Consider the following 136590-nt stretch of genomic DNA (forward strand, 5'->3'; position numbering starts at 1 on the left):
GAGGAGGTATTCCATAAAATAGAGGGCTCGGGAAACAGACAGGCGTGGGAAGGCCCTGGAGAGACGCAGGCTCTCTGGGGAGGGGAGTTGAGTTAAATCACAATAGGGCAGTTGAGTGTGGATTGACTCCAATAGGCCTGGGAGCGGCTAGATTCATCTTGATGGGAGCTATCGCCCTTTTAATAAAGCATTCCTTTCTCCTGGCTGAAAGGCAGGGAGGAAGAGTTTCTGTGTTCCTGCAGGGCTGTGATGGATTGCATGTGGCAACAGCCTGTTGAGGCATTGGTGTGCAGTTTTCTTTTAGAGAGCATTTGTTTGTCTGAATGTGTGCGTATATGTAAGGTTGAGAAACTGTTTTGAGTTGTGAAAGGAGAGTTGAGAGATTGTGTGAGTCTATTCCTTAGGTTTTGTGTGTGTGTGTTGTGATTTATGTAATTTGAATGCATATGATGGGAAAGTTGAAAGGTTTTTGTCAATCCTTTCCCATTTGTTTTGTTTGTTTTTTTAATTGTTTGAGGAGTATGTGTGTTTCATTATTTGCCCAGTCTCACCCAAACTCCCCCCTTCAGTCTGCCTCTTGCCTGCTTGTTACAGGCTTGAGGATCTAGATGAGGGGACAGAAGGGTGACAGAGGGGAGGGGCAATGCTTTTACAGAAGATCCTTTACTCCCCCATCTTTTTAGGATTCTTCCTTTTGCAGTGCCTTTACACACATCAGAGAAGTTTCAGAGATTTCTCGTTCTGCTGTAGAAGGAAATGATTACTCCTCTTGTGAAAAGGGGGGGAATGTGGGCAGTTTCAGAGAGGCAATGACTCAGAGAAGGGGGGGGCACCCCTTTGCTCTCACAGCTCCACTCTGCTCTGCCCTTGGCATTCCAGTTTTAGAAAAGTGTGCGTGTTTTTATAAATTTTATATGGATTAAATTTTAATCACTCCTCAACATAGCACATGATGATAAAAACAGGAGAGAGAGAGAGGGAAAATTTTGGACAATGTATGGTTTTAAGTAGAGCTTCCATGGACTGGTATGATCTATCTGAATTTTTGTTTTTGTTTTTGTTTTGACAATTTTGGTTATGGAAACAGTCCAAACACTAGATGGGCTCTTATGTCAATGCTTTCTTTTTGTGGTGATTGTTTTATAAGTTTTGATTTTAAGGAAGTTATTGAGAAATTAAAAATTGGCAAGTAAAATCCAAAGTAGTGTTTAGATATATCCAAAACTACACCTACCAATCTGGTCACATGGGACAAACGCTTTGGGGGATTGTGTGACTAGAACATGGACACAGGCCTTTGTGGTAACAATACTAAGTCTCTGGATTGCTCCTAAGAAAAGACTAGGAGTCAATCCATTTGAGATGGGTGACTCTATCTTGGAATTCTTAGTGGAGAAGTAGGAGACATGCATGCCATGGGGAGGAAATTTGTCTGCAAGTATTTGAAACAGTTATCTGCGCAAGTCTTGTCCTTGTCTCCCTATCTACAGGAACACAGAGCCCTCCTGTTGGAATAGCAGACGCATCCTTTTAAGTCTGGAAATCGAGTTAAACCAGACAGAGGGGAGTCAGCAACTGAGTTGGGAGAAACCCTAAAGAAGACACTGATGTTGCCAAATACTGCTGGACACTGGACTGTGCAGAAAAAGAAAATGCGCCTGAACTTTTGTTTAATACCTTGTAGTTTTGATGACCATAATAGTTCCTGAACCTGGAAAAGAGAGTCACAGGGTTCAAGGGAAGCTTTAAAAACTCAATTTAGCACAATAGCGAATTTCTATTTCCATATGAAAAGGGATTAGGATACAGTTCTGAAATCCAGCCTACCTGTAGTATGGAACTACGGTTAATCCACTGGTATGGATTTGTTAGCCTTATGGGCTGGTGCCTATAACTCACACCATCCAAGAGATGGAAGCTTCAGTTAAACGGCATTATCAACAATGGGGAAATGAGAACCTGGGAGAAGATGATGATTGGAGCTGGCTATGGGACTGGTTACCAGGGTTTGGGTGGATAAAACAGCTTTGCTTTGTGATTATAGCTGTAGTTTGTTTATGCAGATTAATATGCTGTTGTATTCAATGTGCCCCTGCATGTATTCAGATGGGGAAAGGATTGTGTGACAGCTTGAAGTGGAGGACGGAGCGTTAGATGTTGCTTGAGTTTGAGGCAGTAAGGAAGTAAGAGAAAAAGGGGGGAGTTGTGAGGGGGGGGTGAAGAGCATCCCCTGAAGGTGCCTCAAACTCATGAGAGAAGAAAAAGGGAGTTAGCCACAGGTGGGTGACCGGACCCTGAACCCGTGGGGCTGAGGATATGCGTGTTAGATAGAGCCGTTTAGGTTAGGAATTTATAGCTGATTGTGTAGAGTAGCTGGCGTCTACAAAGAGGTGTTTGAGTGGGATTAGCCTTTGAAAGGAGGAAGAGATAAGGATGGCAGAATCATCCCGGACACATAAACACATAAACCTAGTAACTAACTCAAGAATGCTTGGGAAACAGGAAGATTGTGAGCTGAGCCCTCGAAGGAGGGGGAGGATAGTTAGGGTATAAAGGTTTTGAGCTAGCTTTGTTCTTGGTTCTTTCCTGCACCTGCATGGAGGGAGCCCGCCTTTGCAAATGCGTTACAAATAAACTCTTTTCTCTGTATCGTCGAACCTTGTGAATTGGAATTCTTCTGGGAGGTTTTTCCCGCTGACAGTGTGAATTGTACTACCTGTTTCTTTATATGTCTAGGTTATTCTAGATGCTTTCTAAACATGGGACAGCCAGTGTGGTACAGGGATAGAGCACTGGATTAGGTTTGGTGAAATCAAGATTATTATCTTTCTACCTTCTGTTCAACACTTTTATTACTGTATTGCATATCTTGTTCAGCAATGGAAAAACACTGATCACAGTATGGAAAGATACTTTCTAAGTCTTTCACATAAATAAATGCCAGGGATGTATGTCCACTCCATACATTCCATCCCTATACAAGTGCAAATTATTCATACATAAATATATTGAATTATTCTGTATATTAATCCACACACATATGAGAAACACTAATTTAGCCCAGCACTTTGCAAAAATCTATAGTTCCAAATGTTTATCATAACAATGCATATTGTGATTCTCCCTGGCTATATTAAAGCCTAACTAATCTCACAGGTGAACAATACTTCAGGCTATGCAAACATTCCTGATTCTTAACTTTTTCAGCCCTTTCCATAAAATAATTATCCGAAGAAGCAATAAATTTCAATTTTAAAACAAGATAAATGAAGTTTATGAAGAAGAAAATAAACTTTTTTGTGCACTCTTCTCCTAAACAAATTTTTGCAGAAGAATAAATTTCGTTTACTTACATTTGTGCACCTGTCATTTTCTGTCATTTTTTGGCTTGCTATGTTCCTTAGAAAGGGTCCGAAAACTTCTTTTCCTGTTCCTGTATATCCACATAACAAAAAGGACAGAATAAAGAGGGGATGTCATGGGGAACATTATCTCTAGCAAACACCAGCTAGGCCCCACCCGTGCACATAGCTGAGTCACAGCAGTCAGCAGCTTCAAAAGACAACCAGAACAGTAAGAAGGAAGCCTTGTTGCCTTGCCTTCTCTTCCAAGGATCGACGAAGGCTAGTTTCTTTATAGTTCTAACAATCCACAATCCCAGCCAAGGAAAAACCTCTGAGAAGATGATGTTGTCTGTAAATCAATATCTGGACGCTACTGGGCTATATCGGTGAAATATTTTGGTGGTCTCGATTCAGAGGCATTCATATTCCAAACAAAGGGGCTCCTCTCTTCAGGGCAAAGTGTGAGGGGGGGGTGAAGAGCATCCCCTGAAGGTGCCTCAAACTCATGAGAGAAGAAAAAGGGAGTTAGCCACAGGTGGGTGACCGGACCCTGAACCCGTGGGGCTGAGGATATGCGTGTTAGATAGAGCCGTTTAGGTTAGGAATTTATAGCTGATTGTGTAGAGTAGCTGGCGTCTACAAAGAGGTGTTTGAGTGGGATTAGCCTTTGAAAGGAGGAAGAGATAAGGATAGCAGAATCATCCCGGACACATAAACACATAAACCTAGTAACTAACTCAAGAATGCTTGGGAAACAGGAAGATTGTGAGCTGAGCCCTCGAAGGAGGGGGAGGATAGTTAGGGTATAAAGGTTTTGAGCTAGCTTTGTTCTTGGTTCTTTCCTGCACCTGCATGGAGGGAACCCGCCTTTGCAAATGCGTTACAAATAAACTCTTTTCTCTGTATCATCGAACCTTGTGGATTGGAATTCTTTTGGGAGGTTTTCCCGCTGACAATTTGGCGAGCCAGCCAGGAGCCTGAGGCTTGAGACCGATCCAGAGGGGTTGCAGTGAGAGGGTAAGTGGCCACCACTTCCCGTTGTTGAAGTGTCCCTGTTCGAGACCCCTCGGGACCGCCTGCCCAGGTTCCTATATAGAGCGACGATCCAGAGAAAAGAAGCGAAGCCCGACTGTTGGAGCAGCGGGTGGAGAGGCACCCAGCGGTTGGAGCCGGGGGTGGAGAAGTCCAGCTGATTTGGAGATCAGTTGGTGGGACCAGTCGTGGACCCTGACGAGGGTCGGAATAGGTGAGTTGTAAGGCTCGGGGAGTCGTGACTGACCGTGGGGCCCATGTGTGGGTGGTTAAACAGTCGCAGTTCCTGCAGGTAGCCGTGAGAGTCCGGTGCCTCAGGTCGGCTGTAGTGTTCCCTTGGGGACGGGTTTAGAAGAAGTCAGACTTTAAAAATAGCCAGCGTCTGCTGGGAGTCTGATAGGATCTCGCTGCGAAAGAGAGGGCTTAAAATTCGTATCCAGCGTGGGCTGGAGTCCTCCTATTTGGGGCGAGATCAGGAAGAGACCGGTCAGTCATGGGGAAGGCACAGAGCAAACTACCTAGGAGACTGGAGGCCGGGGTTGGAGCCCCGAGCAGAGGGCCAGATCCGGATGTGCCCTTAGGACTGGTTATAAACCAGTGGAGCATGCCATGGCTGAAAAGGTATACCAGAGGATTAGAGAAGGTGATGATGATTAAGCTGTGCACAAAACAGTGGCCAAAATACCCATTGGTCGATCCCGAACGTCCCTATTTTTGGGATCCCAATGGGATGTCCGATGGGTATTGGATCACTCAATTAAAGAACTATATTGTGGAACATGGTATCACGGACCAGGTGCCTCATGTAGAAATCTGGTAACATGTGTCTTGGGAAGGGCCAGACCCACCCACAGGCATTTTTGTAACTAAAGAGGACAGCAGCGATGAGGAATGCCTTTTTAAACTCGTCTCGATGCCATAGGTTGAGGTCGGACTTTAAAACTAGCCAGCGCTTGCTGGGAGGCCGGCCCGGTTTTGCCCCCGACAGTCAGAGGCTTGAAATTGCTGGAAAGCAAATCCAGCGTGGGCTGGAGTACTCTACCTTGGGTGTAAAACAATCAGAAGGCCGAGAGGGGCTAGTGCTGATCAAGGATCAGGGTGAGAGAAGGCAGTAACCAAGATGGGCTGAGGAGAGTATAGAGGATTTCTTAAAAGAAACAGAAAAATGTAAGCAGGAGGGCAGGATCAGGGTAGCAACAATAAGGGAGGTTATGGAACAAAGGGAACACAGCAGGACGCCACCACTCAGAGATGAGGAAAGTATCGGTGTGGAAATGGCGGGGAAGAAGAGAACTGGTAGAAATCAATCCTGGGAGTCCTTCAGGACTGTCAGAATTTGTATGAGTATGTGAAAATGTGTTCTGTTTGTAGGTCTTTGCCTGTGTATTGGTATGTATATTTGTTGAGGGAAATGGTGCAGAGAGTGTGTGTGTGTGCTCATGTGTGTGTGTGGCATGGGCATCTGTCCTGAGCTGCGGAGAGAAAGTTTGAAGAGGGAAGGAAGGGAGAGAAAAAACTATGTGAGCTTGTCCCTTAAGGAGTTAAACGTGAGTCTGTCCCTTTAGAGGAACTGAACTCCTCCACAGTAAAGGGGGAATGCTTCAGGTTTTTGGAAATCCATAGCCCTGGCCAGGCTGCGGGTCTTCCAGATTTTTGGCTTTGCTGTGAATGGAAGGACATGGGATTTGATTGTGCCATGTGTTCAGTGCTGTGAGTAGGTGACCAATTTAATTTGTGTGGAAGGGAATTGGATAAAAGTGAATTAAATAAAGTGAAGGAGAAATAAGAATGAACTTGTGATGTTGAGATGACTTGAGAGAAAGAATGCCTATGGGGTGGTACACAATTTTGGAAAATATGGTTAGAAGGGGACAAAAGGGAAAGAAGTTTTTCCCTGTAATAACACCACAATTAAGCACCGGAGAAAGATGGTTTGTGGATGGGTCAAGCAAAGTAGAAGAGGGAAAGAGGAAGTTGGGTTTTGCGATTGTTGAAGGGAATGGGGAAATGATAGAGAGGGAGCTTTGCCTCTGAGTTGGTCAGCGCAGCGATATACCAGCTCATCAGAGAGGCCATAGCCCAGAGGTGGTGGGAAATCGGTGGGCAGATAAATGGGCGAAGGAGGCCGCTGGCCAATTGGAATTACAAATGGTGGCGGTGCCAATTTCGGACCCTCCAGAGAGCCCGGTCTGGAAACCCACTGAGCAAGAAAAGAAAAAGAAAGAGAGAAGGGGGGGGGCGACCGTTAGCCTCCTGGCCGTTTCAAAGGGCACAGGTAGACTATACTGAGCTGCCAGAAAAAGGGGGGTGCTGGCAGAGCCCATAAATGAACAGGGTGTTTACAGGGCAACCCCAGGAAGAAAGAAAGAAAGAAAGAAAAAGAAAGATGACATGCCTTGTTTGTAGCTCAAGGTTTGCGGCCCCAAAGAGGGGGAGGCAGGGGGAGTTCTCGGAAGATTGGGTCGAGGAGGTATTCCATAGAATAGAGGGCTCGAGAAACAGACAGGCGCGGAAAGGACCTGGAGAGACGCAGGCTCTCTGGGGAGGGGAGTTGAGTTGAATCAAAATAGGGCAGTTGAGTGTGGATTGACTTCAATAGGCCTGGGAGCGGCTAGATTCATCTTGATGGGAGCTATCGCCCTTTTAATAAAGCATTCCTTTCTCCTGGCTGAGAGGCAGGGAGGAAGAGCTTCTGTGTTCCTGCAGGGCTGTGATGGATTGCATGTGGCAACAGCCTGTTGAGGCATTGGTGTGCGGTTTTCTTTGTGAGAGCATTTGTTTGTCTGAATGTGTGCGTACACGTAAGGTTGAGAAACTGTTTTGAGTTGTGAAAAGAGAGTTGAGAGATTGTGTGAGTCTATTCCTTAGGTTTTGTGTGTGTGTGTGTTGTGATTTGTGTAATTTGAATGCATATGATGGGAAAGTTGAAAGGTTTTTGTCAATCCTTTCCCATTTGTTTTGTTTGTTTTTTTAATTGTTTGAGGGGTATGTGTGTTTCATTATTTGCCCAGTCTCACCCAAACTCCCCCCTTCAGTCTGCCTCTTGCCTGCTTGTTACAGGCTTGAGGATCCAGATGAGGAGACAGAAGGGTGACAGAGGGGAGGGGCAATGCTTTTACAGAAGATCCTTTATTCCCCCATCTTTTTAGGATTCTTCCTTTTATAATACCTTTACACACATCAGGGGAAAGCTTTTAAGTTTCTCTTTCTGCAGCTGCTGCTGTAGGGGGGGAATGTGGGCAGGTTCAGAGAAGCAATGACTCAGAGAAGGGGGGGGCACCCCTTTGCTCTCACAGCTCCACTCTGCTCTGCCCCTGGCATTCCAGTTTTAGAAAAGTGTGTGTGTTTTTATAAATTTTATATGGATTAAATTTTAATCACTCCTCAACATAGCACATGATGATAAAAACAGGAGAGAGAGAGAGGGAAAATTTTGGACAATGTATGGTTTTAAGTAGAGCTTCCATGGACTGGTATGATCTATCTGAATTTTTGTTTTTGTTTTTGTTTTGACAATTTTGGTTATGGAAACAGTCCAAACACTAGATGGGCTCTTATGTCAATGCTTTCTTTTTGTTGTGATTGCTTTACAAGTTTTGATTTTAAGGAAGTTATTGGCAAGAAAGTTAGTTTTATCCAAAGTAGTGCTTAGATATATCCAAAACTACACCTACCAATCTGGTCACATGGGACAAACGCTTTGGGGGATTGTGTGTCTAGAACATGGACACAGGCCTTTGTGGTAACAATACTAAGTCTCTGGATTGCTCCTAAGAAAAGACTAGGAGTCAGTCCATTTGAGATGGGTGACTCTATCTTGGAATTCTTAGTGGAGAAGTAGGAGACATGCATGCCATGGGGAGGAAATTTGTCTGCAAGTATTTGAAACAGTTATCTGCGCAAGTCTTGTCCTTGTCTCCCTATCTACAGGAACACAGAGCCCTCCTGTTGGAATAGCAGACGCATCCTTTTAAGTCTGGAAATCGAGTTTAACCAGACAGAGGGGAGTCGGCAACTGAGTTGGGAGAAACCCTAAAGAAGACACTGGTGTTGCCAAATACTGCTGGACACTGGACTGTGCAGAAAAAGAAAAATGCGCCTGAACTTTTGTCTAATACCTTGTAGTTTTGATGACCATACGGGTCCCTGAACCTGGAAAAGAGAGTCACAGGGTTCAAGGGAAGCTTTGAAAACTCAATTTAGCACAATAGGGAATTTCTATTTCCATATGAAAAGGGATTAGGATACAGTTCTGAAATCCAGCCTACCTGTAGTATGGAACTACGGTTAATCCACTGGTATGGATTTGTTAGCCTTATGGGCTGGTGCCTATAACTCACACCATCCAAGAGATGGAAGCTTCAGTTAAACGGCATTATCAACAATGGGGAAATGAGAACCTGGGAGAAGATGATGATTGGAGCTGGCTATGGGACTGGTTACCAGGGTTTGGGTGGATAAAACAGCTTTGCTTTGTGATTATAGCTGTAGTTTGCTTATGCATATTAATATGCTGTTGTATTCAATGTGCCCCTGCATGTATTCAGATGGGGGGGATTGTGTGACAGCTTGAAGTGGAGGACGGAGCGTTAGATGTTGCTTGAGTTTGAGGCAGTAAGGAAGTAAGAGAAAAAGGGGGGAGTTGTGAGGGGGGGGTGAAGAGCATCCCCTGAAGGTGCCTCAAACTCATGAGAGAAGAAAAAGGGAGTTAGCCACAGGTGGGTGACCGGACCCTGAACCCGTGGGGCTGAGGATATGCGTGTTAGATAGAGCCGTTTAGGTTAGGAATTTATAGCTGATTGTGTAGAGTAGCTGGCGTCTACAAAGAGGTGTTTGAGTGGGATTAGCCTTTGAAAGGAGGAAGAGATAAGGATAGCAGAATCATCCCGGACACATAAACACATAAACCTAGTAACTAACTCAAGAATGCTTGGGAAACAGGAAGATTGTGAGCTGAGCCCTCGAAGGAGGGGGAGGATAGTTAGGGTATAAAGGTTTTGAGCTAGCTTTGTTCTTGGTTCTTTCCTGCACCTGCATGGAGGGAACCCGCCTTTGCAAATGCGTTACAAATAAACTCTTTTCTCTGTATCATCGAACCTTGTGGATTGGAATTCTTTTGGGAGGTTTTCCCGCTGACAAAAGTCAATAGGAAATTCAAAGATGTGGCTGAACCAGCTACAGTTCCAATGTCCTTATGAACTTGGTCTTCAGAGATAGCAATCCCATGGATTTCAAAGGGGCGAACGATCTTAAATAATGCCATTGAGACGCACCGGTAAAGAAATAATGGAGGTTGTTTTTATAGAATGTACAGTGGGCAATGTTAATGTTTTGGAAACTAGACTATTACAGAATTTTGAAGCAAACTGGACAGTCTTAGGGCAGACCCTGCACTTTCTGTTTGGCCCACAGCTAACAGAGGCCACTCCCCACTTCCTGCATGCAGGAAGGCAGGCCATCCTCCTCTTCCCACTCCCAGCCTATTGCAAACGGGCTCCGCATCTGGGTTTTCAGCCTTGGTTCAAAACTCTTTTCTGGCCCAAGCTGTGTTAAGCCCTTCCAACACTTTGTGCTGTTTTGGTAGCAGCCCCAGATTGGCTGATTGGCTGCAGCACCTGGCACATACCCTTCTCTATGCAGCCATTTTGCTCTGGTCAACATTCTCCGCTGGTCAGCAGTCGCTGGTTTTTCTATCATCTTGTGTTGGTTTCTCAGTCTTCAGCCCTAGAAGCTCATGCTTCATTCAACCCTTAATCTCCCAGTGGGCACTGTTTCCATTTCTGCCCAGGCTGGGTGAAGCAAACTCTCCTTGCTTTCCCACCCCCTGCCCACAGTACTGCAAATCTTCCCTTCCTTTTTATTTTTTAAAAACATCTTTAAGTTGCAAGGTAGGAACATTCCATGAAACTGAACTGAACATCAGAGCTATGATAAGAGGAAAAGGAAAAGAAGGGGCTGTGTTAGAGACAAAGAATAGAATGTGGGAAGACAGCTTACTGAATGCATGTACACGAATGATATATTCCACTGGGACTGCCAATGAACTGAAGCAGCTCTGCATGCACAAACATGTGCGGACAGCTATGACTCGCTTCAAAGCAGCCACAGGAGTCTTCCAAAGAGAGCTGCTGCATTAACACTTTCTTTGTGCTAACCAGCTTTGTGAAAAATCACTTCTTTCAGGTGCTTTACATCTTGCACAGCAGTGTGGGGCTTGACAGTAACCATGATTCTGAGTGCAACCCTTCTCTGGTAAAACAATGGTCCATCCTTGCCTCTAAAGAAAGAATGCTGATGCTGAGATATCTGTAGATTGATAGGTTTATAAAAGAATTTTTATTTCTTAACCTATTCTTTTTTACATGGATTCACTTCAAAATAACGTAAGAGATAAGACAAATGTTCTACAGGAGAAAAGCCAGAAAAGTTATGTTCCTTGAGTAAAATAAAAAAAATAAAAATTCCCTTTTCACCCCTATGGGTGGTATGTGTCTTCCTCAACCTTGGGTCCTCTACCAGAGGCCTGGGAGTTTGAAGGTTCTACGCAGTATCTTAGCTGTTCCTAGCACTGCACTCTTCTGGACACAGAGCTCTGACGTTGTTCCTGGGATCTGTTGGAGCCACTCTCCCAGCTTGGGAGTCACAGCCCCAAGTGCCCCTACCACCACTGGAACCACTTTGGCCTTCACTTTCCACATCCTCTTTAGTTCCTCCTTCAGACCCTGGTACTTCTCCAGCTTCTCATACTCCTCCTTACTGATGTTGCTGTCACTTGGCACTGCTACATCTATCACCACCGCTGTCTTTTGGTCCTTGTCCATTAACACGATGTCCGGTTGATTGGCCAGTACCTGCCTGTCTGTCTGGATCTGGAAGTCCCACAGGATCTTAGCCCTGTCATTCTCCACAATCTTCTGTGGAATCCCCAGTCTGGACTTGGGAGGGTCTAGCCCATACGCTGTGCAGATGTTCCTGTACAAGCTGCCAGCTACTTGGTTGTGCCGTTCAGTGTATGCTGTTCCTGCCTGCATCTTATACCCTGCCACTATGTGTTGGACTGTCTCTGAGGCCTCTCTGCACAGTCTGCACCTCGGGTCCTGTCTAGTGTGGTAGACCCCTGCTTCTATGGATCTGATGCTTAGTGCCTGTTCTTGTGCTGTTATGATCAATGCCTCAGCGCTGTCTTTTAGCCCAGCCCTTTCCAGCCACTGGTAGGATTTCCCAATTTCAGCCACTTCAGCTATCTGCTGATGGTACATTTTATTTATTTATTTTATTTATTTTATAAATTTATTCATCGCCCATCTCTCCCCTACGGGGGGACTCTGAGCAGCTTACAATAAAACAGGATTAAAATATAAAACCATTACGTTACAATAAAAATATAAATATAATAAAATCTACATGGCGAAGAGATCTTAATCAGTCCTTGAGTGTGGTAGGCCCCTCAGAGTCACTTCATGGTGCTAGCCATCCCCAGGTGTAATTATTTGCCCTCCTGTTCCAAGCCTGCCTACAAAACCAGGTCTTTAATCTTTTGCAGAAGTCCAGGAGTGAGGGGGCTTGTCTCACCTCTGCGGGAAGGATGTTCCAAAGGGTGGGAGTTACAACAGAGAAGGCACGCTTCTGAGACCCCGCTAGATGGAATTCTTTTATAGATGGGGCCCATAACATGCCCTCCCTGCATGACCAGATGGGGCAGGTGGGTGTAATAGGGATGAGACGGTCCCTCAGATATCCTGGTCCCATGCCATGTAGGGCTTTAAAGGTGATAACCAACACCTTGAATTGGACCAAGAAGCAAACTGGGACCCAGTGGAGCTCACACAACAAAGGTGTTGTGTGTGCAAATCTTGGAGCACCCAAGATTGTCCGCGTGGACGCATTCTGGACCAGCTGTAGCTTCCAGATACTCTTCAAGGGTAGCCCCATGTAGAGCTCATTACAGTAATCTATATGGGATTATATTACAGTACACTTATTTCTATATGGGATTAAATTACAGTACACTTATTTCTGAATATACAATATGGATACCATCAAATTGCAAGCGCAGCTGCAACCCTCAAGGGTGAAGGCAATAAAGAAAGCCAATGGGGTGGTAGGGCAAAGTAGGTGAGCACTGACACGATATCACTTATGAAAACGATACACTGTCACAGAATAGTTTATAGTGAGCCCATGTACACTCCCTATGAGATGAGGCAGATAGTAGTGTCTTTATATTATGTATAAACTCCACTGATTTGAAATAAAAGGGTGTTTCGAAGCGAACTCTGTGCATGTTCACACAGTGCTGGGCATCTTCACTAGAAAAAGAAAGGGGGCACCTGCCATTTTGCCTTTGAAAATGTCTGTTGAGACTCTTGCTCAAAGCAACTCGGAATACCTTTGCACTGAAGGATCTCACAGCACAGGTTCCACTCCTCAATTTTGGGGAAACGCTGAGCTGGGCAGGATTAGTAGTTGGATGGGAGACCACCAAGAAACCACAGGCTTGTAGACCAGACTAGGAAATTAAAAAAAAACAAAAAAACCCACCCCGGAACAACAGAGCGACAAACCACTTTTGTATGTTGCTGAGAAAACTCCATGGACTTGTGAATGTTCACAAGAACACTCGAGCTCGCCCGGGAGTTAGTGGGGACCATTGCGCTTGCCTCCACCTCTCAGGTCCTTTCTCTGCTTTCTTGCCTTTTTCGGTAAGAGAGGTTGAAGGAAGGAAGAAGCGACTGCCACCGTCCGCGTACGCAGTGTTATGGCTCCCAGATCTGGAGTGCACAAATCTGGACGACCGCTGAATGGAAAGGCCGCCGCGATTCGTGCAGCGCAACTCGGGTAGCCCTAACACCGAGCACCTTGGCGCAGCAACAACCACACACCGCACCCTCCGCGTAGCGAGACAGAACTGAGAAGAGGAAACTCGGAAGAGACCGACGAAGGATTAAGGGAAGAGCGTCAGATCCTCCTTCACTTGCCCGCTTGAATAATGTCGCCTACCCAACCCCGCTGCCCCATGAAGCAATGGCGTATTTCCCTTCCACCCCGTCTGTCACGTCACTGGCCTGTTAGATCACCTGATAGGCTGTTCAAGATGGCTGCGGCCACCAGGCTTGATGGCTTCCGGAAAGAGGGGTTGTGCAGAAAATAGTGAAACTGTTTTTTTTTTCCAGGTGAGTCAGGCTGGAGGCAAGAGCTGCTGCTTTTACGAGGCAGATGATTGAGAGAACACGGGGAGCTCGAGAGGTCAGACTCCGAAGTGGAAGCAGGGACTCTCAGGTCTGGGAAAGTTTTGCAGAGGCTACTCGCATCAAAGGCGAAGGCGCGCCCGTCAGCAATCCCAGACGGGCAGACCTTTCCCTGTCATTGCCTGGGTTTGCTAACTCATGAGGGCATGGCTTCGAAAAGTTTTCGAGGCAGTGAACCCCCCAGTGAGCCATTGCTTAACGTCAGGACTGTATTTCTCCTTTGCCCAAGTGTAGTAGCCTGGATGACTACTAAATGGCGACCAAAAGCTAGAGGAAAACACCAATTCTTTGTCGGAGCTAACCAGTGTGCTTGAGCTAGAGAACTTATTTTAGAGTGAACAAGCTCAGGTACTGGTACCTGTTGAAGAAGTGGAAATTCTGTGAATTGGATACATTCAGAGGTCAGGAAGGATTGATGCCTGGGAATTTTGATTTGCTGGGAACTTCTGGTTACTATTTCTCTCAGTTGCAAAAATAATGTTGCAAACATTGCACACAATTTCCCAGCAGGCTTAACTAAGTCTTTTCAGTTGCTCTCATAATGCACACAAAGATTGGGAAAGTAAGTCCTATTGAACACATACTTTCTTCTGAAAACATTGAAAAAGCCTGGGTTGTTATTTTAGCTGTCATGGCACTGAAGGACAGCCATCCTCACAGCTTGCCACATTCCCTGCCTTTCCAGTGAAGATCAGTTGAATGAGTTGTGAACAATACTAATTGAGAGCGAGAACAGGGACTCAACCATATTTCATTTTTTAAATAATATTAAATTAAATTAAAGCTTCTTTAAAAATGAAATCCATGTCTTTATCATTAGGCAACAAAATATCCTTTCAATGTGTAATATAGTTGAACATAGTTTTGAGTTTTTGAACATTAGAAATAACCTTGCCAAGTACAGTGTATTATTCCAGTAAATATGGCTGAAAAACAGTGGCAAGCACAGTAGCAAAGGTTTCTTGAAAAACTGTAGTTTTCGATGTTGATAGAAGTAGTTTACAGCTGTCCTGTATTATTTCAGCACCACTGTAATGAAACAATAAATAAACTTAGATTAAAATAAAAATGAGTGAAAAAGCAAAGGCTTTTTAAAAAGTATGCAATTAATGGAGTTCCTTTCTAGACCTAGGAAAAAAATAGGGTAGTCAGAAATGTGTCAGTTTATGATGGTTAGTTATTTTTGTGTAGTTCTGCTGATGGAAATGAGTTGTATGTAAACAAGGATTGTTTTGTATATTATTAGTTTTTTCTGGTGCAGATTTGGCAGAGTCACTTAAAGTTTGGAAAGCTGGTAAATAGCTGGGGAATCAGCTAATGAAAAGACTTCTCTCGACCTGCGTGCAGCTAATGCTAGAAGGGAGAGAGTGGTGAATCTGGAATTATAAGTTGGAAATAAAAAGAATGCAGTAACTTTAGTTGCCTGGTTGGCTAAAGTTCTGAGTAAGACTGAAGTTCTTGACTCACCTCTTTCCAAAATCTTTTCATTTTAGGAAATGCATTATAAGCAACAGCTTTAGTAGAATATATTCCAAAGTAGGAGCTGATGAATCAAGGTGATTGCCTTTCGAAGCGGGAAGATGCATCCGTTTGGTAGGGAAGAAGCAGCATCCCTAGAACGGCTCTTCTGGTTCTTCTCTGAATGTGTGCAAAGAGGAGACTGGGAACTTGCTCGGGCCTGCGTCCCTCAGTTACACCAGTGGCAGGCTGATGGCTCTGAAAAGGTGGAAAGAATCCTTCATGCCCTCATAATCTGCCCTTCCCGTTTGAGGCAAGTTATATTCTGTTACAAATAGTGAAAGTTGTGTATGTGAAAAAAGGGATTTCCTCATTTAGAACATGTAACAGTGCAATCCTATGCATGGATATGGAGAAGTAATTCTTAATTGCTTTCAGTGTGATTGTAGGTAGGTGTATAATGGATTGCAGCCTTAAATTGTTTTTCATGGTGTTCCTTTAATATGTGTCACCTAATATTTATTTGGAGTTTAATGTGCACATTCTGACTAAATGTACCTGTTATATTTATGTAGTGTAATCCTCAATGTATTTATGCAAAAGTACATTTTGCTATGTTTAATAGGGCTGACTTCATGTTAATTATGCCTAGGATTATATTCTAAATGTAGTTATTTGGTAATGAGGTCTCTGCTTAGAGATGTTTAGGGTTGCATCTTCAGGCTTAAAAGGCAGAAGTAGCTGTATTAGCTATGAAGGAAAATCTGAATTCTATATTATAAGACATTACTTTCAGTAGGCCAACTCAAAATCATGTGTGAGCTTCTGAAATTTCAAGAACTCTGTCTCAAACAAGATAGTAAAAATACAATAGTATAACTTTCTATATTTTTATGTAGAATTATGGCAAGGTAAAATAGAATTATATATTTGAGTTGAATTCTTACAAAATGTTTTAAATATATAAAGCAAGAGAAGGCAGAAAGAGAAGAGAATCAGAATCTTTCTGATGTTTAAAACTAGTGTGAAATATTTTTTCAGTAATTAAAAAAACCCCAGAGTTTTAAATCTGCTGGTGGTACCAGCATACTGAGATTCACAAGACTTAAAAACTACTTCATGCTAGCTTTTAAAAATTGTTTGCTACATTTTTTTAGAGTATTTGAAATTGGTGACCAGTTAGAACATATAGGGAAATCATTTTCCTGGTGGTTGCTCTGGAAAAAATATTTTCCGTTACTTTATTCTCTAAATTAAATTTGGTAATTTGCTACAGATTAACTAAAGTGTAGTTAGGCAGATGGAAGAAGATCAGGTGACTGAAGTGGTAGAAAGTTACAGCAGAGGGATTATAGTATGTGCATATTTAGCTTGAGGTGAAATTTTGAGAATTACAGTTTTCTGGGATATTATATCATTCCTACTATGGCTGCAGTTTGAAACATGATTATTTAAGAGTAACTTCTTTTAAAAAGTGAACATATAGGATGTAACTGTAGTTCTGGTTATTTGTTACGTTTGTAGGAGTGACTCAAATCACAGTCCTCAAAAACTTGCATGGTTTTGGCTCCTTGTATTGCAGAAATGGCTATCACATGAACAGGTAAAGAAAAACATTTTAGTTCCATGTATAAAAATACTTTGTCTAGTACTGAGATAAATTTTGCTGCAGTAATGAAATATACGAATCAACACTGGAGTAATTACAAGAAGTCTTAAGATTTTTTTCCCATCGCCTTAAGCCAAATAAGTTAACTGAACCAGTGCTGGCTAGGAAGAAGCTGGCTATGATTTCTGAACAATGCAAAAGGAAAATAGATTGTGGTTAAATAGGAATATTGCATTCTTACTTAAATTGCTCCAATAGAAAAAATGCTTTTCTTTTTTAAATTATAGATCTCACTGCAAAACAGTTCAAGTAGTATACCTATAAAACTAAAAAAACCTGGGCTGTAAATTTCAGCTGCAATTTGGTGTAGAGTTTAAAGCATCAGGCTAGAAACCGGGAGACTGTGAGTTCTAGTCCTGCCTTAGGCATGAGGCCAGCTGGGTGGCCTTGGGCCAGTCACTTTCTCTCAGCCCTAAGAACCAGGCAGTGGTAAACCACTTCTGAAATCTTGCTAAGAAAATTGCAGGGACTTGTCCAGGCAATCACTAGGAGTCCACACTGATTTGAAGGCACAAAACCAAAACCTCCAATAATGTCATTACTATACCCTACTACACTCCTGTATAATGGAAGGATTCTCATAGCAGGATATGCTCTTGAATTCTTGCTAAGGTACTCATATTTTTAAATGGTCTTGCTCCTGTGCATTGAAAATCAATCTAACATGCAACTCGTAACTGAATTTCAATAGAATCATATGTGCAAAGCTGCCATTACAGATTTGCCTCTTGGCTTAGTGGGAAAGTTAGCAGTTTTACTAAGTTAATTAGACAATCTGGGAGTGGCAAAAATAATTTGCCCAACTATACATATAGTTTAAATCAGTGGCTCCCTTGAATTTGAGCCAATCATGTGGGTTCATACGCACCAGTAAATAGCTGAGGGGACAAGTGCAAATAAAAATGCAGTCCATTTGTTTGGGGAAATATCACAGTAGATAGGTATTGCTAGAAGTTTTTAAGCATCTAGAACTATATACCAACAGGAGCTGACAAAACAATTCTTATTTGTATATGCTATTTTTCTTATATTTTCTTTATCTGTTCTTTAATCATTCCAGAAAACAGTCCCAGTAACTCTCCAAAGAGAAACTGAATTCTTGCTTCTCCTAGAAGAACTGGAAAAGGATGTCCCATATGCTGTTTTAAAGGTGTGGTTCCTCTTTAAGGACAGCAGGTTGCTTCTAGTACAAACATGTCTGAACAGAGTATTTAGTGCATATAGGCTGGATGTGAATTCAGAATGCTGATATATGAATATGCGAAGAACTTTGTTGGATCAGACCAGAGTGCTAACTAGTCCAGTGTTAGTTTTGTAAGTGACCAACCAGGATCCATTGTGAGGCCCTCTACTGTGGGATATGAGGACATTAGCAACCTCCCACTCATTTCTTCAAGCATCCATTATTGAGAAACATAATGCCTCTGATACAGGAAGAAATTATGGCCACCATGGCTTCCACCAGCAACTGATAGCTCCCTGGATTTATCTTATGTTTTCAGATTGTTAGATAACGTTATATCATGTGGTGGTGACTTGTAGAACTTGACTGTGCACAATGTGAATAAGTAGTTCCTTTGATCTGTTCTGAATCTGCCACCATTCCAGTTAAACCACAGTTCTAGTTAGTATTTTGAGACAGGAAAAGAAATGTCTTTCTATCCATTTTGTCTGTATTGTGCATAATGTTACCTACCTAATGTAACATACTTATATATCTTCTCATATGCCTTAAACATCCCAAATGTAACCCTTCTTCATAGGGAAGTTGTTTTAGCCTTTTGATCACTGTGATCACCTTTTTTGTATCTTTACTTTTAGTATTTTCCCCCCCAAGGTGCAGTGATCAGAACTTCCAAATGCTGTTGCATTATGGAATTGTATAAACGCATTATATTGGGAGTTCTATTTTTGGTTCCTTTTCTAATAATCCTCAACATGACATTTGCCTTTTTCAGCAGTAGTCCTATACTGTGCCAATGTTTTAATTTGCAAGATGAACAGACACCACCAGCTTACACCCCCACTGATATATATGTAAAATCAGATAATGCAAGAAACAAATGATACGTCTCTTTCGCTGCAACACTAGACGTTGTCACTGCAGTTATGTTCTCCCTTTCAAGTTACATGCTTGTGTTTTGTGGCTTCAGTTCAGCACCCAGTATTACCAAGCTGGGGTGTCATATAGCTATTTAATTATTTGTAAGATTTGCATCCTGACTCTCCTTGTGGTTCAATTTTGTTTTCCCATAACAACAACATTGTAAGGTAGATCAAGCTGCAGGAGAGTGACGGGCATGAACAAAATTAGCTTCTATGGGTGGAGGGAGAGTCAGTTTGGTGTAGTGGTTAAGGCATCAGGCTAGAAACTGGGAGACTGTGAGTTCTAGTCCCACCTTGGGCACAAAGCCAGCTGGGTGACCTTGGGCCAGTCCCTCTCTCTCAGCCCTAGGAAGGAGGCAATGGTAAACCACTTCCAAAAAACCTTGCCAGGAAAACTACAGGGACTGGTCCAGGCAGTTGCCATGAGTCAAAACTGATGCAGGCTCATCATCATCATCATGGCTGAGGGTGGACTTGAATCTTCTGAGCTTACAGAACAGTTGGAGACTGTGAGAATTCTTAAGACTAAGGCTGTCTTCATTATGTGGCTTTTCTTAGTCATCTCTCTCCGACTGCAACCCTTCTTATACTGCAAAACCATTGGGGTTGTGGAAAATGGGAGCTAACATTTCAGTCTAGCACAGAGATGACAATGACATTGCTCTCTCCCGAGAGTTTGTTTGATACCTAATTATTTATCCAGTGTCAGCATCTAATCACAATGCAGCTTTTTACTGTGTGTTATCCTGAGGGGTTGAATTAGAATTCTCATTAATTCCAAGCCACTATCTAGGTATTATAGTCAAACACATTTGGATGGTGCCAGATTCAGAAATGCCATCCTATGATGTTAAATAGCTGCAAGTGCAAGATTAGTTGAAGAACTAAGTGGTTTCCTCTGTCATACTCTCTGGTGCCATGAAGATTTCTTGTGGTCCTGGGGGGAATCAAGGAAGCCCTCAACTCATCTTTCTTGTTCCTCTTTGAAGCCATAATGGTACCTTTGGTGAACAGGCAGACCAGAGGCAGCTGTCTCATAAACATAGGGCTGGACTGTGGAATCCAGCTATCTGCAACATTATCAGCTGCCAAAGCAATAATGGTTTACAGACAGGTGTTGCCTTCTAGATGTCTAGGGCTTTTTTTCATCTCCACTGATCAAATGCATTTGATCATTAGTATTTGATATATTTTTCATATCAAATATATATATGGAGGAAAATGTTCTTATGCAGCTATTTTTCCCCCTCTAGGAACTTTATGAAGCATTTGAAGACAGCCATTTGTTGCATAGGAAACAAAGAGATGGATCAGTACAGAAATTTGGTGTGGAGGTGATGTGTATCCTTCAAAAAATGCTCTTGCAGGCTCCTCGGAAATTGCAAGCCATATTGGAACTTCTTCAGCGTGATCCTGTGGAATGTAGCTCTTCAGTAATACAAAGTGGCTTGCCACAGAACATTTTTGTTGGCTTTCTTTGGGATTCACTCAGATCTTTGAAGCGTCTTCAGCTAAATCCAGAGTTACTGGAGAGAGAGGGGAGCAAGGTTGCAGATGAGATCTATAATGCCCTGAGCATGTTGAATTTGAAGGTGGAAAATCAGACGAGAGAGCTGCGGCTTCTCTGCAGAGAACTTCTGGATGTTTGTTGGGTTGAGCAGAGTCCTCTTAGGGAGGAGAGGCTACTCAGCTGCCTACTGCGAAAAGACAGCCATGCCTTGCTTAGTCTCTTTGGCAGTGTATTTATTGAGAAGATGAGAGAGAAATTGCTGGGGCAGAAGTCACCAGACAAAGGTTAGTTTAATTGTATGGTCCAAGCCCTAACTGCACATTGTGGCCAAGAGGCATCATCTAGCCCTCGCCAGGATTCTGTGTGGTCCCCACCCCTCCAGATCACCTGAAATGTTGTGGAGAGGTTGAAGAATCTGCAGCAATTATTGGATGGTTGGAGAGCACCATTCCTTCCTGAGCAGATGGAGGGCTGAACGTGACAGGAAGGGTTTGGTGATGTCACAAGAAGGGCTGGATCTTATTTTTTCAACCTATGTTGCAGGGAGGGATGGAATAGAGCAAGAAGTCATTTCAATTTCCATCCTCAACCTCACCCTTCCCTAAGACAACTCAAAAATCACACTACCAGAACTTGATGACAAAATGGCTGGATTTTTGTAGTACGACTTTGAACCAGTTTGAGACTGTTTTAGATTAGAAATTAATGCAGTCTATTTCCCAGAGTTTACCCACTTCCATTCTTATTTTAGTGAGAAAAAAAAATCAAAACTTGCAGTACTGAAAATTGGCCATTTTGCTCCTGAATTTCAAGGGCACAACTGTGGTGTCCTGGGGAGAACCTCATGGAGGCTGTGGGTTGCCCATCCCTGATTCAGTGATTTGAAAGGGACTAAACTCTGGTCTTTGCATAGGGTGAGTAAGAAGAGTGTATCATTTAGATCAGCTGAAGAAATCATAAATTGCTGGTCTAATGAAGAATAGTATGTAAGGATGGTTTGAACCATTTATTGATAGCTGAAGCTGGTGTGTAGGATGAGCCACAGATATTTCCATTTAGTAGCTTTGCCACTGACTTAGTTGGTCAATAATACAGAGTAGAATGTAGTATGGAAAGGACATCCGCTCTTCCTATTTCTGCCTCCTGTGTTTGTGCAAATTGTATCTTATGTAATGAAATGGCTGCCATTGCAAGCACTACGATTTTAAAAAACAGCAGCAACAACAACAGCCCTTTCACTACCAGTATAAGTCCCCTGTGTCTTGGCATTATGTGAAACTAACTACCCTTCTGAATATTTCAGGTACATCTGAACAGTTGGATGCTGAGCGAGCAGTGATGGCACTGTTCTTGGATCATGAGCAGGCTTATTCTTGGAAAGCTGCTTATTTCTACTATCTTAGCAGCAACAAGCACTTTTTGGAACAGATTCTGGTAAATTCGTAATGAGATGTAAGAAAGGTTGAAGAAGTTAATTGTGTAAATATTACTGTTTCAGAACTAAACCTGGGCTGGCCCAAGATATTTTGCTGCCTGAGACAAAAAAACATGGTGGTGCGCATCTTTAATTCTATAGTTAGAAGCCAGGGGGACTCATACCTTATTAACAATAGAAATGGGTCAGCATCCATCCCATGTTGGCAGTTTGGCATGGTCCAGATTGGAAAAAGAATAGTCCAGAGTTCTCTGGAATGAATTGTTCCAGAATTGCTAAATATTGCACAACCCTAAGGTGGATACTAATGGGCTCAACTCCATACAAGTAGATACATTTCTGTAAATGAGTTTTTTCCTTAATCTCCTGTATTCCTATTTACAGTTCGAAACTACTCAAGAGTAGGTTTTCCCTGGATCATATTCATTCAGAATGTTATGCTGTTTCCCCCGAAACTCATCTATGGGTCTTCCACTATTACAATTGTTTTGGAGCATAACACGCAGCTCTCTCCAATCTGTAGTTTCCTATTTTCATACACACTCTTGTAGATGACACCCATTTATACTTTATGAGTAAAAGAGCAAAAACGTATGTCAGAAAGTATGAATTTGATTTTATCCACTGGACATTGTTCTGGCATATTAAACCTATGCCTTCGCTTTACAGCCACCAGCCATACTTCCAGCTCTAACATTCCACAGTCTTAGAATAAAGAAGTCATTTTTTTCCCTATAGATTACAGCATTAACTTTACTGAAAAGGGAAGACTTCTCAAGTCTCCGCAGTTTACTGAGACAGGAATTCAGCTACCTCAGTCGCCTCCTGATATTGCTTGGTTGGACTCAGTGTTGTAGCTTAGAATCGGCAAAGGTGCTGCTGCAGACCCTACACAAATCTCAGGCAAGTCAGACATCACCATCCATGGGAGGGAAGCACAACATTTCTCTCTTGACCATAGTCTGTTTCTTGGAAGAGGTCAGAGAGCGTGGATAAGAGAAGATGACTTCTCCCCCTCACCCTTTGTTTTAACAGGGTCTCTACAATGACTCCGTGTTAAAAGATTTCTGTGATGGGTTGTGTGCCCAGGTGGAGGTTCTGGAGTGGTGCATCCAGCAGAATAGGTAACACAGCATGGGAATACTTGGTTTAATTCTTTGGTGAAAGATCTTCCCCCACAGTCAAGCTTATTTGTGTTGAGGTATAATGATGGTAATATCGATTAGCATGTGCGTGCTTGGCCTCTGGCTGCAGCTGGGAGTGGAAAGGGTTGATGCCTATCTCTGGCTGTGGCTGCAATCTTTACAATTCTCAGCTCTCTTACCTAATTTCACCTAGTGTGAATACATCCATTCCTCCATTCAGCTACGCTGGTTTAGCTGTTCTATTTCTGTTATCTGTGGAGGACCTATCTCCATCATCACTGCTCACTTAAGCAGATTTGTATACTGTATGTACTGTAGTGTGAAGGGATCAACATTTGGGGCAGTTCTACTGCAGAGTTAAACTCTTGGTGAATCATATATACTCCTTGGGCTCTTGCTAGTGAACAAACCAATTTGTAGAACTGCAGTACCTATAGGTCTGCCTTTGTCACTAAATTTATTTGAACTCTACAAGTTGCTTAAATTGTTCTTGAAACTAAGGGCTAAAAAAAACACTATGCAAACTAACTAAAACCAACTTTGGGAATGTTGTGTATCCTTATCTAGAAAAAATCTAGAGGTGAAGCCTCATTCACTGACATTCAGCTCTGCTTACTTTCTTGTATAGTAATTGCATCCCAGAGAAGATTCTTCTGCAGCACTTGCACAGCTTGGAGTGCCATTCTTCCCTTTACCTTCTCTACCATCTTACAGACCTCTTGGCCTTGAATGAGGAAGCAGTAATTGAGCTTTTCCAGAAAACTCCAGCTAAGTGCACAGAAGGTCAAGGTAAAATATGTAATTGTAAATTGTAATGGTGTTAGCCAAAATTTCTTCTTTATTGCTTTAATTTTTTTAATGTTGTGTCCTGGGTTTTAATCTTGTACTGTCCATCTTGGCCTTGCCATGGCTTCTTTGAGGCCTTCTTGGTTTTGGGAACTGCCGGGAACACTGGCTTTGGCTGGTGAGGGATGGTGCAGGATGAAACATGGGCTTCCCTACCTTGAGATCAGAACTATTTCTCTTGTTTCATAGGCAGGAAACCAAAGAAACCCCTGGTCCTTGGGATGCAGGACCAGTGGTTGTAGAATTTTGTCCTAAAACTATTAACGTATTATTATTATGTCTTAATAGACTTAATTAACTTATTGAACTGTTAAGTCTCTACAGCTCATCTAGCTGTTGAGACTTAAAAAATCATGCATGCCAAGGTTAACTAATGGCTAGTTTTTCTGTGTCCTCTTCTGTTTTAGATTCAGCAGTGATGCCAGATGCTCGCCTTTTAAGCCAACAACACAATCTTACTCTTTTCCAGGCATTTTGTGCCATGAAGTATGCCATCTATGCACTGTGTGTCAAAGCACACAGAGGTTCAAATTGCAGACACTGTGCAAACTACTTTGTCACTGAGCTCCCTAGTGAACTTCTGGAACAGGACGAATTTTCCAATCAACCTCTTTGCCCAGGTCTCGCGGTACCTGTAACTGCTAACTAAATTTCATGTTGCTTTTTATTCATTGGGCATTTACTTCTTTCTGCAGTGAGCTTTCTATTTTGAATGGCTTTGTTTAAAATTTTAAGCAGTGAGAATTCAGGGGTAGTCATTGCAAGTATTATCTATTATCCTGGAGTTGTAGTGCATTCTGATGATCGCACTGGATACTGCACTTACTTTCCTTAAACCAATCTATGTATTTGTGGTGGTATTTCTGTGAGTCCAGACTTTTGGGGAGCAACTTTTAATTATAGAAGGAGAGGATAACCATATTCTGCAGAGAAAAACGTCACAAGGTGCTCCTTATGCTCACGTGTGGTATTCTGTAACCTGGATGATACCATTTAGTCCAGCTTTCCCCAACCTGGTGCACACCAGGTGTGTTAAAATGGCAACTTCTAGATTCCCAGTCTCCAATTGATTGTAAACCTCCTCTATGTCAAAAGGTATGGGCATTTCTGTAAAAAGGTCCAACATCAAGTTTTAAAAGTTTAGAAGAGACCTCTGCTTTGCAGAAAATATAGTTGATAAGTACAGTAGAAGAATCAGGCACTTAGGGCTCAGGTTCCCCTTAATTTCAGAATGTTCCCCATTTCATTGAGTTCAGTCGCCCCCACTACAGCTACACCTAGCTCCCAAGGTACAACAAGGAAAGTTCTGCAATTTAAGCCTTCTCTTCCTTATGAACAATTCTTAATCTCAGAGCTGTATTTGGGCTGATTGTGCCTGTTCGGCTTAGTCCCCATAACAGTCTTAGAGTGAATATATCCCCCTCTGGCTCTTTCCCCCTTCCAGGATCCTCAGGCTGTAGAATTTCTCTCATACAGAGTAGAAGTGAGGAGGTGGGTATAATGTTTGTTTATCACAGGGAACTACATTATGGGAAGGACTGCCAAGTTTATTTTTTTAATGACACTTCTGCTACTTGGTTCTCAGACAAAGCTGTTGATTGGAGAAAAATACCGAATCTGTTCATTTAATTGTTTTGTCTTCACAGATACAGATTATGCAAGTCTCTTTCCTCATTATCTCTCCAAGTGTCAGAATTATTTAAGAAGCGTACCTGCTCCTCTACGATTGGAACTCCTGGAGAACATATTCTCTTTGCTCTTTATCTCCTCAAGTGACCTCTATGGTAACAATCCACAAGAAGAAGATAATGCAGAAGATGCTGGCTTCAAGAAAAAAAAACATTTGGGCAAGAGAGCAGAGTGTTGTACAAGCCAAGATTCATCCACTTCAGCAAGTCCTCAGCACTCTGTCAGTCCTGTACTGAGAGCCCATGTGCATACTTCCTCTGCACCCCAGGAGTGCAAGAGCACCCAAATGTTACTCAGTTTGGAATCAAATAGCAAAAATTGTGATTCCTTTGGGTTAAGCTATTTGGATTTGAAACACTTCACTAGTGATATCTCTGGATTTCTAGTGGATGACGTGGCATTGGAGATATTTCTCAAAATGCTCCTGGAACATCTGAAAGAAATTGAGGATTCTTTTGTGTGGGACTCAAGACACGTCCCTAAGTTGGAACTGGCTCTGCTGGATTGCCTGAATTTATCTGTAAATAGGGAAAGCTTTAATTGCCGTGTGCAGCAGTTCTCCAAGTATCTTTCTGAAGCTCAGTGGCGGCACAGAATAGTGCTCAGCAATAAAAATACAGGTAAGAATTACTAGAGATTTCACTCATTCTTAAACTGTCAAAAAAGTACAGGTGCTTCTATTAGTGGGAGCTTAAGAAGAAACTGAGTTTTATATCCTAGTGTGGAGAAAGTCAGGAAATAGAAGATTGTACACATGAATATGCAAAATAAAGTTGCTTTGGAAAAGAACAGGGAGGAGATACAGCAGTGTCACGAGTTTGCACTGCATCACAGAATGTTATCTCTCCCATGTAGTCCTCTAAGCCTATTGTATGATGTGCCCCAAGTATCAGTGGGCTGATGTATTATGACAGTTCATTTGTCTTCTCCAAGCATATGTGACAGAAAGATTTTTGAATGTAACAAAGTTGTACAAGTCTCTGAAAAGAAGGCAGCAGTGGATCAGGATATATTCCTTGGTCCAAGCTTGGGTTATGATGAACTTTCGTTCTTCTGGCTAAGCTCTGTCATGTGATGCAACCATGTTTCTGCTTTAAAGAAAGAAGCTGTAAGAGAATTTCCAGAATAGAGACTCCAAATACAGTGCGGAAGTCTATCAATATTTACAACTCTTTTCCCTATGATTTAGAGAACCTATTCTGGAGGCTGGGACTGAAAGTATTGTTTTATGTTCCTCCTTTTGGTGGTCATTTGGCAACTTCCAGGTTTTCTCTGTGTCCTTTCCTTAGCTTATGTGCCACGCATCTCCATTGCTCTCTTTCAAAAGTCATTTCAGAAATATATGGCATACTTTTTTTTAATAGTAATTTTATTAAGAATTATAATTACAACAATAAAAACTAATACAAACTGAAAAAACTAAAAAAAGAAAAAGAAAAGTAGAAGGTGCAGAAAAGAAGGAAAAAAGGAAAAAATTGAAAGAGAAACGTAAGAAAAAAGAATATGGTAAAGAAGAAGAAAAGAAATGTATAAAGAAGTGACTTCCCACCTTCATCACAACTAATATAAACAATTTTAGTAACTTATCTTCTCTTAAAATACAGCAAATTATCTCTTCTTCCCATAGCCCATCTCTTATCTATAAACAAATCTTTAAACCTCGTCATTTCAGTCCTGGTGTCAGCAAAAGTCCATTAAGGGTTACCAGAGATAACAACATACCTATTTTAACCTTGATCAGATAAACCAACTTTATATCCCTTCCTTTTACTTCTAACAATCTTGATCTTTAGGCCTTTCAAATAGTGTCATAGAACTTGATTTCTTTTCATTTTTTTCTTTGTCCCTTCTCACAAAATTCCAAACTTTAACAAGCCTCTTTTTCCATGTCATTCTTGCAGCCTGTCATTTTTAAATCCACTTTCAACTTAGTCTCAATCTTGTCAGGTAGAACTTGTTTCTCTTCCATAACATCTTTTCAACACAGTCTATCCGTAGAGGCAGGTACTATTAAAATGAACTCCTGGATCCATTATTCAAAAATATCCTTCAGTATGTCCAATGTTAAAATATTTTGCTTCATTCTGTAATTGTAAGTCAAGTTTGAGTGTTCTTCTCCTGTAACTGTAATCTTTAATTTCTTCTGGTTCCCTCTAGTTTCCAATTTTTAAAGTCTTATATTATTATGTTTTTTTAAATTCAAAACGAAAGCATTTTCCCATGGGAAGGATGCTTTATAATTAATTCCAAAATCTTATTTCAAATTTATCTGGACCCTTAGTCTGTTTATAACTGTCTAAAATCAAAGTTTTAATCACCCTTTTGCTGTTTATGCCAAAAAAAAATTTTTTTAAGTTCTTAAACTTGCAGTTAAAACTTTCGCTAAGGATTGAAGGAAACTCACCTGGTGCTGTAAAACTTGCTGATCCAAAGGTTCCTAATAGCTGAAAAGCAGTTAACAAGCAATTTTCGAAAGTAATAAGAAAAGGAAGTATGTGAACTTAGTGTCCTTTCAAAGGCACCAACCACAGCTTCAACAAAATGGCTATTCTGTCATCTCCCAGAGCTCTAAACCCTCCGGAGACCATGTCTTGTGGTCTTCTTGCAAGAAGCAACTGTCTGGAGCACTTGGGCGATCTCAAGTCCTCCCCTTGTCTGGAGAGGAATTATCGAAGAGCTGATCTACTCGCTGGCTCTTCATTCCACTGTGATTGTTGGCTCTGTGAACAGTCTGCCATTTCTTCCCCCAAAATCCCCAGAAATATATGGCATTCTGAGAAACAAAACTCCAAGATTTTCCACCCAAAAATGAAACAGTGGGTTTGCATATTGCATCTTAATTCCAATAACTTCATTCCCTAACCTTGTCCTTGGTGTGAAAAGATATTCTATACATTAAATGAGGATGGTATGTCTATACCTTTTTTTTTTTGCTTTCATCTAATATATGTTGTGATAAAGTAACAATCATGCAACAACTTAATGGTGTTTTTGCAGGTAGTCATCATGCTCCAACTAGAATAAACTATAATTTAACCAAAGCCTCCTCCTTGAAGAAGCACACTCAGTCTCAAAGACAAAAACCAGGTAAAGTGGTAGAAATGGCTAAGAGCCTTATATTGCTGCCACAGATGTATTGCTGCTTCTGCCATTCAGAACGTCATGCCTGTATGAGATTCTGATCATTTATCTATCCTGTACAGTATATTTGTAGTGAATAAAGAAGATGGCCTTGAAGGACAGAGGGAAGATCCACTACCAAGGCCACGATCAGATAAACAAAACTTGAGCCCAGGCCAAGAAAGTGGTTTGCAAAAATGCCTCAGATGGCAGCCCGACCCACCCCAATTCTCATGAAGATAAAAGAGGAAGGAAAGGTAACACACTGAGGCTTGTAAGATTCTGTTACTCTAGTTGTTCTAATAAAAGTAGCTTTAGGTCTGCACGGTGTCTGAGTCTTAGTTTGGTCTGCCTTATACTGCTGACATCAGTCTTGCAAGTCTGAACGAGCTTCGTTTGCTCCCTCTTTTATCTTCATGAGAATTGGGAAGGTGGGGCTGCCGTCTGAGGCGTTTCACAAACCACTTTCTTGGCCTGGGCTCAAGTTTCATTTATTTGATCGTGGCCATGGTAGCGGATCTTCCCTCTGTCCTTCAAGGCCATCTTCTTTATTCATTACAGTGTCCTATGACCCATGCTGGTTCATAACTGGAATCTTAAATTGGGGGTATCTGACATTCATTATGAGAAAATAAATTATGCTATATTCTGTATTCACTATAGACTTAGGTGCAAAGACAAATAATTTTTTTTTTAAAAAAAGGGATGCTTCTGAATAGACTCCATTAGAGCTAAAATGTTTGTTATCAAAGTCCCATCTTCCAGGGTTGGAAATACTGTTCAGAAATGTTTAAGAAGGACCTTGCTTTATCCAAGACAACCAAGTTGTGTTTACTGCAGCTGAATTTAAAAGTGAATTTGCTTCTTAGAAATAAGAAGATTGCCACTTAGTACTGCAGTGGTTAAAGAACAGGGTGGGAACTAGCCACGGTTCTCTGTGTATAATTATACTAGCACATGATGTATGATAAAAAATTACGTCTTATAGAGAGTATCAGAGAGGAAAAAGTCCTCCAAGTATGAGCTAAACTGTTGTAAAACATTTTGTTTCATGGCAGCATGTTTTAAATATACCTTGTCCTGCGTTATAACCTGCATTTGCATAGTCTGTAGACCAATGTTGGATATTTTTAGCAGTGGCTGTGCTGTCATGAAGTTAGTATATGAGACCAGTGTGTGAAATAAGAATTTTTACAAATTAGACAAATTGTACAGAACATCCTAACATAGAACAACTTACAGAACTCTCCATATGAGTTCTCTAAGCCAGCCCAAGGTAACAATATAAGACATTTCTCCAGACTGGATCATCTTTTGTTTTAGCACCGATCTCTCAATTACTCTTGTAGACACTATAATAATGAAAATGAAGTGATGTGCTTCAGCTAACTTTTCTCTTTATTCCTTTTTGTTCTGGTTCAGGCCACAAGAAAAGAACCTCAAGCCCATCTCTGGAGAGCACAAGCAGTGAATTAAGTATCACCAGCACATCAGGTATGGAAGAGCTTTCTTAGCCATGGAACCCCATGTTGCTTCTGTCCCAAGAACGCTTACTTAAGAGGGTTTTCAAAGTCTTTAAGTGGGTTTTACAAAGCACCTCGTGTTTGCTCATTAAAGCAGCCCACCCATTTGCAAAGTCCATACAGTTGCCTTGAAGGTTGTTCCCAACTATCTGTGCATAAAGGTGCAGTTGCTGGGAAGAAGGCAAAACCAAGCAGATTGTGTGTGCTGCCCCATGCAGAAATAGCCAAGGGCAGCTTCCAGTACAGTTTAACAAGCCCTGCAAGCAAGCTGGCATTAACAGTTTGGAAAGAGATTGTGGTGGTCTCTCATGAAGGATACACAGGCTGCAAGTTTTCTCAGGATGAGAGCTTGTGGTCTCTCATGAAGAATGTAGGAAGAATGCACAGACACAACTTCCTCGGGATGAGAGCTCCGATTCAAGCCGTAAGCTCTCTTTTATTATTCCCCCAGTTAAGCAAGTGCACTAAAACAGTAATTCACATAGCAGAAGGCTGATTGGTCTAAATAGCAATGCATACCTCATGTAACCCCCCTGATAGCCTCCTGGCACAGCTCAGGTTACAGCTCCTGTTGCCTTGTGAGGAAAGTTTTTGCTACAACCTTATCCACTATGGAAGTTCAAGGAAGGTTCAATGTAAATAAGCATCTCGCACAGCTGTCGTGGTTTGCCAACCAACAACATAGCATACAATGCTCTCTACAAGAGATGCTTCACACATGCTCCCTCTTTCAAAGGCTTTGCCCTTTCTCTTGCATATTTCAAGTGGCAGCTTCTATTTCTAAATTATGGCTGAGTTTTCTTCTTCTGTAAATGCTTGTGAATTTGTCAGTTCAGTTTTTGATCTCTGTTTTGATAGTGTGGCTTTTGATTTTATAATTAACATATTGATTGATTGATTGCTACTCTGGGAACAGCAACTTTAAAGAGCAACAATTACACTTTAAAACTAAAAAAAGAAACAAAGTAAGCTTTCCCCCTTATATTTTGCAACCATCTGATGTTGATTGGAACTGTTGTGAAACCATTCCTCCTTGTATTTGTATTTTTCTCAGGGAAGGAAAGTGATCCTAATAAAGTTTATGGCATTTTTTGTTTATTTGTTCTTAGAAGGCAGTGCTAGCACATTCTCTGACTGTAGTGATACAGAATATTGGATAAAGCCTCCAGAGACTTCCCTCATCCCAGCCATGCTTTCCCCACCAGAATCTCTTCTTGTTGCATGCATCTTGAGAGGAAATTACATAGAAGCTCATCAGGTAATGGCATAGAAATTCATTAGACAGACACCAGTTGGATTCCTGGATATTACTATAAATCTCTGCTCTCTCCACAGCCTCTAGAAATTCATATCCCATTATTCTGATCTACTCCATGTGCATTCTGTATGCCAAGCAGTGGCTGGGAGATGTACTGTCTTCACCCTGCCAAGTAGAGTGAAGTGAGATGTATTTTTGTCATTTCTGTCAATGGCAGAAGGGCTGACATGGAGCACCTCAACCTAGAAACCTAATCCAAAATTAGTCTGGATTAACGTTTTAGTTACCCAAAGCATTGTTTCTCCAGAGAAAATGGTAGAGGTCTGTCCACCCAGACAGGAAATGATTTCTTGAAATTTTAAAAATCATAATAAAATTAAAGGAAGTTGGGGAAAAAACCTTATCAGGAGAATGAGTTACCCAGTAGAAATCTGTTTATTTTGCTGATCAGTCTGCCTTGAAAAACTCTCTGACTGTATGCTTCCAGAGAAATTACTAGAAAGATTTATTGGAATAAAGTTCAGCTTATTTTTTTTTTCTGTGAAGAATGTTAAATATATTTAAAATCTTACCTAATAAGCATCCATTGCCTCTTAACTATAATTTCAGGTTGCTATTATGTTTGATTTGGAGACTTCTGCTTCCTATGGTGAACTAATTTTCCTGGAGCGTTACCAAGAAGTGATTGGGGAGCTCACAAAAGTGGAACACAAGATTGAGCATCAGTCATCTGAGGGATCTGGAAACCTAAAACAGACTGGCAGTGGGCGTTCAACTCTCCAGGCTATTGGAAATGCAGCAGCTGCTGGTAAAATTTGATTGCTGATTTTAACAGTCAGAAAAGAAAGTAGGGTCTGGAAAATGAGACTTCACATATAGCAGAGACTATGTATGGTACATATGTAACATCAAGAGAATTAAATTTCAGCTCACTATATATTATATTTGCATGAGATGGAGGAATATAGTGAATATAGAAAGTTAGTGGGCTGTATATTGCCCAGTGACACAGAAATTGTGTAGATAAATTGTTGAATCTCTTTTTCTCCCTGCAATTGATTACCGTATGGAAGGCAGATTTGGGATATTGTGAGAATTGCAGTAAGAAAGAGTTTCAGTTTCCTATTTGTTAGAAGTCCTTAGTTGAAGGATGTTTTCTCTATCATTGGCTTCTGTTCCTCACTTTTTTTTCCTGATCACCTTCTGTGTATTTACTGTATATGTGCATGCAAAGAATAGTAACAGACAAACCAAAGCTCTGGACCAGATTCAGAGAACATAGAGTGTTGCCACTGGAATTTCCTGGTTTTCATCCCCCACCCCCACCTGCCAGTTTGAGATGGGAGAAGCTGCAGTAGGACTTGGAAACTGAAGAAATTCAGTGGTACTGTCTTGTGTATGCAACCATATCTTCCTACACTGATAAGACCTTTCTAGGTCCAAGCCATTATAACTGGCAAGACATATGCTATTGGGCACGGTGAAATGAAAAGCAGCGGTTGTGCTCTGCTCAGTTACAAGTAAAACCACAATAAACATTAAAAAGTTAAAAAGTGGGAGAAAAGCCGAAGTAAGTCTTCAGGACTGAAAACCTGTAATAAGTAATCCGTTTGTATAACTTCCATTTTTGGTTTTCCAAGGGATGGTGTTTTACTCCATTTCGGATGTTACGGATAAATTGCTTGCCCCGTCAGAAGGCCTTGTACCTGTGCTCCAAGAGAACTTCTGGACTAGCAGCATCCAGCTGGAATGTACTGACCCTTTGAATAACGTTCTGGAAGACCTTTGTCCCTCTGCTATGGCCATATTTGATTTGGCAACTACTCAGTGCAATTTATGGAAAACCTGCAAGCATCTCTTAGAAACTGCAGAGAGAAAATTGCAGAATAGCCTTGAAATCAAAGGTAAATTTCCCTCTTCTGTTTAGTGCTGGGGTCTTTTTAAAAATGCAGAGAAGTTAAGTAAGGAAAACAGTGGTAAAGCGTGTATATAGTTCTGCTAATATGTCTTCTCTCTGGATTGTCATCTATATCTAATGACAGGCAGAAGACTTGATTCTGTTCTCCTGAATTCTGAGGGCTTGAAAGGTTTCCCAGCAGTTCTTCAACAAATAAGCAAAATTATCAATATATCACAAGGACAGCCCAAATCAGGTAATTTTGTTGCTTTGTGTCATTAGTTCATTCCCACTTGCACCATTCATCATTATTCCAGTTGTATTCTGGCACTGTTTCCTAAGGAGGCTCATCAGGGCCCCTTTAAGTGGCCATCTTTTCATGGATGAAGATTTTTCTTTTCAGGAAGATCTACATCTTTAGCTTCCTGTTCTTGATTGCTCTTCCTCATCCTCAGGATCTGGTTTTATTGTATTGCTTCATTGTGTAATTCCTTTGAATGTTTTTAATCTCTTCCTACTGATTTTTAACATTTTTACTTTTTAAAGTGGTTTTCTTTTTTATCACTCTTATGTGAGTTTTGTGTTATAATTATTGCTAGAAACTTTGAAATGCTAGGAAAAGTGGGATGTAAACACAGGTATCCTCAGCCAGCCATGACAATGGGAAAATGATGTGTGCTGTGATGTCACAACACAACCCCTGCCCTTTTACTCTTGTGTTCTGATGCCACATGCAAGCACTTAAGTTGTGGAACTTGTGTTGTGATGTCCTTCCTGCTGCTTCCTGCTGCCCCAAATACCTGTAAAATTCTGTCTGGAACCAAAAAGGAAAAAAAAAGGAGACAGACAGAAAGTTAAATACATTCAGCCAAACCGGGTTTTAGAGTCTTGATAGGGTATAAATGTGTATATATTAAAATATCCCATTATGTATACTATACTCTGTGGTAGCCAGTGCCTGCCACCACGTTGCCACATCTCCCATTACCTTCAACCAGTTGCATATAGGCATATCTAGATCACCATTAAGAATACCTCAACAGTGACTGGTTTACAACTTCTATCATGAACTTAGATACCTTTGGTATCAGCAAAACCATTCCTTAGTTACATATACAATTATATAGGTCCAGCAATTAGAAGACTCAGCATCAAGATAGATTTGCTTGATTACCAGCTGGTTCCCTAGTTGCCAGCTCACAGTTGCCAGAATGGTACTTGTGGAAGATAACTTTTTGGCAACCCATTTTGGAAAGCTTAAAGTGGTGTTTTTCAAACCTAGCAACTTTAAGATGTGTGGATTCAATTCCCAGCCACACATCTTAAAGTTGCCAAGTTTGAAAAACACTTGTTTGGAGCATTGCCCATTTTCTGTACCTCCTTGCATATGCTGCTTCTGCTGCTCCCCCTCCCCCTCCCCCTTTTTAAGTTAGTGCTGAACTGTAAACTGGTGTGTGAACCACACAAGCTGATTATAGGATGCTTTGCAAGGATTCATCATTTCACCCCATTCATGACATTTAATTTCCTTCATGTGTTTTTGCATATCTGTTTAATGTTGCAAATGAGACTGAAATGTTATATTAATGGATTTTCCTTTTGTTTCCTAACAGAAATTTCCGATGAGCAAATAAGTTGCCATTTTCACTGCAGCATTGTGGATTTGCTGCAGACCTGTTACCCAGATCTCACTGCAGACTGTATTACTAATCAGCTTGTCTTGTCCCAGCACCTTGACAGAATCCTGCAAAATCTGGCACATGTAGAAGATCTTTCAGGTAAGTATGTGGCTGAATGAATTTTTGCTCATGAATGTTAACTAGTAGTTCCACATGGGGATGGCTGGTATCTCAGACCACTCCTCCCACGTAAAGACTGTATTGGATTCTTCTGCCACTTAGATTTTATTCTGATTTTTATTTTTACTCTTATTTTTCTATCTATTTATTAAGAGAAATGATATATGTTTATATTGTATTTTATATTGTATGTTTGTTGTTTTAACTGATTATTTATTGTAAACTGCCCAGAGTCCCCCAACGGGAGGAGATGGATGGGGACAAATTAAATCAATCAATCAATCAATCTATAATCTGGTATGGATGTGTTTAGATTTATTCCTCACCTGCACAATACTCAGGGCAGCTTCCAAAAACAGAATCACCGTTAAAATAGGATTAACTTTTCAAACACTAAAAGAACTTTAAATCCTTGAAATATAAAAGTATAAATATAAAAGCCATTCTTTAATTCTTCCAGTTTAGTAGTACTGCAAATGTGGGAGAAGATCTCTGCAAGATTTCCCTTATAGGTGGAAAGTGTTGGGACCCTTAGATATGTAATATCTAATCCTTTTTGCATTTATAGATTCCAAAGGAAGTCTGCTTGCTTCTTTGGTAGAACAAGCTTCTCTGAAACCAGCAGAATTAGAAGCACATCCAGTTTTCAGTCAGATCAAACATCTCCTAAAAATCTTGGGCCAATACGCTCTGACCATGCAGGAGAGCTATGTGCAGACTGCCTATGTACAGACATTTTTTGATTATATTAACAAGCTGGCTGCCATTGTCTTTCAAAGCCTCACTCCAGAAATAGGTGAGAGATTGCACCCTATTGAAGCAAGGTATGTAGGTTTTAGTTCAAGAGGATCCACTTTTAATAATGAAAGAAAACAGATTGATAAACAGTGGAAAAATTAACATATTAATAGGAACTTAAATGATTACATTAGTTTTTCATCTATATTTGAGTTTTATAAGATCACACTGAACTATTCAGCTATTTTAACTATATTTTATTAAAATAGTAGGTGAAATCTATAAACTATAAACTAATTTACAGATGCGTAGCAGAAATTGGAATATGTAAAGATCATAACAAGCTCTCAGCATTACTGCGTGGTGTGAGATGTGGAAGATGGATTTTGGGACATACAATGAAATGAAGCCCAATCAATACATTATTTTTTTAATAACTTTTTTTTGCATCTAGATCAGTCTGCAGAGATACAAGTTGGAAATCCATTCATATTGCTCCAACAAAGTCCTTCTCATTTGCTATCCCAGCTTCTATTTGAAAAACAGATTGCCCCTGACAGGTAAGTGTCTTTCACATATAGGCACTCAATGGCTGAACATGCTTGTTTGGAAATATTACAGGTAGTCCTCATTTAGTAACTGCCTCGGAAAGCGACCATTCACAAATGCAATGGTAATAAATGGTAGTAAAAAAAAATCATTTCCCAACCAATACGCGCACTTACACCCAAATTTCTGCACCTGACAACAACACACACCAGAGTGAGAGTGAGAATAACTCTGGTGTAGCTGCACGAAAGAACTTTATCTGAATGAGACAGCAGCAACCAGCGATCTTCACAGCATCTCTCTCTCTCTCTCCCCCTCAGTCACACGGTTTGCTTAATGACCATGTCACCAGAACCAATTGCAGTTGCTAAACAAGGACTGCCTGTATTGTGTTGAATTTATATTGCCAAGCATTTGTTACAAAAGACTCTGGAATCATCTAAATACAATTGCTATTAAATGATTTGGCATGGTTTTGCTGTAGTAACAGCAGTATGAAGTATCTCAGTACAGTAGTTTATATACATTGTTTTCCACTGACATAAAGTAATTTTGTTTTAGCTGCTCTAAACATTAAGGTGTTTTTCCTGTATAGGAACCGAACAAAGTAACTTATACATGTCCTAGTACATAATCCTGAATTGTAGAATTGAGAATAAAGTTACTGTGTTCTTTGGAGGTAATACTAGATGTCATGATAAAAGATAAAATCTTTCTCGAAGTCTGTTTTTGTATACTGTACTAGGGAAATTAGAGTTTATAGCAGAGAATATCAAGAGCTTCATAATTAACATGTTACTTATGGCACAAAAATATTCTGAAATATTTCTGACGTGGTGAAAACAAGCATAATAAAGAGATGCATTTTTGCACGGTCCACTCCCTGATCTGCCAGTTGTCCATATGGAAGATGGGAAGTGTTAAATTAGGTTATTCCACACATACTATGCCCTATAATTTATTGTGTTAAAGCCAAGAAAAATGTATGGCAATTACTTAATTGCATGTGAAAGTTTTCAATATGTAATTTTTTTCCACCCAAAACATGATGATTAATATGCACATTTCCTTCTAATTCCAGTTACTTGCAACAGCTGTGGGGTATCTCTTTGGAGTTTCTTAATGTGTTTTTTTTAGAAATCCTTAATGTGTTTTTTTAAAAAAGAAATTTTAGATAAAATAAAGAAATATATGACAAAACTCTTGGATGATCCTAGTGTTCTAGTTAAATTATGACTAATCACAAACAGTTCAACTACAGTGCCCATATTTCTTCAAGCATTATGTGTTTAGATGCTTAAAGGGTATATTTATCTGGGAACGTTTCATATGTAATTGGTGACATATACTCATCCATAACAAACCTGGTTTTCCTTTTGTGTAATGTGGGAGATAGTGCATAATATAAGTCCAAATTTATTATTATGTGTTCTCAAATCTGCAGGTTGTCTTTGCTGCTAGCTAAAGAAGAACTGAACTTAAATGTGCAGCAAGTGATCATCAACTGTTGCTGTAAGGCATTGCCTCTCTGCACCAGCATGCAAAGCAACCACACTAGATCCCTTTTGACAAACATTAGTAGCCTAGCACATCTGCACGCATATCATTGTCTGCCTGATATTGAGGTTCCAGTCCATAATCCAGCCATGGATTCTGCGGACACTTCCAATAATCCCATCCCTTCTCTGCCTGATCATAACCAGCATTCACTCACAGCTTCCACCCTCAATTTTCTAAAATCTCAGTCAAAACTGACAGCTACCATGGCTTGCCTTAGTGCATTAAAGGTTCACAAAGCACCCAAACAGAGCCTATCATGGATTGAGTTTCGAGGAAAACGGGAAGCACCCTTGTCTATGGACCAGATTTCCAAAGAATGTGAAGTATTGTTAAAGGAGTTCCCCTTTCTAGAGAGCTTTCTTCTTACTATGTTCAAGCCTCTACAGGATCCTCAGGATAAAGGAATTGGTTTGGCTAGTGAGCTTTGTGGCAAGTCTTATGTCTCCTTGCTTTTCCTGGGACTGCATTCCTCCACAGCTGTTGAAGTGTTAATGGAGACCTTTGAACAAGCTCTCACAGCTAGGGATTGGCCCAGGGCCCTCGAAATCTTGGATCTCTACGGCCAGGATATGAAAGAGCTAATCACCGTGCGGGATGCTGTATTGAGTTGTGCCACTGCTGATGGTAAGAATCTATATTTTTTCTTTAGACAATGGTGTCTTGAATGAAAAGGTGAAACGTCCCCTGTGCCAGCACCGAGTCACATCTGACCCTTTGGGGAGATGACGTTTTCGCGACGTTTTCTTGGCAGACTATAGCGGGGTGGTTTGCCATTGCCTTCCCCAGTCGTCTCCTTCCCCAGCAAGCTGGGTGCTCATTTTACCGACCTCAGAAGGATGGAAGGCTGAGTCGACCTGAGCCAGCTACCCAAGAGAGAATCCAGCTTCTGCTGGGATTGAACTGGGGTCGTGGGGAGAGTTTCAGTTGCAGTGCTGCCGCCTACCACTCTGTGCCACACGAGGCTGGTGTCTTGGATATGGCGTTGCAAAGGGATGGTTTGATCTTCTAACTTTTTGAGGGAGGATGCATTCAGCCATAAAATCTAGCAACAGGCTCATGCTGTGTCTTCTAGCAATCCATGAAGAATAGACTGGTTGAGGTGGCAAAGGGTAAAGGAGAAATGAGAATAAATTCTGGAAGAAAAAATATTCCTTCAATTATTACTGATTTATAAAAGGAGAGAGGCAGATAGTGAAGGGGAAAGCTGTATCTCTCTCTAATTGATCGTATGTTTTGCATTGGGGACCCATGTGCAATCTCTGGTATTTTCAGGTAGAATTAGGAAAGAAACCCTTAGGAGTAGAGCTGTTAGTTGGCATATCCAAAACTAAATTCATGGACAAATGGTTTGCGCAAGAAAGTTTTCTATGTTCCTAATAATTGTTAGGCTATTCATCGCAAGGTTTATCCCTTGTAGCTAAAATACATTGAGTCCGCTTCTCTGTCTTTGAGAAATACCTCCTTTTCAGGTGAGGATGGATGGCATTACCTCTTCCCAGTGAGAGATGCCATGCTGAGGAGCAGGCTGGCCCTTCGGTGTCTGGATAGATGGCCTCTGGAGGCTTGTCTGGAAATCTTAGCTTATTGTGCCTGTGACCCTGAAGTAACCGAAGAACTCAAATTTGATCTGCAGAGCAAAAGCAGGGAGCTTCAAGTTTATCAAAAGGTATGGAGGCATTGTATTAGGGATAGAGTATTTCTTGGAGTTCCTTTGTCCCTTTCGCTTGCTGAATGTGGAAACAACCTTTTCTGTGCCTCAAGCCTGCTTTGGTTTTGGCATGCCCGACTGCCTCTTCCGCCCCCCATCATGCACTTAATTCCATTTTTGAGATGAATGTGGAAAATAGTTGAGGCATATATTCTTTGGTGTTTCTGTTTATTAGGGGTAAACTTTCTAGAGCCTATGGAGAAAAGATTGTTGGGTAAATATTCCAAGTAAAATAACCAACAAGCTGGAGAGAGTTAATAAAATGCTCCTTGATTTCATAAAAAAGGGCAAAGATCATTGAGCACTTCTCCAGGAAAGGAAAAGGTAGAATATTTATTTATTTGTTTAATTTATATCACTGCCCATCTCCCCCAACGGGAGATTCTTGCCTCCTTTTTTCCTATAGTCAGATTTAGTTAATATATATTTATTGATGGAAAATGTAGTATACGCTGATGGTACTATTTAAAAAATCCTAGTGATAGCTGTTCCAGCTTTTGGGAAGCTGCTCACTTCTAATTTAGAATTATTCTTGGAGCAGCTGTTCAGCTGTCATTTTGAAGGAAATAATGATTTGAGCCTAAGTGCCTGTTGCGGGGAAGGCAATAGCCACCCACCAGGGGAGGTTTTGTAGATAAAATGGACAACAGATGCCAGGATGACAGCAACCTACAAAACTTTATTAAGTAGTAGAAGCAACATACTTACACAGGGGAGCTCTCATCCTGATCAGCCATGACAGACAGTGTCAGGAAAGGCACTTCATCATCATCTGTCTGTAACTCTGGGTTCTTTAGCACCCAGATTTATAGTACTAGGCTCCCCGCTCCCATCTGGAGCCAGGACATGGTGCCAGAGCAATTGATCATGAGATTGACATTTATTTATTTAATCCAATTTTTATTGCTGCCCAAGTGATTCTGATAACAGCATGTGGGTGGGAACAAGGGGCCCTTCCCCAAGCTGCACACAATAAATCTACTGATGGGAACAGGAAGCTAGTTACTTGATTAGGGAGAGTAAAGAATTAATTCATGGACAGAAAGAATGGAAAGGTTATTTGCACTGAAAAAAGAAGTCCACTGGCTCCTTATCTCCTGAGTCTGGCAGCTCAGGAGGCAGCAAGACTTGGAAGAAGCTGCAGGAAGAGACTAACTTGACTAGTCAGGAAATTCAGGTGCTGGTCAGTGTTGCAGAAAAATTTTTACAGCAGTGCCTCTTCCATTTTGTTTGATTTTATTTTATCAGATTCTTAGACTACAGGCTGTCCACATGTGGCATGATTGGCAGGAACTGAAGAGGACCTGTACTGAAGATCCCCAGGCCATTGTGGGATTGATTCTAGAAGCAAAGGTAGGACATTTGCAGCAGTGTTTCATATTTTCTCTTAGAGGCTTGTTTCCGTGTACTTTCTGCCCAGAAAGAAAATAGAATTCCATTTAGTTCAGCATCCTTTTCCTTACTGTGGTCAACCATTTCTAAAAAGACAAAAGGCAGGGCTTTTTCTTTGGTCCATATAACAATTCTGTAGTAGAAAAGGACTAAGGAGGTTGTTTGGTGTAGTGGTTAAATGTGCCAGGCTAGAAACTGGGAGACCATGAATTCTAGTGCCTTGGGCACAAAGCCAACTACATGACCTTGGGCCAGTCACTCTCTCTCAGCCTTAAGATGAAGATAGTGGCAAACCACTTGCAAGAAATCCTGGCCAGAAAACTGCAGGGACTTGTCCAGTCAATTGCCGGGAATAGAGACTCTGTCTTTTACAGGAATTCCCATCAGATGCAACTGAAGGGCACCAGCTTGGGAAAAGCCATCTGTAGAATGAGCAGGCAGCTTTGCCCAATGCTTTTGTCTTTAAACTTTTCAAATTATAGTCTCTAAGGGCTCTTTATTTTTATTCCAGGATTATGAACTATGTGAAGAATGGGGTCACTTACATTCTATCCCAAGGGATCATTTAATCAGCCTTCACCAGGAGCACCTCCTTCATTTGTTGGAAATGGGAGACATGGAAAAGGCTCTCCAGGTAAGTGGTCTCTCAGGTATCCCAGGATTCTTTTTTTTCTGCTTTGAAGAAGGACACGTGCTTCTAATGTTGGGTGCAGTTTGTTTTTTCTTCAGGTGCCAAAAGGCTGGCTTTGGATATGGAGTGGGGTGGGATAGCTGCTGTGCTGCCTTAATGATATATGTGATTAGACCTTGCAAATATTTCATTAGGAAAGGAAAAGATTGAGCAAATTTCCAGATAGTTGAATCTCAGAGACAGGAAGTTTGTGACAGTGATTATGAACTTGTGATGCAACAGACAGGCAGAATTGGGGTCTCAATTAAGTAATAATAGATGTGGAGAAGTTTTAGCCCATAACATATTTGAGCATATACACACACAGACACACCCACACATGTGTGTGTGTCTTTGTGTATGTGTGTGTGTATATATCACTCAATTTTGCTATACTTTCTTTGCATATACATTATTATTTTAGAGAGAATCATTCTGAATGTGTATTAAGCATCTTGTTTGTTTTTGCAGCATCAGTCTAACAAACTAGTCACCCTAGTATATAAATACAATATGTATGCAGGAGGGTGAAACAACTTGCTTCAAGTAGCTCTGATATGGGGGAGGGAATTGATAAAGGTAGAAATTGTTGTCCAAACTGTTTAAGACTTTGAAAAGTGTTTGCCTTAGAAAGAGAGAAGGTAGATCTGCCTAGGCAACGAAATACGTTGTGTTGACATGGTCCATTAAAATCTGTATAAAGTGTGTATGTGTGTGTGTAATTTTCTTTGTAGCTCTTGCAAAGGATAGAAGATCCAGACATTCAGTTTTTCATAAGTGAACGGTGTCTTGATAGACATCCTAGCTTAGCAGCTTCTCATTTTCTTGCGGATTATCTCACAACATACTTCTACAAGAACTTGACAGTTACGCGCCAGAATGAAATTCAGGCTCTTTACATGGGATCCAAGGTAAGTAGCAGAGATGTTTTCAAGAACATGCTGCAAGACTATTTGTGGCTCTCTATAGTTTCAGGTTCTTTTCTCAGTAGGCCATGATATTCCTTCCTCTCCTTCGTCAAGGTACTGCTGACTCTTCCTGAGCCTTCTCGGGCTAACTATTCCCACCTCTCCTGTAAGCCACTGCTCATGCTGGAACAGCTGTTGATGAACATGAAAGTGGATTGGGCAGCTGTGGCTGTGCAGATGTTGCACCAGCTCTTGGTTGGGCAGAAGATAGGCTTCAGCACAGAAGACATTGATGCACTGCTCTCCAAGTATGCTGGGAAAGCTCTCGACTTTCCATTTTCTTTAAAAGAGAAGAGATCAGGTGACTATGTTTTGAAAATCTCCCATCAGTGATGGTGAAAAACTGAGCTTTGAATGGCTCTGCTGAAGGACTAGAGACAGCTTTTCAGTCTATCGTAAAATATTTTCAGAACTGTTAACGTATAGTAGAGAATGTATGCAGACTTATGAGATGGGGGGAAAATGTATATTAGCAATTGAAGAAAACAGCTGAACAATTATATACATGTGACCCTTAAGGGAGAGAAAAACATTCAGGTAGAAAAGACAGAAAAAGAAATATAATTATTATGATAATTAAGCTTTAAAGCTCTGACCCTGCTTAGTTCCCCAAGTGTTGGGGCTGAGATGAATAAGTTCCCATTAGAATTGGGTATGAATGTGAGCCAGGTTGCATATTATTGACTATTGTTTTTATTGCCGTTTTTATCCTGGTTGTTTTCACATTCCAGAGTCACATTGTTCAAGTTGGGCAGCCACAGAAATTCTTTAAATAAATCAATAAACAAACTTGCAGAAATTTTAGCAAGCAAAATGAGGAGCCATTTTAATTCTTGCTTAATCTTAGGGCTTCTTTACTTCCATGATGTGTGGGGGCTGAGGCTAGGAGGAGGTGTTTCCTCTCAGTCATGGCCTCTTCAGTGTGGAAGAGCCTTGAAGCAAGATTTGCCCCAACAGCGACTGCCTTCTGGAAGATTACTGTTCCACAGAGCATATATTTTGGGTTAATTAGGGTGACATTTGGGGACAGCGGAGGGGTTGGAAGTTGCTCTTGTCATTTTAGTGTGTGTGTGTATCACATGCTATTACTACTTATTTGTTTTATCATGGATGTTCTTAAGTGCTGTTTATTGTGACTGTCAGGTAGAAGTGTGTTGTGTACTGCCAAGTGTCTTTTGACTGCTGGGGTATAAGCAATGAATACATCAATGATAAATATTATGTTCTCAGTTTTTACAGCAGTGTAGTTTGAACTTTAAGGAAAGTAAGGGCGGGAGTAGAAAAGGAAAATATCGCCACTTATGCTGAGATCAGTTTCTGAACATTCAGGGGAAAGTTAGGAAAAATTGATCCAAAAAAATTCAGATGGAAAACTTAATAGAAAAGAAAAATCCTGAGCCTTAGAAGGAAATCAGTAGAAAATAAAATATAACAAAACACTGTCTAGTCAGAACTAGTGATGTATCAAAACATTACCTCCAAAAGATCCACTCATTAAAATTATAGGAAATTGCTTCAATAGAAGACTTATAAGTGAGTTAGGATCCAAAAGATGCTGGAATAGTAAACATTTGCCAGCAGAAACTGAAAGTGAGCAAAAAATAAAAACAAGAAAAATCAAACATGGAAGAAATTAATTCCCATAGGGAAGTGCCTTTCTCTTCTTCCTGATTGGCTTTTTTCTTAGCATTTGTCTCATTTTTAAAAAAAGGTCCTGTTGTAGCTAAAAACATGATGAAGAACACATGCTATTTTCTCTTGTTGGGGCAAGGGGTTGCTGGGGTGTTTTTGAGTCATATCTGGATATTTTGATTTATCTGAGACCAGTGGAAGTGACTGGACAGAGAGTACCACATTTTGTGTTTCTTCCATACTTCTGGTTCATCATTTTTTTCCTAGTTTTCTGTTTTGTCAGCATTTCTGTCTTCTGTTTTGCATTGCAGAAAGATAAATAATGAGTCAGACATTTCTCTTCACCCAGATTTTTCTTCCACTCTAGTCCTAAAGATATAAATCCCCAAAATGTGACTAGTATAGGGAAAAAGAAGTTTATGTGCTTTTTAACTTTCATAGCTTAGAGCCACTTTCCCCAGCCTTAAAACCTTGCAGAGATGTGTGGGCTTAACCTCACAAAATTCTCAAGAACGGTTGTGTGGGCACATGAATTTGGGACTTGGACCACTTGGAAAATTGGGAAAATTGAGAAAATTGTCATGGGTACTGGGACCCTGTATGGAAACTAATACGTCTTCTATCTCACATTCTTTGAAACAGCTAACTTTATTATAACAGAAGCTACTATTGCTACTGCTTCTTCTATAGCAGAGTCTGCATTTATAAAACAAAAAGCAGTAAATTAAAGCTAAAGGATTTGAGGAAACAATATATTAAAAAGTACATACGAATCCCCACATACCAATCTTCCTCCTCCTACTTGAAGACAGATCTGAACCATAGATGAATTATTTGCCTGCAGTCTGTACAGAAGCTGTTGTCACTTCTATCAAATGAGTTGATCCAATTTTGAATGAGTATTTCTTGACTCAGTTGTTCTAATCTTTACAGATAAATATAGTTGCCCAATTTCTTAACAGCATTCTCTTGTCTTAGATTCTCTTATTCAGATTCAAGAGAGTTTGTGTTTGGGACCTGAATCCGACACCTTGTCTAAGTCAGAATCAACAGAGCAATTTCAAGCTAGTTTTCCTGGTGAGAAAAAGGTTTAACTCCCAAACTCTGTTCTAATGTTTTTGTTTTTCTGTTTCTGTTTGCTTTTATGACTGTGGAGAAAAAGTATAGCAGTTATTACAATGTGATGCTGCAATCCCAAGGCCTTAAAGACCTGGCTGTTCCCTCAGGCCTTGGGCTAGGATGTTTGGAACCCCTTGGCGGATATGTTTGTATTTGTTTTTGATGTTGGTTGGGTTCACCATCTTGTTTTCTATTCTCTCCATTTTGTACTATATTGTTATCTTATCTTGCTTTCTTGTGAACCACCCAGAGTTGATCTGGAGTGGCCAGGGTTTAAATTGAATAATGTAACAATAACAATAACAAATAATGATGTTCAGTTTTTTTGTAAACAGTTTTATCTGCTGACAGATTAAGTGCTACAAACTTTAGGGCAAAGGGTATAATATTCAATGCAGCAGATGTTAAGTTTTGCTTTTCAAATGGCAGCAAGTCTATTTTCATTTCATAATGTAATCTCAGTAGTTTTTAACTCATTTGGAACAGTTTTTAGCTGTAAATTTCTTAATTTTCTGTGCACTAGATACTAAAGTAGCTGTATTTTCTGACACTTGTTTTCTGGGAAGCCTGTACTTTCCAGATAAATGATGGCATATAATTGCCCAGTTATCACTTTGGTTGTTTCCAAACAAAACCTTGAAATAATTGTGTATATTAGAAGGTCATTCTGAGAAATTAGTATTGCAGTTTGCCAAATTTTGTTGAAGACAAATAGAAAAGTTTTCCAATATGCTGGTGTGAGTTTTTTGTCTATATATGCACATGCATTTTCATTTCTTAAAAACTAGATTAACCAAAACAAAGTTGGCCCTCTCCAAAAAGGAAAGATTAGGCAGGAAAAAGTAGTTTGCTTCTGTTGTCATACTCTCTGTGATTCTAAGACAAACTTCTCATTTTTAAGGTAGATTCGGAGGAAAACCTACTCTTCCATTCAGATAAATATGAATGCTATGCTGATGGAGCAAATATTGGCATATATTACTTCTCTCTTGTCTGCAAGATGATCTTATGTGACTGGAGAGATGAGCAATCTTTCTGTTGGTAATGGGGGACAGAAATTTTTAAGGACACTGTCTTCTGCAATAGAACATCCAGTGCATTATCTGATCTTTATGATAGTAGTAATTCAATTCTACATTGGCTTTGGTTTGTCTCTTCTGTATCTTTAACATACAACACATTCTTCCAACCCAGGAGAGAAAAGCCTCCAGCAAGCTGCCTGTGCTCAGGACTTTGTGCCACCAGAGAATCCCCCACCAAAACAGCAGTGGATCCCAGATGACACTGAAGTCACATGCATGGTTTGCAAAACGGAACGCTTTACAATGGTAATTGAATACCAGAACTGGGCATGAGTGTATAACAAAAGCTCTTGAATAAGTATTACTCTAGTGTCCTTGGAGCACTTTTTACAGCAGTTTTGCTAGACAAATTTGTCACTGCTTACAAAAGATCCCAAGATTAGACTTCTTGCCTGGATTAAATAGTAACTGCAGGAATGCCATTGCTCATTTAAATGTCTCCTTTTATGTCTCAGTTTAATAGAAGGCATCACTGCAGACGTTGTGGGCGGCTGGTGTGCAGTTCCTGTTCCACCAAGAAAATGGTTGTGGAAGCTTGCAAGGAAAATCCAGCTCGTGTGTGTGATCAGTGCTACAATTATTTCAACAAGGAATATTCAACAACAACATTCCATGCTGTAGAAATGTGTGTAAAGTATTTCTCCACATCTTTCTGTCTTTGAAATAATGTCAGTTGAGAACAAGTTCTACTGCAGATCCCATAATTCCTGATGACTATACTGACAGGGGATTCTGCGAATGATAATCTAAAATGTTGTGAAGGCACCAGGTTGGGGAAAACTTTATTAAATGTATTTATTATTGTTGCCTATAAAAATTAGCTTTCTTTGTTGCTTTTTTAATGGCTGCATTTTGTACAGGAACATACATTTGGGTTGGGTTGGGTTGGGTTGGGTTGGGTTGGGTTGGTGAAGATTGGCTCTGACCCTTAACAGCAGATTTGGTAATGTAATTTTACAAATGGTTCATAAATAAAATGGCCATTGTGTAAGAGCTTGGCAAGAGAGAACAATGAACATGTTAGGCGGGTTTTATGAGGCCACTGATAGAATGCCATGATCATGAAAAGAGAATGCTTCTTCCCAGCATATATTTATTTATATACAAAGCTTATCTTGTCTTTTCTGAGACAATCTCAAAGGACATAAAACTACAGTACAAATTAACAAGATTCATTCACAAAACAATGCTAAAAATATTAAAATAGCAGCACGCTCCCCCTCCATAAACTATGCAGCATCAATAGCAACAGCAGTGACAGTCCATACATGTTCCTAAACGGCTTTACAGTCATTCTTCATCTTGAGGCAAACTGAACTATAGTATGAAATTAATTACTTGATTACTGTTAACAAACCTGCAAGTTTCCCTTTCTACTTAACAAGAAGCTATTAGTAGGACAGTGCAAACAATTAAGAGAGGTACTTCACCATGTGTATGTGGGTCTTCTAGGTTGCAGCAGACAGCTAGGGGATAACTTTCAAAGCAGCTGCTTTGACACTTCCAGGAGAGCTGCTTGGTTCATATGCTTTGCATAGCCTTACTTGCCAGGACTTTTATTTAGTGAGGGAACCAGTACATAAGAAAAAAATTGTGGTTTAATTTTGTTTGTTTGTTTGTTTTTCAAATTTTTATCACTGCCCATCTCCCCCAGAAGGGAGACTCTGGGTGGTTATTGGCTATTGGCTATTGGCTGCAGTATTCAAACTTTCTAAATTTTCAAAACTTATTACAATGGGTATGACGCATCTTTCTTTTCTTTTTTTTAATAGTTCAAATGAAGAGGATCAGAATCAAGAAGGTGAGAAGAACACATAATAAGGCTATGTTCATAATTCTACATCTCCCTCTGGTACATACTTATATGTAACAGAAAAAAGATGGAAGAAAAACTTGTTGCCCCTTAGAAGACCAACAAATCAATTGTAGTGTGAGCTTAGACTAGAAAGCTAATGTTTCTTCAGGACCAAGAAAATAGATGAAAATACTAATTGAGCTAGCTGCCTCCTAAAAATATTTCAAGATCAGAAAGCTGAGGCATGAGTCCTTAGGCTTGGTGAAAGAACCCTTAGTCTCAAAGTGCTTTTTATAAAGAGGTCACTGACCAAATAAATACTATTAATTTTGTAAAAGTTTCAAGGCTGCCTGCTAGCAATAAAACAATGCAATAAAATATCAGAATAAACTCAATAGAAACAGCAATAGTTAGCATTTATGTCACTAGATAAGTAAAGCTAGGAATCAGGTTTAAAAAAAAACGCTAGGTATTTAGCCATCATGTCTCTCTTAGTGTTTTATTCCTGGATTCACATGAAAAGTACAATGCTCATGGCAGAGTTAGATTTTTTTTAAAGGCAGAGGATGTGGGTGAATTGGGAAAGTTCTTAGAAATATGCAAGAAGTAGGAAAAAATTCCCATTGCAAAAGGTGGGAAAATGTCAAAGTTTAATGTTTAAGGAAGAAAGGCCGTGTGCCAAGTTACTTTCCTATCAAGGTGTGTTCTTCCCTAAAATTGCTGAACTATTTGTGGAATGTGGTTTCTTAGCGTGAGCTCTTCTTAAAGTGTGTTTTTTGTTGCTGTTCATGGCAGCTCTATCTTCTGATAACGAATGCTCGGATTACTCTGGAGTGGTGCAAATACCAAAACCAGCAGAACTTGAATGGCAGCTTTCTTTGATGGAAGAAGACAATAACATGGTGTGCAGTGAATTCTTTTATGAACAGGTAAGTTCTCCTAAACTGTCTTCTCTATGGTCTCCTATGACAGGCAGGAAAGACCAAGGGACATTATCGAAGTTTTAGAAAATTACTGAAACAGTAACTTTCAAGGAGGGGACAATGGATTTGCCAGACCTTCAGCCGATTGTGTTGCAGGCTGGTTGAGAGCCCAGCCAGACTTTACATTTAGTAGATCTTCTGTCTTGTCTTCCATCTTCCCTGCTTCCGGAGACAAGGACGGCCCCCACTATTACAGCTGCCCAGAAGTTCTGGAGGGCTTTCAGGACTCCTTGTGGATCCATTGGTGCCTGTATTAATGAATGACTACTGTTATTGTAACTAAATATTGCTGATTATTGGTTCACTATGTTTTATTTTCTGTAAACTGCCTAGGGTCCCTCTGGACTGAGGTGTGGGTAAATTGCATAGATGGATGGATGATAGACAAACAGACCCTGTCTCTGTGCACCTGCTAGAGTGAAGAGTTATTACTTCTGTCCTGCCTTTCAAAGTGGAGAATATTCTGTATCTGTGTTGAGCTTTGTCTCATGATTTGTTCCTCCTAACTTAAATGGAGCTCTTTTGCCTCCATCACCCAGCAGAGACAGTCACTCTTTTTTCCTTTCCCTGTTCTGATATTCAGGCTCCTAGTGCATCCTTGTGCATTGCCATCTTCAAACTGCACTCCGACAGCATTGCCTGTGGTCAGCAGTTGATCGAACACTGCTGCAAACTGTCTCGAAGCCTGGCAAACCCTGAAGTGGATGCTGGTCTCCTCATCGATATCATGAAACAGCTGCTTTTCAGTGCCAAAATGATGTTTGTAAAAGCTGGGAGGAGCCAGAAGTTAGCTCTCTGTGACAGGTACGATGTCAGGAGGCCTCCTGGGAAGTCTTTCCATTGTAAGGATTTCTTACAGGTTAATCTTTTTGTAGATTCTTTACAAGATAAATCACAAGTATTGCCCTTGTACATTTTATGCTGTTTATTACATTTTGGGGCTTGTATGCGTAGTTTATGCATTAGATACATTAAAAATGTTCAGACTTGCCTTGCCATGTGACAGAATGTATTATGCAAACTTTTGGATAGAGAAGGAAACAATACACTGACTTGCCCACTTTCAGCCAATCTACTTGTTCTTAACCGGCTTTTGATCTCAGCAACTTATTTATGTTGAACAGATAAGGAGCTGAGCCAACCATGCATCTAAGTAAATGGACTCTGTTTTAATTGTATTAGTCTTGAAGGAATCTTAAGACTTAGTTTTCTGGAGCATAAGGAAAATCAGATAGCTACCTCTTTGGAAAAATGTTGCCTCAATACTAGCCCATATGAAAAAAATATATAGTTGAGATTTCTTCTCACAAAAATAGAATCCAGATGTGAAACCCTCATTGGGAACTATTCTGGATAAACGGTGAGCTGTTTTCAGTAGGCAGCCTGAAAAGAAAAAAAAATGTAATGACCCCTAAGGTTTTGCCTCTTCTGAATAGCAAGTTTCCTCTTAAGATTAAATAATTGAATAATTGTTTTTAAAAAGTTCAGTCTTGAGATTAAGTAATTGAAACATTCAAGAACTATACTGAATGAAATGAATCAAATGTCCACTCTCCCTTCATTTGTTTCTTGTTTTAATCCCCCCAACAGTTACCTCAGCAAAGTGGATGTGTTGAGTATTTTAGTAGCTGCTGCTTATCGTCATGTCCCATCCCTGGATCAGATATTAGAGCCTGCAGCAGTTTGTAGGCTAAGAAATCAACTTTTGGAAGTGGAATACTATCAACTAGCTGTAGAGGTAACACTGTAGGAATGACATAGTTGTGAAGTACAGCCTGTGGATTCCTTAACGCACTACTGTGTTCTTTAGCGGGAAGGTATCTCTATGGAAAAGAGGAACTTAATCATCATTCTCTTTCCCAGCAAGGATTTTGAATTTAATTTTCAGCCTTGGAAACGTTTTTTGGCTTGATTCTAGATTAAGAAAATCTAATTGTTTATACAAGTAACGCGTAGGTTAATCATATATAATTAAACGATCAAATATTATTTCTAATTATTGGATCTGTAAGTTCTTTAAATTATTTATTTTTCTATTATAAAGTGTAAAGTGTATTAGATACAACTTTTGCTGCTAAGAGTGAACTGTGGATCTTAAACTGTACCTTATCCTATACTTCCTCAATATTTGAAAAGGCTACTTTAAATTGAATTTCTGATACTATTTATTTATTCATTCATTCAATTTATATAGCCACCCATCTCAAACCAGTGACTCTGGGCAGCTAACAATAATAAAAAACAATCAAACAATTAAAACAGTACAGAAAATTAAATATAAATATAGTCAAGAGGTCTTAAAAACTGTTGGTGTCAGCACAACCCTGAAACGGGGCCTTTTGCACACTCGGGGCCCCAGGCTCGGGCACAAAGCCAGGTCTTCAAGGCCTTCCGAAAAGCCAATAGGGTTGGGGCAATCCTAATCTCAGGAGGGAGGATGTTCCAGAGGGCAGGCGCCACAGCAGAAAAGGTACACCTCCTGGTCCCTGCCAGCCGACGTTCCTTGGCTGACGGGACCCAGAGCATGCCCATCCTGCTGGACCAGATTGGACAGGCAGAAATAACTGGGAAAAGACAGTCTCTCAGGTAACCTGGCCCCAAGCCATGAAGGTCTTTAAAGGTGACAACCAGCACCTTGAATTGCACCCGGAAACACACCAGCAACCAATGCAGCTCCTGAAGCAGTGGTGTTACATGTGCTGAGTAGCTGACAGTATTTATAACCCAGGCAGCTGCATTCTTTACCAGCTGAAGCTTCTGAATGCTCTACACGGGCTGCCCCACGTAGACCACATTGCAATAGTCCAAATGGGAGGTCATGAGGGCATGAGTGACAGTGAGTAGAGCCTTCCAGTCCAGGAATGGGTGCAACTGGCACACAACCCAAAGGTGTGCAAAGGCCCTCTTAGCCATGGCTACCACCTGCTCTTCCAGCAGGAGCCGTGAGTCCAAGAGGACCCCCATACTATGCTATTCTTATTCAAATATAATGTATTATTCAGCTTCCTTTATAATAATTTACACTCACTTGATTGACCAGCTGAAAACTCAGTGAGAGTTTATCTCTTTACTGTCCCAGTGGTAGTTAACTTTCTATGCCAGCCTTTCCCAACTGGTGTCCTCTTAATTCTGATTGGGGAAGGCTATGGCATGATTTCCAGTTTCTCCTAATCAACATCTACATGAAACCGCTGGTTGAGATCATCCGTCACCATGGGATGAGGTATCATCAATATGCTGATGATACTCAGTTATATATCACTATCCCAGGTGAGGTAAGTGATGCAGTCATCACCCTCTCCAAGTGCCTGGGGGCTGTGGGGGCCTGGATGGGAAACAACAGGCTTCAACTGAACCCTGGTAAGATGGAGTGGCTGTGGATTGATGGCCCCTCAGTTTCCAGGAAGTTGTCATCTTTGGTTCTGGATGGGGTGGCACTGCGCCATTCGGACCCAGTGCAGAACCTGGGGGTCCTCCTGGACTCACGACTCCTGCTCAAAGAGCAGGTGGCAGTCGTGGCCAGGAGGGCCTTTGCACATCTTCGGGTGGTGCGCCAGCTACGCCCATTCCTGGATCGAGATGTCCTCCAAACAGTCACTCATGCCCTTGTCATCTCCCATATAGACTATTGCAATGTGCTCTACATAGAGCTACCATTGAAGAGTATCCAGAAGCTTCAGCTGGTCCAGAATGCGGCTGCGCGGACAGTTATTGGTGCTGTAAAAATGGCACATGTGACACCGCTGTTACGCAAGTTGCATTGGATACCAGTTTGCTTCCGGGTCCAATTCAAGGTGTTGGTTATTACCTTTAAAGCCCTACATGACATGGGATCAGGTTACCTGAGGGACCATCTCATCCCCATAACGTTGACCCGCCCCACCCAGTCGGGCAGGGAGGGCATGCTACGGACCCCATCAGCAAAAGAATTCCATCTAGCAGGGTCCAGAAGGCTTGCCTTCTCTGCAGTGGTGCCCACCCTTTGGAACATCTTACCCCTGGGATTGAGATGGGTTTCCTTGCTCCCGGCCTTCCGGAAGAATTTGAAGACCTGGTTCTGCCACCTTGCTTGGGATGGGAAAGGTAACATCTCCATCTGGGGATGGTTGGCACCATTGCACCCCCTATTGATTGGGATTCCATCTCCTCTTGGGTTTTATATCTATTTATTTTATTTATATTTCTAGATTGTAATTTTAGGTTTATACGTTTTTATTATCTTTTATTGTAAACCACCCAGAGTCCCCCGTTGGGGGAGATGGGTGATGATATAAATTTCAAGAAATAAAATAAATTATTAATGATGTAGATAGTCATGATTTAATTATGTTTCTTGCCATACTATTAGTTCATCTAATTTGTATTTTATTTATTAATTGTCAGAAATTATTTGTAGCTTCTTGCAGAACCCTCTCCTATCTCTACATTAAAATGCCAAAAGTTGAACTTGGGATTTTACTATGTGCTCAGCCTCTAAGCTACAGTCCTTTTTCTGTAAACTATGTCTTACCCCTAATGCCATTAAAGAAGTTATTCTCTCTTTTTTTTAAATAAAGAAGGTATTTTGCCATCTGAGTTTCAGTAAAATAAAATGCTTCTTTGATGAGAAGAAAATCTTATATTCTGGACAGAAATTCTCAGTGTGATTTTCTTCTCTTTAGGGAAAAATGTATTTTTCTAACCTTTATTAAAATTACGCAAAATGTGCCCCTAATGAAGGCCAGTAGCTTTCTCCTCTGCTGCCTATAGAGGTATAAACTTCTGATATATTTGGTAATGGACAATGCTTATAAAATGCTGTTATAGTCTTCTTGTTATATAGTTGTTAAAAAAATTAATCATTGTAAGAATGAGAAAATTATATTTTTTAATCTCAGTTCTTTCTGGTAATCTGGTTTTTAGGTTTCTACCAAGACTGGTCTGGATCCAGCTGGAGCATGGCATGCATGGGGCATGGCTTGTCTTAAAGCTGGAAACCTGACTGCTGCCAGAGAGAAGTTCAGTCGATGCTTAAAATCACCTCTTGACTTGAATCAGCTCAATCTGGGTTCACGACTGGTCCAGGAAGTGGTTCAGTATCTAGAAAGCACAGTGAAACCCATTCTTTCAGTGGTAAGTCTATGCTCTTGCTGAGGGTTAGGGACAGTGTCTTTATAATGACTGCTCAAAATTCAAGGATGTATCTAGGATATCCCTTAACTTGGCCAGCCCCATATTTCTGCAGGCATGCTTCTAGTGATAAACCTTGTTTCCATGATGCTAATTGTATGATCAGAAGCTGCAGGCATCTCTACATCGCTTGCATATAATTTTTTAGCAGTCATGTGAATCTGCTTAGACATTTTGTTTTTATTTTATATTGTATCCCATTTTTCCCCAAGGGGTGAGAATGACCTATATTTTCTACATAAAACATGTGCATATGGATAAATGGGACATCTTAATATTTGATTTTGGTGCTAAGGGCACTTTTCCTTTACTGCTGCCCAACTGAATTTATTTTATTTATACCCACTAAAGCTGCATTTGCCAGGAGCATAATTGGGTCACTTTTGCTGTCCCCAGAACACCTTGGGAGTGGATACCTCCTCCCAACTACTTAGAAAATGTTGACCCTATTCATTTCATTGAAATTATTATATATTCAGCTAAGGCCTCTGAAATTCCTGGGATGCCAGAAAATTAAAATGTAGCCCTTGGAACAGAATATAAATAGGAAGGAAGGAAGGGAGGGAGGGAGGGAGGGAGGGAGGTTGGTTGGTTCTGATTATGAAGCTATAGAGTTCATCTGAAAGTTAATTTTTTTCAGAACAAAAAGAGTAGATGCTTTAAGTATTGAAAGCACAATTAAATTCATGCAAATTAAGTTTGGATTACCATGATGTAAAGAACCATCAACAACTCGTCTTGATTTCCAACAGTTTTTACTATTTATGTGAATTCTTTTATCTGTGCTTTCAGTTGTACACTACAGCAGTCCAAACACAAGGAATAAACCCAACATTTCTTCAGCTTCTTGTTATATGACAAAATTCGAACATAAAATATTTGGGCATTTTATATAACATTCTTATTGGTTGCAATCTTAGTTTTTATATTGTTAGGGCTGTGCCAGTCCTTCAGAAGTGATGCCAGCTGTACATGGGAGCACTTTCCAAGGCAGGCAAAAAAGACATGGCAGCTTTAATAATTTGAAAAGAAGCACTTTGTATGTGTGCCCACAGGCTGTGACGCACCTCTTCAGATGGATCTGTGCAGCCCTATAACTATCAAGGACAACATGCATAAGCTAAAGAAATGAAAACAGGGTAGTGAAATTGCTGCAGTCCTTCTGGAACAAGAAAAAATTATAGGCCCTTCCCCACAAGATTATATAGAGTTCCTTCTAACTTCCTGCATCTTCCTGCTTATATCAAGAGACAATATTACATAGTAATTAATGGGCTTGATGAGTACAGTAGGAAGACCCGAATCCTTATTCTGACATTGTGTTCATTGGACAGCCTTGCACTATTGAATAACGTAGTCTTCACTGGGTTGTTAGGATAAAAGACAAGATCAATGACTAAGTGTGTGTGTGTGTGTGTGTGTGTGTGTGTTTCTATGAGCTACTTTGAGGAGGGCCATAATAAAAAAATTAATAAATTGTCTTGGGATGTTTGCTTTAATCAGCTGTACAGCTGATTAATCAGCTGTTAATTACAGTAACAATGGTGTAGTTAAATATAAAACAAGATATGGCATCACTGAAATCTGCCAGTTTGCAAAAATATGACAGATTTCCTGCCTAAGAGAAGAGAAACTAGATGTGGTGGAAACCATACTATATCTACTTTCATAATTTTAGAGACTAAGGGCTGAATTTAGAGTTTCCCATTGATTAATTCTGAGATGCATTGGAACCTCCCATTAAGGAAGATTTGGGAATGAGGAAATTACTTCCTCTCTTTTTTCCTCTTAAAGTCCCTGCTCTGTTTCACACACAGTTTCAGATCTCCATTTTTTCATAGCAGCTTTTTGGGGACTTTGCACATTCCCTCAAGGAGAAGTATCCTTTGAGTGTCCTGTTGACTGTGACTTCCGATTCTCTGCCTTAATAGCAGGATGATGACTATTTTGCCACTCTGAGGGAACTGGAAGCAATACTGAGGACAAGAAGCCTCTCTCTAGAGATGATGCCAGAGGGAAAGACTCAACATAACAGCTATTATCAAGAATGCCTCTTCTATTTGCACAATTATGGCACCAATCTAGCAATCATTAGTTTTTATATGAGGCATGACTGCATGCGGGAAGCTCTACTGCATTTGTTAAATAAGGTAGGACAACTGCATTCTTCTGGTTCCTTGGCAGCAGGAATCTGGTTAAAGACTTGGAAACTAAAGTAAAGTGGAATCCATGTCTGTAAGTTGACCAGAACATGTTTCATAACCTCATGTATTCTTTTGGCTATAAACTTGTTTTTATTAACTCTTGTAGTTTTCTTGGAGAATGGTCCATGGGAATGGGAGGGAGGGCAGCAAGTCCACCAACTGTTTGTTCATTCATTCATTTATTCATTTATTGAACTTGCACCCTGCCACAATCAAATCAACTCTTGGCAACTTCCAAGGTATATAATTACAGTTATCATTAAACAATTAAAATATCCTCTGTAAAAACACCAACCTAAATGACAAGAAAACTGAAAAAAATAAAAATAAAAATGGTGTGATTTAGTCAAACTTTTTGTTTGCCTAAATCTTTATTGGTACAAAATAGTTCTTTGGATGATACCATACCCCTTTTCCTTGAACTGCAGCCTGTGTGTTTACATATAATTCAGGTATCATACATGTACATTTGTATAAATTTAAACTCTTGAAAGATCTCTAAAAGGCCTGTCTGCATGAATATTTTGAATTAAGAAACTGATCAGTAGGAGCTGTCCCTTTCCTTAGTGCTGATTTCATTACTGGTTGTTATTTCTCTAACCCAGTTGTTGAAATGTGTTGTAGAATGGAGTAAAGAATACTATTAGTGATGAAACTGATTTATTCAGAGAGTTGGTTGCTGTTGAGCCTTCTGGAAATCTTTCTCACCAACCAGATGCCTGTTTTTGTGGCATCCTCAAAGCTTAGGCAAAAGGAGCTGCAGTATTCTTTAAGTGCCCAATGAGATAACATTTGAATGCAGCTCAGGCAGACACCTCTCTAATTCACTGAACCATAAGGAGGAAGAGGAGGAGGTACACAACAATCAGACTTGCAAGATTCTGTTATTATTAGCCAAGCTTGATAAAAGTAGTTTTAGCTTCCTGTGGGTTGATTGCTTGGTCTAGTCTATCGAATGGGTCTGACAGTACAATCCAGTGGTGGGAGCCAATCTCCCACTATTTTAAGTATCTTAGCCACAGTTGGAAACCTTGTTTATTATCTTGTTGTGATTATCTAGGAATAAATCCTGCTAAATTCTTTCTACCTTAGAGAGAACCCAATCCCACCCACCACTCCATAAAATGTTTCTCCTCATAAAAAGTGGCTGAGGCCTATAAGCAGATCCATAATAGGTAACAAAGGAAAAAGGGCTGCTAGGAGACCCATCACCTGAGAAGTTTTCCTTCATGCTCTCAGAAGTGCAAACTCTTCAGAAACTCTTCACAGAATTCCAAGAGAAGGTTCCTTTTAGCTTGCCTCACTTAGGCTTCTCCTACCTGCTGTTCAGCAGATGTCCTGGGACTATGCTTGCCAGTCAGTTGTTTAGAATCTAAGATTCTGTTGAATTAGGAATGTTTCAGCAGTTGCCGTGTCCACTTTCACATTAAAAAAAACATTGGAGAAATGGAGTTCTGTTTATGAACCGTACATACCAACTACATTCTGATCATGTAAGCTTCTCAGAGTAATGACATAGATGGTACCAGCTGATCTACGTGGTTTGCTTTTTCCACTGTTTTAGGAAAGTCCACCAGATGTATTTATTGAAGGGATCTTTATCCCAAGTTATAAAAGTGGGAAACTTCACATGTTGGAGAACTTGCTGGAAACCATTGACCCAGGACTAGAGAGCTGGGGTGTCTATCTCATTGCAGCCTGCAAACACTTGCAGAAAAAAAATTACTACAATATCTTGTATGAACTACAGCAGTTTATGAAGGTAAGAGTTGAGATTTCTTCATATATCATAATTTGAAACATTGCAAAAGTTTATTGAGAAGTTTATACAAACAATACAGTACTTAGAGAGCCACTTTGGTGTGGTTAAGGTGCTAGCCTAGAAACCAGGAGACTGTGAGTTCTAGTTCTGCCTTAGGCATGAAAGCTGGCTGGGTGGCTTTGGGTCAGTCCCTCTCTCTCAGCCCAAACCACCTCACAGGGTGGTTGTTGTGGGAAAAATAGGAGGCAGGAATATTAGGTGTGTTCACTGCCTTGAGTTGACTACCATCCATCCATCCATCTAAAGAGGAGGAGGAAGAGGAATAATTTCTTCTTTCTATTATTTTTTTCTATTACTTTTTTAGGATGTATACTTTTGTTTATTTGGGAGGATTTTTCAAAGCTATTCCTTGTAAAACAATTTTTAAAAATGTAGCCATGGATGATGGGATTACATCAGGTTGGGAAAAACTGCTGCAGAGGAAATTTTTAAACGCTAAGTAGTATGATGGCCTCAGAAAGATTTAATGTTTGGAGAAAATATTTATGCATGGTGAATTTATGCCATAAGTTCACATATGCTTATTCCTGTATATTTGAGGATTCTTTGAATTTGTAAAGAGAAAAGAGATGCTTCCTTTTGGGTATTTTCTAGATTTCACCCCCTCTTAATAGATTTTGTGGAAAGAAAAAAAGATGAACAAGGATGACATGAATGAGTTAGAATTTCTGGGTATCACTCCATTACTGCACTAGAGACAGGGGATTGCATGAAGTATTAAATATATGCAGTTTTCTGATCTGTATGAGCAGATACAGATTCTTCTGTATTGCAAAATATATTCAGAAGAATTGTTAAACAGTGGCTCCCCAAACTCAAAATCAGTCAGAAGCTGCTTTTTAAGATACAACTTTAATGCTGTCTCACTGACCAAATAATTTAATTTTAAAGCACCCTTTGTGTTTAAAAGCCTGTTTGTTTTCCAGGATCAAGTCCGTGCTGCTATGACCTGCATTAGATTTTTCACCGACAAGGCGAGGTCTTACACTGAGTTGAAAGAAAGGCAAAAATGGCTCTTAAAGGTCAAGGACCATCTTAAAGTTTACCTTCAAGAAGTTTCTAGGAGTTCAGGAAGAAAGAAGTTTGCATGCTCTTTTCGCAAGAAAATGTCTGCTCCTGATGTATCAAGGTATTAAGAAAACCGTGTTGGACAACATTTTTATCAATCATCATTTTGTGCAGCAAACTATTTAGTAATAATATGGTATAATTCAGGACTTTTCTATAAACACACACAGATTTACTGAATGGTTAACTTTAATGAGTTTTCTAACTCAAGTTTTGCATTTCTTTCACTTAAAATTTCTCCTTTGGATGTTATTTTAGTAATTCTCTGCATTTATTAGAATATGTACTGAAGCATATTTTCCCTAACTCAGGCATATCAGTACAGTCGAGCTTCAGATGGAAGTAACAAAATTCCTTCATCGTTGTGAAAAGTCGGGGTCCTTATCTGTAGATAATTTATCTGTACCTACTCTGTTTGGAAACAATCAAATCAAGATTGAAGTTGCTTGCAAGGTATGGAGCACCACTTAAATTCATTAGGGTAGTTTTAGATATTGAAATGGAATACTGAACAGAGCTTGGTGTATTCTACCACAAAAACATGTAGATGGTTTAGTGAAGTTAACCCAAAAAATCACATTTCATTTTCATTATGAATTTTGATTTGAAAGAATAACAGTGACTCAGAAAAGCACTGCTATTTCATTGTAGTCTTAACATGGCAATTCTATGGCTGAAATCCAAAGAACAGTAGAACTGGGTGTCATCACTGGGGCTCTCTCCAAAGCTCCAAATGACTTTTCATTCACTTGCGTGTCACTCAGCTTATCCTTTTTTCTGCTGCTGCAATTTTTCCTCAGGTCATGTTGGAAGGCAAAAACATTGAAGAAGGATTTGGGATTGCATTTAGGATACTGCAGGTATATTGAACAAAGAAGCTTTATATCTAATATTGACCCCTTGCACATGACATTGAAATAGATAAAGAAAACCACTGCATTATTTCAGATTGTTTTTATGTAACTTTAGATATTTATTTGAAAAATTGAGTTAATTTCTGAATGGAATCATTATGGGTATTTGTATTGGGCCCTGTCTCCCATTGATCAGAATGAGGTAAAATTATTTCTAAGGGAAGAAAATTCTTTTATTTACAGCCTGTCACAACTCATCTTAAAATCTGCACTCCTAAATGGCAGATTCCTCAGAGAATGTTCTCCAAATCTAGCCTTATCACAGTGAGTTAATTATCATAGGCAGATGTCTCTGTCTAAAGCAGGGTTTCTCGAACTGTGGGTTCTGACACCCCCACCCCCCAATAGGGTTATGAGCAACTTATAGAAGTTTGAAAAATAAATAAATATATAAATGAACTTAGGGAAGGATCACAATTATCAGTTATTGGCAATCTGTTGACACTAGTCACTGATAGTTGGGCTCAGCTTCTCTCAGAAATATTTGTATGCTTCCAACTGAATGTTCATGAGCCTGTGGCTATCACCAAAGTAAAGCAATATTGACTTTTAGTTATTTGATTAAGCAGCTGAAATTCTCTGTTCTCCAAATGTGATAAGCCACCTAGAAAAATCGACCTCCTCACCTTGCAGTCAGTGGGCATTTGGAGGTGTGAAATGAAGTATATGTGAGAATCTGAATTCAGCTCCAGAAAAGCAACTGCTTGCTGCTTGCCCACCATGGATTTCCCTGCCTAATTTGGGCTATGACCCACGTGTTATTGGTATGGGATCCCTAGTGTGCTTGCCCAGACTGTTTGGCCCTAGGTCAACTTAGATTCCTGTCCTACTGCATGGCAATATAGTGTTTGCTGATCCATGTAAATGCAATTTACATTTTGGTAAAAACACAATTCTTGCTACAATAAGCCATTATGGATATCAAAATAATACTTATTTTGTCCATCTTAGGACTTCCAGCTGGATGCTGCTGCTGTATACAATAAAGTGGCTAGGCAGCTGGTGAAGCAGCAGAGCTACACTGAGATCAGGCAGCTTATTAAATGTATCAAGGAGTCCGGTGCCGCAGATAAAAATGATGGGGACAATGTCATCCTCAGTTGTCTGGATGAGTTTGATTCTATCCCTGCTGAGGTAACTTTGGCTTCTTAAAGTGTTAGGGAAGACACAATCACATTTTTTATCTCTCCTATATCATTATTGTACATTTAGAAAGCCAAGAAAGTGTCTCATTTTGCTAGTGATTCTTTCATAGCTAGTGGATGAGTGAGCTATGGCACTTGTTTCTTAAATCTATAGTTTGCTAATATCTATCTCTTAGTGCTTAAATGTGGAATGTTAGGATGTCTTCATTTGGGGAAGAAGTTGGGTTTTTTTGTAAAGTGGCTGTACAAGTGAGTACTTGCCATTCTGCACAATTTGAAAGGAACAGCCTGAGGGTTGTATCATTTCAGCTAGTTCTAAGTATCTGAATGTCAGATTTTAGAGCTTGGATGCTCAGTGGGCATTGATTTAATAGGCTTCCTCATTTCCTCCAGTGCTTGAGCCATGAATCACAACAAAGAACAATTGAAATCTTGAAAATATCAGTATCAGAAGCAGTATGTTTCTGAATGCCATTTGCAGAGAAACCAAATGTTATGTTTATGCCATGATTGTGGGCATCCTTTAGGTCTTATAATTAAGCCATGTGGTCCAGTAAAAGTGTCTAATGAAGTAGTTGCCTACTGTGCCTTTTTCCAGTGGGTAGAGCTTTGTTTATAATAACTTCCTTGATCCTCTGGTTAGTTGTTAGCAACCTGCAAGGGCAAGTGTGAGCAACCATGTTGGTATAAGCAGTGTTTAATAGTTCACCTCATGACTTTTCTACCATTTTTATTTTCTTCCTGGGATTTAGGAGTTAGATAATCTGATCCAGGATATGGACAGTGATGAAAACAAGGTGAGTGTAAAAGAATTTTTTTCCTAGACATGAAATAATTTCTGGACATTCTTCTTTATATGTGTGGTGTATTTATTCATTCTTCAATCTTGTCTCTACTCCTATTATTCTAGGACCATCATGTTCAACAATTATGTGAATGTGGTTACTGATATTTCTCAAATTTGTGCTATCGCCCATCTCCCCCCAAGGAGGGACTCTGAGCAGTTTACAATAATTTAATCAATTAAAACATTAAAAATAATCATAATAGAACATGAAATCTAATAAAATAATATGTAAAATTAAGAAGTAAAATAAAAATCCAGATGGCTACAAAAGATAAATATGAAGGGTGCCAGCCATCCCCAAGAATGACTCCCCCGCTCCCCATCCCAAGCACAGCAACAGAGCCAGGTATTCAGGGACTTCCTGAAGGTCAAAAAGGATGGAGTTTGCCTGACCTCCGGTGGCAGGATGTTCCAGAGGGTGGGTGCCACTGTAGAGAAGGCTCGTTTCCCCGACCCCCCCGATGGAATTCTCTTACAGACGGGGTCCACAACATGCCCTCTCTGCATGAACAGGTGGGACGGGTTGATGTCATGGGGATGAGACAGTCTCTCAGGTAACCTGGCCCCATGCCATGTAGGGCTTTAAAGGTGATAACCAACAATTTGAATTGGACCCGGAAGCAAACTGGTGCCCAATGCAGCTCGTGTAGTAGACGTGTTACATGCGCCCTTCTAGGGGCACCAAAGATAGCCTGCGCATCTGCATTCTGGACCAGCTGTAGCTTCTGGATACTCTTCAAGGGTAGCCCCATGTAGAGCACATTGCAATAGTCTATATATGAGATGACCAGAGCATGAGTGACTGTTCGGAGGGCTTCCCGATCCAGGAAAGGGCATAACTGGTGCACAACACGAAGTTGTGCAAAGGCCCTCCTGGCCACGACTGCCACCTGCTCCTCGAGCAGGAGTCATGAGTCCAGAAGGACCCCCAAGTTACACACCGGGTCTGTCTGGGGCAGTGCAACCCCATCCAGAACTAAAGATGACAATTTCCTGGATACAGAGGACCCATTAACCCACAGCCACTCTGTCTTACCAGGGTTCAGCTGAAGCCTGTTGTTCCCCATCCAGACCCCCACAGCCCCCAGGCACCAAGAGAGACAGTCACTTACCGCACCTGGGATGGAGATGTATAATTGGGTATCATCAGCGTATTGATGAGACCTCATCCTGTAGTGACAGATGATCTCACCCAGTGGTTTCATGTAGATGTTGAAGAGTAGCAGAGAGAGAATCGAACCCTGCGGCACCCCATAAAGGAGAGGCTGGGGGTCGGACCTCTCGCTCCCTATCACCACTGATTGAGACCAGCCCTGGAAGGAGGAGGTGAACCAGCGCAGAACCATGCTTCCCACCCCCAACTCCCTGAGTCGCCCCAAAAGGATACCATGGTCAATGGTATCAAAAGCCGCTGAGGTCAAGAAGAGCAAGGATGGATGCGGTGCCACCATCCTGCTCCCACCAAAGATCATCCATAAGTGCAACCAATGCTGTTTCTGTCCCATATCCGGGCCTGAAACCTGACTGGAAGGGATCTAGCTAATCTGTTTCATCCAGAATCCTCTGGAGCTGCACCACCACCACTTTCTCAACCACCTTCCCTAAAAGGGGGAGGTGGGAGACTGGACAAAAATTGTCCAACACAGTAGGGTCCACGGATGGTTTCTTGAGGAGGGGGTGCACCAGCGCCTCCTTAAAGGCTGCCAGGAACACTCCCTCTCCCAAGGATGTATTAACCACCACCTGGGCCCAACCACGTCACCTCCCGGGCTGCCTTCACCAGCCAGGAGGGGCATGGGTCTAGATGACAAATGGTGGCATTTACTGTCTGGAGGATCCTGTCCACTTCCTTGGGTCTAACAGGATCAAACTGTTCCCAGATAACTGGGTAAGTACATTTCCTTGGCATCTCCTCAGACTGTGCTTCACGCTTGGAGTCCAACTTTGAACAGATCTAAGCGATTTTATCCTGCAGATGCACAGAAAACTCCTCTGCACTGCCCTGTAGGTGGGTCACTGGGCCCACCTTCCCCAAAAGGGATCGAGTGATCTTAAACAGGGCTGTTGGGTGGCATTTACTAGTGTTTAACATGAAGTTCATGGTGGTATGTTCTTCTTAAACCTGAATAGAAAGCTACTTTGAAAGAAGCTCTTCTCATATATTTCCAGAATATATAAAGGTTTAAGGGAAGGAAATATGTATCTCTGTCCTATTCTGAGTTTCAGATCCTGATTCATTAAATGGCAGGAACTGAAATAACATACTTACAATTGAATGCCAATCAGTCAACATGAATACTAATAAATCAAGGTTTGTAATGACATGAAGACTTTCACCATTCAGCGTGGTACCACTGGAAACTACAGGACAGGAGAATCCAGGAGATGAAAGGTCTATATGACATTCTAAATTGTTCAAGCAGTTTTTGAAGATACCGCTTCTCCCTGGTCTTTACCAGCAGTGACAATAATCTCACAGAGTTAAGCCCAGGAAGCTCACCTAGAATTTGGGGTATAAATATTTAGACTGGTAGGCATCTATAATGATAAATGAACATATTGTGCACTCTGGACCATTTGTTATTCCACAGTGTGATTCTTTCTCTTCTGTTGGTGAACAAGCCATTGTGTTTTCTAATTCAGTAAATTCCCATTGTAATGGACTGTTATTCTCAGAGAAACCTGCAACTGAAATACTTGTTTTTATAGAAGAAATTCTATGGCATGAAAATTACTTTTAAATTATCTAATTTTCATTTTTGGGGAGGGCGGGGAACGTGATTATATATGAAACAAGATTTTTTTTTTTAAGTTCTAGGCAGAAACTGATTTGTTCAGCATCAAGTTATTTTAATAAGCCTAACATACAAGCCTTTTGTAATGCATTCCAGTGCCTGACCCACTAAGCAGCTCTATTATCTTTCTGAATGCATGTGTTGTTTCAAACTTTACAGTCTCTGCTGCCTTCCAGAAAACAAGCAAGTATCTTTTGGCAGTGATCCCAAAAGAAGGCTCTTCCAATAATGGAAAGAGAAGTCTGTGTGCATAGGGACTTGCTGATCCCCACTTCCCGATGCAACCCCCTTTATCTTCTACAGACTCACCCACCTCCAGAACAGATTTTTGGGTTAAAGTCCTTATCAGAAGCTATAGTAGGAAGGAAGTGAAAGGGAACTGGTCTATTCCAGGAGCAATACTCTTCTTATAGAAGTTCAGATGACATTTTTCTTTCTGTTTCAGATTCAAGCATACTTGAAATGCCATAAACTACGTTCTGCCTATCTTGTCTCAGTAAAACAGGAAAATATAAGAGCTGTGCAGTTGGTTCAACACATACGGCAACTGGCAGAGGATGGTGGGGATGATGTAGTGCAGGCCATCTGCACCCAGTGGCTTTCGGTGCACCACACTAAGCCACGAAGCTTGCTTACCCAAAATTCCAAGAAATGACTCCCAGAAATCTGTTGGGATGTTGTTTCTATAAAGGGAAAACTTTACATTGTGCTTGATTCAAGTATGGCTGCAAGCTGGAAAGAAGCTGCTTGAATGCCTTTATTGAAAGGGAAAGGATCAACTTCCTAAAAGCACCAGTCACGATGCAGTGACAACCAACTACCTCTACTTCAGGGTGTTTGTTCTTTACATATTTTCATATTTCAGTCCTGCTTCAGCTGTATATTACTTTATGATCATTTAAGACATTTAGCCTTTGGGCACTATTTTATTAATGCAAATCCCACATCAAGAAGAGTTTATAACTGCTTGTGATTTCCAACACCACAAAGCTACAGCTAAATCAATAAAGAAACAAGTAGCATTTTGTGATGGGTACAATAAAAAAGTTTTAATTGAATTCTGTGCATACAAAGTAACAGGTCTATAAGTCTACACCTGTTACTATCTGAGGCCAGAAAATAACCAGTTAACATAGAAAACAGAGGAAGTAATGAAGGTTGAATAGAAATAGTTCCCACTCAGAACCTGTACCCATACTTGCCACCTTCCCCCTGAAACAGGTAGAACTCCTCATTGTCCTTTCAGTGACATAATATAGAATGCAGTGAGACCACAGCATGCTCTAAAAAGGAGAACACTAAATTGATGACAAGTTTTTAACTTGCAAATTTTGAACTGTTATCAAAATTATAAGAAAGAAATTATTCAGTGTGGTTTAACCTTTATTTTTTTTAAAAAAATTATTAGATAAACATCATCCTTTCCCACTAATTTTAGCAGATTAAAGTGATCTGAGCTGTTCCTGGAGTGAAATGATAGCCACATCTCACAGCCACTAGCGAAATAATACTTAATTCGTTGGATTTGACAGCCAGAAATAACTTTGAGGTTAAGTAACTGGAGAGGACTATATTTAGCTTCCACCTTTTCATACCTTTCAGATTTTGGAGCTTATCCTATTAGGAATCTAAGAGTTATAAAATCTGCTTTTGCTGTCTATCAGGCTAAACTGCCATGAATCCTAGAAGGTAGTCTAATTGGGCTTGCTGTGACTCTGATTACTTCTTCCACCATAAGAAAGGAACAGCATTAATTCTGTGTGTGTTAAGGTATGTTGGCTATTGAGTAGTTATGCAACATGGCTTGTACTTACATCTTCAAGCTCTTCTCAACAGTACCTTCCAGAGGGAAGAAAGGAACCACTTGTGTCGAAGAGAAAGTGAAGACAATTGTTGTGTCCAGCCTTGCACTGCATTTTATGCACTTTATATTGTTTGCTACTCAGATTCTTTAGAATTTTCTAAGGACTCCTTTGTCACCAGCAAAACCTGTCCTGTGAACTATACTGTATTAAACTGTAATGGAGGAGTTCTAAACTTCCGATGAACAAAAGTATTAAATTCTCACTGAGAAAATAAAAACTGAAACTTGGTCAATTCACTGTTTTAAGCTGTGACATCATTTCTTGTTAAATATGTAGTCACAAATCATTCAACAAACAAAAGAAGCCAAGACACCAAAACTAGTGTATGCATTTTATAGTCTGCATTTTTTTAAAAAAAGATAACTGATGTAATTTTGTAGCCTGGCATCTTCACATGGCATGCTGAATTACAAACCAGCCAGCAACCTTGTAGCCTGGAATGCTGTGCAAAACCAGACCAAGCAGTTCATAATTCAGTCTGCCATGCAAACCCAGAACAACTAAGTAGTTTTTGTAGGGGTATTGTGAAGTCCTAGGCATGTTAGTGTTCATGTATGGTGGATATTTCCATACACTGAACAACTGCTTGAGCAGTTATATCTGTCTGTCTATTAATTATATAATAGTTATATATTAGTGTAAAAACAGATGAATACTCTTATCGGAAATGAACATATCCTAAAAACTGCTTCTGTGAAACTTACATCAAAGCAACTCTTTTCCATAGTCTTACATACAAAATGTGGAATTCAGGTCTAGTTGGCTTTTGCAGGTCAATCCCACTGGATACCTAGGAGCTCACAACTAACATTCCAAAGCTGCTTTGCTGTTTCATCATTACGTCCTTGAGATGACACGCTTGCTGGTTTACAATCACTGTTATATAGAGGAAGAAAACATGTTAGCAGTGTTCCATTGCATTAATAAGCAGGTTTAGCAAAAAAAACAAAAAGCTCACTAATTCTAAGGCACATGAATAAAAACATGCCTGAACTATGGACTCAATTACTAATAAGAGTTAACAGCATTCTGTCCTTTCTCCAACAGAAGATTTACACTGTATATATCAGCATGTGCTCAACTAGAGGATTTGTTCTGGCCCCTTTATAAACTACTGTATCCCAGAAGTTCTGCTGAACTATTTCAGAACAGCTGCAGTTCAGCCAAAATACAACAGAGAGGGATCTTGAATTTTACAAAGCAAATTCAGCAAGGCTGAGAGCCTGAATGGTGTAGTGATTAAAAGTACCAGGTTGGGGTCTGGGAGACCATTATTTCTATGTCTGCCTCAGACCTGAAGAGAGCAGCATGACTTTGGGCCAGTCACTCTCTTTCAGCCCTAGGAAGAAGGCAATGGCAAACCACTCCCAAAAATGTTGCCAAGAAAACTGCAGGGACATGTCTAGGCAGTCACCAGGAGTCAAGACTTACTTTTTGGCACCCTCCCAACAAAAAACCCAGCAAGACTAGTGCATGTGTCACTCTCTCTCCCCACAGCACTCTCACGGGAGTATAGTCCAACAGTTCCCCTAATCTTACTACTTTCCCTGCCTCCTCTTAGCCACCCCACTGTCTTGCTTTTTCCTACTCTTCCACGCACCCAGAACAACCATATTTCATTCTCTATCCAGAACAGCTCTATTTGTTCAAATCATGAAGTTAAATAAATACATGTTTCAAGAATGGACCACCTGTAAATAACTGTTCTGTGGAAACCCAGAATGCATGCCCAGAATGTTTTTCACGTTCCTAGTTCAAACCCACAATTGTTAAGCTTTAATGCATTCATTAGGCCACCCAATTTAGATTGACATCTACCAGGCCTTTTATATATACATCCTGGCAGATTTTAGAAGCTACTTAATAGGCTACTGAGATTCTTTACTCAATGTGAACACATACGCACATAGAAGTAGACTTGAAGATACACACACTAAACTAGCTTGGCTGCTACGTGTACATCACATAAACAACTGTGGATCTTTATCCTCAGCACTCATTAAGGAACTATTAAGCCAGATGTCACCATGAATCTCTATGCAGTGGGGCTGGACTCAGATTTCTAATCCTTTAAAACAGTGGTTTTCAACCTTTTTCATCTCACAGCCCACATCTCATAGGCAGGACATTCAGGCTGCAAAACAAAGTCACATGACATCACAGGTTGCTGGGACTTGGGAGGAGAAATGGAGGCAGTCTGCCCTTGGTGATATCACAGAGGTGGGATTCTGGCGGCGCAGCCTTTTCCTGTCATTTATTTTGGCTCACTGATACAGCACGCCTGTAGATCTTTCGCAGCACCCAAATGTGCCATGGCACAGTGGTTGAAAACTGCTGCTTTAAAGACACAACTAGTGATATCAACTGCTGCTGTTAGGCAAGAATCAGCAGATGAGATCCTCTCTTTTTGAATGACTTCTGCACTTGTTAGCGGTAGAAGAACTCTAAACTCATCCGTAGCTCAATTCTAAGCCCTTGCTAAGTCCCATATCCAAATGTTTGCATGGCAGAGCCTCGCTGATGCTTCAAAATAACACCAATAACAATCATAACTCCTGCTAGTATGCTGGCTCATTTTGAGGTGGTTATCCAAAGCTTCTTTCTCCCATCCCAAGGCTTATATGGTAACTAGGTGGTTATAGCAAGACTGGAATAACACTTTTCCCTAAGCTTGGAGTCAAAGCTTTGTTTTCTCCTACTGCATCCCAACGCCAGTCATCACAGCTCAACCCACCTGAAATACTTCCCACTGACTGATTCCAGCTCCTCTGCCACTGCACAATATATGCTGGTCTGGGATCCTTGCGAAGGTGTCTTCAAGAAGATGGGAAACATCTTAAACAAAACTTTTAGTGCAAAGGAATGACGAATCAGTTCAGAAAAAACTGAACCTGGATGCAGAGCATTTACAGTGACACCAGTACCTATAAGGAGAGGAACCATGCATGCATTCAAAGATATACTGATAATGGGACCAGCCTATACAAAAGCAAAGCGGATATTATTTGAATTACAATGGAGTGTATAATGCCAGTGTATACTTAGAAATTAGAGTTTCAATAGAAGAGAGTATCTGTAGCTCAGGGTTGAACTGTGGAGTCCTTGGTGTTCTCTGAGCTTGGCTGTCTGCTTGCTGACGTTTCATTACCCGGCTAGGTAACATCAGTGCTAGGGAGTGTGGGGTTTGCTCCCTTTTTAAATACAGCAGCTTGCCCTGCCAGTGTTGGTGGGAGTGTGGTTTTCTCCTTGGTAGTTCCTTGATTAGGCAGCCTAAACAACCAAGCTCAGAGAGGACCCAGGACTCCACAGTTCAACCCTGAGCTACAGATATTCTCTTTGATTGATACCTAGTACCCCTTCCTCCTCCTATTTTTCCCACAACAACCACCCTGTGAGGCGAGTTGGGCTGAGAGAGTGTGAGTGGCCCAAGGTCACCCAGCTGGCTTTCACGCCTAAGGCGGGACTAGAACTCACAGACTCCTGGTTTCTAGCCCAGCACCTTAACCACTAGACGAAACTGGCTCTCTGAGTGTTGGCTGCTGGAGAGGATGTGTTCTGGTCTTTTTGTTTACATTTTAGCTTTTTTATAAGTTCTTTAGCTATGTTACATAGCCAACATAGCCAAAACCAACATAGCCAAAGAACTTAGAAAAAATCTTGGACACCTCACAGAGGGGAGTGACTATTCTAGCAACTCCCAGAATCCCCCGACGGGAGGAGATGGGCGGGGACAAATTAGATAAATAAATAAATAAAAATAAGTAAATAAACTCCCCACTACAGTGCCTCCAGAAAATCAAAGACCTAAAAATAGAAGATGAAATTATGGTTTCATTCTTGCAGGTTGTTCCAGCACACTGCAATCTTTGCTTTTCAACATGAAGTCTATACTCTGCCCAGCTCAAACTTGGCCAATTTTTGCCATTCTATTTTAAATACCGGGTAGCAACAACATCTGAAGTTAAAAAAAAAAGTCTTACTTCAAAAATATTAGAACTTCTCCCATCCCAGGATCCCAATTTTTCCAATAGTTTTTGCTTCTAAATGGCCTTGTCAACTAAAGGGACTACAAACTTCCAGCTCACCTTGCAGACGTCTAGCCAACTCCCATGTAAAAAGAATATTGGCCAGTTTGCTATGACAGTATGCCAGGCCCCCTCTGTAGAACTTTTCACCCTGGAGATCATGGATGCGAATCTTCCCAAAATGATGAGCCAATGAAGATACATTTATAATACGAGCTGGTGCACTCTGTTTCAGGCGCTCTATTAGCAGGAATGTTAAAAGAAAATGTCCTAACAAGAAAGATTATGAACAATAATTTGAATTTTGTGGTTACTTTGTGGTTAGACCTGCAGGCATTCTTTTTTATTAAACATACTGTATGTGTTATTATTTATTTGTTTTATAAATTTATTCACTGCCCATCTCTCCCCTACGGGGGGACTCTGGGCGGCTTACAATAAAACAGGATTAATATATAAAACCATTACATTACAATAAAAATATAAATATAATAAAATCTACATGGCGAAGAGATCTTAATCAGTCCTTGAGTGTGGTAGGCCCCTCAGAGTCACTTCATGGCGCTAGCCATCCCCAGGTGTAATTATTCGCCCTCCTGTTCCAAGCCTGCCTACAAAACCAAGCCTTTAATCTTTTGCGGAGGTCCAGGAGCGAGGGGGCTTGTCTCACCTCTGGGGGAAGGATGTTCCAAAGGGCGGGAGTTACAGCAGAGAAGGCACGCTTCCGAGACCCCGCTAGATGGAATTCTTTTATAGATGGGGCCCATAACATGCCCTCCCTGCATGACCAGATGGGGCAGGTGGGTGTAATAGGGATGAGACGGTCCCTCAGATATCCTGGTCCCATGCCATGTAGGGCTTTAAAGGTGATAACCAACACCTTGAATTGGACCCGGAAACAAACTGGGACCCAGTGGAGCTCACGCAACAGAGGTGTTATGTGTACAAATCTTGGAGCACCCAAGATTGTCCGCGTGGCTGCATTCTGGACCAGCTGTAGCTTCTGGATATTCTTCAAGGGTAGCCCCATGTAGAGCACATTACATGCAGATATAGCATCTTTATCTTATACTTACCATAACGTATCACACTACTAAATATCTGCAAGTGTATCGTAAAAACATTACTGCTTAAAAAAAAAAGCTAATGTGAGATTTAAGGGAAAGGTGTGGCATAATTAAAAAAAACTCAGAGTGCTTCATGATACTGTTTCTGCCAATACTTGTCAGTGTTTGATGACACATAAACCATTATGTGTTTGTGGGAATTAAATACAGATATGTACCTACAACATTATAATTCTATAATTGTAAAATTTTGTCAAATTGTACAATTTGACAAAAATGAAGCAAAAATGTGGCAGATAATCAATAAGGTAAGTAGTTGTCCTTAAGGAAATCATACAATTTTTTTTGAAAAACTATTCACCCCCTTACAGATTTTCTGAATACTTGTATATCTCTGTCACTCAGTAGTTCATGTAGGTCCTAAGGTCATCCAATATGCAACATGCTAGATGTGAAAAAGTAATTGCACCTTAGATTCAGTACTTGACTGCTGAACTCAGTAACATTTAAAGGTTTACTAGCATGAACTTGTAGTTCCAGGTCCTGCCATAAGGTTTCTATACAGTTTAGGTCTAGACTTTGACTTAGCCATTCCAAAGCAGTGAAACTGTTCTTCATTCATTCCCTTGTAGACCTTATATATTTGGGATTGCTCCCTTGCTGCATGACCCACTTGCACCTCAGCTGATGGACAGATGGTCTGATATTCTCCCATAGAATTCTCTGATACAAAGCAGATTCCATGCTTTCTTCAATAATGGCAATTCACCAGGTCTGAGATAGCAAAGCATCCCCACCTCCTCCATGCTTGACAGTTGGCATGAGGTCTTTACTGTGAACGCGGCATTTGTTCTTCCAAGCATACCAATGTCAAAGTAGCCTGAAAAGTTCCACTCTTGACATATGTCCATAGAACAATCCTTCAGAAATCTGGAGAGTTATCCAGGTGATTTTTGAGACAATCATTAATGTTCTTCCCAGTGACCCATGACTTTTGCCTTTCTATTCTCTCATGAACCCCATTTTTGCTCAGTGGTTTTCTGATCAAGGAATCATGAGCACTGACTTTAGCCATAGCAAAAAATGCCTAGATACTGTTCTAGCATTTTTTGTGACTTCCTGGATGACTTTATACTATGCTCTTGAAATAACTTTTACATGACAATACTTTTCACATGAATGGCTTTTATTCTTGGGAAGATTCATGGTTATCCCAAATCTTGTCCATTTCAAGACTCCTGGTAGACCGGTAGAGCCCCACAAATTTAGAAAAGAATTTGTAAGCTTTGCCAGACTGATGGGCATGTCTTTTTTTAAAAAAAACAGAAGTCTTTTGAACAGGATATGTCATGCCTTTAAAATCTCTGTGGTGAGAACTTCCCTAGGATTTATTTATTTAATTCAATTTATATGGCCACCCATCTCACCATGGTGACTCTGAACAGGTAACAACAGTTCAAAACACAACAAACAATTAAAATAAAATACATAACTGGCAGCCAAGGTAAAAAATCCAATTGAACCATGATTAAACATAACCATTCATGGGCTGATGAGGAGAGCCAAAGTTCGTGAGTTTTATATAAGGCAGGACTGGCCTAACTCAGCCCTGATTGTTTAACTGAGCATTCATACAACTGGTCCTGGTTATCTTTTTAACTGAACTGAGGTTGAGGTTGATTACTTTTTCAGACTAGGAAACTGCATGTTGGATAATTTTGTTTATGAAATAAGTGAAACAAACAAGAAAAGTTGAGATTTGTTCACTTAGTTTCTCTTTATATATCAATAAGACACACATGAAACTCTGATAACATTTAATGGCAAAGATATGCAAGAATTCAGAAAATCTGAAAGAGGTGATTTTCTTTCACAGAACTGTTTAAAATACGTAGACAGCTATCAGCAATTTTGTGTTATAAACCTTGGCTGAATTCAAAAACTTAAGCAGGGTCAGGAGTGGGTAATCTGTAGATGGTAAACTACCAGATAATAGCAGGAATATAGGCTATACTGGGAAGATTTTTTTTAAAAATCCAGAAGGCAACAGCAAATCATTTCCATATTGTTGCTAAGAAAAACTATGTGAATATTTCCATTAAGTGACCAGGTAACAAGAGCTACTTGACTTTCCAAATGGGAGGAGAAAGTATTATTTACCTTTGGACTTTTAGGAAGTAAGATTGCCTGGTGCAATTGTGTTCTCATAGTTTTTCCTCAATTACAAGGATAATAACCTCCTTCAGTAATCAACTAAGGACTATGCGCATTTAAATAGCTCCTTAGGGGGAGATGAGCAGCGGCAAAATTTGAAAAAAAAGAAAGAATCTGATACATAAAAAAATGCCCAGCACACAGTTCATAATGTGATCAAGAACCAGGACAGCACATATGTAATCCCTGTGAGAAAAATGATGACACTGTTGTTTCATCCCACCCTTCCTATGTTTCTATTAACTTAAACAACTGAGCAGCACTATCTCTTATTAAATGATCAGGGCTCACAGAACCTTAAGGGGAACCTATTAGCCCAACAAATGTATGTTCCTCCACATAATAATTAAAGTATTTTGAAAGGCCTCTGTAGAATTCAACCACTTCATAAAGATAAAATAAATATTGCAATGTAAGCTCTGCCCCTTACATATGTGCATGCAACATTACAATTCATGTACAAAAGAGGCAGACCTAGTGTTGTGACATTACAACACTCATTTCCTCATGTGTCCTCCCTGCATGACCCCACTGGGAAAGCACACAGATCTTTCCAAACTTTACATGCAGCCCAGTCTCTAACCTCTCATGGTATTTCAAGACAAAAGGAGAAAAATATCTTAAATAAAGCTTTCTAAGAGAAAAACTGATCAAGTAGAAAAGTAGAGCAACCTTACCAAGATGGTTGACTCCAAAATGCATCTCAAAACCATCAGCTGTCTTTGAGTAGGGGCACATCATAACCCCTGCATTGTTGATCAGTATGTGCAGTTCTTTCTCCTCTACAAGAAACAAGCACATAGGTCATATGATTAAAGAAGCCCAAGATAAAAATACTGGAACTGGTGTGATAAACACATAGTCACAGTTCAATTTCTTTCAGATTTTCCCATGACCATTTTGACAAGGCAAAATTTGATCCTATCAGTCTCATACAAAATCACTCCAGACAGCATGACAGGAAATAGTAGATCCTTTACTATTTCACTCAGTTCAGTACTTCCCTTGAATTATAGTTATGCTGGCAGATGTCTAATTTTAAAATCTGTAAACATTTTAAAGTTGTTTAAAAAAACAATAAAAAGCATACCCAAATTTTATCACGCCTACTGGGTTTTTAGGCAAACAATCAGATACCATTTTGCCCAAATAAGCCCACCCTGAGAAAAACAATGTGTCTCAGACATACCTTTCAAGAAATTATTGGCAAATTCTCTGATAGATTTGGTGTCTGCCAAGTCTAATTTTTTGGCTATAACTTCTTGGTTTCCTGTCTTGGTCTGGATTTCATGGACTGCCTTTTCTGCTTTTGCCATATCTCGGCAAGCAAGGATGACTTTGGCACCTGCAACCAATCAAATACTAAAAGTGGAACAAGGAATTACATGCATGGAATGTTACTGTCCAAATTACAACTTTGGCTAATTCTCCAGAAACAAAATTAATGAAAAGAAAACAAAGATAATAACAATATACAGAACCTCTGAAGACAACGACTTTATGAAAAAAGAGACTGATTGTGAAATAACAAAAAAAGCCCACTATTTGGGACTTTACCTGACAGGATGCAATCAAGACATATTTCAAAACAGTTGTAATAACTTGTGGCAAGACATAGATCTTGATAGGTGGAAAAAATCTAAAACTTTCTTGCTTAAGTTGTATTGCAACAATACAAATGAATGTATTGCCCAAGATGAGCTTCTTATTCCAAATGGCACCAATCCAATCTCAGACAAATGATTGTTCTTTGCCAGTGCTGCAAACAATAGACTTACGTGAAGAAGGAAAAAGCAAGAGTAGGATTCAAGATTTTGCAAGACTCAAAAGAAAGAGGACTGCATTTCCTAACCTTAAATTATATTATTGAGCAAGCTGTCTATCATGGATAACAGGATGGGTAAAATCCCTAAAGAGCAGAATATTACTTATAGAAGGAGGTGGTTTAGCCAATAGACTTCATAGGTATTTTTGGTACAGAGAAACAAGAGAAGAAAATAATTGGAAGCAATATATTATAAGCAAAGTTTGTTGAAAATACGGAATCTTCTAAAAACTACAATAAATCCAGCAATCTCACCATTAGTGTCACCATCAAATGCCTTTTACTTCAAGGACACCTACAGTAAAAGTTCAATCACATATGCCAATATGTACATCCAAATTCAGAAATCAGACACAACAAGAACTGCTCAATGAAGTTAGGAATTTATCATGGTTGATATACTATATTTACAAATTGCTGGAGGAATAAAAGGTACACTAATCTCAAGAAAAAAGGAGGAACCTTGAGAAAGATGACAGAATTTGAAACACTTATACAAAATCAAGATTAAGATGCATACATAAACTTATTGAAATATGACACAGAGATGGAAAAAATTAAAAATTGAATGGTAAGAGTGGATACAAACTTTGAAGAAGTAATACAGTAGAACAATGGGAAGAGCTATGGGAAAGAATCAATAAAATTTATGATTACCCAGCTTCCAGTGGGAACATGGCGGTCTGTACAGCTGTGCTCACAGGCGTGAGCAGAACTGACAATGCAGCAACTTTTTGGGCTCAGGCAGGTTTTTCCTGAAGCCCTGGAGCATTTTTCCAGAGAAAGGAAAACACTCAGAATTACCCCATCTGTCCTCAGGAAGGCTGCTTGCAGCCAGAAAATCTCAAACAGCATTTGCGATCGACTAGTAAAAGTAGCTGGGAGGCTGGGGCATCATCATTTCCAAGTCGTGCTGTAGCCCCAAAGGGACATTAAGACCAGCCACCCCATTTCTAATCACCCATGTATTTTTCTTTTAAGCATGTGTACCCTAAGAAAGGCTTTCTGCAGTAAGGAGAAACATGTTCTCTTGGTGCTTATCGTTATTTTTGTGATTAATTTATTTTAAAAATATTCTTTTTAAGTCTTGGATTTTGCTTTCCATTCAAATATTAAGGAAGACTGAAAGTATGTAATTGTCTCCCTGTTATTATTTTTGAATTAAATTTGAAGATTTTAGTATTTTCCCACATGCTGAATGTGCTGTTTTGAACTTTCAGCTTTCTGCTGCTACTTTCCCCGGGGAACGGCCAGTTATCATACTTTCACTTGTGTAAACATGTCTCGGAATGTTTCTATTATGTCCCACTTTCATTAGTTAAGTACCTAGGGGGCACCATCATCTACTGTGTGAGACTGGAGGATTTCAATCAGACTTTCTTGGATTTCCATCAAGACCATAAACAGATACTTTTTGATTCCTGTCAAGTTATTATGCAAGCATTCAGGACATCGTTGAAAACATGAGCTCTAAAATGTGTCATCGGACTGGGGATATCATGGAAGAAATTGAAGCGCTTAACAACAATAGAAATGTTTCTTCTAATAGCGAGATTGAGGCTTCTGTTGAAATCTAGATGAAGATCAGATGGACAAATTGAAGGAATTAAAGGGACAGATCAAGTTGCAAACCATAAGTGAAATTGATTTTCTGATGGAATGTTATGGAAAAGAAGGGGTTATTATGTATGGAAGGCTTTCCATTGAGAAGTCAGAGTTTTTAAGGGGGCCAGTTGGGCTGTCTGATTACTTTATGAAAATAGCTCTGTGTGTATTGTGGGGATATGCAAATGCTCTGGTTTATTTTGGTGGGGTAAGGGTTTAAGAATATTTATTTGGATAGTTTTTAGGGCTTGTTTGACATCATTTATCTTTAACAATTTGGATTAATATTAATAAGGCATAATAAATGCTTGGTTTTAGGCTTAATATGATTATTATAATTGTTGTATTATTAATTATAATGGCAGACAATTTATATACTCTTTAGTTTGATCTTTATTATAGCAGACAGAAATGTATAGAATAGTAGTAGGAAGGAAATAATTAAATAAATGTTATCTTTGGGGGGGGAAGTTGATTAGGTGCTGCGTGTGTGTATATATTCTTTAAAAATAAGGGGAAGGAGCAATTGTATTTAGTGATTTTTATATTGTGCCAATGGAATGATATATAGAAATAATGTGATTTTGGTTTAATATACATAAGGGATTGATTATGGAAGATTGTTATATATCCTTGCCGTTAAAAGTCAGAAGTCAAGGTAGCAACAAGGTCAAGTAACAATGTAATGGGCCACAAATTATTTACTAGTGTTGGATATAGAATATAGAATTATAAAAACCTACATAGAATACAATAAAACAATAAAAAACAATTAAAAATGCCCCCAAACAGCCAATATATAAATAAAAAGACAAGGATAAACAAGCAACCCTACTAACTAGGTAGGCAGACCACAGGAGATCTCAAAGTGCTCCTCACCAATATATCTTTCAAATTCTTAGATCTCTTTTGTGTAAAAAGAGGAAGATCCTTACACCTAGTGATGTTAGATAAGAGAAGCCAGTGCCTCGTAACAATGTTTTGTAGATGGACAGGCAACACCTGTAGGCTGTTACCCTTGTGGTAACTGTTCAGTATATAAGTTTTGCCTCAGAACTACTTGTTTTCAGGATACGTACCATAAGAGAAATTTTTCTATCAAATCCTTTGTCAACTGTAACTCTAGAGGTATTATATCCAATGTCCTTGTCCTCTTTTGTATGTGGGTTATACTTCAAGAGCAGTGAAAACAAGGATCTGTGAACATAGAAGCTGCATCAGTCATCAGAGGATTACTTCTCCTCTTGTGCAACACTTCAAAGCCTCAAAGCACACAGAGACCCAGATACGTTTTTGGGTTCTGGAAAAAGTTCATGCTTCAGGAAGTCAGCTTTTTCACAGATGGAAAGCCAGAGAGACTTTTTGGATTTTTTTAATTTGCATACCTTGACCCCTCATGGAATGAATAAGAAGATAAATTGGATGTGTTTATGAATCTATTTTATCTTTGGTTATAAAGTTCATCTTTTTAGTTTCTTTTCTCCCAATTCCCCCTCCTCTTCTACATTAACTAGGAGTTTCGCTTTAAATTCCTCATACTGCAATCAGATGCTAGGCATTACTGCACCATTCTACACTTATTTAATTTGGCCAAGCTTTCATTTTACTTACGCAGATGGTATTTTGTACCCAGTATGCACTGGCTTGGATGTAGGTATCCCTATAATAATAAATAGAATATTTTCTTACCAGTATGAATACTAAACTTGTATTCAATTATTTTAAGGTGTGGAGCAGTCCATTTTACAGGAGTTTATAACAAACCATATTTCAATTATACTGCTCAAGTAACTGCTATTTTTATTTTAATTTTAAGTTAGATATGTATTATTTTAATTTATTGTGATATGATTATTTATACCTTTTTCCTTTCCAGCATTATTATAACCTTATATTTGTGACTACTGATGAAGGTTTATAAGCCAAAAAGCATTTAGTCAGGTTTTTGGATGTTAGTTAGCAGGGTTTCTTGTTCATCCTTGTCTTTGTATTTATTTATATATTGGCTGTTTGGGGGCCTTTTTCATTGTTTTTTATTAGTACTATTGTATTCTATGTAGGTTTTTATAATTCTATATCCAACACTAGTAAATAATATTGTATAGTATAATTTGTGGCCCATTACATTGTTGCTTGACCTTGTTGCTACCTTGTTTTTGTTCAGGTTAAGTGTGTTCCCTTCTTCTTTGGTCCTTCAAAAGTCAGAAGTCACCTTTTTATGTAACCTGAAAAAAAAAAAATTCTCTTGTGTTTCCACACTTCAGTTTTCTTTTTTTTCTTTTGTAGTTTTTTTGCTTTTTTGTAGTTATCTTTGACTTAAATCTAATAAAATTCTTACAAATAAATAAATAGATTATTACGAAGAGGGACAAATCATGTAACAACAAATGGTGGAAATGCCACATCAAAAGGAACATCTTATGGCATGTGGTGGTCATCAAAAAACCTCAAAAGAAATATACATCAAAGCATTCAGAAAGTTTTAAACATAAACTCTGAACTTAAACCACAAGATATTAAAAACAACAGATGAAATGATTTAAATGGATAATGGCAATAACCTTCAAGTTTAACATTCAAAGTGCAGTACAAATACTTATGCAGTGGTTAGCAGTTGGGGAAATAAATGGAAGAGAAAGGAAGGATATGTTACCAAAAGTTTTTTTTTAATGTTTTATATGTTTTATTAGTACTTGTTTATCTTCTACTTTGCTTTTTGCATTTTTATTCTTGTGCAATTTAAATAATCGGTCAAGGCTTATGGAGTTTGCCACCTGTTATTAGATGTGGAAATGCTGAAATCTCAAAACCACATAAAGGTGACATCTTGTGCAATTCCAGATATGTGCAATCCACATCCCAATAAGTTCACTATTTGAATATAAGGCTTTTGATACATTCTTTGGGAAGCAGGGTATGCTGAGCTATGACACAAAAAAATAAAGGCTCAGAAAAAAGCAAAAATATAACCACTCCCATTTACTGGGCTCTACACGAACATGCTTTATCCAATTATAAAAATAAGCCACTTTTTGTTCATATAGTACATTAAACCATGAACTAATTAAACAGGCTAGGCTTGCACCATAAGCTAAGCCACAAAACAACAGCCACGGTTTGTAATTGACCCGAGTAAGCATATTGTATGAACACAGCTAGGGTCTCTACTGTAGTCATCTCCCTTTACAAAATAGGCCTCTTTCCATTAATGTGGCCCTGCTGCTGATTTTGACAAAAGCTAAGATCAATTACAAAACTTAGCAGTTGTTTTGTGGCTCAGCATATTGTGCAAGTCCACCCTGTTTACTTAGTTCATGGTTTAATGTATGAATAAATAGTTCCTTAATTCTATAATCAGGTAAAGCATGTTCTTGTATATCACTAAGAGCTACTGTGACCCAAGCTGGAATGAGATGATCCACAGATCTTAAGAAATCCCACTGTGCATGCCAACAGAAACCATGATAGAAAACTACAGCAGCCTTTTCTACTCAGTGGCACTGGTAATACTCAAGCAAGCTTGGCCTTGACTGCTAGAGACAGGAATTCAGCCTTGACTGAAAGCATGAAGGTTGACTTGTGTTGCTGGAGAATGTGCAGCTTACCGAGGATTACTGCCAAACTGGACTTTATATTACCATGTACTTCAGAAGTGGAGAGTGGCTTTAAAAGAAATTCTTCTCAAAATCTGAATCTCCTAGAAAAATACCACATTCTATTAACAAACTTTGATTCTGTTGTGAAAGAAGAATGTGCAAAGTTCTCTGTCCATCTTGAATTCCTTTTATTATAATTCTGGGCACTACAAGGGATAAGCACATATGAATTACTTGCCTCTTCTTGCAAGGTCTTGAGCCGTTTCCTTCCCTATGCCAGTGTTGGCTCCTGTGATCACTACAATTTTCCCATTCAGTTGTGCTGTAGACTTACACACACCTCCTGCAAAATACTTCCTACAAAAATATGAATTAATTGAGTGGCTTTTAAATTCAGTCCCTTGTTGCAGTATTTACAATGCTATGCCATGCAATTTGTCACAGAAATCCAAGCTAGCTTCTCAGCATAGAGGTCTTCTCATCATAGAAGACCCCCAAGGTCCCTTCCAACCCTATGATTTACACACACACACACACACAATGCATATACATTCTCTGCAATAGGAAACGAAAAATACACCAGAAATCAAAGGAACGCTAACAGAGGGCATCAGTATAATACAGATAAAGGATTTAAAGGCAAGACTAGAAAAAAAATTATCTTTCTGACCAGTTATATAAGATGCCTGATATTATCGGGGTCTTCTAGTAAACAAAGGGACCGTCTTCATCAGGATGCAGCCGCAAAAGGCTTATCTCAGAAGTATTTTTTTTTCTTTTTAAAGTTGCACTGGTAGGAATTTCCCAGGCCACAAGAGTTAGTCACATCAATCCCACTACAAACCTGACATACGGCATTGCCACAAATACCGAAAGAGGGGCCAAGACCAAGAGCGCCAGCACGAACCCCAAAAATCCCAGCATGGCGCCTCGTCCGCTCCTTCCACTTCGCTTCTTGCGGAAGAATCACTCGGATCAACGAGCAGCCGCAGTCTCCTAAATACACTAGAGGCAAAAAAAAAAAAAAAAAAGGGACTTCTGCGGTTATTCGGAGAGGAAGTTGCAAGCTCATTTGGTGCCGCGGGATCTGAAGAGGTGGAAAAGCTGCCTGAATTTCCGGTGAAACTCACGATCGGCCCGTGCGGGTGGTGGGGGCGAAGGGGATGGTCCTGTTCTTTTAATTCAGATCGTTTTCATTGGAAAAATCACATTATCTGGATATAATTGTGCCTCCCAAGCTTTGATTTCTGCAGGAACAGGCTACCTACCGTCTGGCATTGCGTTAGAAGGTTTAAGTTTGGAGCTAAAGAGCCCGTGAGGTCCAGGAACCGATCAGAGATATAAAAGTTAATGTCGAATGCCACTGTCAGAACAGACCAGATTTTTCGGCTTTCGAGGATATATAACCCCCTCCTTTCTAGCAGGGGTGAAATAACTGCTGTTCACTTCATGCAATGGGAAATTCGGCATCTGAACTGTGTGTCCTTCGTGCCATAACAAGGATTGTATGTACTTGTTCAAAATGCAAAGCATCTATGTGTGTTTTTGTTTTCTGTGACAATACATGTACCATTTAGTTGATGGGATAAGACAACAATATATTGTTTTGCAAGGGAATCTGGAGTATCCATGAAGGGGGGGTAAGGGATGTCAAAAAAGTCAAGATGGCTGCTGTGACCAAGCAATCAAAGCCCCACCCGTTTTAATGTGAGCTAAGTATGCAATGCATATAAAAAAAGACATCTACTCCCCCCCGCCCCCCAGTACACCCTGAACGTAGGCTCTAGATTCAGAATCTTAGCTTGCGCAGAATGCCATGAGCACAATTTTGTTAAAACTGGGCTTGGTTGTGCTTGTGGCATACAGGACAAAATTGACTAGTATCCCCTTATTATTTCAGGGAATGCAACATGTGGCATGAGTATGACTAAGGTTGGTAACCTAGTGGACACCATATTTAACTTACTAAAAACTGTTGTGCAAAAGCATCAACTTCGCTACGCCATGATGGGTGGCATAAGTCAACGTCTATGGGTCTCATCTGGTGACAAGGCAACTGGAAAATTGTGACTTGAAATACAAGAGGAATAAATGGTTACATGCACGAATTAAAGAAAAACCACTGCATTGTGTGAAACAGAGGCAAGGAATGGAATAAAGCTGAATGAAGACAGTTGTTACTGCAAGAATACATACTGGGAAGTGAAAGCGTAGTTTAACTATGAATCAAAAAGGTAAAATATATCTTAGAAAGTATAAAGTGATGTCATCTAGGTAATTGTGGGTGTGTATGAAAATAGGAATCCATAGGTTAGTGGTAACTTAACATGCAACTAAGTTCCAGCGAATGGTGATAATGGAAGAACATGGGATGAGTTTTGAAGAAAAAGATGTTGTTGTTGTTTATTCGTTTAGTCACTTCCGACTCTTCGTGACTTCATGGACCAGCCCACGCCAGAGCTTCCTGTCGGTCGTCAGCACCCCCAGCTCCCCCAGGGACGAGTCCGTCACCTCTAGAATATCATCCATCCACCTTGCCCTTGGTCGGCCCCTCTTCCTTTTGCCTTCCACTCTCCCTAGCATCAGCATCTTCTCCAGGGTGTCCTGTCTTCTCATTATGTGGCCAAAGTATTTCAGTTTTGCCTTTAATATCATTCCCCCAAGTGAGCAGTCTGGCTTTATTTCCTGGAGGATGGACCGGTTGGATCTTCTGGCAGTCCAAGGCACTCTCAGAATTTTCCTCCAACACCACAGTTCAAAAGCATCGATCTTCCTTCTCTCAGCCTTCCTTATGGTCCAGCTCTCGCAGCCATATGTTACTACAGGGAACACCATTGCTTTAACTATGCGGACCTTTGTTGTCAGTGTGATGTCTCTGCTCTTCACTATTTTATCGAGATTGGTCATTGCTCTTCTCCCAAGGATTAAGCGTCTTCTGAATTCCTGACTGCAGTCAGCATCTGCAGTAATCTTTGCACCTAGGAATACAAAGTCTTTCACTGCTTCTATGTTTTCTCCCTCTATTTGCCAGTTATCAATCAAGCTGGTTGCCATAATCTTGGTTTTTTTGAGGTTTAGCTGCAAACCAGCTTTTGCACTTTCTTCTTTCACCTTCATCATAAGGCTCCTCAGTTCCTCTTCACTTTCAGCCATCAAAGTGGTATCATCTGCATATCTGAGATTGTTAATGTTTCTTCCAGAGATTTTAACTCCAGCCTTGGATTCCTCAAGCCCAGCTTGTCGCATGATGTGTTCTGCATACAAGTTGAATAGGTAGGGTGAGAGTATACAGCCCTGCCGTACTCCTTTTCCAATCTTAAACCAGTCTGTTGTTCCGTGGTCTGTTCTTACTGTTGCTACTTGGTCGTTATACAGATTCTTCAGGAGGCAGACAAGATGACTTGGTATCCCCATACCGCTAAGAACTTGCCACAATTTGTTATGGTCCACACAGTCAAAGGCTTTAGAATAGTCAATAAAACAGAAATAGATGTTTTTCTGAAACTCCCTGCCTTTTTCCATTATCCAGCGGATATTGGCAATTTGGTCTCTAGTTCCTCTGCCTTTTCTAAACCCAGCTTGTACATCTGGCAATTCTCGCTCCATGAACTGCTGAAGTCTACCTTGCATGATCTTGAGCATTACCTTACTGGCATGCGAAATGAGTGCCACTGTTCGATAGTTTGAACATTCTTTGGTGTTTCCCTTTTTTGGTATGGGGATATAAGTTGATTTTTTCCAATCTGATGGCCATTCTTGTGTTTTCCAAATTTGCTGGCATATAGCATGCATTACCTTGACAGCATCATCTTGCAAGATTTTGAACAGTTCAGCTGGGATGCCGTCGTCTCCTGCTGCCTTGTTATTAGCAATGCTTCTTAAGGCCCACTCAACCTCACTCTTCAGGATGTCTGGCTCTAGCTCACTGACCACACCGTCAAAGCTATCCCCGATATTGTTATCCTTCCTATACAGGTCTTCTGTATATTCTTGCCACCTTTTCTTGATCTCTTCTTCTTCTGTTAGGTCCTTGCCATCTTTGTTTTTGATCATGCCCATTTTTGCCTGGAATTTACCTCCGATGTTTCTAATTTTCTGGAAGAGGTCTCTTGTCCTTCCTATTCTATTGTCTTCTTCCACTTCCGTGCATTGCTTGTTTAAAAATAATTCCTTATCTCTTCTGGCTAACCTCTGGAATTTTGCATTTAATTGGGCATATCTCCCCCTATCACTGTTGCCTTTTGCTTTCCTTCTTTCTTGGGCTACTTCTAGTGTCTCAGCAGACAGCCATTTTGCCTTCTTGGTTTTCCCTGTCTTTGGGATGTATTTTGTTGCCGCCTCCTGAACAATGCTGCCAACTTCTGTCCAGAGTTCTTCCGGGACCCTATCTACTAAGTCCAGTCCCTTAAATCTATTCTTCACCTCCACTGCATATTCCTTAGGAATATTAGTGAGCTCATATCTAGCTGATCTGTGGGTCTTCCCTAATCTCTTTAGTCTGATCCTAAATTGTGCAAGAAGAAGTTCATGATCGGAACTACAGTCAGCTCCAGGCCTTGTTTTTACCGACTGTACAGATGTCCGCCACCTTTGGCTGCAAAGGATGTAGTCAATCTGATTTCGGTGTTGTCCATCTGGTGAAGTCCATGTATAAAGCCGTCTCTCAGGTTGTTGGAAGAGAGTGTTTGTTATGCAGAGTGAATTGTCTTGGCAAAATTCTATCAGCCTATGTCCTGCTTCATTTTGTTCTCCCAGGCCATACTTACCTGTAATTCGAGGTGTCATTTGACTGCCCACCTTAGCATTCCAGTCTCCTGTGATGAAAATAACATCTCTTTTAGGCGTGTTGTCCAGTAGGTGCTGCAGATCCTCATAGAACTGCTCTACTTCAGCTTCTTCAGCATTTGTGGTTGGGGCGTATATTTGGATCACTGTGATGTTAGATGGCTTGCCCTGAATTCGAATTGAGATCATTCTGTCGTTTTTTGGGTTGTATCCAAGCACTGCTTTAGCCACCTTACTATTAATTATGAAGGCTACTCCATTTCTTCTGTGGTCCTCTTGTCCACAGTAGTAGATCTGGTGGTCATTTGATGTGAAGTGGCCCATTCCAGTCCATTTCAGTTCACTGATGCCCAGAATGTCTATCTTTAATCTTGTCATCTCACCAATAACCACCTCCAATTTGCCCTGGCTCATAGATCTTACATTCCAGGTTCCAATGGTGTGTTGATCCTTAGAACATCGGATTCGCCGTTCACCACCAGCACCGTCGGCCGCTAGCCGTCCTTTCGGCTTTGAGCTAGCTGCGTCATCACGTCTGGGGCTAGTTGAGCTCATCCTCTGTTCCTCCCCAGTAGCATTTTGACCATCTTCCGACCTGGGGGTCTCATCTTCCGATGGTATACCGACATATCTCTGGTTGTACTGATCCATTTAGTTTTCACGGCAAGAATACTGGGGTGGGTTGCCATTACCTTCCCCAGGGATCGCATTTTGTCTGACCTCTCTGTCAAGACCTTCCCGTCTTGGGTGGCCCTTCACGGTTTAGCTCATGGCATCATTGAGGTGCTCAAGCTCCAGCACCACGACAAGGTAACGATCCTTTGCTGAAGAAAGATGTTAATGTTCTATATTAATGTAGTCTAGAGGAAAAAATGATAGAATTTGGAGGCCCATGAATAAACGAGGACTGTGATCATTTGATGAGTACCTGTTTAGAAAATAGTCCATTTCAAATACATGGTTTAAATTATGTTTATTCATATGAAGGAATGGAAAATAAATTTTATTTCACTATTTATGATGAAAGACAGAGACAATTAGTGAAGGATACAAGAGTGATGAAAGTTTATGACTGGGGCAGCCATTAAAATGGACATGGAAGGAAAGAAAAAAGTTAAACTACAGTGAAAATGACTGAGGGAAGAAGACACACAAGTCCCCTATAGAAAAGCTTTTATGGATAGATGAATCTCCCAACAAATGGAAAATGGACACAAGGAAGGAAGATGTGGAAGCTTCTTAGAACAGTGAAAATAATTATCTTACAGAATTGCATGGCATTAAGCTAATGGAAAATATGAAGAAGGATGCTTGGTGCAATGATAAAGAGGATCTAGATGTGAAAAAATGCATATCAGAGAATGATTGCTTCCAAAAATGAGGTTGAGAAAAGATACTGTAAAATGTGTATAGAGAGAAAAAAGTAGTTGTAGGGAATAGAATTAACAAGGACAAGGAACAGATAAGAATAAAAGAGACAAAGTGCAGGACAATTTTAATGGAAACAAAAAATTGCTTTGAAAATAGGTGAAGAGGGCTAAACAAGGAGCTTCCAGTAGAGTGAATGGGATTAAAAAGAACCATCATCAGATATGTGAGGATAAAAATGAAGTGAGCGAATACTGGAAAGAGTATATTAGAGATCTGTATGGGAATGGTAGATGTTGAAGAATGGAACTGAAATGAATGCTATAAATGTTAACACCAAGAAGAAACTGATAAAAAAGAAGTCTTAAGTGTTGTGAGATTGTTGAAACATTGTGAAGCTGCGGGTATAGATGATGTAAGAAGATAAATGTTAAAATACGAGTGTGGTTTGTTTATGGAGTGGATATGTGAAAAGTGAAACATGCTTTTTAATAGGATATGCAAGATAAGGAATACATTACCAGCTCTTAGTTGCATTTGTGCCCCATGCAACATTCCCTGGTCTAACAGGATAGCACTGGTCAGTTCTGCACATTCTGATCACAAGTGCAACCTCAAATCTTCATGTGCAAGAATGGATGAAAAGTAAGTTATGCTCTGAGAATGTTAAAAAATGCAGATGTAGATGGTGTAACTAGAGAATGTTAAATATAAATGTGGCTTGCTTGGTGGCTGTCATGGTTCTTGTTCCAATGTTCCTGAAACATCTCAACGAGTTCCCATGCCATGCTGGTGTTGACACGTGTTGTTGTACAAGAGGGGGCTGCTACTGCTCCTTGGTGCCAGGCAGCGAGCTGGATGATGCAAGTCTGGAGGAATGCATGTTTGGGCTATCTCAACTAGTCAAGGACGTTACCCAAAGACTGCCAGTGTAATGGTTGCCTATTCTAAAACACTATCAGACTCATGAGCAGGAATTCAAAGATATCTGATTTATTAAAGAATAGTATGCAGGATCACAGAGAAAGCTGAGAATGATAAAAGCGTGTGTAATGATTGCCTACTCTAATAGACTCAGACTCACAAGCAGGAACTTAATGATATCTGATTTATTAAAGAATAGTATGCAAATACAGAGAAAGCTGAGAATGAGCAAAAGCGCGCCAAATACAAACTAAAAACCCTCGGCTCAAACGTAATCCCTCCCCTCGCCCTGCCGTTGCAAACTCCCCCCCCCCCCAGGTGCTGGTAACCGTTTCTGCTGATGTCCTGGGAAAGGAACCTTGAACACACAAGATAACCCAAACACATTCCAATCCAGCTACTAACATATAACAATCCCACAAGATGGAATCCTCCTCCCCTCCCAGATGAAACACACATCAGCCAAATGACATGCAAAACGTTACGATGTACCGGCAACATTGGAACGGTGAACATGACATACCGCCCCCCCAAAAACATTAAGGAGCAGGTTTGAGAGGATAAGCGAGATGAAAGCGTTGAACTAAAAGAGGAGATTGTACATCACGGGCAGACACCCACTCAGAGTGGGGAAAGTGCTTCCACCGAATAAGGTACTGCAGGGTGCCGCATAGTCGGCGAGAATCAAGGACCTCCTTCACCTCAAAATGTTGCTGTCCGTCAATCATGATCAGAGCAGGAGGTGGGGGTTGTGGATGCCAATGACCGGAGTGGTTGACAGGCTTGAGTAAGCTGCAATGAAAAACAGGATGTAAACGTTTCAGATTGTGTGGCAAATCCAGTTTAAACATGACAGGGTTCACAACTCCCACAATGGGAAAAGGACCAACAAACTTAGGAGCCAACTTCTTCGAAGGCTGAGGGGACTTAATGAACTTGGTGGAAAGGTAGACCTTATCACCAACTTTAAAAGGTTGAAGGGCTCGTCGCTTATCAGTGTGCAGTTTATAGGCAGATAGGTAATCAGCCAACGCCTGCTGAATCACTGGCCACGAATCAGCCAGTTGAGCAGCCCAATCAGAAGCAGAGCAGGGCTTTGTGGGGGGTTGAGGCAACTCAGGAATGGGAACAAAGTCCCGGCCAAAAACAGTATAGAAAGGGGTGTGCCCCATGCTCTGATGGACGGCGTTGTTATAAGCCACCTCAGCAAAAGGTAGCAGATCAACCCAATTATCCTGCTGATAGTTGACAAATGCCCTCAAAAATTGCTCCAGGGTCGAATTAAGAGTCTCTGTAGATCCGTCAGTCTCCGGATGCGACTCAGTGGACAACGCCTGCTTGGTACCCACCAGCTTCAAAAATGCCTTCCAAAAGTGAGAAGTGAATTGTGTCCTGTGGTCCGTGATCAAGCGGGAGGGGCTCCCGTGAATCCGGTAGATGTGGATTAAAAAAAGGCGGGCCAATTGCTGCGCAGACGGAATAGAAGCACATGGAATGAAATAGGCTTGCTTAGAAAAGTAGTCCTTTACCACCCAAATCACAGTCTTTCTCTGACTAGGAGGCAAATCCACAATGAAATCCATGGAAACATCCTCCCAAGGATGGGAGGGGCTGGCCACCGGCTGCAGCAGCCCTTGCGGTTTACCCCCCTTCCGTTTTGACATGGCACAGACAGGACAAGAAGCAACGTAACTTTTTAAATCACATCTCAATGTGGGCCACCAAAATTGGCGGCGCACCAGATGCAAGGTTTTGACAAACCCAAAATGACCAGCAACTTTATCATCATGAGGCCTAACCAAAATTTCCCTTCGCAAACTGTCAGGGACATAGAGGTGGTTTTGCTTCCAAGCTAAGCCTCTGTCAAATGTAACATTGTCTCTATTCGCTTGCAACCAAGTGTCAGATTTCAGCTCTAGCAGGAACTGTTGTTGCAATTGCGAGGGAATTGGCATCCTTCTCCCAGCCGGTGAAACCGAAGCTGGGGGCAGCTGTGCACGAGTCTGACTGCATGTGACAGCTTGCAACCCCAATTGGGGTGCTGTCCACACTGTACCCACAACGTCAGGTGCCTGAACCAAATCCTGGGGCAGGCGGGAAAGCGCATCAGCCAGGAAGCTTTTCTTGCCCGGAATGAATTTCAACTTAAAGTCAAAGCGACTGAAAAATTGAGCCCAGCGGATCTGCTTAGGACTGAGCTTACGGGGCGTACTGAGCGCTTCCAAATTTTTATGGTCAGTCCAAACCTCAAAAGGACGTTTAGCCCCCTCTAAGAGATGGCGCCATGCCTCCAAAGCAGCCTTGACTGCAAAAGCTTCTTTCTCCCAAACATGCCATCGCCTTTCTGTCTTGGAAAATTTTCAGGACAGATATGCACAGGGCTTCAGGCGGTAACCAGCATCCGCTTGCAGCAAGAGTGCTCCAATTGAGAAATCAGAAGCATCCACTTGAACCACAAAGGGTTTAGTGGGATCAGGGTGTTGAAGAATGGGTTCAGCAGTGAACAGGCTTTTAAGTTAGTCAAAAGCCAACTGGCATTCAGGTGTCCAATTGAGCAATACCCCCGGGTTCTTCACCTTGCATGTGTCCCCCAACCCCTTCATACGTAACAAATCAGTCAGAGGCAATGCAATTTCTGCGAACCCCTGGATGAATTGGCGGTAATAGTTGGAAAAGCCAAGAAAACTTTGGAGCTGCCTGCAGGTACATGGGCGCTCCCACCCCAAAATAGCTTGAATCTTCGCAGGATCCATTTCAATGCTCTTGTCAGAGATCCTGTACCCCAGGTAGTCAAGCTGAGTCTGATGAAATTCACACTTAGAAAGCTTAGATAAAGCTCAGCCTTTCTCAGTTTGCTAAGCACCTGTTTCACCAAGCGCTCATGTTTCTCCTCCGTTTCAGTATAAATCAACACATCATCCAAGTAGACCAGTACACCCTTGAACAAATGTTCATGTAACACTTCATTGATCAATTGCATGAACACCCCTGGTGCCCCCGCCAACCCAAAAGGCAAAACTTTATACTGAAAAGAACCTAGTGGACAATTGAGAGCAGTCTTCCATTCATCCCCCTCCCGTATGCAGATACGGAAATAGGCTTCCTGCAAATCCAGCTTAGAGAAGATTTTCCCCTTAGCCAGATGTGCTAACATGTCTTTTATTAATGGCAGAGGATATTTGTTTAATATCAAGACCACATTTAATCTGTGGTAATCTGTACAAAGTCTCAATGTCCCATCCTTTTTCGCTCGAAACAAGATGGGGGCGCCCACTGGTGAATTTGCTGGTTCAATAAAACCCCTGGCCAAGTTTTTGTCCACAAACTCCCTCAACGCCGCCAGTTCCTTTTGCGTCATGGCATAGATTTTTGGTTTGGGCAGTTGAGCGTTGGGGACCAACTCTATCGCACAGTCAGTTTTTTGATGGGGTGGAAGTTGGTCCGCTTCTTTCTCACAAAATACATCCGCAAAGCTTTGGTATTGCTCCGGCAAGCCCTCCAGTGGTGTGACAGCGAAATGCGGGGTTGCTGCCACCGCCCTCCCCACTGCAGCCTCCGGAGCGTCATCCTCCCCAGGGGCTTGATAGAAACCATCCCCAAAAGTCAAAGTCCTGTGCACCCAATTTATATATGGGTTTTGTTGGACCAACCAAGGAATCCCCAGAATGACTGAGGGATGCCCCACAAGGGCCACCACAAATGGCAGCCCCTCACGGTGGCTGCCCATTTGCAACGCCACCATGCTCGTGAAATGGGTGACTGGTTTCCCCCACGCCGTAGAACCATCCAGCTGGGTGAAAATCATGGGACGTTGCAGTGGAAAGCTGGGTAACTCCAAAGCAGCCACCACGTCAGGGTGCATCAAGCAACGCGAACACCCTGAATTGATCAATGCCAAAACTTCAACGGTTCTTGTGCGGGAGCCTAACTTCACTTTAATGGTCAGTGTGGGATAGTTGGCACTCACCGAAATATGTTCGTGCCCATCCTCCACCACCTGCCCACAGGCGCTCCTTAGAGCAGGTGGCTGGCGTTTCCCGCCGGCTGGTGTAGATCGGGCTCCCCCTCGCCCCCGAAGTAAGTAAGGAACCTCCTCCACTTCAGTTTCAGCCATGGCTGCCTTCATTTTCCTGGGTAGGGAGGGAGATTTCCCCGACGGCTTCCCCGAACGATCATCGGTCTTGCCCTTTGGGCACACTGCCGCTCGGTGACCTTCCTTCCCACATCGGAGGCATTGCCCTTTCGCATAGCGGCGCTCCCTCTCCTCCTCCCAGGCACGTTGACCGGACTTTCCAGTGGGCGCAGCAGTGCGGGAACCCTTGCTGAGCCCAGAATATCTCATCACCTTCCTGTGAGCGAAGGTTTCATGGGCATGCTCAGCCTTCCCTGCCAGCTGTATCCATTCATACAGGGTATCTGGGTCATCCCTGCCGAGCGACCACCTCAGGACCTCCGTATTCAGACCGTCCTTAAAAAGTTCTATTAATGTAGATTGGGACTAATCCTCAACCTTCCCAGCCAGAGCCTTAAATTCCAGAGCGTAGTCTGCCACCGATCGTGGCCCCTGGCAAAGCTCCCTCAGCACCCGTTTTGCTCTTTCTTTGGCTAATGGGTCTTCAAAGTATAGTTTCAATGCCCACAGGAATTCTTCGAACTCCTCCAGCTCAGGGGCATCTGATTGACATAACTGCACATACCAATCGGCAGCCTGCCCCTTGAGCTTAGTGGCAATGGCATTAATCTTGGCTCTTTCTGAACGAAAATACGGTTCCCATTCATCCATATAACTCCTTGCATTGGTAAGGAAGAACGATAGCTTAGTTGGATCTCCATCAAATTTAATGGTAAATTCCTTAACCCCCACTCCGGGCGGTCCCTTCACCACAGCTGGGCAGTTGGGCTTCCTTTTAGCTCCCAGGGATCTCCGCTCTTGAGGAGGGGACCTTGAAATTCTCACCCTCAGTGCCCTTGCTTCCTCTCTGCACCGGGTCCTACTCCTTTCCTCCGGGGAAGGTGGGGGCAAAGAAGGAGTCGAATGCCTATTACTAGACTCCTCTCTCCTCCTCTCCCAGGGACCCCAGTCCATGGACATTTTCTGAAACATAACTTCTAGTGACTCCAATTTGGCCTCCACCAGTTTTATATGGTCAGGGGTTTGGGAATCCTCCTTTCCCTCCTGCCTCACCACGGTTGGGGACATCGGGTATCGCTGCTTCCAAGACGTTTTGGATGTCCCTGGTAGGGATCCCTGTGTTTCATCCCAGGTGATCAGCTCGCCTGGAGACTCGCCAGTCGGTTCAGGGGCTCTTTTACCTCCAACCTCCTCTTCTCCCAGGCTGGAGCTCGACATCTCCTGAATTTCTGAGAGCTCCCGAGTAGGGACCCTCTCTGTTCTTATCACCGTGGAGTTGGGTTCCCCCTCGCTCGATTCCTCGCTTTCCGCGGTTTGGGGATTTGGTTCGCTCATCGCTAGCACTTCTCCCTCACAAGATAAATCTGGAAAGGGGCTAACGGAAAATTTTTTGAGATTCTCAGCTTTATGTAATGATTGCCTACTCTAATAGACTCAGACTCACAAGCAGGAACTTAATGATATCTGATTTATTAAAGAATAGTATGCAAATACAGAGAAAGCTGAGAATGAGCAAAAGCGCGCCAAATACAAACTAAAAACCCTCGGCTCAAACGTAATCCCTCCCCTCGCCCTGCCGTTGCAAACTCCCCCCCCCCCCCAGGTGCTGGTAACCGTTTCTGCTGATGTCCTGGGAAAGGAACCTTGAACACACGAGATAACCCAAACACATTCCAATCCAGCTACTAACATATAACAATCCCACGAGATGGAATCCTCCTCCCCTCCCAGACGAAACACACATCAGCCAAATGACATGCGAAACGTTACGATGTACCGGCAACATTGGAACGGTGAACATGACAGCGTGCCAAATGCAAACTAAAAACCCTTGGTGCAAATGAGATCCCTCCCCCCGTAGAATCTTCCCAAGTTCACAATCCCAGGTGCTCCTAATGGTGTCTGATGGTCTGCGGGAAGAGTCCTTGAACAGAGAACATAGCCCAAACACATTCCATTGAAATGAACACAGATACAGAGCTTGGTACAAGGTTTCACAGCAGCTCCCTCCCAAACAGAAATGCACATCAGTGCCATGGCATGTGAAATGTTACGATGTATACTGTACATTGAAACAGTGAACATGACAGCCAGCAACCGTTAGGAACACCTGCAGAAGGATGGAATTGTACTGACTCTGGGGGGAGGGGGTTGAGATTGTTGGGAATCAATTGGGAGAATCCCACGCTTTTGGTATTCTCAGCTTTGCCTGTGTTTCTGCATACTATTCATTATTAAATTAGAAATCCATAGAATACCTGTGTGAGTCTGATTGTCGTTTTGAATAGGCAGTCATTACAGTGGCTTTGCAAGTTCTTTAATCTGTGTGTGGAGGCTGTTAGATGATTGGAAGAATGCTGTTCTTCTGAACAAAAAGAAAGGAAAACACAAAAGCTACAGAGGAATTAAAGTGTTTGCCTGGGAAGATGCTTGGCAGAATTCTGATTGAAAGATTACAAGAACAGCAGCATTTGAGAAGGCCACCATAGTTTTATGCCAGGCTGTGGATATGCAGACCAGATTTTTTGTTCTTTAGCAAATCAGAGAGAATTGGATAGATGTGAGAAAATTGATTATACATTTGTTGGTTTAGAAAAAGTGCATGAAAAAATGAATAGTACTATGGAATGTTTTATGTGAATATAGACCTATTAGTTTATTTAGTACAGTTAGTAAGCTTCATTCCAGAGATGTATATTGGACATTAAGGGGTTAGTTGGAACAAGAAAACTGCCTTGCAAAGGAGCAGGCTACGGGATTGCCATTTGCAACTTTCACTGCCAGCTTCCAACAAGCAAAGTCAGTGGGGAAGCTGGCAGGAGATCGCAAATGGTGATCACTTGACTGTGGGACACTGCAGTCATGTGGGATTCACTTAATGATCATGGATATGTGTTTTTACCAGCATGTGAAGTAGCTCTTTTTTGAATGGGAAGGCAAAGAAAGTAATGTTCCAACCAGCCAGTCTAGTTTTTTGAAGCATTTGCTTAAGTGGAAACTCTGCTATCTTTTTCAGTGATAAGTGCCCTGAAATTGAATAAACGTTGTCTACCCAATCACAAAATTGATGACCGCCCCCCCACACCTTTTCAGAAGGAGCAAAATGATTCTAAGTTGTGGGGAAAGAGAATAATCAGAACAATACTTACTGGTCTTTCATAGCTTTGCCTGACAGTTACAACCATGGTAACTCAATTCTGGTAAAGAATGTATGACTATGATTGTGAAATCATTCTTAAAAACCTCCATCCTCTAAATACACCATGTCATATATTTGTAATAATAGTGCTAGTTATGAAGATTAAGTGAAATGGAGATAGAGTACGTTCTGAGCAATAATTACTTGTAGTTGATTTACAACATCATAAAATGATGCACAGTCATTGTATATGAGATGGGCGGCACAGAAATTTGACAAATAAAAGCAGTGATTAAATAAGAACCTAGGAATAATATACACTGTTGTTTATTTTATAATGCAAGTTTTGTTTCAGTATGAATTTATATTATTAATTTTATAAAATAATTATGAAGAAAATAATTATGGAAGACAGTAGCCCAGTTTCCATGTCATTTTTATTCATTCATAAAATAAAAGTTGTTCAGTTTCTAGAAATCACACCATCAAGTAATAGTGAAATTGGCACTCTTCTTGAATCAAATCTGATAGCTGCATGCTTTTGTCATATTCCTAGGCATGCACTGGTTTTTATTCTATTTATTTGTAAATAAATTCAAATGTCAGTTACTTACCATATTTCACATAACAGTAAATTTTCATTATTCAGGGTAGTTACATTCTGTGAAATTGAGTTGGCGAATACTGAACCATTGTTCCTGGGGGAAATACAGGGTTAGGCTTTCCTGCAAGCCTCTGGTCACAACATTTTTGTCAACCCATCAAAACCTTGTTTTATCGGTGTTTCTCTTTAAAGACACCTTATTTAACATTAAATTTAAACACATAAAGTTTCATACTGTAAAGACATTAACTAAAATCTTATCTTTGATGGAGTTGCAGGATGTGTGATGGGGTAATACACAGCATGGATAGACCGCTTAACCTTGGCTTGCCCCACAAAACCCAAGGAACTTAATATTGTGCAGAAGAGGAAAACGTCGACAAGGGTGGCATGTCGACATCTGGCAGTTCTACCTCAGGAGTTTGGCTTTCATGACTTGTCGATGGCATTGGCCATTTTAACTCCTGAGCTGGCCTGAAAAATTGTGTCAGCCTTGTCTGCCTGGCTTTTCACCTCAAATCTTTAAGTGTCTTGGCATAAGGGGCAACACGGGGGAGGTTAGGTGCTTAAATTTGAGGATGCATTCAAGCATAGGGTCACATTCTTCCATGTCATTGAAAAGTTTTTCCAAGGTAGAATTCCATTCTGATATTTTGGCCACTGTGAGAGGGACAATTCTTGGAGTCTTAGGCTGACTTTCATCGCTGTCCTCATCATCGCTGACTCCTATGCCTTGTTTTGTCATCTCATCCAGGTCTTCACTGGTATAGTCTACTGGCTTCTCTGCCAAAATTTCCTCCATGTCTTCTTCCTCCATGTCATCAAAGCCTTCTGCACTGATTTGCCGTGCAATACACATTATGTTTTTGGCATTGTTCTTTATATTTTCTGTCACACCTTCAAAGCCTTCAAATTTTTTCACACAGTCCGTCCAGACATTTTTTCCAACAGTTATTGACAGCAGCCTGCAGGCTATGCCAGCATAACGTTGGGTACAGTGACCTTCATGGTAGTTTCCTTGTGGCATTGAGAGCCTCGCAAGCCTTGTTATAAAGCTTCCTTGTGTAATGTGCCTTGAAAACTTCTATAATGCCCTGATCAAGGGGTTGGATGACAGGCATAGAGTTTGGTGGTATGGAAAGAACTTCTATGTTGGGGTGAGCATTTTCAAGTTCCTCATGGAAATGGACTGGGGCATTATCCAAAATAAAACTGTGAAGGCAAGGCTTTTGTCCCGGAGATAGCATGCAACTTCTGGGCTGAAGCAATTGTGGAACCAATCCCAGAATAGTTTGGAAGTCATCCATGCTTTTTTGTTCCACCTCCAATGGACTGGTGTACAGTTCAGGTTTTTCCCGTTCAGTGCTTGTGGATTTTGGACTCTGTTGCCAAGGTAGAGTTTCAGAATTGTGACCTATAGAATGACTATAGCTGATAGGGAAAGCACCTGGTTATGCAACAATGGTGTTGTATCATTGTGACAGCTTTTAATGGGTATTTATATGCAGGAAGACTTTAGTTTAGATAGCCAGGCAATAGTGTCCCTCCTAACAATAGTCCTAGATTTGCAGGGAAATAGCCAGTAGACACATCTAATATGTAATATGTAAACACCTGCCCATCATCATCTCCAATCAAGGCCTCTTCTATGACCCATCTGGCTGTGGACTCTGTGCTTTGGGCATGAGCTATTGGGACATTATGGACCTTTGTTTACTGACCATCAATGGCTTGCTCAAATGCTATGACATGTACACCAGAAGCACAAAGACTGGCCATTAATGGACTGCTCAGTAATCGTCGATGACTTATGACCTGCCTTCAGCAGTGACTACTTCTGCATGACCATCAGACAGCAAGATTTTCGCCTTAGAGAATTGACTTGGGGAAAATTGGCTGGACTCTATTCACATTTTCTTTGCTTGTACACTTGATGGACATGCAGGGGGAACTGATTGTAATCTATTTCAGTTTTCACTGCCTGTATTGTTGAGTGACTTGTGGGAAAAGTGGTTGTATTCTATTGCCATTTTGTCTGCTTGCTTTGTTGATTTCTCTGATAATAAACGTTAACTAGCAGCTGCCATCGCTTGAGGGATGGACCATTGACCAAATGATTTTTTTCCCACTCTCCAAGTGATATTCCTTGGCTGTTCTCTGTGTCCTGAGGTTGGCAGAAGTGATGGTGATCCACCCCTGAGTCCAAAACACACAGAGGGACGTAGAGGTCTCCAGTCTCTGTTGTCCTATTCGTTTACCCCAGTCCTACACCCTTTAGGTTGCCAGATTATAAGTGACAGTAGAAGCCATATAACAGGATTCTCCTTGTGTACTTGGTTATTCTCCAAGGGACAAACATCTTGTCAAAATCTTATGCTGGGTTTACATGACAATTTGGCATAATGCATGAAGGTTTATTTAACCTTGTTTTTATTAATAAATCATATTTGGCTGAGTTCACACAACAGCTATAAGTCGTTATTTGCCAATCACAATGGCATATTCCAGTAAGATCCTAAACCACAGGCAAACAAATGTGGGTTAGCCTGATGTGTGATCCAGCTCTAGATTCTTTCCCTAACAAATCTACATGCCTTGGCCTGTGAGCTAATAGGCCACTCTTCCCATATCTGCTCTCTTCGTTCCTAACTATAGAGTTCCTTCCATCCTTAATTATATGAGCTTTTGCCTCTATACTGAAAAAGTATAAATAGCTTGTTTTTGAGAAGTTCGGGGTTCCTCTTTTGGAAGAGGAATCCCATTTCACTTGGTACCAAATAAAATGGAGAAAAGTTTTCTCATGTCCAGAGTCTTATTGGATTGATTTTTGGGCTAACAAGTTATCACGTTTTGTAGCCAACATTATGGCTGTGTTTCATTAATGTAAAGTCTTGCAGACTTAATGCTGGAATATGAATTCAGCTCTAAATGTATTCAAACTACAGATATACTGTACATTAATGAGAAGATTTCTGGTTTATGATTTTGCAATTTAGAAAGCTGCATGAACTGACTCAGACTGAATCAAATGCCGGTTTTATAAGGAGTGACCTCTTTAAGAGTCACAACGCACAGTACGGTTAATTGCCACAGCAAATGTTTAACAACTAATCTTTTCAATACTGATTTTATTAACCATAGAATACCAAAGTTCATTCAGAACACAGTAAGAGAACACAGGCGAGATTAAAAGATTGAGATAATGGAATGTAATTGAATTTCCCAGCAAATCTGATTTCTTGTTCAGCCAGCTGTTCGCTACATTTTAAGTTTGAGGACTCTATTTTAAATACAAAAATAATTTAATTAAGTGTCTTCAATCATTACCCCTCTGGGCTTCTCAAATTGGTACTCAACCCTGGTCTCTACTCTAGTCCTCAAAAATTAAACGTATTTTAGTAAGTATATAAATCAAGGACTTTGGCCAAACCTGGAGAAGAAAAGCCAGGATTTGAGATGAATGGAAAGCGAGTTGCGACCAGCAGGTCTCTGTCCGGCGATAGTCTGGTCAATCAAAGTGATATAAATGTATTGTCCACTTAGAAATAATCAACTCAGTATTTAATGAAGGTACCGGTATTCCAGTTAAATGAGTTTATTACGTCATACCAGCTAACCTGGCTGACCCTTAGCTAACCTTAACAAGTTAAAGAAGGTTGGACGTGTGTAACAGCTAGATAGGAGACTAGCTGCAAACCACTTCAATATTGGTGCCAGGAGGGAACTCAACTGGAAGGAGAGAAAGTCATTGCCCGAATCTCCGCTGATCAATAGGACGGCGAAATTCTTTGTTCGGAGAAACAAACTCACACATTTAAGTGTCACCCCTCAACCCCCACCCTCAGCGAGGTGACTGTTTCTCCGCCGGAACGAGGGCGGCGCTGTTGCAACTGACAGCACCGTTTCCAGGCACTGCTTTAAGCACTCTGGCAAGAAGAGAGGGACGAATAAGTGCCTAAGCTCCGCCCGTTGTCCCGGAAGTGTCTGTGGACAATGGCGCCCAGGCGGTAGTTAGCTCAGTGCGGCGTCGAATCGAAAAAAGCTGTCCGCTTCTGATTCTTCGCGGGATGGCGGACCGCAGCATCGGCTCCTCGGCGCATCTGGAGCGGCTGCACGAGATTTTTCGGGGCCTTCATGGGGAGCTGCAAAGCGTCCCGGAGAGGCTGCGCGGGAGTCTCGCGGTTGGTACGTGAGAACGCAGCGCTCAAGTCCTGCGGGGGGTGCGGGGGAGGCCCTTCCCGTGTTGGCTTCGGCCTCTCCGCGCGAGGCCGCGGACGTTTCCTCGGAAGCGAGGAGGTCGCTGGTGGAGTAATGAGGAGAACTTGTTTGCTGAGGATTCCTGTGTGCCGGCAAAACGGAAACAAACCGGTGCTACTCCCCAAATGCCAAAGTGAGAAGCTGAATACTCGGGGAGGACGAAGGAGTTTTGCGTTTCACGGTAGAGTTTATTCCGGTTAAAAGCAAAACTCTTGTATTCAGGCTTGCGCATCTTTCTTGTCCTTCAAGCCCAGGCGGCTGCTTCCTGACTTTTTACTTGGAACAAGCTGGAAACAAGCTGCCTTGTGCAACACTGGATTACAGCCTCGGACTCTCTGGAAATGGTGTGTATGTGAGAGAGGGAAAGAGAGAAGGGGAGACATGGTCACCGATGCTTAGTAAAGAGAATTAGACAACCTAGAGTATACAAGATATGCTCTTGTAGGCTTACACAGTGTAAGACTTGGAAGTCCACCCTTTGTGCAGTGCTTAAATCTACAACTTGGGTATCCTAGATAGATGGCCATTCAGCCTCAATTTAAATAGCTCGTGAAGGTGAATCCTGCACCTCCTGAGGTAGTCTGTTCCATCATTGACCAAGTCTTACTCGCTGTTGCTAATGCCCCAATGAAATTTACTGCCTTGTATTTTAAACCCCTTCAGCAAAGGATCGTTACCTTGTCGTGGTGCTGGAGCTTGAGCACCTCAATGATGCCATGAGCTAAACCGTGAAGGGCCACCCAAGACGGGAAGGTCATGACAGAGAGGTCAGACTAAATGCGATCCCTGGGGAAGGTAATGGCAACCCACCTCAGTATTCTTGCCGTGAAAACTAAATGGATCAGTACAACCAGAGATATGTCGGTATACCATCGGAAGATGAGACCCCCAGGTCGGAAGATGGTCAAAATGCTACTGGGGAGGAACAGAGGATGAGCTCAACTAGCCCCAGACGTGATGACGCAGCTAGCTCAAAGCCGAAAGGACGGCTAGCGGCCGACGGTGCTGGTGGTGAACGGCGAATCCGATGTTCTAAGGATCAACACACCATCGGAACCTGGAATGTAAGATCTATGAGCCAGGGCAAATTGGATGTGGTTATTGGTGAGATGTCAAGATTAAAGATAGACATTCTGGGCATCAGTGAACTGAAATGGACTGGAATGGGCCACTTCACATCAAATGACCACCAGATCTACTGCTGCGGACAAGAGGACCACAGAAGAAATGGAGTAGCCTTCATAATTAATAGTAAAGTGGCTAAAGCAGTGCTTGGATACAACCCAAAAAACGACAGAATGATCTCAATTCGAATTCAGGGCAAGCCATCTAACATCACAGTGATCCAAATATACGCCCCAACCACAAATGCTGAAGAAGCTGAAGTAGAGCAGTTCTATGAGGATCTGCAGCACCTACTGGACAACACGCCTAAAAGAGATGTTATTTTCATCACAGGAGACTGGAATGCTAAGGTGGGCAGTCAAATGACACCTCGAATTACAGGTAAGTATGGCCTGGGAGAACAAAACGAAGCAGGACACAGGCTGATAGAATTTTGCCAAGACAATTCACTCTGCATAACAAACACTCTCTTCCAACAACCTAAGAGACGGCTTTATACATGGACTTCACCAGATGGACAACACCGAAATCAGATTGATTACATCCTTTGCAGCCAAAGGTGGCGGACATCTGTACAGTCGGTAAAAACAAGGCCTGGAGCTGACTGTAGTTCAGATCACGAACTTCTTCTTGCACAATTTAGGATCAGACTCAAGAGATTAGGGAAGACCCACAGATCAGCTAGATATGAGCTCACTAATATTCCTAAGGAATATGCAGTGGAGGTGAAGAATAGATTTAAGGGACTGGACTTAGTAGATAGGGTCCCGGAAGAACTCTGGACAGAAGTTGGCAGCATTGTTCAGGAGGCGGCAACAAAATACATCCCAAAGAAAGAGAAAACCAAGAAGGCAAAATGGCTGTCTGCTGAGACACTAGAAGTAGCCCAAGAAAGAAGGAAAGCAAAAGGCAACAGTGATAGGGGCAGATATGCCCAATTAAATGCAAAATTCCAGAGGTTAGCCAGAAGAGATAAGGAATTATTTTTAAACAAGCAATGCGCGGAAGTGGAAGAAGACAATAGATTAGGAAGGACAAGAGACCTCTTCCAGAAAATTAGAAACATTGGAGGTAAATTCCAGGCAAAAATGGGTATGATCAAAAACAAAGAAGGCAAGGACCTAACAGAAGAAGAAGAGATCAAGAAAAGGTGGCAAGAATATACAGAAAACCTGTATAGGAAGGATAACAATATCGGGGATAACTTTGACGGTGTGGTCGGTGAGCTAGAGCCAGACATCCTGAAGAGTGAGGTTGAGTGGGCCTTAAGAAGCATTGCTAATAACAAGGCAACAGGAGACGACGGCATCCCAGCTGAACTGTTCAAAATCTTGCAAGATGATGCTGTCAAGGTAATGCATGCTATATGCCAGCAAATTTGGAAAACACAAGAATGGCCATCAGACTGGAAAAAATCAACTTATATCCCCATACCAAAAAAGGGAAACACTAAAGAATGTTCAAACTATCGAACAGTGGCACTCATTTCACATGCCAGTAAGGTAATGCTCAAGATCCTGCAAGGTAGACTTCAGCAGTTCATGGAGCGAGAATTGCCAGATGTACAAGCTGGGTTTAGAAAAGGCAGAGGAACTAGAGACCAAATTGCCAATATCCGCTGGATAATGGAAAAAGCCAGGGAGTTTCAGAAAAACATCTATTTCTGTTTTATTGACTATTCTAAAGCCTTTGACTGTGTGGACCATAACAAATTGTGGCAAGTTCTTAGTGGTATGGGGATACCAAGTCATCTTGTATGCCTCCTGAAGAATCTGTATAACGACCAAGTAGCAACAGTAAGAACAGACCACGGAACAACAGACTGGTTTAAGATTGGAAAAGGAGTACGGCAGGGCTGTATACTCTCACCCTACCTATTCAACTTGTATGCAGAACACATCATGCGACAAGCTGGGCTTGAGGAATCCAAGGCTGGAGTTAAAATCTCTGGAAGAAACATTAACAATCTCAGATATGCAGATGATACCACCTTGATGGCTGAAAGTGAAGAGGAACTGAGGAGCCTTATGATGAAGGTGAAAGAAGAAAGTGCAAAAGCTGGTTTGCAGCTAAACCTCAAAAAAACCAAGATTATGGCAACCAGCTTGATTGATAACTGGCAAATAGAGGGAGAAAATGTAGAAGCAGTGAAAGACTTTGTATTCCTAGGTGCAAAGATTACTGCAGATGCTGACTGCAGTCAGGAAATCAGAAGACGCTTAATCCTTGGAAGAAGAGCAATGACAAATCTCGATAAAATAGTTAAGAGCAGAGACATCACACTGACAACAAAGGCCCGCATAGTTAAAGCAATGGTGTTCCCTGTAGTAACATATGGCTGCGAGAGCTGGACCATAAGGAAGGCTGAGCGAAGGAAGATCGATGCTTTTGAACTGTGGTGTTGGAGGAAAATTCTGAGAGTGCCTTGGACTGCAAGAAGATCAAACCAGTCCATCCTCCAGGAAATAAAGCCAGACTGCTCACTTGAGGGAATGATATTAAAGGCAAAACTGAAATACTTTGGCCACATAATGAGAAGACAGGACACCCTGGAGAAGATGCTGATGCTAGGGAGAGTGGAAGGCAAAAGGAAGAGAGGCCGACCAAGGGCAAGATGGATGGATGATATTCTAGAGGTGACGGACTCGTCCCTGGGGGAGCTGGGGATGTTGACGACCGACAGGAAGCTCTGGCGTGGGCTGGTCCATGAAGTCACGAAGAGTCGGTAGCGACTAAACGAATAAACAACAACAATTTTAAACCCACTGCTTCTTGGCCTGTCTCCTGAAATGATGCTCATCAAGTCTACCCCAGCTTCTTTATGACAACCCTGCAGATACTTGAAGACAGCTACCACATCATTCCAAAATCTTCTCCAGGCCAACTCCTCCAACTGTTCTTCATAAGTTTTTCCTTCCAGGTCCTGTATGATCTTGGTCTCTGTCCTCTGGAGGACTTCAAGTTTGTCAGTATGCTTTCTAAAATGGAGTGTGGTGTAACCAATGCAGAGTAGCAAGGAATGCTAACTTTTTTTGACCTTACCCATTATTTTGATGAATACAGTCTAGGATAACATTTGAGATACATGTACATACATACATACATTGGCAGCTGCTACGTAACTATTATCTTATTGTGTTTGTTTATTTTGTCCAATTCAGAGGCTGCCCAACTCCTTAATGACTCTGGCCAGCTTACATATAAATATATATATATATGAGTTAAAACGATCCTGGCTGATGAGAAGACCAATACACACCAGCCATAGACAGACATAACTAAAATGGGCTGCACAATTACCCTATCCCAAGGCCTGGGAGAACAAGCTTCATCAGTAACCTAAATGTCATAAGGATGGAAGCTGCATGAATCTCTGGGGGGATATTCCAGAGTGCAGGTACTGCAACAGAGTAGGCATGCTATTTGGGTCCTGCAAAATGACACTGTTTGATTGACAGGACCTAGAGCGCACCCAACATGCTTGATCTTACTGACAGGCAGAAATCAATGGAGATAAACAGTCCCTCAGAGAGTCAGGCCCTTTGTACCTTGACTTGCACCTGGAAGCCAACTGGTAACCAGTGCAGTTTGTGAAGCAGTGGGGTCACATGAACATAATGCACCACTGCTTGTGCTACTGTGTTCTGGACCAGCTGTAGCTTCCAAATGATCTTCAAGGGCAGCCCCATGTAGAGTATATTATAGCATCTAGTTGTGAGGTGACCAGGGCATGAATGACCGAAGGGCCAGTTTGTGATCTCCCAAAATACCTAGTCTCTGCATCCTTGATCTTGTCTTTGATGTAGAACTTCGCACTTGTCTGTGTTAAAATTCATCTTGCTGGTTTCTGCCCATTGTTTGAGTTTGTCAAGATCCTTCTGAATTTTGATACTTGGCTCCAAGATATTTGCTGTCCTGAGATATCTTTGTGTCATCTGTAAATTTGATAACCATACCTTCTTCCAGCTTGCCATGGAGCCATTGGCATACAAGTGTTGGGTACAATTGTTTAACCAGCTCTTTATCCATCTAATAGTAGCATAGTCCCACTCATATTTTACCATTCTCTCTACTAGAATCTCATGGGAAATGTTGTCAGATGCTTTTTTTTTAAAGTCATAGGATACTCTGTCTGATCAAATGGTCATTCTGTCTAAAATGGAAATCAAGTTAGTTTGGAAATTCATTCTTGATAAACTCATGCTGGCTTCTGCCAAGCAATGCATTATTTTCCAAATACTCACATTTACCCTTCTCTAGCTCTCTGACCCTGTGTCCGTCCTCCATGATTTCTCAAAGATCACAGAAAGAGACTCCCTCATCAGGAAGCTCCTTCAAGAATCTTGGATATAACTGGTCTGGTGGTAGAGGCTTACATTCTTTCAGGCTCCCTAAATCATCTCTTTACCCTCTAGCAATCTTTTCTTATGGGCTGTAACATAGTCTTCTCCAACCTAGTGTTATTCAGGGGTGTTGGGCATGGTCTAGGAATAATAATCTGACAGATCCAGCGTAGGCATGCTATCTGAGGACACAAGTTTCAAGAATGTAGTTTTAAGGAGACATTGAGAAAAAACAGAGAGGCCTGAGGCCTGATCCTCCTTCCTTTCTTTGGAAATATTTAAACTGGGGAAGTTGTTGTTTTTTCTTTCTCTAGGTTGTTACACACACATCTTTTAAAGCAATATTAAGACACTTTTGCTCTAGCTGCTCTCTTTTTGCAAATTTAGTAGATTGCTTTTATCACTGGAAAAATACTCAGAAACATGCTAGTATTTTTGATGCTTATATAAAAAATGCCAGACTTTTATCTGTTATGAAAATAATTAAAAACAACACTTTAAAAATAATTTATTCAATCTTGATTGGAGTACATGACAAGACTGGGTTAAATGACATTTGATCAGTATTTATTTTTTTCTTTACTGAGCCTTCATTTAACTGGCAATTTTGTTGGGCAGGAAGAATAAAAGGACATGAATGGTGTGAATGAACTAAATCTGTGGGTTGCTTACAAAGTTACATGAACAGATGTAGGTTCATACAACAGGGATTACCCTGCATGTTATGGTCTCTGGAACAGATTTGGGGTACGTGTAGAGGAAAAAAATCATTGCTTTGGCCTGTATTGTTCCCTCAGCAGAACAACACCTTTGAATACAGCCCATCATCTAATAAGGTATAGGTACAAAATAGCCATTTTGCATGGAATCTGCTCATCCATGGAACTAGAGATGCCAATCCATTAGTTCCTGTGGACACCTGAACATATTGAGTAAAAGTGACAGGAAAAATAAGGCAATGATGTAAAGCGAGTGGCCCATGGTTTTCTATATTTTTTCCTGGATTGGTAGAAAGTTTTACGTCATAACTTTGTTGTGCCTGCTTGAGGGCTTATATCAAGAGACATTGGCCTAGACATCAACATAAGAAGTCTTAGTTCATAATGCATTTAGCCAGGGGTCCTATCAGTTTAATGCAAGGTGAGCAACTCTAGGTCTACATACAGTCTGGCACTCTACCTCTAATTACTGGAAATTGGCAGCACGCTTTCCCACCATTTTGAGATGGGGAACTCTTCAAATGTTAATGTAAGCCCTCAAGCAGGCACAACAAAGTTATAAAGAATATGCTTAGTCTAGAAATTATTTTTGGCTCTGCTGATATTTTTATTTTGTCCTTTGATGAAAATTTATTTATTTTTCTTATTTATCTTGCAGAGGAGAAAAAAAAGTTAATGCGAGAATTTGATGAAAAACTAAAAGAAGCAAATGAAACAGTAAGAATATGAACTATTCTTTAAGAAGCTTTAGAATCCTAGTGGATATGAAACCAATTTAATTCAGAGTGCCTTAAGCATGGTAGATCTTAATAAAGTGCTTAGTATTGATTGAAATTAGTGTTTCTCAACCTTGGCAACTTTAAGATGTGTGGACTTCAACTCCCAGAATTCCCCAGCCAGCTTGGGGACTTCAACTCTGGGAGCTTAAACATCTTAAAGTTGCCAAGGTTGAGAAACACTGGGTTGAAGTAATTCATTTCAAAAACATTTTCCCTCTGTTTTCTCTTTTCCCATTTAACTATGTGTCCAGACAAACCTAAGCCAGTACTTGGAATAGCCATTTGAACTGCCTGCTAATCTGCCTTCTGTTAAAAAACAGTTTAAGCTTATACTAGATCTTTTTTTCTGAACTAAGCTTAAAGATAATGATTTATCTTTAAAATGCTACAAAGATAACTGCATTACAAACTGTTTTTGAAAATTTCTCTTGGTTTATAGTGAAGATTGCTATGCAGCAAGGTGAGATATCATTCTTTTGATTCTGGTCTTTGTTTTTGTTATCACAGTGGTAATGCTGTGTTTGGCTATGCCACTTCAAAGTAATTAATTTTTTCTTCATGAAAAGAACATTGCCTTCATGTAGGAAAAAAGATGACAGGTTAATGATTGCAGCCCAGCCTTCTCCCTGATGTGTAATAAAGAAATGAATTGCTAAATAGATAGTATTTTATACTTTAATCACAGAGCCTCGTGAAATAGAGCGATTCATAAGAAATTTTAATGGGGATTTATTTTTTATTTTTTTCAAAAATGGTCTATGTGATGTGATGTTTCCAGTAAACTAACCATTTTCGGACTTGATTTACATGTTTCAAATACAAATGTAACAAGGATTTTGATATATGTTTACTTTTAAACTTATTCAAGTTACGGGAAATGGAGGAAGAACTGAAATATGCCCCAGTGTCCTTTCGCAATCAAATGATGGTCAAAATTCGGACTTACAAAGGAGACCTTAGCACATTCCATAGGAAAATGAAAAGTATGGATTTGGGAGCAGTTCCAAGTGCACGTGGGAATTCAAAATTTGGAATCTTCTCTACAGAAAATGAGCAGAGAGTGAGTACTAAGAACACAATTATTTTTAAGGTTGTTTTGATGGCAACATTCTTCAGGTTCTTATTCAGGAAGGTGTGCAGAGACTGAGCTCATGGTGAACACTTAAGAAGAAGACATGTAGAAAAGAGACAGATTGGCTTATGGATCAATTAGAAGAAATAAGAGTTAATGCAAAAGTCTATCTGCCCTTGTCTTAATAGCTTGGTGCATTGGAAACAAACTTAGATTCTTCTGAAAAAATGAGGGGATAGAAAGAAAAAGAAAGAGGAATGGAGGGGGTGGGGGCTTAGTTAATGTGAAGATCCCTCCTTCCTAGATATCAGGAATCTTTGCTGCTCTCCCAATTCTGCAAAATAGTAAAGGTCTTTTTAAGCCTTCACTGGAGAATTTAACAAACTGAGAGAAAACAGAACCAAGTTTTCACTTCCAGATTTGAAAAATCACTGATAATGTGTCTGTTAGAAAGAATAAAAGGAGAAAACGGTTTTTTCCTTCTCTTTCCTTGGCTGAGGGGAGGAAAAAAAATTCTTGAGCATAATGATCAGTGAGGGACAGGATCTCTCAATTATTATCCAAATCAGCAATATTTAGATGATTGGATCTGACAACATCAGTAAGAAGTTATAAACTTGAACACTGGAATTAGAGATTATTCCAGTGTTTCAAAATTCAGTCTATTTCTTTTAAATTCCATATCAGAAAGCTAAGTAAAGTACAGAAGTGTGGAAGATTTAAACCTGCATTGGTAATTGGTGATTATTTTTTCAGCTCTTGCCCTTATGTATTGGCTGCAATTTTACAAGTGTTAACAGGGAGTGGAGATGAGACTCCACCAAAAGTGCTTGCAGAAGCTCATTTTATTTATTAATTTTTGTGCCACCTCCCTAGGACTCTAGGTAGCTCAGAATAAAATCAACTACAAGCCATTAAAATATAACATTAAAAATAATATAAATTAAAAAACAAAAGCCCCTCATGTGGCCCCAGTCTTCAAAATAGTTCCCCCATAATTTGGCAGCTTCCAACTAAATTGCAACCTTTTCTCCAAAGAGCTGTTGAAAAGCACAATCCTGAGAATTTCTTTCCTGAGTTTCAGTGATGGAAAATATTCTGTGGCTTTCTCAAGCTGGAATGGAGCCTCTGCTTTCAACTGCAGGCTATCCTTAACAAAATATGGAAGAACCAACAGCGAATAGTATCTTTAATAATTAACCCAGGCCTGAACGTTTGATGATGATTGATAATGATGATTAAGAGATTGATCCTTGCTTGATTCTTATAGTACATAATATACACCAGAACATAAATGAGATAAACGTCGGAATGCTTGTTAAGACATTCCTCTGTTTAGTGCTGCTAGTGATCATCTAGATGCATCTTTGTTATGCTGATTATCATTAAGCCAATCAGGGATGTATTTTAATTTCCATTGATTGATTAATTGATTTGTTTTATATCCTGCTTTTATTTTGTACAGCTCAAGGTGTACAATAAGCCATAATGCTCCTTCCTCTTATTTTCCCCACAACAACAGTCCTGTGAGGTAGATTGAGCGGATGAAATGAGCTTGTTTTGAAAAGTAGTCTTTTACCACCCAAATGACCGTTTTCTTTTGGCTGGGTGGTCAGTCGACTATGAAGTCCATTGAGATTTCATCCCAAGGGCGAGAGGGTTCAGCTACGGGTTGCAGTAGCCACTGGGGTTTGCCAGCCGGTCACTTGGCCATAGTGCACACTGGGCAGGACGCCACATACGTCTTGACGTCCTTCCTCAGCGAGGGCCACCAAAACTGTCTCCGAGTCAGGTGTAGGGTTTTCAGGAACCCGAAGTGACCAGCCTGTTTGCTGTCATGCGATCTGTTGAGGATTGCCTGCCGTTGTGAGTCGGGTACATATAGCCTTCCCTCCGCCCATGCGAGGTCCTGGTCCATGGTGACCTTGTTGGGGTTGGAGAGGAGCCAGGGGTCAGATTTCAATGCCGTTATGAAATCTGCCCGTAGCTCCCCTGGTATTAGAGGTTGCCTGCGTCTAGGGGCGGGTTGCGTCATAGTTGTTTGTGGGGGGGGGGCAGGCTGTCCCCGGGTGACCACTGCCATACCCAGCAGGGAATCGGAAAGCACCGTCCCTACAATGTCGGAGATAGGCTCCGCATTCTGGGGTAGTCGGGAGAGTGCGTCTGCCAGGAAGTTCTTTTTGCCTGGTATGAACTTCAGCTGGAAGTTGAACCGGCTGAAGAACTGAGCCAATCATCTTTGCTTGGGACTGAGGTGCCGGGGCATACGGAGCGCCTCGAGGTTGTGGTGGTCTGTCCAGACCTCAAACGGGCAAGTCGTCCCTTCCAAAAGGTGACGCCAAGCCTCCAGTGCTGCTTTAACCGCAAATGCTTCCTTTTCCCATACATGCCAGCGCCTCTCTGTCTCCGAGAATTTCCTCGAGAGGTAGGTGCATGGCTTCAGGATTCCTGCGGAATCCTTTTGCAGCAGGATGGCGCCTATTGAGAAGTCAGAGGCGTCCACCTGCACCACAAAAGGCCGTTCGGGGTCCGGGTGAGCTAGAATTGGCTCCGCTGTGAACAGCGCTTTTAGCCTGTCAAACGCGGTTTGACAGGCAGAAGTCCAATTAAGTACGGCCCCCGGGTTTTTTACCTTGCGCGTCTCCCCGACGCCCTTGGTCTTGAGCAAATCGGTTAAGGGTAGGGCGATTTCCGCGAACCCCCTCGCGAAGGACCTATAGAAATTCGCAAACCCGAGGAAGCTTTGAAGCTGGCGCCTGGTGCGTGGGTGTTCCCAGCTCAAAACTGCCTGGACCTTCGCGGGGTCCATTTCTATGCCTTTGTCAGAGATTCTGTACCCTAGGTAGTCCAAGCACGATTTGTGGAATTCGCACTTGGACAGCTTAGCGTAGAGTTTGGCTTTCCGTAGCTTAGTGAGGACTTGCCTCACCAACTTCTCGTGTTCCCTCTGCGTCCTCGTGTAGATGAGGACATCATCCAGGTAAACCAGTACGCCCTTGAATAGGTGTTCATGCAGTATCTCGTTGATGAGTTGCATGAAGACCCCCGGGGCCCCCGCAAGACCGAATGGCAGTACCTTGTATTGGAAGGAGCCCAAGGGGCAGTTGAATGCTGTTTTCCACTCGTCCCCCTCCCTGATGCGGATTCTGTAATACGCCTCGCGGAGGTCGAGTTTGGAAAACACCCTTCCCTTTGACAGGTGTGCTAGCATGTCCTTTACGAGGGGTAGGGGGTATTTGTTGGATAGGGAAGCGGAATTTAATCCGCAGTAATCGGTGCATAGTCTCAGGGTGCCGTCCTTCTTTTCCCGAAATAGGACAGGTGCTCCAACCGGCGAGTTTGCTGGTTCTATGAAGCCCCTGGAGAGGTTTTTATCCAAGAATTCCCGCAGCGCCGCTAATTTTCTCTGGGTCATGGGGTAGATCTTGGGCTTGGGTAATGGGACGTCTGGGAGCAGTTCAATTGTGCAGTCCGTCTTGCGATGGGGGGGTAACTGGTCCACCTCCTCTTCTCCGAAGGCATCTGCAAAGTCTGCATATTGCTCCGGCAGTCCTTCTGGGGGGGGGGTCGTGGTTGTGGTCGATGACTTCTGCCCTCCCCACCGTCGGAGCAGATGGTTTGTCCGGTGTCGGTGCCTGGTAGACCCCGTCTTTGAACTTGATGGAGCGTGTCCTCCAGTCTATGTGTGGGTTGTTGCGTGCTAGCCAGGTTGTCCCCAGCACTATTATGGGTTTCCCTATCTGGGTCACCACAAAGTTTATTGATTCCTTGTGGGTGACCATTGTCAGGGTGACCATTCCGGTCCTCTGGGTGGCCGGTCTCCTCCCTGCTGTAGAACCGTCTAGTTGATGGAACGCCAGCGGTTTAGGGAGGGGGAAACAAGGCAGTTTTAGTGCGGCGACAATGTCCGGGTGGATCAGATTTCTGGAGCACCCAGAATCCACCATAGCTTTGGCCGCAATGGCTCTAGGGCCGTAAGAGAGTTCAATTGTCCCTGCCAGGATGGAGCAATCGTCACTCACCCTGGGGTTGTTGCACCCCTTCTTCACCACCTGCCCAGCGGCGCTGCTTAGAGCAGGCGGGGAGCGTTTTCCACCGGCTGTTCTTGGGCGTCGATCGCGTCCTCTGCGAGGTAGGCATCCGCGTCCTCGTCCGGGGTTGCTAACGCTCCTGTCAGCCGTCTGGGGGGTTGGATGGCTTGTGCGGCGTCTTTGGTGTGGGTCTGGGCGGGCGATCCGTTGTTCTGTTTGTGAAACAGTCCGCCGCTCGGTGGCCCGTTTTCCCGCACCTGGTATACTGCCCGCGGGCAAGCCTCCGTTGTTGGTCTGCGTGCCAGATTGGGCCCGACTGTGGGACTGGTCCTCTTGTGCTGGGCGGGATTTTGTCATCTGCGGTTGCGAGCAGGAACGTGCGCTGAGCATGCTCCGCTTTTCCAGCTAGGCAAATCCACCTGTGAAGGGAGGCTGGGTCGTCCCTGTAGAGTGCCCATTGAAGCACCTCCCGGTTGAGGCCACGCTTGAACATGTCGATCAGGGTGGCCTCAGACCATTCCGTGATTTTGCCTGCGAGGACCTTGAACTCGAGGGCGTAGTTGGCCACCGGTTTTCTTCCCTGGAGTAGCGCTTGAAGTGTGCACTTGACCCTTTCTTTCGCCAGGGGGTCCTCAAAGTAATGCTTCAACTCGGCGAGGAAGTCATGGAAATCGGCCAAGGCTGGGGCTCCGGACTCGGACATCTGTATGTACCAGTCCACAGCCCTGTCTTGGGGCTTGGTGGCCACCGCCGAGATTTTAGCGGCTTCTGTGTTGAAGCAATGGCCGTACTGGGCCATGTAGTCCCTCGCTTTTGTTAGAAAGAAGGACAGTTTCGTAGGGTTCCCGTCAAATTGTATGGGGAAGTCTTTGGCGAACCTCCCAGTTTGCGAGTCCCCTACCTGTGGGTGGTGAGGGATGGCTCCCACTGGCCTGGGGCCCCGAAGCCCTGTGACAGAGTCTCGTGCTTGGCCCCTTCCGCTCGGGGTTGTTGGCGGGGTGGGTATGTTGCCCCGATCCCCTCTCACCCCCTGTGCCACCTCAGTCTTGGAGCACTTGCTGACGATTGTTGCTAGGGACTGGAGCATATGTTCCAGGTTTCGTACCTTGGCTTTCAGGGTGGTGTCCTCGTCTGCCGATGTCGGGGACAGGAGCAGGTGCTCAAGGTATTGTACCCTGGCTTCCAGGGCCATGACCCTGTCTGGCGTGCCCTGGTCGTCCGACGTCGTTGCTGCCAGATGCTGTCCGGTACGTAGTCTTGCGCCTTCCTGCTCGGGCGTTTGGGGGTAGCGGAGCCTCCAGGTGGAGTCGGGTGTTCCCGTCCAGGGTCCTTCTCCGCCGGCCCAAGCGAGGAGTTGCTGGTCCCCGGCTTCGTCTTCCGTCGGGGTTCTCCCGTCTGGGTTGGAGCTCCAGGTCTGGAACTGGGGTGCAGTGTGGGCAGGGAGGGTGTCCGTGTCCCCTTTCAGGTACGCTGCCTCCAGCCGCTGTCGGGTCGCCTCTGCCTCTTGCGGGCCGTCCTTCACACCTTTGGTGCGAAGTGCTGGCTCCATCGCTGTCCCCGGTTCCGGTTTTCGCCAGTTGGTCTCTCCCGCGGAAAAATTTTCGTCCGGTGGAGCTTGGCGATTTTGGTTTGGTGACTCTCAGCTTTATGTCAGGCTCTGCCTGCTACCCAGTAAAAACGCAGACGCTAGCGTAGGCTTAGGTTCTGGTTTTATTTGAGTATAGGATGCATGCCCTTAGAAAAGCTGAGAGTGAGTGGAGCGCGCCAGAACGGGATTTAAATAGCCCATGCCGGTCAGCGCTCCACCCCTTCTTACTCCGGGTGCGCCCCAAGCCCCATTGGTTCCATTGCCGGTAGGTGAGGGGTCGTGGAGCCCCTCCTGTGCCTCGGGCGTTTCCTTGACTGTTTTCCCGGCCGGTGATGGTTCATTGCCGAGCGATGAGGTTCGTAATCTTTGGACAGCTCGGGCGCGCCTCGTGGTCTGGTCTTGTCCATTACCTTCTTTGCAACATTGTATCTCTGTCTTCCGCGCCTCCGGCTAGAGTCGATACTTTGTTGCCAGCACCTGTTGCTCTCTTTTGTTAGCTAGTTGCCTTTTCCCTTAATCCGCCCGGTACCCATTTCCCTGTATTGTTATGTGAGCCGTTGCGATGTCACAAGCATTGCAACGGTGATCATGACACATGTGAAATGAGTGCCACTGTTCGATAGTTTGAACATTCTTTAGTGTTTCCTTTTTTTGGTATGGGGATATAAGTTGATTTTTTCCAATCTGATGGCCATTCTTGTGTTTTCCAAATTTGCTGGCATATAGCATGCATTACCTTGACAGCATCATCTTGCAAGATTTTGAACAGTTCAGCTGGGATGCCGTTGTCTCCTACTGCCTTGTTATTAGCAATGCTTCTTAAGGCCCATTCAACCTCACTCTTCAGGATGTCTGGCTCTAGCTCACTGACCACACTGTCAAAGCTATCCCCGATATTGTTATCCTTCCTATACAGGTCTTCCGTATATTCTTGCCACCTTTTCTTGATCTCTTCTTCTTCTGTTAGGTCCTTGCCATCTTTGTTTTTGATCATACCCATTTCTTTTGTTTTTGTTTTTGATCATACCCATTTGTTTTTGATCATACCCTTTGTTTTTGATCATACCCATTTCATTTGTTTTTGATCATACCCATTTTTGATCATACCCATTTGATCATACCCATCTTGCCATCTTTGTTTTTGATCATACCCATTTTTGCCTGGAATTTACCTCCAATGTTTCTAATTTTCTGGAAGAGGTCTCTTGTCCTTCCTATTCTATTGTCTTCTTCCACTTCTGTGCATTGCTTGTTTGCATTGCACTTGGATAGGGAGCCGATAAAACAAATAGACTCTTTTTCATATCTAGGGGTGGTTTTTACAGATACAGGGCCTTGGGCTAATCATTACAAGCAAAGTTCTGCAAAGGCCACAGCAAGTTCTAAAACACTAATTAAACTACTCAGCTACAACCACCCTTGCTCTCTGCTCTCCATTCTGAAGGTCCATAAGGCAAAAGTTGTACCCGTGCTAACATATGGGGCCGAATTGTGGGGCCTATCAAAGGCCTCCTTACTTGAACAAAATCAAGCACGCTCCTTCAGAACTATTCTGGGGACCGACCGGAATACACCTGCAGCAGCAGTAAGAGCTGAAACAGGCATCCATTCCATTTGCAGTCTATCAGTAACTAAAGTCTTCAACTACTGGTGGAGGATTCTCCCAATGGAACATGATAGACTACCAAAAATGTGCCTTGAAGAACAGATGGGCACACCTCAACCCTCCACATGGATCAACCAACTCCTCCAACCTATCTCATTTCTCGGCTTTTCATCACAATACTTACTTTCAGCCGGAGACCAGGCCAAGGCAATATTCAAACAAAGAGTCTTGGATGTTAATGCCCAAACAGACATTGAGTCACTTGCACACAATAGGTCGTCGAAATGGCTGGCCAAGAATAAACTGTCCTTTCAAATAGAAAAGTACCTGACAGTGGGTCTGACGCAATACCATAGGATAGCTCTTACTAGAGCAAGGTTTGAGCAGTTAGATTCTATGGTCAACTACGGACGATTCCACCAAGTGCCTTACCTTGAGAGGACATGTGTTTGTGGAGCACTTGAAGTAGAAGACATTGCACATGTCCTATTTAACTGCCAACTATATGCCCCAGCAAGGGCTTAGTACCTTCAGATATTAATTGACAGAACCACATACTGGGATTGTAACGAAAGACTATGTTACTTCCTCCAGGGCACAAATATGTATGTGGTCAATAGAACTGTTAAGTTTATAGTTCGGACTGTCCAACTGAGAACGCAATTTATAGAATGCATTGGGGTGGCATGTAAAGGTGACAAATTCATTTAAACTCACATTGTTTCTGTATTTTATCACTTGTTTTATCACATCCTGCATTTTTATCTTACAATTTTATCTCTATTTTATCTTACCGTATTTTATCATATTTTATCTCAACATAGTATATTCTAGTTAATTTTACTGTTTTTAGCTGTTTTATGGTATCACATTTTATGTTTTATAGTGGCTGATGCCCAACTTTACTATACGGTCATTTGACTAATCAATAAAGTTATTCATTGTCCCCTAAGGAAGTAGCTGAATTATCTATATTGAGAGAGGGGGAATCTGACTCTGCAAATACTCCTAGAAACTGTTGGTAGTATTTGCTTGGATCAGTTGGAAGGTAAATTGTATATATAGTTTTTGCTGTAAGGGACATTTTTTGGTGTCAGAGTTAAACTAAAAACTTACGTGCTGTCAGAGATAGTTTGGGGAGGGAGATGGGATCATCTCAGCGGCTGCTTCAATATTTTCTTGAAAGAATAGGCTGTTTCTCTCATCATTAGAGAACTTTTATTCTCTTTACACTGCTAGCATGAGCTAAATCTACACTTTCAGAGAAGAACATATTGAAAAGTAAAATACTCCTTCTGGCTTTTTAAATGGATCTTAATTGTCTCTTAGACTCACATGCAGTCTCAGAGGGTGTTACTGCTTCAGGGAACGGAAAGCTTGAACCGAGCCACTCAGAGCGTAGAACATTCACACCAAGTTGCTGCAGAAACTGATCAAATTGGTAGCGACATCATTGAAGAACTCGGAGAGCAGCGTGAGCAGCTGGAACGCACTAAAGGCAGGGTAAGTTTTAAAAATGCCACTGTAATAGAACGTTCAGCCTTTTCCTCTCCTATCAACAGACAGGCTTCTTTGACTTTTTTAAAAAAATATTTATTTCCACTCTCCCAGCACTTCCCTCTCCCAGTATCGCTCCTCTGTGGAGCCATGCTCTTTTACGAAGGGAAGAGTGCAGAGGGGAAACTGCAGTGAAAGAGCAATCTTCAGCTACTCTTGATCTTAGCCAAAAGGCGGAGAATCTTCAGCTTGCACAACTATTTAATGTAACATTGTAACTTAAAAAACCACTTTTTCTTGTTCTGGCAGTAAAACAGGGCTATTTTTTCTAAGTTTCTATGGAATCAACACTGTTTTACTGGGCTTGACCTTCCTTAGATATGTCTTTTAGTTTATGTTAAAGATAACATTTCTGTCTTTTCATATACTGCTGAAATCTCGGAAACTAGATAGATGGATAAATACCTGGTCAGTGGCCAATAATGGAACTTCCTCATGGTCTCCATTATGACACATAAGATGGATCGTTAGTCAGCCCCCAAACTGCTGCTTCTTGTTTACCTGATATCTTTGCTATTCACTGTCACTGTTTTTCCCCACAGGAAGAGACCAAGAATTTACCCTGGATTATTAGTTGACCTAGGTGTCAAAAACATAATTCAATAAATAACCGTAAAAGGAAAAAGACAGAAATACAGAAACTGTAAAAGAAAAAATACAGAAATGGATAAGTTGAGGTGAATCATGCTTCTTTAATTATTGTGACAGAATGTATGGACAGGAATTGAGATGATGTGTGCCAATCCGTGCCTTACTTAAAGCATAGGCCAAATTTCCTTCTGTTTTCCCTCTCAATTAGGATTGATCTCCCAATTTCAACATCATGCTTAATATATGAAGCTTTCCAACTGTCAGCACAACTAAAGGAGCATCCTAATCCCTTGCCAAGCAAATAGGAATCATGGGTTTTTTTTTCTTTACAGTTAATAAACACAGGTGAAAATTTAAGCAGAAGTCGGAAGATCCTACGTTCCATGTCAAGAAGGTTGGTGAAATGATGCTTTAAAATATGCTTTGAATCTTGATTCAAAATGTTTTGTTATGTTTTCAATGGGATTCTTGAGAAGCTTATTCCTTCAGCTTTGTGTATCTTAGGTGTCCCTGTGGAGGAATGGCTTTTATGTTCATATAGGTGTAAGAAAGATGGCAATGTTCAAGGATTAATTTCAGCAATTGAATTAGGGCCCATGTAGTTAGTTCCACCCTAATTTGTATGACTGGTACTACTGCACCATTGTGCATACAATGCAAAGTCCAGCAGGAGGGGAGCATTTGTGGGTTGGGTGCTGATTAGTCCTTCTATAAAAAAATCCAACGCCAGCTCTTGTTGGGGCTACCACATCTAGACTGCAAACCACTGGACAATGACTATAAAGCATCAAGAATGTTCTGTATCTCTTTGCTGCTATCCAGGGTTCATGTGGATTTTTGCAGCCTAGATCCTGTAATCCTAGCTTCTAAAGAGAGAGAGGAGACCTTTTTTGCCAATTCCTTCTTCCATATGCTGCCATTATGGCCTGTCCCATGCTGTACAGGAACAGGTTGCCAGAGGGCTAAAGGAATATGAGAGATAGATAAAAATCCTATAGACCTAAAATGAATACAAACATTCAACTTTCTCTAGCAGTAATATTATTTAAGAGGATACAGTATGTAGATTCATTTCCCCCCCTTTGGCACAAGAATATAATAATAAAAATAGGATATGCCCCTGAATTTAAGATACCGTTCACCTCTCAGAATGGAAGAATCAACAGAAATGCTATATACAACCTTGTGTTATGACCAGTTTCTACATCTTGTTAGGTGACTAACTCTGGGCACATAAGGCTGGCTTGTTCTTTAAAGCTGCCCACTACACATGGTTACAAATATTGGCCACTTTCTGAGACTGCATGTCATGAGTACTGATGGCGAGCTGGAAGGGGCCCCTATCCAGGGGGGAAAACGCGTGCGTAGTAGTGAGTTAAGCAGCCATTCAAAGAGACACAGATCACCTTGACTTTTAGGGTTTATCTGTCTGGGTTTTTCCCATGCTTCTTCAGTTTGTTAGGATTTTCTGTCTTATGTAGCAGTAATAAACACCAGAGACCTATTCCTCGTCTCAGCGTGGTTCCTGACTGTTAGGACACTGCGGCCCCGTAGAAAAGAGAATTCTGAGCAGTCGGACACCAAAGCACTCTTACTGGGGTTCCCTAACATCCGCAGCAGTTTTCAGTATGCCAGAAAGGAAAAAAACAAAAAACGGGCTTCTGTACACTCAGGTTTATTCTTTATTGAATGAACTTGCTATACAAAGGGGAACTACTGAAAGACAATATTCAAGCCATTAATGATCATCAGATTTTCAGTTCTTTGTGCTCTTCCATTCATCAAAAACTGACTATTAGAGCTTTACCTCTACAATTAGGAGTGAAGTATGTGTGTCCTACCTCTACTGTGTATGTTCTATCTGTCTTCTGTCATGGACTAATAGCTTTTCTTGGAAGCCTCTGGTCCAGCATTTGGCAAATTATATGTAAAAACTGTGTATAGCAACCTCTTTGATTGTAAGATGGTGAGAACAACGAATGTGTATAAATCACCCATTGCCTATTTCACTGAAAAGTAGCAAAGGAGGATAGGTCAGCCTGAAAAGTATGCTGCACAGTTGCACAGAAGCAGTTCTGAGCAGACACTTCCTTCTTTAAGGCAGCGCACGGTGTCACTTTTCAAACATAAGAAAAGAATACCTGAATTTAACCTTGAGATTGCTGCAAATTGTTCTTTAGCTTTACAAGGGAGTATAAAAGAACTGGACTGAAAACGTTTGCATTTCAAATTGCCTGCCTGCAGCTCGTTACTTTTCCACACCCCATAGTAAGGCTCTATAATTTCTAGCAAGAGTAGTTTAGCTTTTTATACGGAATCCCAGGAACTATCATGTTTCAAATGAAATTAAATGTCTTCTACACCATTTTTTTCACAATGGCTGTAATCCTATGCCTGTTTGCCTAGGATTTACCTTAAAGCCACAGTACATAAAGGGACTTGCCTTTCAACAAACATGCAAAGAGTTTTCTTTACTGGAGATGAAATTTGATGGTTTCTATCTCCATCTTGATAATTCCATAAATGGTAATGTCTTACAGTTTTTAAAAAAAGTTCATGTCTCTTTCTTTCTAGACTTACGACAAATAAATTGTTACTCTCTATCATCATCATCCTGGAAATAGTCATCCTGGGAGGTGTTATCTACTACAAGTTCTTCGCCTAAGCCTTCAAGAGACGTGGCTTTTCTGCCTTCCTATCTTCTATCCACCGCATAGACAATCCTGGGCAACAGCTGTCTGACATAGATTGAAAAGGTGGATTTTATTCACTACATTTAAGAGATAATGCTGGCTTGTGGTCAATCTCAGCATGTTCTTCTGAGAACAGTGCAGAGCTACTGGGAGGAAATGTGGTTGGAGAAAAGACAAACCGTGAACTACATTTGCAAAATAATACAATATTTGTTTATGCTGAACATATTAACTTGTGACCCAGCGGTTTGATCTCCCAACCGAAAAAAATGAACATTTCCAAAGCTGAGCAAAGACTTCAGAATGTAGTACACTTGGTTTTTGTTCTGTTCGCTTGTATAGCAGATCAGCACAACTATACATAATGCCCTTTGTGTGGTATCTCCTGCCACTTGGGAGATCCTAAAGCCGTACTTGCTCTTCACTGTCTGATTCATCTGGTGAACCAGGTGTTGGCAGATTCTCAAAAACAATGTGTGCTCCTTCTCTTGTCTGCCCAAAGCTTGTAGCAATCACATCTACTGCCAAACCAGCTGTTGCATTCACTTCTTCCTGTGAAGGTCCAAGGAATGGATTTACTTCTACAAGGTCCATAGCTGACAGCAGGCCTGAGAAAATAAAGGCAGTGAGTTATTTGGGAGCAAAAGACAGAAATTTGCAGTAGTTTTAAAAGCATCTCTTGAGCCAAATGACAGCTCTGTCTCATTACATGTAGCATCAAAATCCAGTCTTCACCCTGACTTTTGTCCAAAGCAGCAACAATTTCCAGTAGTTTTGTTTTTTAAAGGCTTTGTTGTTACCAGGAACAGATGAATGGTTTAATGTTTAAAGTATGATATATGCCTTTAAAACTCCCTGACAGCTCTAATTAAACTATATCAAGAAGAAAGTTGAAGAAGTTATAAAACAAATATACAGGTAACAAAAGGGAGTAGTGATGACAACTGTGGGATAAACTGGGAACAGTGGCTTCTCTAAACAAGGTTATGTTTCCATATAGCTTATGCTAAAGTTTGGCAACATAGCTTGTAATTTTGTTTTGTTTTACTAATGAGGAAAGATAAATTAGGTGGCATCTGAAAGCTCGAAAGAACTTACTATTGTCTTCTTCAGTCCAGGATGCTTCTCATGAATCCTTGAAAGGGCGAGAGCGGAATAAAAGGATCTAAACTTCTACTAAACTTACTTTGTTACATTTTGATTAAAATTTCTGAATATTTTTGTAGTACAGCTACCCTGTAAGCATATAATTATAATTTTTGTGAATCTTGTTAGCTTAATCCAATTTTTTTAAAAAAATGCTTGCTTGGTTTTTACCTGTGTTGTGTATTTCCTCAGAAATGTACATGCCTTCACGATATGTTAATCCACCCAAGACAGGCGTCCCTGTTGCTGGAGCCAGTGATGGGTCAAAGGCATCAATGTCAAAGCTCAGGTGGATTGGTCTTGGTCCTCTGGCAAAAGAGAATAATTTTGTTCACTAAATATAGTTCATGTGCAATAAGTCACTTATCCTAGTAATCAGTAGGATATGGCTAATGGTTGGTAATAATAAGGTTTCTGGCTTATTTATTTGCCTAACAAATATTCTCCAAAACATCCCGTTATATCCCGAAAAAATATGTACCTGCCCAAAAGATGGTCAAACGTTCTTTCCATCACTTTCTGGATTCCAAGAACATCAATCTGTCTCATTGAAAAATACTGAATGCCGTAGTTCTTCAGAATGTAACTGTTTTGAGAAAGCAGTTTAAAGTTAAATATGCTTAAAGAAATACAGCAGTAAACTTGCTATGAATTGTGAGGGGAGGGAATAATATCATTCTTGCGAACTAGCTATCATGTACTTACTGTTCAGCAGGATCAACATCCCTCAGACCAATATATACAATATCTAATTGTGAAAGGCAGGGCTTCAGCCAGGAAAATCCAGGAAGCACTGGCACCTTCAAAGAGAAGAACATGATCCTGAAAAGACTTATCTAGGAAATACTTTTTAGTGGCATGACCTTGCCAGCTCAATATGATGATAGTGTAGACTCCCCCATTCCAATTTGAAAGTTATCCTGTTACAGGAATCTTGTATTTAGTAGATATTGCTACATTCATGTAAGTTTTTCTTCCACAAGAATAACTGGTAATAGATTAAAGACAGGAATCGCCCACTTAATTTTTTTCCTTTCTTTCAGTCCAGGCCAAAAAGATACCAAAATTCCTTATAAAAGCAGATGATTGGGTCTCACTCAGTTTGTTACATAAAATTTACTGGAATAGACTAAGCCAAAACACATTTTAATATTGAAAGAACTATCACGAGCAGCACCAATGGCAGGACAGGTCCACAGGTTACAGTGAAAAGGTGGATGGGGATGTGGAAAGCAGTGCGCTTTTGCAATGCAAGCTATGCCCCTTTTGTACACATGGGATTGCACTCATGTACAAAACAACTGGAACTTTTATTATCTTGATGAAAGCATCAGATCCTGTGTGCCCTCTTATAATGCATATTTGGATTGCTGAGGGTGTGCTGTTGGATAAATCTGTTTTAGATCAGAGTCTGTTGCCATTGGCCAAATTGACTAGGGCTAATGGGAGTTAAAACAAAAATCTAATGAGCCCAGATTAGCCTTGCCTTAGGGGCAATTAAGATTTAGCTGATTGTAACACTTTCCAAGAGATAGATGTAATAACAGTGCTTAGTTACAGTGTCATTTTAACTTGCTCATCTTTGTCTGAACAATTTGGGTCAAAATGATAACTGTTTTGAGCTGCTGAAAGTGGGATATAAATCTAGCAAACAAACTGTCCCCATATCTTGAGTTGATACTACTTTTCAGGTAAGTATGACTGAACAGGTGCTTTTAACATTATGAAAAAACTTGCAAGGTAGAAGTTTATTATATAGAAAACACATCCATAAATGATCATTCCTTTGGTAAGTAAACTGCTGGGACACCAACAGGTACAGCCATGAATTTTCAACTACTGTTTAACAAATAACAGACTACTTCCGAACAGGTAGAAAAAATAGTACAGGTAGTCTTCATTTAGTGACCAAAGTTGGGACTGGCAACTTGGCTGCTAAGCAAAGCAGTTGCTAAGTAAAACTGACTGTGTTTATGATCTTACTTCAGCTTTCCTTTGCTTTACATGTACAGACCTGCAAATGTTGTAAATGCGAGGAATGGTTGCAAAGTTACTTTCTCATCACCATCATGACTGCAAATGGTTGCTAAATGAGGCAGTCACTAAATGAGGACTACCTGTAAGCTCATATATGGTACTCTCCTGAAAGGATGGTTGTCATGATCGCCGTTGCGATGTTTGCGACATCGTAACGGCTCGCATGACAAAGCACGGATGCGTGTCAATGGCTGGAGAGGTGCAGGCGATAAACCGGACAAAAGAAGGTAATGGGGTTAGATCTACTGAACAAACAAGGTCCCATCGCCCGGCAATCGGCCATTGACGCCCCTGATAAAGAAAGGATCAGGGCGAGGTTCGGAAAGGCGCGTCCGGGCTTTCGAGGAATATCGAGGTCTAATCACCCGGTAATGGACCATTACCTCGCAGGAAGATAAACCGGGTGATGCCCGGGGCGAATGGGGCTGGACGACCTCTCACCTATCAAGTCTTGATGGCCTGTCACTCTGTGGAACTCGTGGGGCACACCCGAGGAGTGTGGGGGTGGAGCGCTGTTTGGCGCGAGACTATTTAATTCAACTTTTGGCGCGCTTCCCTCACTCTCAGCTTTTTACTGGTGTGCATTCTATTCTAAATAAAAGCCAGAGCTTAAACTTGAGTTAGAGTCTGAGTCTTTTATTTAGTCTTAGACATTCCTTACAGGTATGGTAAAATTGCCCGTATATTAAAATAATAGCCACCCAATCTCAAATCATGTTGACTATCTCAATATAGGAGTATTTGTATCTTTATGAATTATGCTCCCAATAGTATACCAAAGGAACACAATTCTTGAACGTTCAGGACCTATGCCAATACAAACTAGTATCTAGGCGAAATTTGATGCTGTCTATCTAATGTATCTTAAGTTTTACATCAAGAAAAAAATACTGCTTTTGAGGCATCAGTATCCATTCTTTTTTAAAATTACTAGTCTGTAAGAAAGTAGCTTTTATCAGGGCTGCCTCCATTTACATTATAAAGTTCACCCAACATGCTAACTGAAGATACATTATTGATCAGGAAGTTCTGTGAAGCCAGCCTTGGGGTCTAGCTGCTGAAAGCAAATGCTTGGAACTGAGATGATAAATCTTCAAAGAAACATTACAAACTTCATACATTACTTTGCGCTTCAGGATTTCATATGGAAATCATGTCAGGTATAAGATGGGTTGGTGTTCCCAGTTCCCTTTTTTTGCCTCCTTCGGGGAAATGTACATTTTACAGATTTATTTTTTTGAAAAAATAACTACAAGATTACAAAATAATGTCACACTTGCCTTGAGTAAACACCGTAAAACCTCTGCCTGATGCTTATTTGTAGGACAGGGGTGTTCAAGTGAAATATTAACTGCATGCTGAAATGCCAGAGATCCTACTTGTCCTTACTTAAAAAAAAAAGTTCTGATAGCTCAGGAATTACATGGGAAAATGCTATTCCTCATTGGCATCACATAATCCCCACTGACCTTATCTTGAAGTTCTCTTAAAAGAAATGAAACTGGCTGCCCATGGAGATTTCCTGATTGGCTCGTGAGTGGAGTGTTAACATCAGCGTGTGCATCAACCCAGATCACACAGAGGTGCGGGTACTGCCTTGCGTGTCCACTGATAGAACCAAGTGCTAAACTGTGAAGGAAAACAAGAGTTCAGATTTATATCTTTCCTGTCTAAATTGGGGAAAGCAGAATTAGGGTATCTGACAATAAACATGGGTTAACAGAACCACTTTGGAAGCCAAATGTATGACAACTGCTTACATTCATATCATAAACGCTTGTCTTGCATGTTATCCTGCCCACAATGTTTTGCAACTTTTGAGGGATTATAAAGGGGTAAATGTGAAGCCGGTACGTAATTTCAAGCTCTTGCATTCTCTACGTCAGGCTAATCAGCGCTGTTTAGGCAACCAAGGCAGGTTGTGAAATGCTATGTACTGTACATACCTTGAAATCAATATCCCAAAGGGCCCACAATATGTATCAGATGGAAAATCTGCACTGAAACCTGCAAGCCAGACCCCCAGGGTGAACATGATAACCACAGCCATCTTCCACTGCTCTCCAGCAGCTAGAGTTAGAGCATTCTAGTGATATAGGCAGCCTGCATTCCCAATACTGCAGCTTTCTTGCCAGTCTAAATGTTAGATGGTGCCTGTGCTTGAATACACTGCTTCTTTCGGGGACATAAATGCTAAATTCTTTTAAATGCCTTAGCATCTACTCTCAGGAGATTTTCTCAACATCTTGCTTCTTGGAAAAGAAGACAAAAGACAAAAACAGAACTCCATGGGAAGTGAGTCAAGTAGCAAGTTGCATGCTGGGGTGGAGAGAGAGAGGAAGTTGAGATCATTCTTCAACCCCAAATTAAAGTTTGGAACTTCCAGAAAAATAGAAAAGTAGTTTAAAACTGAATCAGAAGGAACATCTAATTCAAGAACAATTACTTGGTTAGAAACTAGCTAGAAACTCTGCTAAATTTTATGTCACCTTTTGTCTTACAATCTTTTTTTTATGATCGGGCATATCATCTGCAGTGCTTCAGGGCATTGTATTTTACTAGCAGCTTGAATAAAACCTTGGAGAATCTATGCTATTTATCCCTTTAAAGCAAGTTATCTCTTATTCTTAACAGATGAGCACCATCTTGTGATCTGCTGGAATACATATATTTTATTTTTATAGGTTTATATGCTTCTGGATTCTTTTCTTGTTCAAGACTTTGCAGTTTCTGGATCCCTGGATTAGAAAAATGGTATAATTTTTCTTTTCCAACATCGACTATCTGCACTTTAATACTTAACCTAAAAGGAGTCTTTCTCCCATTTTTAAAGTTTGATTTTGTTTATTCCTATGAGATTGGTTTATCTCTCAATGGGGAAGAAGGGCTGATACTTCTGGTCACAAACTTTGACAAACCAGGAGTAGCATTATAGTGATTATTTCATTATTATCTTTTTACATGCCAGAAAGGCAGCTGTGTGTGGGAGACCTCCAAGATTAGAGGGTGTGATGCTTCTTAGAAACAAGTCATGGTAGGGAGTGTTCAAGGAACCAAGGGACAGGATGCAGGGCCAGGGTGTGAAGTCCCACCTATACTTGAAAGGAAGATGAGTGCTTCCTCAAATAATGAGGAAGGGTTAGGTTAAAATAGGAGGCTTATCCTAGACTCACTGACAATATGGTAATGGAGGCAAATAAGTGTTTCTGTCTAATTGCCCTTTGAGAGTGCAAGATAGGATTTTTTAAAATTCAGGATTGACTACTTGTTTGTTTACTACAGTAGTAGTACCCCCATGAAAAAGACCAATAGTATAACTTTAAACAGACAGTTCATCATGTAGTCCCCCAAATGATTCTCAGATCTAGTGTTGCCAGGCCCACCATTTGTGGAATTTCATCAACTGTTGTAACCAAAAGTATTTTTAAGAGTCAATACCTCTTTTTACACTTGTTCATGTTAATCACTCTCAACCAACCATTTCATGGGTCTATGTGTAAAGAAGAGTGTACTTCACTGGTGTTTATATAAAAGTTGTCAGATGTTAATTTCCTCTTTTCCAACTCACCTATGATCACCTCCAATGGTTATACAACTATGACCAGCTGCCACAGCTCCATTTACAGTGTCAGCCAGAACTTGGCTAGCTAATCCTACAGAGCGTGGGTACTTGACTAGGTTATTGTAGAGTTCATCATTGGGCACCTGGGTGAAACTTAAGTCTCCAAGATCATATACCTGGCAACCTAGGAATAAGCAGAATGGGAGAAGAAAGCAGAATTATATAGATTAGCCCAGTCTGGTGGCAGAATATGATGAGAATTAGAATTAAGTTGCTTATTAGAGGTATATAAACACCTGCTTTGTGAGTTATATAATACATAATGCTGATACCAAGATCCCAGCTTTATATTTATGGAGAATGATCTAAATAAAAGTCTATGTCTGGCATGAGCACGTCTCTAAAATCCATAATTTGCAATTTACAGGTCTGCAATGTTGCATCACTGGCTGATGCAACAAGAGTGTGTTTTACCAAATAACAATGTATCATACTAACAACATAATATACTCAAGCCTTGTAAACAAGAACAGTCTGACATCAGAGCTACTCATGTTTTTGGCAGGAAAACAAGACTAACAGCTTACTAATAAAGTTCTTTATAGCCCCCTAGGTCCATGAACATCCTTTAGCTTGGAAACTGGGTAAAGCTGAAAGTAGAAATAATTGTGACTTTAATAACTAGTTTTTCCATTAGCAAAAATGAGGACCAACAATTATTTGCTTGTTTTTTTCTCCACCAAGTTCTGGGATCATTCTTGGTGCAGCTGAACATTACTTATCAACTTAAGAGTATCCAATTTATATTCTGGATACATACATACATATGTCATCTAAAAGTGGAATTTGGTACAGAGACTACCCATCTCCCTCATGTTTTAATTATCTTGTGTGTTGAAGTGTCCTTGAAAACTCAGAAGCATACAACTAATAATTTTTTAGTCTGTCTTAATACAGTCTTTTCCCTACAGAATGTAGTTGTTTTGATTAATTATCTGTCTTGCTTTATCATCTGATCCATTGCCTTCCTCTTTTGATTGCATTTCATTTTCATTTACAGACTTCAAAACCTTTTAAACTGCTTGGCCTTCACTTTGCAATGACATTCCCTTTTCTCATCAATATACATACTCCTATTCCACTTTGACACTGTAGGCTTTGGCTCATGATAAATGTGTCCCCTCAACCTTTTTATAAGATGTCACTGAACATCTAAAATTTGTAATCATGCTTGCATCAATTTGCTTCAAAAACATTAGCCGGATCTTGTGGCAGATTCAATCCAGTTTCCAAAGGCTAAAGTTAAATTTGCACTCAAGCCTGAACAACTATATCGGAAAGGGGAGATCTTCAATAATCAGGGGCCTTTGTGGAGGGGGGTGTAACAACAAATAACACCTGTATTGTATGATCAAAGCCTCTCTCCTTTTTACATACATTGACATACAAGAGGAGGAGAAAAAAGCAGTTTGTTAGCACAATTTAGCTGTGTTAGATGGAAGCAGCATATTGCTTCCACATTATATCAAAAGCAAAAGATAATATGATTTGGTAATGCTAGAGAAATGTAACAATCCTGAAAGCTAGAGGTTATGGACCACATCAGGAAATAATTGCTTTATAATTTCAGTAGATTGTTTGAAGGGACACATGTGAGAAGTCAGACAAGGAGTTGACAATAATAGATAAAATATAACCTCCCTAGCCAAGTTATGAAAATAAAACACTTATGTGTTGAACCCCAGCCAGAGCTCTGTGTTAATTTGAATATTGTTTCCTTGTGAATAATTCAATGCCACAACTGTAGTAAACTATTCTTATCAAATCCACGTCTTTACATTGATCATATTGTATACCAAAGAGTGCTGGCAGGGGAATCTTATGGCACAGGGGTAGAAACCTTTTTGGGCCAATGGAAATGCTTGAAATTATGAAAATATGAGGGCACTCTTACAAAATGGTTGGCATGATAGGCATTGCCAATCACTGAACTTCATTTGCCAGAAGACAGAGAGGTGGGAAGGCCCTCCATTACCCCCATCCACTTATCTAAGATGCTTTCTAACACTTACCGGTTGTAAGCCACCAAGTTGTTTTAAGATGGGAGGCTATACAAATGTTTTAAACAAACTTCAACTTACCTTTCCCCTTTTTATGGGTCAGTGGGCACAACTGTCACCCAAAGCACTGAGCTACAGCCATCCTCTATTTTATTTTCTAAGAACACTTATGTGGGGCTCAGAGGCATTAGCATGAATAAATGTGTCAGAGAGATTAGTGCTTTGCACTGCTGCAACCTACTTTAAAAAAATAACTAATGAGTCGTAAGGAATTAAAGTCAGGTGGGACAGAAAGACATCAGAATCCATAAGTACCTTGTTGGCTACCTTTGTCATCACAGATACTGTAGCAAGGTGTGCACCACTTCAGGCTATTTATTTAAACTAACATAATCTTCTACATTGCAGTGCCCTTCAAATGTGTTGAACCAATTCCTAGATTTCCTAAAGGTCCAGCTGCTGAGGAAAGCTTCGAGCTGAAGTCCAATGCATATACTTGGGGAAGGTTGCTATAAAGATGCTAGTTGTAGTGTCACATACATAGGGACAATTTAATGAGCATCTTTAGCAGTATGAAGTGTGCATGGTCTACACATTTCTGCATACCTTTCTACCCTTGCCAACCATCCTCACTTCCACCATACTCATACACCACTGCATGTGTTGCCTTTCTTTAAGTTTCTCATCTCTCTTTTTTCATGATCTTATCAATTCCATCCAACCATGACTTTCTCAGTCTTCCCTTCCTCTCAATCCACTATTTTTTCACACAGAGAGAACAATTCAACTTCTATACATTCCTTCTATATCAGTTAACTATATCAACATACCTCTTTCATACTAGTCATTTATTGTATTCACTCCACATTTATTCACCATCCATTGCTTCTTGACCCTTTTTCTTGTTGTACCACAAACACTTTGAAGTACCCTATTGCTACTACATGCAATGTTTCTCCTGGCATATCCAAGTCTCTCTTCCATATAATGAAGTAGGCAGAAGTACACTCTTATCCATTGCCATGTTCCCTTCTTTCATCAAACATTCATCTCTCATCACTGAACATGTATTACCTACTACTTTCTTACCAGAATTTGTACATCTATACTTTTTCCATTCATTCTCCCATCTATAGTAAATATACTATCAAGTTACTTTTTTTTTTTTTGCAATTTGTGTATAACTCCATTTTCCCTGTCAAGCACAACTACTTTGGTATATTAATTTTCAGATCCATCCTCCTTGTTGGATCGTATAGTCTCTTTAATATTTGCTGGAAATCATTTTGGTATTCTCAGCCAACAATACAGCATAATCTGCACATAATCTACATTCCCATCCCCAAGTAACACATCAATAGCAGCACCACAAGCATTCCTTCTGTGTATATCCATAAACACAATTAACCATGAAGACACCACAAACCCTTGTTTCCTTGCTCAGTGCCAAACCACTTGCTAAGCATTCCTTTTATCCTCATGCACGTTTTACTTCTGTGATATACCATGTACATACTGCATTCAGCAACCAACTTTCAACTCCACATTGCATATTTCAGGTCTGTTTGCTTTATTATGTTTTGCCTAAATCTACAACGTACAATAAACTTTATTTTTCACGTCCATCCATTTCTTAATAGCTTGCTGGGACTACGTTGCATTTCTCAGACTGTCACCTCTTAGGAACTTCCAATCAGAGTTCTGTCAAAAACCTTCCCAGGCACTCTTACCAACAAAGAAATTCTCCTGTAGTCTTGCATTCACTCTTGCTAATTCTTCCTTTTTACAGAGGAACAATAACAGCATTATTCCAATTGTCAGCCACCGATGTAGCATTCTCATATAAATTAAACAAAGCACACAGCGCCTCCACAAGCAAACCACATCTTTCTTTCAGCATTTCTCCGTTACATCATCTACATCTTCAGCCTTACCACTTTTTAACATTTTCAGAGCATTTATTATCTTTCACCATTTTTTCCTTGGCCATGAAGATTTGTGTATGCCTTTATAGTCAACATGTGTCCATAATGATCAGGGCACCGTAAGCAGGGAATGCTGCATATGCATGAGGGAAATTAGGACTGATAACCCGGTCCTCACCTCAGATAGTTTACCAAAAAGCATTTTATTTCATTTTCCAATTAAATAGTATGTGTTTCTTCCCTCCTCCATATACATCTGTCTTATGTGCTTTTCCTACACAAACATTTCTTAGGTTACTTCCTCATTTTTTTACTCAGTAGTTATGACCTATGCAGTTTTCACAATCAAGGTTTAGTCAGTCTTTACAGTTAAAGCTGTTTTCACAATTTTAACATCAGAGTGTTTACTGACCTTTCCTCTAAATATTTTTCATTACTTTTGAATAGTTTTAAACCATTTTTTATCCACTGGGACTTAACAGTTCTGCTAATAAAAGGAGGTAGCAGTTAAAATGTTTGATGGAACTCCTTAGTTAATAATGGACATGTATTGCAGTCATCTTCACAAACATTATGATATTCACTTTTTACACTAAAGTATTATTAAACTGTGAATTTCAGTTTTCTTTCAGGAATCTCTGAAATGCTGTAACTACTCATCATTTTTACTGACTCCCACAAAGCTAAGCTCCAGATGAATGAGTACATATCAGCTGGTATAAATGTGTGACATGTGCTTTAATTCGAGATAACTAACACAGTAAGAGTTCTTTTATCCCAGTTATGTACCTTTGTGGTAATCTGATGGTTTCAGGTGGAGGAGGGGCACTGAGTTCATATTTAACTGAGAGATTAGGAAGAATTTAGTTGGATGGGGTTTGAAGAAGACTGAATAGCACAGTATGCATTTTTGGAATTATTTAAGTCTGCTTCAAATTATTCAATCACTAATTTAAGTCTGCTTCAAACTATTCAATCACTTTTGCTTGACAATCTTGTCTATGCCTTGAGAATGATAGGATTTCACAAGCCACCCTCCTAGCTTTTTCCACAATGGTGTCCTTCAGATGCGTGGAACTACACCTTTCCACGATTTCCCACCGCCCCCGCCCCCCATGAGTCAGGGAATTCTGAGAGGGTGGGCTGCAGATTTTGAGTGCAATATATCATTACCACGCAAACACATCTGCTTCTCCTTTCCTTAAACTGGATGAGAATTGCCCCATGGCTGCCATTGCCACGCCTCCCAAAGGTCAACGCCCAATGGCAGGGTAGCGTGAGAATGATGGGCACCCTATTATCTGGAGGGCACCAGGTTGAGCAATGGCCTCATTGTTTCAAATGATGGACTCATGATGAATCATATCATATTGCGTGACTGGGTGGGGAAGCGGCGCAGGACCAGAAAGGGGAGAAGTCGGATCCCTTCCCGAAAGGTAGGTTGCTTCCCATCCCGCCCTTCCCACTTACCCATACGGGAGAGCTTTCCGACCAGCCCCGCATTCCGGACCGCTGCAGGGCCGTGATCCACTCCTCTCTTTTTCTGCAAGACAAAACAGGAGCCGAACCTTGATTCCAGGCGACCCGAGTGGGGAACATCAGCGAGCCCGCGCGATCACAGCGGCCGCTTGGAAATTTCCACTTCTCAGGAGCGCCGCCGCCCCCGCTTCCCCGCCAGCCAGCCAAGTCCTTTTGGGGACCCCATCCCACCTTCCTTCCTTCCACGCTTCTGACACCCACCGCCGCGCCGTTCCCCGCCCCATCCCTGCCGGCTTCGCAGCGCGACCACGCGAGGAAGCCTTGGTCCGGTTTAAGGCGAAACATCCCCGGCTGGGATCGGGGATCGGCGGGGCCGGGCACGAACGATATTGATAGATAACCTTTGGAGCATCTCCTTTCCCCAGCCAGAACGCGGAATGAAGCTCCCGTCTCTTAGTTAGGCTCACAGGGGAAGGCGGAGTCCGCATCCCCCCGAAAGGGCCGAAGGACGCCATCTCTTGACCATTCCTGCCGTCTCTCCCTCCCACCCCCGGAGGGACAAATCGGTGCTCCGGATTATACGATGCCCCGCGACGCCACCTACCTGGCCCCGGGAGAAGGGGGCCCCGATGAGGGCCACCGAGTGGGCCAGCTTCTTTGGCACCCGGAGAGGGGAGCCCGCTTGCTGGAGGAGCCGAGCGAAACTGCTTCGGAGAGCCATTCTGGCGAGAGATCGGGGAGAAGAGAACTAGCTGCCCACAGAAACCGACTTCACTGCCGCGACGGCACCGGCTGCAGTTTATAGCTGGAAGACTTACCGTGCCTCCGTGCCTTCTGCCCCGCCCCTTGGCCGTCGGCCCACTCGCTGCTCTTAAACGGGCCAATCCGCGCAGAGCTCGCCGGGGGCGTGCCTTCGAGCCCCTCGGAAGACGCGAAACGCCGCGGGCGAACGTGACCGAGGCGGCTTGGCCCCCTGCTCGCTTCTGCATTCCTTCTTGTCCCCCTCCGGCCGGCAGGTCTTTCCGACGACGCACCCCCCGCGCCTTTCATCAGCAGGTCGTTCCGGAATTATGCCCCCCCGACGACATTTCTACCTTTCTTTTGGAATCAAATCGTTTTAAGATGAGGAATAGCTGTTTACCCGTTCCTCGGTTGGAAATTTGCCCGGCGATTCCGGTTTTCGTCCCTCCTGCAACGAAAACCAGATAGATTTCATTTTTTTAAGGGAAAATTGGGCTCGCAGGCCAATACAGAAAACACGTGAGGGGCGCGGGACAACTCCCCTTGAATTCAACGCAATTTATTTTAATGGGTCGCTTGAAAGTGATACGAGATTGATTGGCTGACTTTAATTATTCGAATTAGAATGTAACAGAATTCTCCATCCAGACAAATAAGTATGTGAGTGAATAAGAATCATGCAAAGTTAATTTCATCATTTCCAGATCGTGATCAAAGTAATGGGACTTTTTTCCATCTATGAAGTGTAGGATTACAGTGTTGGGAGAGGATGTCACACTGACTGGGGTTATTCCAGCTTCTACAGGAAGCAATAAAAGCCCATCTTAAGGGTGACCCCCTCTTATTCGGGGTCTGGCCTTGCCCACCAGGCTGGCTTACTCTGTGCAAACGCATCCTCAAGTATTCCTTCACATGTTCCACCTGTTCTCTTTTCCACATTGGCAGCCCAAGAGCTGGAAGAGTGGATCGCTGTACACACTCCATCTCCACAGTCCACTCTCGGAAGTCTATACCTAATTACCTCTCACAGGTATTTCCTGGGTCTATTGCCATCTCTGGAAATAACCGAGAGCTGACCAGCATCCACCTATCTACCTTCTGCATCTTTTGCCCTCCAAAAGCATTGCCAACTTTCCAGAAAGACGCTTCATACTTGTTCTCCTAAGGAAAGTAGGGATGAAAAGAAGTTACTGATGTAGATCAGGCTATGAGGTGCTGCTGAAAACTGTCCAGCCCCGTTCCGACGGGCACAGGCTGAATGAAATCTGATCTTGCCAAGTCTCTAACATGCTAAAATTCAGGACTGTTTTGAGTCATGGGATACAGCCTGGAATTGCCAGCTTCCAGCATTCCGATAGCTCTCAAAGCGTTGTTAGTAGAATTAACAGCACCGGGCTATAAAAGCCTATCCAGAGATAAATCTCACCGTGCTCATTGGATCTCGCTCACAGCCAGGCATGCTCTTTCCACAGTGTTTAACATGGGATTAGTCCTCCCAAGGTTCTTCACTTAAAAGAGGTTTGCCCATATGTTCAGCTTTTTTCAATAGGTTTAATATATTTGAAAGTAAGTAACTTTTTAAAGAGCCTGGCTATCTTATTGTGAACCACAAATGCAATTAATTCTCTATGTAAGGTATATTTCGGCTTTGAGTTCAAAATGCTGAATTTAGCCACAAAACCTCTGATCTTGAAGGAGTCTTATTTTGTCAATCCTTATAGCTTAAATCAACCTCTTCCAATCAGAAGATTACTAAAATTAAGACTCTCAGAATTTCCAGCTAGCCCACGGCCATGTTGTATAAAAATGGATGGGAAAGGCAGGATTAGGTTGTAATGCGTGAAACCATCTAGTATGAGCCACAACACTTTTTACTTTCCAGAACAGATTATTAGGAGATTCTACACTTCACGGAAAGTTACTGTCCAGGTCATGGAAAAACACTGGACTGTTTTGCAATCATTTTTGCAAAGGGACAGCTCCAAATGATTTAGTGTCCAGATCAGTTAAGAAGAGATGATTGTTAAGCAATTTTTAGACTTTTATACTGAATTTTATTGTGAGCTTTCGATTGTAGATGTTTCAGAAATTATGAATGTATTTGTGATTTATTTATTTATTTTCTATCCCACCTTTATTATTTTTATAAATAACTCAAGGTGGGGAACATACCTGGTACTCCTTCCTCCTCCTATTTTCCCCACAACAACAACCCTGTGAGGTGGGTTGGGCTGAGAGAGAGTGACTGGCCCAAGTTACCCAGCCAGCTTTCATGCCTAAAGCGGGACTAGAACTCATAGTCTCCTGGGTTTCTAGCCCTGTTGCCTTAACCATCAGACCAAACTGGCTCTTTTAATTTATGAGCATTTGGTACTATTCTGCTTTTGAAAATAAAACAGGCATAAAAGAACATATGACACACTTATTAAAGTACATTGCAATTGAACAATGCAATTAATCCAGTAAGCATACTAATTATGAACGAAAAAAGGTATTAAGGAAACTGCCATGTGAATAAAACATGAATTATTGTGAGCAGGTACATTTTTAAAAAGTAGTCTATGAGATAAAACTATACATGTAAAGTTGTCTCACAAATTCTTTCCAGGAATGACACAGTGCTGTGTCCCCCCTCCCCCAAAATGAATTCCGTTCATTCTAGAATCCAATCTTTTGTCCTGAGTTTTTTTTTTTTGAGAAGCAACTGAAATAAATGATTTGTACAAGGAAAAAAATAGGGAGGGAGTATCTCTTTCACTCTCTTTTAAATAAATAACACACTCTTGGTATCAAGAGGTTTTTCTCATTCATTTGTAGTTTTTCTAATTTTTCCCCCCAGATCAATTAAGAAACAGCCGTTTCTCCAACACCAGTGCGCGGTTATTTCTTAG

General features: G+C 41.2%; 5 protein-coding genes across 8 annotated transcripts in view; 2 read left to right on the forward strand and 3 right to left on the reverse strand.

Annotated features, from left to right (window-relative positions):
- The window catches only part of LOC134487755 (galectin-related protein A-like), a 10917-nt gene extending 7434 nt beyond the window's left edge, over positions 1–3483 (reverse strand). Inside the window, exon 1 of one of the 2 annotated variants that reach the window (XM_063289792.1) lies at positions 3354–3483. In XM_063289792.1, coding sequence (XP_063145862.1) covers positions 3354–3380 — 27 coding nt within the window. In that variant the 5' untranslated portion in view covers positions 3381–3483. The remainder of the gene's footprint in view (positions 1–3353) is intronic. The other variant, XM_063289791.1, reaches the window with a different exon arrangement.
- An 11630-nt stretch (positions 3484–15113) lies between these two features.
- ZFYVE26 (zinc finger FYVE-type containing 26) lies at positions 15114–66273 on the forward strand. 2 transcript variants are annotated; one of them, XM_063289794.1, is made up of 41 exons: positions 15114–15395; positions 16607–16685; positions 17812–17901; positions 20111–20651; positions 21671–21801; positions 22541–22705; positions 22838–22926; positions 23576–23736; positions 24201–24413; positions 25440–26102; positions 28480–28569; positions 30025–30096; positions 31235–31383; positions 31993–32191; positions 33024–33287; positions 33426–33536; positions 34894–35058; positions 35648–35875; positions 36272–36377; positions 37811–38550; positions 39396–39592; positions 40883–40987; positions 41538–41660; positions 42431–42607; positions 42719–42965; positions 45275–45373; positions 46586–46743; positions 46953–47122; positions 48270–48298; positions 49088–49221; positions 49859–50079; positions 50866–51013; positions 54178–54387; positions 56376–56594; positions 58213–58410; positions 59397–59599; positions 59850–59991; positions 60339–60398; positions 61404–61586; positions 62350–62394; positions 65685–66273. In XM_063289794.1, exons 1-41 carry the CDS (start codon positions 15205–15207, stop codon positions 65892–65894), a joined length of 7725 nt encoding a protein of 2574 aa, XP_063145864.1. In that variant the 5' UTR covers positions 15114–15204; the 3' UTR covers positions 65895–66273. The 2 variants fall into 2 exon arrangements, with proteins under 2 accessions (XP_063145864.1, XP_063145863.1); XM_063289793.1 differs by lacking the exons at positions 15114–15395; positions 16607–16685; positions 17812–17901; ... (3 more) ...; positions 22838–22926; positions 23576–23736 and having other exon boundaries at positions 24186–24413; positions 46610–46743.
- A 367-nt stretch (positions 66274–66640) lies between these two features.
- Positions 66641–82400, reverse strand: RDH11 (retinol dehydrogenase 11). Of its 2 annotated transcripts, XM_063289796.1 has the most exons (7): positions 82281–82400; positions 81675–81793; positions 75600–75755; positions 75088–75192; positions 71190–71399; positions 69839–70028; positions 66641–67980 (listed from the first exon to the last, which is right to left on the reverse strand). In XM_063289796.1, exons 1-7 carry the CDS (start codon positions 82358–82360, stop codon positions 67878–67880), a joined length of 963 nt encoding a protein of 320 aa, XP_063145866.1. In that variant the 5' UTR covers positions 82361–82400; the 3' UTR covers positions 66641–67877. The 2 variants fall into 2 exon arrangements, with proteins under 2 accessions (XP_063145866.1, XP_063145865.1); XM_063289795.1 differs by lacking the exon at positions 81675–81793 and having other exon boundaries at positions 82281–82399.
- A 17951-nt stretch (positions 82401–100351) lies between these two features.
- On the forward strand, positions 100352–121928 carry VTI1B (vesicle transport through interaction with t-SNAREs 1B). The gene is made up of 6 exons (XM_063289797.1): positions 100352–100573; positions 107491–107549; positions 108480–108671; positions 117238–117411; positions 118389–118450; positions 120631–121928. The coding sequence occupies exons 1-6, from the start codon at positions 100456–100458 to the stop codon at positions 120719–120721; spliced, it is 696 nt and encodes a 231-aa protein (XP_063145867.1). The 5' UTR covers positions 100352–100455; the 3' UTR covers positions 120722–121928.
- Positions 121152–133737, reverse strand: ARG2 (arginase 2). Its single transcript, XM_063289798.1, has 8 exons — positions 133563–133737; positions 132950–133022; positions 127501–127678; positions 125402–125561; positions 122601–122695; positions 122377–122481; positions 122067–122203; positions 121152–121357 (listed from the first exon to the last, which is right to left on the reverse strand). The coding sequence occupies exons 1-8, from the start codon at positions 133677–133679 to the stop codon at positions 121152–121154; spliced, it is 1071 nt and encodes a 356-aa protein (XP_063145868.1). The 5' UTR covers positions 133680–133737.
- Positions 133738–136590: the final 2853 nt, after the last annotated feature.

Source organism: Candoia aspera, chromosome 1 (genome assembly GCF_035149785.1).
Source record: "Candoia aspera isolate rCanAsp1 chromosome 1, rCanAsp1.hap2, whole genome shotgun sequence".
Taxonomy (NCBI): Eukaryota; Metazoa; Chordata; class Lepidosauria; order Squamata; family Boidae; genus Candoia; species Candoia aspera.

Coding starts and splice junctions, on each gene's coding strand:
- ZFYVE26 (XM_063289794.1), top strand. CDS start 15,205: ATGCATCCGTTTGGTAGGGAAGAAGCAGCATCCCTAGAACGGCTCTTC. Junction 54,388..56,375: donor TGAAACCCATTCTTTCAGTG/GTAAGTCTATGC, acceptor CTGCCTTAATAG/CAGGATGATGACTATTTTGC. Junction 60,399..61,403: donor TTGCATTTAGGATACTGCAG/GTATATTGAACA, acceptor TGTCCATCTTAG/GACTTCCAGCTGGATGCTGC.
- RDH11 (XM_063289796.1), bottom strand. CDS start 82,360: ATGCTGGGATTTTTGGGGTTCGTGCTGGCGCTCTTGGTCTTGGCCCCT. Junction 75,193..75,599: donor TGCCAATAATTTCTTGAAAG/GTATGTCTGAGA, acceptor TGTTTCTTGTAG/AGGAGAAAGAACTGCACATA. Junction 71,400..75,087: donor TTTTGGAGTCAACCATCTTG/GTAAGGTTGCTC, acceptor CTTTCTTGTTAG/GACATTTTCTTTTAACATTC.
- VTI1B (XM_063289797.1), top strand. CDS start 100,456: ATGGCGGACCGCAGCATCGGCTCCTCGGCGCATCTGGAGCGGCTGCAC. Junction 107,550..108,479: donor TAAAAGAAGCAAATGAAACA/GTAAGAATATGA, acceptor AACTTATTCAAG/TTACGGGAAATGGAGGAAGA. Junction 118,451..120,630: donor CTACGTTCCATGTCAAGAAG/GTTGGTGAAATG, acceptor CTTTCTTTCTAG/ACTTACGACAAATAAATTGT.
- ARG2 (XM_063289798.1), bottom strand. CDS start 133,679: ATGGCTCTCCGAAGCAGTTTCGCTCGGCTCCTCCAGCAAGCGGGCTCC. Junction 125,562..127,500: donor ACCATTGGAGGTGATCATAG/GTGAGTTGGAAA, acceptor TTTCCTTCACAG/TTTAGCACTTGGTTCTATCA. Junction 122,482..122,600: donor GATGTTGATCCTGCTGAACA/GTAAGTACATGA, acceptor TTCTCAAAACAG/TTACATTCTGAAGAACTACG.